The following is a 144,179-nucleotide window of genomic DNA, read 5'->3' as shown; positions in this document are numbered from 1 at the left end:
TTCAGTGAGTTAGACCCATTCTGCCATAAAATTAAACCACCATTTTCCTTTTACAGGAACAACAAAACCTGAACACTCACCAGTGTCAACAGGGCTTGCTTTCAACATTTCACTGGTTGAAAAGCTGCCAGTGGAAATTGTTGAAGATACATCACAGGGTATTTGTTGCATGAAAGCCTCTGAACCTGGTGCTTCCTAGGATAAAGTAACACACCTATTACCATGTATTCACATGTTCAGGAGTTAAGCTTTAAACCCACACATTTTATTCTGAGCTCAGTTCAAGTGTAGGAGCCTTCATGTTTTGCACAGTCAGGCAAATATAGATTCATCCTTGCTCAGTACAACACATTCACACCCCATGTCCCAGGCTCATCACTCCCCAACAGCCCCCTCCCCTCTCTCTCATACACATACACACACACACACTCACTCTCACATAAAGCTTCTCAGAACTGCATATAAATCATGACACCTGGAAGATTGTTTATCTTCTGGTGGTCAGATTTGGCTATTTCTCATCACAGACCCACTTCAGTGCAATTGTGGATCTCAGAGGGACATATATGCAAAACATTAAAAACTCATGAACTTCACAAATACTTCCAATATTGAACTTCTTGCATACAGGAGACTTAAAATGTAATTCTATGAATTTAAACTAAAATATATAAAATCCTCTAAAGCATTATCTTCTTTAATTTTAAGGTAAGCTCTACAAAGTCACAAAGCAGATAATGAGGGTTCTTGTACTTCATAATTTTGAAGAATTAGATGTAAACAGTTCTTCTCAAACTCTGACTTAAAATGTGCCCTAAGAAAATAAAAAGTCTTGAAAATCCTTCTGCTACATTTTTCATTAAATACTACTTTTTATATATACATATATATGTATTTAACATACACATGCAAAACATTTGCATCCTAAGGTACTTTCACATATCAATGTAATACACAGCATATTTTAAATACAGTTTTTATCTGCTCCCAAAATGATGTAATCCTTGAGGGAGAGAAAGGAGGGAGATTGGTGCTGGTTTTGGCAAGGCTTTTAACACTCTCACAATATTCTATTGTCCCAGTATGAATGTTGCAACCTGAATGGATGGACAATAAGAAGAGTAAAAACCTGGCTGAATAATCAGGCTCAGAAGTCAGTGACTGAAGGGTTAAACACTCTGTGGAGGTAAAAGTGCACAGGGCTCTGTCCATGGCAATGACCCAGAGGAGGTGACACACACTTTAATCAAATTTGCAGATACATTAAGGCAGGAAAAGCATCCCATGCACTGAACAGCAGGGCTGGTATCCAGAAGGATCTCTGAGCCTGCTTCTACAGGAATGGCAAAGTCCAGCACCTGGGAAGGAAGAAGCCCCAGTGCAGCTGGGCCTGTCTGGGAAGCAGCACTGCAAAAAAAGGAGTCTCAGCAAGCTGAGTGTAAGTAAGCCCATGATGTGCCCTGACAGAGCAGCAACAGCACCCCATGCTGTATGAACAGGAACAGAGCCAGCAGATGCATCACAGTGGTTACCTCTTTACTTGTGCTTGTTTTACTGCTGCATCTAGAATAGTGCACCCACTCTTAGCCACCCAATATGAGAAAAAAAATATTACATCACACAGTAAAGAGTTATACAAATATTTTGATATGACCAACCGTATCATCAAGCCTGAATGATGATCCAGAACTTGTTCTATGTCTCTCTCCTCCAGCAGTGGCAACTGGTGAATTTTGAGACACCTGAGAATCCTGGGACTGGGCTGAACACAAAAGTAACAGAAGCAATAAGGAACAAAAAGCCATTTTTGAGTTCACAGCAAGCAATGCACAGCAGAGGGCAGTAACACTCCACTGCTGTTGGCATTGATCCTGCCCATCTATAACCACTTTTCTCTCACCTACACAACAGTTCTTGCTCCACCATACCACCAAATTTATCAGCAACCTGTGGTCCTTGACATGCTTTCCTAAAATTTCTACCTACCCTGACTGCTCTCCACAGAGCTTGGAAGTAATGTTTTGGCTTAGCAGAATGAAATGTGGCTTTGCCAGTGTTACTGCAATCATTTCACTGGAGTGGGAGGAATCCTTTACAATCTACCATTACAGTGGTTACAAAGAAAATCAGAGGTTCCAAGTGAAACATGGAAACCAGAAACACTGAATTGCTTAACTACAGCATGACTACTACCATGGAACTGAGTCACTTTTGCCATAATGCTCTTACACATAAAAGATCAGTATCTGCAAAAAACCCCACCATGGCAGCACCCAAAAAATGCAATTTCTGCATTCACTGCTGATAAGCACTTTCAAAATTTGGCAATTCTGTGATTATAAATTAATTGTCACAAACAAGTACATATTCTTATTTCCAGTATAGTTTTCAAGAGAGAAGTGCTAAGGATAAAACTGAAATGAAACAAGTGAAGTAGGTATGTTTCCTCCCAATTCTAAAAAGGCAGCTAATGACAGACATTTCAAATCCCCATCTTTTGTAAGACTCTCTACTTAGGCATATCTAACTTTTTCTGAATCCTAACACTACCTTGTACTTTGTATATGCTGAAACTCAATTTCTTACCAGATGGCAAACTCTGTTCTAATGCATACTATAAAAAACCAGATGTTTCCTCTGTAAAGCAACAGCAGTGATGATTGATACAATGTGATAATAATAAAGACTGTGTTCTCAATAAATAGGAAACATTTGAAAATTTATTTCAGGGAGAGGAAAAAAAAACCCCAAGACTTCTTATAGCCACTATTACCCAGCAGACATGTAAGATAAAGTACAAAACATGAAAGGAAATACATCTAAAACACATTTATTTTGAGAACAAGTACTCTGCTCAAGTCTGCTCCTCTTCCTTGGAGCAGGATACAGGGGGCAGAGGATCTTGAAAATAAGCACAGCCTTCAAGAAAATTCCTTGAAGAAGCATGAAAACTGCAATCATCTAATCAATTGCTATTTAAATAGCTCCATAGGAGAAAAATGCATAGTACAAAAGATTGCTAAAGTAATAACAAGAAGCAGTGTCTAGAAATGGCTGTCAGACGTTCAGAAACTAGAAATAACTATTTCTTTTAAAATTTGATAAAAAAGTAAATGCTGGAACAAGCTACCACATAATTCTCCATTTCCTAATACCTTTCCATCAACATTAGAGATACTTTTCTGAAAGAAATTATTTTATTTTCTGTAGAATATCACCATGACAGGCAGTATCTTGAGATACACTAGAGATGAGATTCAAGCAGTTAATAATCTCTTGGATATAGATTCTATGGACAGCTATGTTACAAATGTTTCATTACTGAACTGTAATAACCTGCATTGTTCTTGTGATTTTAATACCAAGGATGAACAGTATCAATTTCATGCTATAAACCAAATTATTTAATTAAAAATCCATGCTCATATATCCCATGACTTTATTACATTAATATCCTTTAAAATCCTGTATTTGGTGATTCATAAAGAAGGGTTTTTCAGTCTTCTCTACCTCCTCTAAAAAAATAGTGCAAGGTTCTTGTTCCCCACACCATCCTGACATTGACATGGGATTTTGATGTTTTAACTTCCTGGCCACCACAATGTCATGAAGAATTTATGTTTAAAAGCTGAATCTGTAATATCCCAAATGTTGGTTTTTTTTCGCCCCAAGAGAAATGGCAGTAAAATAGCAACAATTATTTTAGGGTGCAATTTGAAAGACAAATGACCAAAAATTCAATCAGCGAAGACAATTTAAAACCAGGGATTAGTCCAAATTCAGCCATGTAGATAAACAAACAAACAAACAAACAAAAGCTAATGGAAATGGAAAAGACAGTCTGTTGAAATGCTGAATTATGGACAACTATCTGTGATTACTAAAAATAAATTGAAATCTAAGGTTAGGTTGGATTACCAAAAAAAACCAATACCGTCCTGCTTGGAATAACATCCCTGTGCAGAGTAGCAACACATGAAGATAATCACATCTGGAACACTGCTCAAGGGAACCACTGCAGATAAATACCAAGAGACAAGTGTGTTGATATGTCCTGAAGGAGAACTGTGGAAGAGGTATATATATCAAACCTAGTCACTAAATCCAGGCTGACTTCCTAAGGAAATTAGGCTCATGCCATCAAACTGCCTGTCTCACCTGCAGGCTTACTCTGCAATTCCCTACTAGCAGTTTGAATTCTATTAGCCCATTCCAACTAAACAGGATTGGAAAGAACATTAAGCATCCAAAGTTCCCAACTCATCCTATCAATGCATCAGTGGCATGTAAAAGAGCAGCTCAGATTTTAGACTCACTGGTGGCACTCCAGGCAACATCACTTCAGCAGTTACCTGTCCTCTGGCTGCAACCAGATCAGTGTGTGTAGCACTTGCAACCACTCAATAATGAGCACAGGGATTCATCCCCCCTAACCCTAAGCAGTCCTTAAGACCCATTTTACAGACATGGCTGCCTCTACATTCAAAAGGCAAACTATACAAGCAACTAATTACAGACTTTTAAAAAAATTGACTGTTACCCAAGGTAACTCTCCTATCATAGGAAACTCACCTTTGTTGATAAAGCACTTGCATTTAAAAAGCAGATTTACCAACTTTGTCTTTCATCTTTTATGTCTGATTTGAAAAAGCATGTGAGCAGTGACTAAGGATGGCAGTGGTTCTGTGACCATGAAAGCAGTACAACTCATAAGTTGTAAAGACTTACATTATTTGGTGAAAGGCTCAAACCACCAAGAACATAACTTCAAAGAATGAGGTAAAGAATCACACAAAGCCCTCATTTGTTCTTACCTGTAGAGATAAAACTATGTCTTGAAAAATGAGAAAAATGTGAACTTGTTTTGGTAAGAATCAAGTAGCAAAAAACTTTAAAAACCAAATTAAATAAAAAATCGTAAGCAACGACCTAAAATGAACCTTAAATTTTCCCTTCAGAAACTTTGTATTTAAAGTGCAAGGGACTGTAGATTTTCTTGCTGAAATACCACACTAGTTACTGAAAATAACAGAGAGAGATTCACAGCCTACATGTTATCAAGATTGTTACTGGCTCTTTTGGTTGCTGATCTGCTCAAGAGAGCAATCCTCTTAAACACATAATCACAGAAAGCTTTGGGGTTTTTTTTCTTTTAATATAGATGTTCACATGAAGTTTTCTAATCCTCTTACATAAACTATTGCATTGTTCATATACAGTAGTCTATAATGTAAAAAGACACTACACCTATATATTTTATATTAATTTGGTAACAGTTGCTCTAGCAAGGGTTCTACAGCTTACTCAAAAAAATACAAGTCTTTTCTTCGAATATTGTTAAAAGACAAAATGTTTTCATGATAACTGAAGTTCAAAGATTGATATACTTCAAAAGGAGCATCCTGAGAAACAAAGAAACAGCTGAAGGAAAATGAGCTTAAATGTACTTATTCAAAATAACTCAAATTCCAAGTAAATCTGATTGAATTGGAAATGATGTCTCAGTGCAAACTAAATGAAAAATTAAAGCTTAGGGTGAAATTTCTAGCAAAACCCAGGAGATGTATACTACATAATTGTACTGCTTGTAATAAAGGGCACATGAAAGCTGACAAGTTTCTGAGAACTCCACTGCAGCTCCAAAAACATTTTAGAAGGACACTGAAAACTGTACTGGACCATGCAATACTGCATTCTTATAATCAGCTTTAAATTGCTTTAGTAGTGAATGTTTTACAAACTAGCCATCTCTGTTGTTTTATAAAACCACTCAAGTTACCCATAATGTGTTTAGTAGGTTTCAATGTCCCTGTAACAAAATTATTTTGAACATTCACAAAACTTTCTAACAAAAGCCTTTTTCTTGAAAACCAAAACAACTTGTTTAGTTTTATGCAATCAGATTAACTCTGCCACCTATGAACATGGCCTATCCTCAAAGGTGTTCTTGTTCAATAAAAGCTCCTCAAGACAAGAATAGAGCTAAAGTAGTCCTTATAATATTGCACTGCTGTTCCTTTTGACATATTCAGTGGAACATGTGAAAAGCCTATAATGACTACTAGAAAAGGTCAAGGCAGAATGGACCTCTCTTGAATACTGACTGTGCACAGTATTCAAGAGAGACTTTTCCTAGCTGGAGAGCTGTCACAGCCATTTGAAAATTCCAGGTGTCTGGCTCAATTCCAGCATTGTGTTAGTCTCACAAGCTTAGACTCAAGGCTAATGAACTGTGAGCAGATAGCCACAACTTCCTAATTAAATAGAAAATTGCTGATACCAAATAATTACCTGACACTAAACAAGGCAATAGGACACAAGGAAATGGAATGAAGCTGCATTAGGACAAGCTCAGATTGGACATTCATTGAGAGGGTGGTCAGTCATTGAGACACATTCCCTGGGGAAGTGATCATAGCACTAAGGCCATCAGAGTACAAGGAGCAATTGGGCAATGGTTTACTTTTTAGTAATTCTGGGAGAAGCAGAGAGTTAGACTTGATGATCTTTAAAGATCTTTAAATTTGAAATATTCTACAATTCTCAATTTTCATGTCTGGCACAACTAAGACAAGATTCTTTCAAAGTTTTTTTGAGCTGATGATGACCTCAGCCTTCTATTTTTTGTTTCAACTATATATTTAAGAAATTTCTTATATGCACTAATCTTTCAGTGGATGTCTATATCAACACATTAACTCTTCAGAGATCTTTTTAAGCACTGATTTCCTTTGTATCAATACAAGGATCACTGGGTACTGACTCATGAATGCCACTGGTCTACCTAAAACAGGTTTCCACCTGGAACACCTGCAAACCTTTACAATTCTAAAGGTTACCAATGAAAAGTACATGCCCTGGACAAGAAATTGTTGGCCAGCAGTGAAGTGTACTGCAGTGTGGACTTATTACCAGAATGGTAATGGATCACAAAAACCCAAAAGATAAAAACTCACTAATTTTGAAATAAATGCTTATTGAAACACCCTTTTTCACACTCAAAATTTAATAGCATTAAATAGCACTGCATGTTCTTTAAAAAGTCAGGTCACAGTCTACAAATAAGCAGCAGCAAAATCAGCAATGCTGAATGGCTGAATTGTGTTCTTGAAGGGAAAGGATTTCCTCACCTGAATCATATGAAGTTTCAGCAGACATTATCAGCAATTCTTGTAATAATCTCCCTGATGGGTTAGTTTGCTTTGGACTTTCATTGGAAGTTTCTCCTTCATAGTTTGCTATGCCCAAAGGGAAGGTGCCTTCATGAAGAGCATGACTGTGACATTTCACACATACAAACTCCCCAGATGTTGAAAGTGGAAAAGTTTCTCCAGTACCATCATCTGTTTTATCTGAATTTAAAACATTTGTAATCAGTTTAGGTACAAAAAGCAAGTGTTTTGCACTTCATGAGGAACATTAAGATGCACATTCTATTCTACAGAAATAAACTGCTGAATCTCTATGGTCTCCATTTTAATGAATTCAGCCATATCACCTCAGTCTATGCATTATAAAGGCTGAAAAATTATACAGACCACAGACTTCTCAAAAACTAATTCCTAACTCCACCAGAGTATTTCATAAAAAAAAAAAAAATCACTGATTTTTTCATACAGCAAATCCAAGAAAAGTTGCAGTAACTTCTCCAGTTCCAGAGGTAATACAACATCTCTGCTTTGGTTTAAAGATTTCCTTCTCTACCAGCCAGCTCACAAAACAGCCCTTTTTGGCCATCCAATCCAATAAAAAATCTCAAGTTTTTACTAACTAACATGACCAGTGGTTTGATAATATCAGAATAAATCACATGTGGATCACAATAGTATTATACAGTTAAGTGTAAGTTACTAAGTCAAGTGCTTTCAGGAACATAAATATGTTCTTCCATTAAAACCTTCTCCAACAGAACTTGCTATCTAATCAAGATATCAAATTGGTCCAACAAGAATTGTTCTGCATAAACTGATGCTGACAAGCATTAATTACTTTTCTTTAATTGAAAGATGTCCCACAACAGCTGTTTTATTATTGTGCAATGAATGCCAGCCTGACAGACCTATAATTACATTGTTCTGCTGAGCCTTTTTAAGAACACAACATAAAAAACTTTCTAAAACATGCATTACATTTTAGATGTGAAGAGACACTGAAAAAATTTAAATATTTACCTTTAGAAAACATGAGTTTGTTGTACCTGTTAAATAATGTTCTTTTTAGAGAACTGCAAAACGTTGCCTGCAGACTGTAACAAACATTTATAACATTTTTATTGCTCTCCAAATTTTTTTGCAACTAGTGTTTTTTAACTAGAAAAAAACAACCTAAAAAGATGGTCTAAAAGTTTCTGTAGAAGCTTGGTACCAACACCTAACTTGAGAGATTTCTCAGACACCTTCTTGGTATGATCAAAAGGTAAATCTTTAAACAAAATCTACCAACTTCACTTTAGAGTTGCTATACAACTGCCTATTAACACAGATGCTGCCTAAATGAAAAAACAACAGAGATCTCAGGACATTGAGTAACTGAATTCTCTTTTCCTGGTGAAATCTTATTTAAATTCTATTTTTCTAGACAATCACAGAATAAACTTTTCTGAACTACACCTTTGCTAGTATATAAGTTATACATAAAGAAAGGCAACTGTATCAGCTATTATTTTCTAAAATTCTCAAAGATTCTTCAGAAAAGATTATATTCCTCCAATCTACTACTCATAGCAGCACTTATTATATATTTTATACATTACCTGCCCAAGAGAGGCTGCAACTCTTCGGTGTGTCTACCTCTGGTATCATACTAAGTTCATGTTGCTGCAAACCAAGCCCTAACTTGACTTTTGTCACTGGTGGTTTGGAAGATCTCCATTTCTGTTCTCTACAGAGAACTTTCCCAGATTGTTCTGTAAAACAAAGTTTAGTATGTTGCAATAATACATGTATACATACACACACACTCCTCTCAAATTAATGTGAAGAGATGGGAGGGAACTCCATCTCAGCTGTAAAACAAGGAAAATTATAATGAAAAATAACAGCCTTACCAGTTTGCTCAACTGGACCAATGCACTGTGGAATTGTTTCACTTCCATGAAATTTATTCCTGACACAATTCTCTTGCTGGTAGTTTTCTGAAACTTGGAAGAAGTCAGTTCTCTTCATCTCAACAGGCTTTTGTGCCTCTGTCATTTCTTCATTTGGGCACATATGTCTCACCTTAGAAGGGACAAAGCAGTTTTAGATAAACATTTATCAAAATATGATAAAAATGATTTAGATAATGATTTATCAAAAGAGCATTTTCTCTTGTGTGTATTCCATGCAGGCTAATATTTAGCACGTGGAGAAAGTAGTTCAATTATGCAGGATATCAGGCAGATCTGCTTAGCTCACAAAAACATTTGGGCATGGAGGTATTTTACTCAGCTCTACAAACCTAGTGTGCTAAAACACAATTTGTTACATTTCCAAGGCCTTTGTGAGATTAGATCAAAGTACTCATAATTTTTAATAGGAACAATTCCCAAAAAGTCTGGTTTTAGTTTTTCAGCTCCCAAATTCAAGAATTTTAGCTTCTTAAAGACTGCAAAAATCAAAAGATAGGAAATACAGGGAACAGTTATTCATCTAGGACCGCTTCTGTTAAAAAAAAAACAAACAAAATACCATAGGAGAGGCAAAAGGAGTCTCTTTAGAAGCTCAAAAATAAAGCTTGGATTTTTCTTCTGTTACTGAGAAACAAGCAAATTACAGCTCAAGATTGCAGCTGCCAAACCAATTTCCTAGTGGGTTTCTGAGGAAAATACACAAAAAGACAAGCTTTAAAAATGAACTACTCAAGATGCTTATGATATCCTTTCAGGTATTATTTAAATATTTTTAATACAGGAGCTGTTTTACACATAGAGGTGCATTTATAGATTTGAAGACAACTCTACCTACAGTTATTTCAGGCAACATAACAATTTCAATAGGCATTATGTTCAGAGATGAAACACAGACCTTCACAGTATTTCTGTTAGACTTAACAAAACTGCTCTTGGAGCTTTACAGAGGAAAAGTACTGACTACAAATCACAAGTCCCAATTAAAATTTTCATTATGGTAAATCACCTAAACTATCAACACTCCATGGGGTACACTGTAGCATTGACTTGTAAGTTTGATCACCTACTAGGTGATTAGCCATGTAAAGTGTTTATAAAGCTTACCTTCTTGTTTAGAAATTCTTTCAAAGCCTCTTGCTGTCTCTGCATCTGCTCCTTCAACTTATCTTGTTTCTGTAAAAGTAGATTTTCTTGTATTCTCTGTTTAGAAAGAAGAGCTTCTCTTTGTGCATCTAGCTGCTCTTGCAATTCTTTCAAATACTTTTGCTGAGCTTGGATGCTTTCTGATGAGGCCAACACTCTGTCCCTTAAATTCAGTATACCAGAGTGATTCAACAAAGACACATCTCCTGCTTTTGATACGGAGAATTCCTCAGCACCCTGGGATTTAGATTCCTCGTGTGCTAGAACCATGGGTTCAGAGAGATTGAGGAGTTGATCAGGGCTTGTTTTGCTGCTTCTCTCTACAGATCCCTGCTGATAGGCTAAAGGATCAGCTGAGGCTGATCTCTTTGTTGCTGGCATAAGGGATGTCATAAATGGATACTGTTCTCCAGCTTCTGTCTTGGTTTGATAGTTAGATATCTTCTGAGATATCTCTTTAGAGTGTACTGTTCCTGAAGACTCAGAACTTTCTGCAGGCAACATATATCTAATGTGTTGTTGGTGTGCTTCTGGTTGTGCTCTCACTTCAGTCACTTCTTTCCTGACCGACCCTGATGGTAAATGGGATTTGAATGGTTCTTGGATGTGATTATTGGCAGTTTCAAACATTCCCACTTGTTCCTGTGAAAAACTGTCACAGGACAAGTGAAACCCTCCATGCTTCAATTCTGATGCTTCTGAAAACTTTACTGATTTCCCAGCACAAATATGATGCACTTGCTCTTCCTGCTTCTGTGAAGATGGTTTTTCCAATGTACCCAATGCTCCTGAAAACACAGGTAATGACCGTGCATATTCTTGGGCATGAACTTGTTCTGATGACTGGTACTGTGTTGGCTGTGGTCCTTGCATCTGTAGGAATGGCTCTGAGACAGGCTCTAAATTAATGGATTTTGTTTCCCTTGTGCTCAGAGGTATTTCAGAAGTAGACAAGTACTTTTGCTTCAGTGTATTCTGATACTCCTGTAGATTCCTTCTAGCTTCTTCAATGATTTGTTTGCGCAACCTGAACAGAGCGAAAACATGAATCTTCAGAGCAGTGCAAAAAGAAACATCAATTCAATAATCAAGGCAATTCAAATTACTTTGAACAGGCATTCCATAAAAACACTTTACATTCCATAAAGACACTGACCTCTTTTGCTGCAGAAGGTGTTGTTGAAAATTATGTATCATCTGTCTATGACTGTCTGCTCTTGGACTCGTGGTTTCTGATGCATTTCCAGTCTAATCAAAATAAAATAATTTTAGTTGCACATATAGAACTAACTCACAGAAAACTATTATGGCAGCACCTCAAGATGTATGTTCTTCTGCCCAAGTTTACAGAAGCCTCTGGGTACCACCATGTTTGAAGACTGTGAGATTTCAGCCTGAGGCAATGAAGCTAAAGGAGTTTCTAGAACAGATGGCCCACAGCTACAGCCTCTCTCTGCACACACCATCAAAGTCAATGGTGCTTACAGCAGCTCAGCCTAAAGAGGTAAATACACCCTGCAAGCTCAAGGAGCAATGAGCCAATGTAGCTGCACTTCCAAGGCAATCAGGCTCTCAAAAGAGTACTGGTTGTGCAAATGAAGCAAGATTTTATATACAAAAGAGATTACTTTCCTTCAACATCCTCCATAATTTCCTCTTCTTTAAGCAGCTGTTGGAGATTTAAACAAAGACAGAAGCAGATTTTTGTGTCTTTTTTTGTCCCACAATGGTTCCTTTTTTCCTTCTTGAAAAAGGTTATGTCTACATGCACAATCATTATGTGACTATAATCAGATTTTTATAAACAGAAGTGCTGCCCCTCGGACTATAGAGACAATACAACAGCAAAAGCCACAGTCATAAAATCACAGAATATCAGAGCTGAAAGGGACCCACAAGGTCCAAGTCCAGTTCCTGGCCCAGTGCAAGACTATTCCCAAGAGTCACAGCAGGTACCTGACAGCATTGTCCAAACACTCCTTCAACTCAGAGAAGCTTAGTGGTGTGACCACTTCTCTTGGAGCTGTTCCAGTGCCCAACTGGAACAGCCTCTTGGTTAGAAATCTTTTTTCATAGTACCCAATTTAAATCTCCCCGACACAGACTCATGCCACTCCTTCGGGCCCAGTGATACAATGTGAAATAGAAGCATATGAGGAAAGGAAGCTTTAATACACACAAATTTCTAATTCCCAGCCTAAGAAATAAAAATTGTCTTAATTGACATAGTTTAAAACTGGTAAATGGTGTTCTTTATTTTTATTATAATAGTAAATAAAAACTTACACACGATTTTCTATAATTCTTTACCTCATGTTCCATTTGGTTCTGCTGATCTGTGGATGGGAGACTGTGGCTTTGCACCAGCTGACCTTGCTCTTCCTCTTCTTTTTTTTTCTTAGCCTGCTCCAAACAGGTTTGCATTTGTATCTTCAGATAATCAGCCTCCAGAAGAGCTTTCTCTTCCTCAATTTTTTTAATCAAGGCTAGCTGCTCCTGTTTCTGTTTCTCTATTTCCTCATTCTATCAAAAAGAAAAATGAGGGAGAATCTCTAGAACTGAATGACAATGAAACCAGACTACTCACACACACCATTGCATACAAACTTGTGTTCCAAATTACAGAAGAAATTCTATTGCTTGTGACAGGTATTTCCAAATTGCAAAGGCTTTAAAAGTAGTTCCAAAGTTTACAGGAATAACTTTGTTTTACTGGCTCAATATTTCTAACAATCCCTGAATCCATTTACTATTGCATTATCATCTGTTCTCAAATTAATAAAATGCATAAAATCAGAATCCATTCAAAATATGTTATCATTTTCCAAAGACTGCAAAAGTCCTTTTCTTAAACTTGCTTGAAAAATCTATTTTGCATTTCACTCAGTTTTTCATCAGAGTTCAACACATCTAAACATTAATTCAAGCTTTATAAAAGCTTCTGAAATAGCTAATGTGTAACCATTCTGAGAGCAGTCCATAAACCTCTGAAGTAGTCTGTTTATTTTTATTCTTTTTCCATATACTTGTCAGCTACAATTCACTTAGATCCACACTTAGTAACAGCATATGTGCTTTGAGAATGGAAGCAAAGAAAAATTTCAAAGTACTGGTAAAAGATGAAGTGGACAACAGCCTTTAATGACAGTCTGAATAGGGATGTCAGGAAAAGCAACTCAAGAAAATGCTGGACCTGAGAACAGTTAATGTGAACACAGAACTATGTACACCTGGCCAGGTGCAAGGTGGGAGGAAATGAAGCTTAAAGAAAGTAGCCACACTCTCATAAAGGATCTGTTGCTTTTTTGATTTTTTTCAAAACATTAGTATTTTGTAAAATTTTTGTTTTCTTAATTTCTGAATTTAAACTCTACAATTGAAGGCTGCACATAGACCCAAATTTCATTTTTTTTTTTTTTTTAATTGGTAAACCACCACCACCTACAGCTGGTAGGTCTCTAGGGATACAGCAAAAATTAAAATACAGTGAAACACAATACACAGTAGATACGATGAAATAATGCACAAAGTTATTATTTTCTAAATGTAATAAATACAGCATTCCCAGAGACACAAAAAACTTTCTGCATTTGCTTCCTACATGACCTTCCTAGACAACTGAAAAAAAAAAAATTACTCAAGGTTTATATACTTTTCCTGTCACTCTAAACACAACTCCATAGACCTTCACACATTATTACACAGGACTAATAAAGTTTACAGAGTTGTGTATTGCTGACTATACCCTCCTTTTATTAAAAAAAATATTAATGTACAACTGGGATTTTCATTTAACCCTGATTACCCTTGCCTACAGCACTTGTTAAATTTGCAGAAACTGGGGGTTTCCACTCTATTCTAAATTCCAGCTACAGCTCCATCATTTTTGAGAAGTATAAAAAATGTTACAGTAAAAGTTTAAATGTTAAGAGCGTCTATAGCTGCTTATAACCTGAACCATTTTTAAATCTTCCATAAATCGTTTTTTTTTTTTTTACATCACAACTGAGATAAGAATAAATACAAACACACTTACCCGCTTCTGTCTCTCCTCTTCTATTCTAATTTTAGCTGCCTCTTCCATTCTGATTTTAGCTGCTTGGTCTTGAGGATGGATTAGAACTGACTTTTCATCTGCAACTGCATTTTCCAGCATTTTCATAGGGTCTAAAATATACATGTTATTTAGCTGTAATTGCATTTAGAATGAGCCTTGGATCTTTCCTACATCTTGCTTTACAGTTTCCCAATCTCTCAACAAAATGCATAAACTGCTCTTGGAAAGATCTTGTCCTACTACTCTGCCTGTCTCCATAAGCTAGAAGATCAGTTATTTATATTATTTAAGTCTTTAATAGCCTTTTATTGTGTGTCTTTCTTGAATACATAGTAATGTTCCAGCTCCAATGGGACTGAAAATTACTTCTAATATTACCTGGAAGCCCAAGAGCAGGAACATTCTGAAGAATCAAAAGCCACACATTAACCTCTTGGAACAAAGAGGGTCTAAAATTGGCAGTACTGGGAAAAGATCTAACATTTGGCTATTGCCCAAGAAGCAAAACTCAATCCTGTACTGTTAGCTTCAAATAGCAGCACATTTTCCCCAAGGCAAGGTTTCATTCATGCTGCACTCTCCAATCCCCTGGAGCATGTTGGCATAGCCACGTACGTGACAGAACTAAATCACTTTATCTTGTTTAAAAAAACAAGCACCCTATGAAAGTAAATAACCCAAAAGCAAAAAACCCAAACAACCAAAACACATGCCAGAACTCAATCACTTTAAGACTTCAGAAATCCCACTCCACATACAAGTTCAGCATTAGCCTAACCAGAAGAGCACTAAGGACAGACATGTGAAGTAACCCCAAGATGATTTGGCTGTTAAACAAATTGCAATGTCTAATCACTATAAATTCAAATTTTTAAAAAATGTTTTTCAGAATGGTGCCTAAAAGCAGAAAAAAAATTCCACTTATGCTTATGCTTGTCTTGGGCATTTATAGCTGTGAATCTCCACAGAAAGCAGCTTTTCCAGTTCAACAGGTACAGAACTTCAATGCTGACTTCTGCACTGAGAATTCTATTTCTGGAAGCAAGCACCTATTAAAGTACAGCAACTCCAGGTGTGACAACAACTTGAGTGAGATTTCAAAGATAGAATGGCATTTTGGACATCTGTTTTCTTCAAGATCTTAATAGACAATTTGGACATAAGAGCAAAAACCTCTCCTATTTGTGGTTTCAACAGATCCACAGTGGGCACAGATAGGAAACTGTACTTTCTTTCATTCAATGTGACAAAACATTTAACACAAAGTTCATTAAGCAGTTTTGTCACAGTCCCTGTCACAGCCACCCCCATGCAAGTCTTTTTGCCCCTACACAACAAACTTTGATGCAAGTATGTATTGTGTACCTTTGGCTTCAGACACTGTATTTTTCTGCTGCTCCTTGTTAAGTTCTGAATCACATAATGGTCTCTTTTCACTAGCAATTGTGCCTGATTCAATAGCTTCAAATTCACCTTCATGCTCTTTCCCACTTTTTGATATCCACTCCTCTTTTTGGCTTCTAATTTTGTTCAACAATTTCTTTAAGGCAAGTTTTGATCGAGGTTGGTAAGTTTTTCCTTCTTCATGCCCTATAAAGAATATACACAGTTAAGAGTTTTGCATAATGAATATCTTCATATCATAAAAAACCTCAATTTTTTTATTGCTTACAGAGTTGGACAAATAGCTTAGGTGTATTTTTAAAATCTTCACAAAATTTTCTCTTACCTGCAAGAGAGAAGCAGTAATTTGCCTCTGCAAGCTATAAAAGAAGGATTAAGCTGTATGCAATATTTTATAGTCAAACTGTAGCACAAATATGCAGTGCTATCCCCACACCCACCCTCTGCTTTCTATCAGCACTGGCAACACAAAGCACCACAGACCAAACACCAAACTGTGCCCCCCAAGGGATGGAGAGTGCTTTACCAAGCAGCAAAGTTCACTGAGACACTTCTGGCTCACATCACATGACCCTGGACATGCCACAAGCAAACAGGGCACTCATGCATCCATTTCAGCCTACTCACAATATGCAGCAGCTCAACCACAAACCTGAACATAAAGGATGCACAATAAGCAGACCATAAAACTTCAACTTTGAAATACCTCAAAATTGAAAATATTTAGGTTCACACATCAGCATCAGTCCATAATTTATACTAGTTACACAGGAATAATTATGGCTACTAACATGTAGTTCTTACAACTGAAAATTATTCCCAGCATACTAATGAACTGAAGCATATCAGAAAAAGAAGTCACATTTTCATTTTTAAACTCAACATCATTAGGATATTATCATCTATGCCAAACATAAACCAAATTATACTGAATTATGTTACACACATTAAGAAGTTTTACTACTTAAGGCATTTTACTTATTACTAAAATTTATTTGATATACTAGACTAATTTTTCCTAATATAAAATGAAAAGGTTTAAGTTAAATATGAAGTTTAGAAGTTTTACCTTCTGGTTCATCAGGGACCTCCTCTTCTATCACACGCTCTGACTCTTGTTGAATATCACAAGGAAGCTCTGGTTGAGTGTCACAAGCAGATTCATGCTCCAATGAGATATCAAGATCATTATCTTGAGCTCTGTCAGAAGGGGCTGGCAAAGGGTGGGGCTCAAACTGCAAAATCAGGTCTTCTTTCATGTCTAATTAAAAGAGCCCAATGAAATAAAATGACCATTTGGAATACAAATCAAGCAACATTGCAAGACTACATTTACACACAAATCCCCAGGAAATCCAAATATTAATAGGTTATTTCACAACAGATTTATCCAACTTTTTTCCCACCAAAATACAAGATTCAAAATTGTTTAGATCAATAGCCATCTACTCATTCAGACTCTCCACAGCAGTTTCTACTAGAATATGCTACATTTTCAAAATACAAGTTGATGTGATGAAAGGCTCAGTTTTACACCAGCAGCTCACAAGCAAAATTACACATGATCCCAGTAACTTCATCAGGGGAAAGACACACCCTGACCTGCCTGTTCACAAGGCTGCAATTGCACAGTCCAGGTGTGAAATCCCAGAAGACTGCACTATAGGAATACAGGACTGCACATAGGAATTCTCCTATGATCACTGACTGAGAGGGTTACTGCCTACAAGGGATGTAGGACACAGAGGAAGAACATCTTGGAATTCTATGCTTGTTACATATACTTAGGGGAGGAACCCAAGGTAGGAAAAGGATCAAGTTAGTCAGGGGCAGAACAATAATGAGATAAAAATGTAAAATACTGTGATAAAACGAGACAGTCAGGCCATGCCTGTGCCTGACAGTCTGTTCTGCCTTCTCACAAAATTCCAGTTGTAGCTGTTTTCCTATGTGAGGAATGCTGAATTTTATATGCATGTGTGTGCATAGATATGCAAGGGCCAGCAACTGGAATGGGGATCAGAAGTCACATGTGCACCTGTGTCTACAGCACTGCCTACTGCAGAAGCCATCATGAGTGCACTTAAGTAGGTATGAGTATCAGCATGCAGTGGCTAGCAAATCACAAGCCAGACTAGCCAGCAAGAATGGTAAGAACTGTAAGACAGAGATGGGTATTGCAGAGGTCAGGGGACCTACAAGTTGTCTAGTGGAGGGATCAGGAGATCCAAGTATTCAAGCCAGCTACAGAAGAGAGGAAGGGATCCTAAGAAACCTGCCAGCACATGTGTGTGTATCTCCATGCCTACAAGAGGATCCAGGGTCAGTTATGGGGTAGACTGAGTACACAGGTCAGTTCCCACAGGAATCCATAACATGTGCATGTTTGTGCATATGCTCACATGCCCAGCTGGATCTGTGCAGCAACAACTGGAGTGGAGCAGCAGACCTTGGGGCTCCCATGCCCAGCAGCCATCAACTGGGAAGACTAAAGATCAAGGGCTAGCTGGCAGGTAAGAGTGAGTGGCTAAAGCTATTTACCAAGTGGTCCATAGCACATATTTGAGCACATGGGCATTTGAGTGCATACATGAGTATGAGAGGCTAACTCCAAGGCTCCAGTATCCAGCATGAATCACTAGGTAGACTGGGTGTCTAAGACCTGAGGAAGATCTGTAGCATAGCAGATAGAGATCTGGGATACAGGGGAACAACTGCTGGATAGATTGGTGTCTTAGTGTCTAAGAACAACTGCTGGAGGGATCCATACCATATTACAGACATATATCCCACTAAAAGGCCTTAATCTTGATCAGCCAGAGCAGAAGGAGGTCATTTATGCTGTTTGTAGTTACTGTGAGTGCTGTGTTTTCCCTGTTGGCCTGCACAGCCAGCTGTATGGATGTGCCCTGGAAGGCTGTTTGTGTGTGTGCCAACTATGAATACACACAGGGTCTCGCTACTGGCTGAACCTGGCAAGAGGCACTGCAGCAGCCTCTCCCTTACTGGGTACCAGATTCAGCAAAGATTCAGATTTAACCACCAACAAAGAACTTACTCCTGTGTTCACTGTACATTTCTTCAAATGCACACTCCAGTTCTCTCTGCCATTCTTCTTTTATTTCCATGTGTTTGTATGGTGGCACTGAAAGCTGAGGTGGCATCTGTGCGACCAACTGTCTCCTGCGCATCCGATCCTGAGCATGCATTTGCTCCAGTTCTTCCAGGAGCCTTTCCCTGTCCTTCAAGGATAAAGATGGGATAACACAAAGCCTTCAGTGTTCAAATTCTGACAGCCACAAATCAAGACTGATATAAAATGCTTCCTTTTGGTTACCATGATGTTTGCTTAATGTTCAAAGTTAATCTTATTCTAGGGAGAAAGTGCTTCCTCAGGAGAAGGCTGTATCAGCCTTTTAGACACAGGAGTCATCAATACTACCTAGAAGATGTGATGCTGAATAAAGGATCAGACTCTACATCTGTAGGCCAACTTTCCTCAAGATAATCAAACTTTCTGTTTTATAAGGCAAATGAGTAGTCCTTTTGCCAAGTGACTTTTGTTAGTACATAATTCAACAGTTGCTACTTTGTAAAATATAAACTAAAAACTCTTTGGCACACTGACACACTGAGTATATGTGAGAGCTATTAAAAAAAAAAAAAAAAGTTTGTTGGGGTTGTTTTTCCATTAATTTCAGGAGCACCATTAATATGTCCAGAAATGCCCATTTTTGTTTGGCTACTCATTAAGGGTCAATCATATCCCAGCTGATAAAAAGCAAGCCTTTCTTTTTCTAGCCAACACAAATACTTGTGAAGCTATCAGACAACAAAAAATTTTTGAGTGTAGATCTCACTACAAAGACTTGTCTCAGTAGTTCAATTTTTATTTCTTAAAGGAAACTATTCCAACATTTCCAGAGTCGCAAGCTAACAGAATGTCAGTCTTTAAATAAAAACTTCAAAAAGTTTTTAAAAAATAAAAAAACTCATTACCTTCTTAGCAATAATTTTTTCCCCTTAGGTACAGAATCACCAACTTCAACTGAAGTCAATGTGGAAAAGCAGAACTCACTACCTATTAAAAAAGCTTTGCTTCACTATCACCTATTGATTAATAGCTGGTCAAACACTCAGATAACAAAAATTAAGAGGATGTTCTTTTATCCTCACTCCTTCTAGAGCCAAAACAAGCAAACAGATTTTGCCCTTTTTGTTTTTCAAAGACATTCTGCAAACTTTACTTAGTCTATCAATTTCCCTCCTGTAAATGTAATTCCTTTATTAATCACCTGCCTGCAACTTACTTAACAGTGGTTGTTCTGACATTAAAAACAGGCATAACTATTTTGCCTACCTTGGCCAATTGGATCTTCTTCAAGGCATGACTTCCTCTAACATGTGCCTTTTCAAGCTGCTTTCTTCTCTCCCTCTCTGCCTCCCTGTGTAGTTCCTCCAAACGTCTCCCTTCTTCTTCAGCAGCTAAATGAGCATCTGGCTGGCAGTCAATCAATAGTTTAGTCCACAAAATTCTTTGATAGTTTAAAGCATATGTAACCATAAATAATGAATAATTCTGCAGCAAAAGCACTTAAAAAAAAGGCACACAATGCCATATGAACATCCTTGAATATTTATGTAGAAAGTAGGACCAAAATAATTTTTTACCTTTGGAAAAAATTCATAGTTACATATTTTGTAAGTTTAGATGGTAAAGTGTTCCAGTTTCAAGCTGTACCAGGGACAATAATTTATATAACTTATTTGTTATCAGAATGGTTATTTTTCCTAAAATACATGGTAAAATGAATGATATGGTCAACATCACAGATTGAGTATTTCTATCCTCATGGTTTTATTTTAAAAACAGGAAAAAAATCCCTGAAATATCTTCAATATCATTTGGGAAACCAGAAACAATCTGCAACTTTCAAAGAAGAAAAATCTTACTAACATAAAAATATAAATACACCTAGGGGAAAAAAAGTCATTCCAAACAAGCAAGGTGAATACAAGACAAATCTGGGAGTGCATTGCTAAAAAGAAGGGAAGAGAGAAAAGCAGGACAACTGAAGCTATCAAATCAGTATAAGCCACAAGTCTTCCAGTTTGGATGTCTGAACATTATACCAGCTTTGTTATCTCACTTTCTAATAAAAGCTTCTTCACAAGGGACTGCCAGGTGTGATTCCCTAAGTGACAGAGCACTTCATAAGGCTTTATAAGCCTGCCCATCTGAGGTTCTCGCTAGTAAGTAGTGTAACAACTGCTTTATACAAGTTCACATCCTTAAACAGCTCCTAGAAAATCCAACAGCTGATATTCAGACAACCAATGCATTGGAAAGAAACATATATGTAAGACTGTAGCACAAACACTTGGAGTTAATCACCTGCTCACCATCCACTGCTCTGTCCACCAAAGCTTCAGCAATATGGTAACGTGTAACAGAAAAGTTGCCAGCACCACAGGACTTCATGGCAATGATCTTTCTCACTTCAAAACTCTAGGAAGAAAAGCACAACTGCAACTGTATCACAGAACAGTATCACCACCAAAGCAATTGAACAGAAGTGATCTGTATAGTTAAACTATTATTAAGATAAACCCACCCCACCAAATTCTGTACTGAAAATATTGCTTAAAACCTTAAAGACACGTAATAATTAATCAATCACATCAGCAGAAGGCAGATCTAGAGGACTTTAATAACTTAAAGTATCTAACAGTCTTAGGCAAACCTCTGCACAGAAATTGATGATCATCAGTGTCATGTTCCAAAAGCATAAATTTGAAAGCACTTGAGTTTAATGCATTAATACAAATCCCACTTACAACAACTCTCACATTCCCCTCAGAGCAGGGCAACCACAGACCCACAATACAATTATACCCAACAGCAAAGCAACACTTGTCAAGTACAGACACTGAAAAGTATTCACAGAATGCCAAGTTGTTGTGGCTTTTTAGTTTTGGGTACACTAACACATTTCAACTCTTTTCGGGAAGTTTGAACCTCGAGACATCACACCTTCCCTCTTCTTTGGCTTAGCCTCATGTTTTCAGTTGCAAAGTAGAGAGGTTAGGTAACTCAATATACATTAGGACACTGTCTTTATACTTAATATCTCCTCCATTAATTTTCCCTCAGTTTCCCCTCCCTTTTGTCTCCTAAAAAGGTGTTTTTATCCACATTAACTAAATCAGAAAAATTCATAGCTTGAGTGGCCTAAAACTAACGTGACCATAAAAAAAGGCACACACACAAACAGCAGCATTTAGTCTCAGAAATATCTTAAACTTATCTCTGCATAAGATGAGGCACATATAATTTCAGTATTGACTATCACTATTTTATGAAGACTGCAGAAAGTAAAGTCTTTAAATGAAATCAAAGAATCATAGAATCATTTATATTGGAAAAAACCTTCATGAAGTCCAGCCATTAACTCAGCACAGTCAAGTCCACCCCAAACCAGGTTCCTGGGTGCCACAACTCACATCTTTTAGATACCTCCAGGAATAGTGACTTCACCACTTCCCCAGGCAGCCCTTTCTAGTCCGTGACAATCCAGTGAAGAATTTTTTCCTAATGTCCAGTCTAAACTTGCCCTGATGCAACTTGAGGCTATTTCCTCTTGTCCTATCACCTGTTACCTGGGTGAAGAGACCCACCCTCGCCTACAATCTCCTTTTAGGCAATTGTAGAGAGTGATAATGTTCCCCCTGAACCTCCTTTTCTCCAGGCTAAACATTCACAGCTTCTTCCCACTCCTCCTCAGTTTTGTGCTCCAGACGCATTGCCCTCCTCCTGTGGTGCTCCAGCCCCTCAATGTCTTTCTTGTTAAACTACTTTTGGTCTTACCAACAGAACTTTAGTAACTTATTTTATTGTCCTTAAACGATATTATTGCATGTTATTCTAGTAGGTAAAAAAAACCAAACTGCTAAATTTCATAATCAATAAAAATCATAGTAATTGTAACAGATCAACATTAACCAAAACACTTGCAGATACTGATTATAGCTATGGAAACAGACAAATCCCAGGTCTAAATCTCATTAGCAGATTACCAATGCTTGCCCTGCACTGGGTTACTTTCAGAATGTTTACATGAGATGTTTACAATTAAATTACAATACAATATATGCTTACAATTAAACATCTCTTCTGAATTATTTTTTAAAAATTTAAAATTAACAAACCAATAACAAATAATTTTTAATTATACATAATCAAGCAAACTTGCAGAATTTTATTCAAAAGCTGCAAAGATGTGAGAATTATGTTGGAGGCTGAAATTTTACAGTTAATGTCAAAATCAATTTAGGCTGAAAAAAATACCACACTTCCATCATAGTTTTGTAACTCCTCCCTCCTCTTTCTTTTATTCCTTTAAAAAACAAGTAATTCTATACTAAAATCTGGAAAAATTGGAGCAGCAAAGTGACATGAAATGGGAGAAAAAACCCAATAAAAAACCCATGACCCCAAGTGCTATGAATACTCAAGCAGAGTAGAGCAACACTTCTTACGTTTTATTTTCATTCCATAAAAATATGAAAGATTCTGTAAGAAAAAGTAAGTTTACTTGAACTCTGGGACACTTCTCAATAAAATGGTGTTTACAGTTTAAGTTCAATTACGTAACTTTTCATTTGGTCTAACTAAATATGGTCTCAACTCCTAAAATCCATAATTCTAAAAACCAAAACAAGTTATGACCTTAGAGTAAAAATAACTAACTGGGTAAAATAACAATAATAGGAGTATATTTAGGGAATGTTTCTTATACTCTAAGTAATCAAGCCATGAACAACAGTGTCCTAGCTCCTTTTTATGAAATTATAGTCAATTGTTACTGCAACAGAGCATCAGATTATGATTATAGTTATATTTAATAAGCGCCTTATGCAAACTGATTAAAAAAAAACCACAGACTTATTCAGATGACCCTGTAATTTGCTGTAATTCACAGGATTTAAAGTTAAACAATTTAAATTCAATGCCTTTTGAGTAACACATTTGCAGGAAAAAGCCCTACATTTACCTTCCCCCAACTGACAGTCAATATATTTTTTTCTCTCTCTCTTGAAGCAGAAACAGGAATAAAAATCTCTCAATCTTTCAATTACTTAACATTTTCCCCCATGAAGTACATGGCACCCGATAATTCTTTGAAGAAAATAACTTTATTCTTAGCCCTGTGCCCTCCCAGCCATGGGTCTACAACAAAAGGATCAAAATCTATACAGATATGAAACTAGAAAAAAGGCTTAAAGTCAGGCAATCTTTAAATGGAACAAATTGACATGCTGTGCTATACTGAAACAGAGCAATCTCCTTTCTCAACAAAAACTCAACATGTCTGCAAAGTTACTGATTCAATCTGCCATTATCACAACATGAACTTCATAACAGAAACAAAACCCACTTAATGTAGAAAATTCAGATGTTTGCAAACTCTGCTAAAACCAGTTACAAATCACATTTGTTGAAAAGGTGAGTAAAGGACATTTGGTAATGGATGGAAATGCATTACTTTTTGGAAAGGAAAAATATTTAAATAGAGCACTGACCCAGTCTTATCATCCAACACAATTGTATATGCAATTCTGGTTTCACCAGAACCTGGAGAAACATGGAAATGAAGCCTTCTTGCTTCCCCTGGTGACAAAATACTAAAGAATGAGGAGAAAATTCTGCATTTATAAAATAGAAAGGAAGATGCATTATTGATGTTGCTAGATAGAAAGTATTAAATAAAGTTATTACATATTAAGTAGTGTGTCATTTGCTATGGAGGCTAACTGCAGTGACTATCTATGGGGAAGGGTTAAATTAAATTTGAAAGACACATTGTAAACTGCAAAAGTTACTACAAAGTAAAGCCACAGCATCTCATGCTTTCCCAACAATGCCAAACTGTGCAACAGAAGCACCTGAAACTCAGGAAATAAAGTAAAAGTTTGGACTGATACAGACTTCACCTGCTCCATACCAGACATATCAGAACACACCCAGTGGCACATAGATGGGAACAGCAGCGTGAGAGAGTGTGTGAATTTACCTGAACTCTGCCAGACAGGACCTTATACCAGATACACTAAATTTCAATACTGCATATACTTCACCAGAAATAACCCCAAACTTTACTACACTTGTTTTAATCTTCATTCATATCCAGCTTACACAACATGAAAACCCTTGGGCAGTCAATGAGAAGATTTAGAGAGAAACTTGTACTAATGAAAGGCCATGAGTACTCCTTCTAACCATTTTTAAAACTGTGAGGGTCAAACCTTACTCAGTTTTTCCAGATACAACACCAAACCTCTATCCTCCTGCACTCTAACCTGTACACAACACGCTGGGATGTAGCTGGGAAAAATTTTGAAAGCTTCACTGGCTCTGCAAGGGGCTAGTATACCTCAACCCTTTATTGTCAGTAGTCTGAAAATCCCTGAACCCAAATGTCTAAAAGGGCACAACACCACATGGGGCAACTTAAACTCTGCATTCATTAAGTTCTGTTAGTTAACTCCACATAAAAATGCACGTAATGTTCTTTCTGCAGGTCAGATCTGCAATCCTACAGGACATTCTACATGTATGCACCAGATCTATGAAATCAAAGCAGCATGAATGGGGTACAAAGCCACACCTCAAAAGGCTGCAGCCTCCCCAATAGACTTGTTTGATGGTTTCCTATCAAAATTAAAGAGTTTCCTCTTTATTTAGTACTCCCTACAAGAAAAAGAAGTTGAAAGGAGAAAAACACCCCAACAAAGCCACCCCACAGCTAAAAAGACAGAATTGTCTTTACTACAGAACTAAGCAAAATGCTGTCAACTGCATCAGTATGACAGAAGGCTGAGGAGGCATGTAATGTACATTGCAAAGTCTCATACCACTAAGGCTACTAAATGAAAAATGAGATATGATGAAAGTTTAGAAAGACACCTTAACTACAAAAATAAGAGTCCAATTAAAATAAATAAAATTAATATATAAGAAGAGATCAGTAAAATATTCAAGCATAGTAGCAAGAAATCTGCTAATATATAATTAATTCATTCTCTTGGTTTTTGCTGAACCACTCTCTTTATAGTATGCAAGTAACAACTCTGGGTGTCCTGTTGCAAAGAGTCAGACCAATATATATGATACTCCTGAAATTGTGATCACTTTGTCTCACGGATACATACCTCAAAAGGATGTGGTGGAGGAGGTGGCAGGCTTGCAACTTTGGCTGCTCTTTGTCTTTCCACTTCCAGAGCACGTTTACGTGCATCTGTTCGTCTTGGGGGATAAAAACAAAACAAACCACAAAAGAGATGAGAGACAGAAAATTAGTCAACCAACGGTGACAGAACAGTGCAAAATAAAAGGTCAACCTAAAATCAGGTTCCTGAGTACCTGCACTGAATCTCGGGCCATAGAGATGGGGAAGCAAAAAGATAAAAGACAAACAACTTAGGCTGGAAGGCAGCATTAAAAATTATCTTCTTCAAGTTATGCAATAACATTAATATATCTAAGTATCCCAAAAGCAACACAAAATCTCTGCTTTTGACCTAACTTTCCAGAAAGCATTGTGCACTTCAGCAAACTTTAATTGCTTGAGTGTAGACATACTTAACTATTTAATTTACAGATATCAGCTCTAGTCAAGCACAACTATGCCCAAGAGGACACAGACCATTTCCCATGCCAGCTTAAGTCTGGTCCAACCTGCTCAATAAAAAACCTTAAGAAGGAAGACCATGACAAATGCACTGGGTCCCTTTTCCAGGTAGTTAACTCTCCATCAGGAACTGGCCTGACAATATTTCATTTTATATGTCACTGAACTTCTGGAGAGTCTATAAGGCCAGCTTGAATATCTGACACTCTCATCTTGGTTTTAAAGCTACAGTTTTTAATCAAAAGCCACAAGCTTTGTCCATGAGCATTAATTCACTAACTCACAAAATTTCAAGATTGAAAAAGCTTCAAGCAAGAAGCATCAACATTTTTGGCTTTCAACTTGTGGCACTGTAAAGTTTATTCTTAATAAAACGAAGTAACTATTGCATACCTGGCTTGGTCACGAAGTATTTTTTCTTTCTGGTGCTTCTGCTCTATCAGAGCTTTTCTGTGTCTCGTCTCTGCTCTTCGTTTCCTTTCCTCTGCTTGTTTTGCCAGAGCTTCTAAGTCAGGTTCCTTAACATTGAAATATTGTAATCACTTAGTACAGAATTTTACTCACATCTTCTCATACTATTAATATGATATTCCCAATTACATACTGCTGGTAAGAAGCACAAGCTCAAAACTACTTACTACCTTCTACTGTATTAGGGTTAAAACACTGTAATAACTTTCCCTTCTCTGCCATCTTTATTTTCTTCTTCTCCACCAACAACAGCAGCAAACCTGCCACATCCCTCAGCCAATTTAATCAAATATTGATGTAGAAATCTCAGCTTCTTCTGCATCAGTTTGATGAAAAGGATAATTAAACACCCTGTTAATTTAAATTTAGTTATTGAAACACCATGTAGCAAAAGCAGACTAAATTGTGTAGAAAAAGCATGTTACTACCTTAGAGTTATCAACAGAAACATTTATTACTAGTTCTCTGCTCCTATAACACTGGTTCCACAGGTTTTTGCTAACTCACCCATCCTAGCATTGGCAAGGACTTTATAAATAAGTTGATTCAAAGACACTGATAAATGGAAAAGCATAATGTTCTTTTATTTGGGTTTTAAGATCTGACTAATTCAAGAAGTAAGCTACTCTGAAATCCATGTAAAAAAATATATGGCTGATTTCTATAAGCCTGATTCAGAGTCAAACCTATAGAAAAATTCTACCCAGCAATCTCAACAATCTCTCAAGCTGAGCCTACACAACTTACAGGATTTTAAACAAGGTCAAACCAGTTTATAGGTGCAGAATTAAAAAGTGATACTGCCTGTTTGCAGTCCAGGCAAAGGCCTCTGAAGACCTTACCAAGGCGTCCGTATTACTGGAGCACTGAAGGGAAAAATAATGTGAGGTGTATTTTCTTAACCGTAGAAAAAACCCATGGTGGAGAAAAAAATTATTGTATTACTGGCATCATTGAGATACTGAACCATTATGTACAATTTAGTCAAGTACAAACATACCTGATCATATAAGCTAACACAAACAAAGTAACTTTAAGGTCTGCCCAGCAAAAGTCTATGGACAACAGGTCCACAGACTATGTTATGGAAAGATACTTGCAAAAAAATACATAACCACTTCTAAAAAGTTTCTATTCTTAAAAAGTTGTCTATTTAGCTATCAGGACTTCAAAATCAGGAATGACAAAGGAAAAACCAACCAAACAGCAATTTTGGTATTTCTAAAATACCAAAATTGTGTCTGACAATAATGCTGGTATTGGCTGGGACAGAAATTATTTTCTTCACAGTGACCGATATGAATGAGGCTGTGCTTCAGATTTATACTGAACACAGGGTTGATAATACAGAAATGTTTCTGTTACTGCTGAGCAGGGTGCACACAGAGCCAAGGTCTTTTCTGCTTTTTGTGCTGCTATAGAAGTGAGGAAGTTAGGAGTGGCTGGGAGGAGACATAGCCAGAACAGGTGACCCCAACTGCACAAAGAGATATTCCAGACCATATGGCATCATGCTCAGTACATAAAGTGGGGGAAATAAAGAAGATGGCAATGTTTGGACTGATGGTGCTTGTCTTCTCCAAGTAACCACTGCACATGATGGGTCCCTGCTGTCCTGGAGATGGCTGAACACCTCTCTGCCCATGGGAAACAGTGATTTAATTCCTTGCTTTGCTTTCCTCTGTGGGTGGCTTTTGCTTTCCCTATTAAACTGCATGAGTTTTCTGGCTCTTACCTTTCTGATTCTCTCCCTGGGCTCACTGGTGAGGGAGTGAGCAAGCAGCTGCCTGGTGCTTGGCTGCTAGCTGGGCTGAAACCATGACACAATAATATTAAGCTCACTTACGTTCTCCTTGGCCTGTCGGTGACCCTCCCCAATTGCTCTTAAGCTTGACAGATACAGTTCTTCCAGGGCTTTCATCTTCTCATCCTGTGCCTTCTGCCATTCAGCTGTCAGTGCCTCCTCTAACTGATGCAGTTGCTCTTCTCTTTTCTGCTTTACCTTCTGCCTTATCTGGTGGGAGATGTACTTCTGCTGCTCTCTGACCTGTAGAAATAGCACTTACATTTGTCAGCAATTCAAGAAAAGCACAATACTTTTTGCAGCAAGACTTCCCACAACATAGTCTACCCTCCTTCCATCTTTCTATCTCATCTACTATTCCATTCACAATCTGTCCAGAAAATACTTTCAAGTTGCTGTTACCTTTTTCCAAAATTATTACATTAAATAATAAATTTAATCATAATTAAACACTTTAGTTAAAGTACAAAAAATGACATACAAGTGACAAACTGCAAAATCTGCTTGGAATACCCTTCCCTCCAAAAATACAACACAGGAATTTATGAACGGCTCCTATTACAATTCAATATGGTTTAAAAAAAAAATCAACAACTATACCAAACACTTAGTAAACATAGTTTATTATTTTCCACCTTGTATCTTAGGCTTTTTTTTTTTTCCCACAGAAAAGGTTGTCAAACACTGGAACAAGCTGCCCAGGGAACTGGTTGAGTCACCATTCCATAAAAAGTTGCAAAGACATGTAGATGTGGCACTTAGGGACATAGTTTTGTGGCAGACTTGGCAATGCTGCATTAATAGTTGGACATGATGATATCAAGAGTCTTTTCCAACATAAAATATTTCACCATTCTATAATACTATTGCCTTAAAATTTAGCTTACAGGAAATAATCTTTTCAGCTACTTCTCTTAAATTATTTGTTACATCATCAAGTTAAATACAGCACATGGAAAAATACAGGCATACCTGTTGTAACCTTAGTTTTCTTCTTCTTTCATATTCTTCTTTCAGAAACATGGCTTCTTCATTAGGACTAAGCCTCAATGTCCCAGCTGTTGCAAGCTTCCTCTTCATCTTTGGATATGCTGAATAATCAACTTCTATGAGAACAATGCAAAGAAAAAGAGAAATTGTGCATCAAGGACACTGGCAAAACAGGTAAAATACAGGATAAAGTTTCTGCCATAATGTTGTCAACTCTATCACAGTATCTGTGTGTGAGAGCTACAACTGTTCACATCTGTCCCAACTGGAGGCTGGACTTGATGATCTCAGAAGTCTTTTCCAACCTTAATGACTCTTAACTCTAATGAAGAGCATTGGCATAGTGACAAAAGAGACAAAAAATAATGCTCTTGAACTACTTTGAGCTATATACCAAACACTGCAATACCATCACACCCACAGTCTACTCTGTGGACCAGCCACGAACACTTGCAAAGTGAAGAGTGAACACCATTCTGCTCCTGGAAAGATCTGAAAACAAACCCACAGAGTACTGAAAAGCACACCCCACAGAACAGCAGGCTGGTCACTCAGGTGCCTGGTACTGAAATACTCTCATAACTGTGGCAGAGATAGGACATAACACCATGTTTTTGGCTGGACTCCAAGGTTTCCTACCCTACAGCCTCTGAAACTGTAGCAACAGCCTGGGTACCAAACATTTCACTGGAAAGCTGAAACTGATCACTAACGATTTTTTTTATTCAAGTTTTCCTAAGAAGACAAATTTCAAATTGTGTTTCCCTGGAGATTTTACTGTGAAACAAGAATCTTCTGGTTCTACAGACCGCTTCCCATTTTCCTTGCAATTACGATTTTCAAATGCACTCAAAAAAAAAAAAAAAAAAGAAAAAAAAAGAGAGACATCTTCCATCTGATATGTAGCCTAATCTAAAATTCCCCTCTCCCTAAATCAAACAAGATTTTTACTGGATCTTTAAATATTTATAACCCTGGAAATATTCGCACGAAACAAGCAAAGACTTTCAAAACCTACTGTTTAATTCTAAAAAAACTGTTTAACCCACGTGTCACACCTGGAAACAATTATTTTCAGCATCATATATACTGATCTTGGTATATTTAGAGACACAGTATCATAGATAAAAGAGCAAGACTGTAAAGAAATCAGGTGAGGTGAAAAAGTCGAAGATCCATAAGATACTTTTGGGAAAGAGTTATTAAAGCAACGAATCCCGAGCTCTTTAAAGCATAAAGAGGGACAGTAGCATCCTGGTTCCTGCCAGCCCTCCCTTAGTCAGCCGATTAGGTAGAGAAGTTTATCACGGCACAAAATTAAGGAGCAAATGACTACATTCTCTCTCACACACACACAATGTGGAGGATGACCAATGCAAAGCCTGGGTCCAGAGGATAAGAGTAGAGGCAGAGATTGCAAACGCCGCGCTTGCCCGGGCTCAGCCGCAGCACGGCGGGGATGGTGCGGGGCGGAGAGGGCCCCGGTACGCCCGGGAGCCCCCGCCGGGGCCGCACCTGGATCCGCCCGAGCGGAGGAAGGACAGCGCGGAGGGAAGAGAAAGTAAAGCAGCGGGGGAAGGGAAGAACCGGGGAAATGGAAGGAAAAGGAGAGTAGAGGCGCCGCTCACGCACCCGCCGCCGCCTGGCCCCTCTCGCTCGCCGTGGCCAACGGCCGCCGCTCCCGCCACGTGACCCCGCGCCCCCAAGGAGCCGCCAATAGCGCATGCGCTGCCGCCCGTCCCCGCCGCCCGAGCCGCGCCCCCGTCCCGCGCTGGCCAATAGGAGCTCGGGATGGCTGCGGTGGCGCGCGCGCTCAATATAAAAGCGGCGCTGTGGCCGAAGAGGGCGTTCACATTGTCAGGGCATTGATGCGGGCTGTGCTGTGCCAGTCAGCCCCTTCCCCATCAACAATCTAAGCGTGTGCAGAGCCTTGCTCGCCTAGCGCGGCAATCTCAGCGCGCACCTGCAGGGCTCGTCACCACGGCTCCCTCACAGCACCGCACCAGGAGCCCGCACTCGGCGTTTCCAAGTGCTCGATGGGAGGGACACTCGCTGGCCGAGCTTGAAATGCTGAGACTAGAATGAAACCGGATCCTGCTAGTTCTGCCTCACTGGCGTTACTACTATGCATCTTCCCTGCTCATCACTCTTTTTGTTTGCACTGTGTCAGTAGGAGTATCACAGAATCATGAGATGGTTTGGCTTGGAGGGAGCCTCAAAGATGATTTAGTTCCGACCCCCTTCAGGCCATGGCAGTGCCCCCGCAGCTGTAGCGCTGCTCTGCCTATTGCTATTTTCTGGGCTTGTACATGGCTTCTACAATGGGCACACCTGCGCTGCCGCCTCAACCGTGTAGCTAAACCTTTCCTTGTAAACCATTCTATGGTTCTTCCTCATGCTTCACCTTTCTTTCCGAGAGAAACCATTTATCATATGTGTAAGATTTGCAGCAGCTGGGATTTGAAAGTGGAAACATCAGATACCCTTGATTCGTGAGGAATGCAAATGTTATTTGTACAGAGGGAAATAATCCTGCCACACATACAGATGAGGCAAGAGAGGCTGTGTTCATCTGCTGCTTTGCATAGAGCACATTCCAAGGGTCTAAACTGCTGCTACAAAAATGGAAGAAATATTTGTGACTTAGATCAGGCACAAAGGAAATAATCAATTGTCTTGCGCTGAAGTTTGAGCACAAAATATTGATACTTTTTGGGACAGTTTTGTATAGGAAAATGAAAAAATAAATATTTTATACTAGGAGTTAGCTGTCATAACAACCCACCATATTGTGCCCTACTGAAACCAGGAGGGCTGAGATGATTCAGTAAAACTTACTGGTTTGGTGCATGCAGATGCATGGCTGCACAAGAATTAGACTAAAAAAACTACGGAATTGCAAAAGAAAAGAAATCAGCATAAAGAGAAGAAGTAACATGGCAGTTTTATGTGCTTTCTTCCCTGCTTTCTGTATTTCACTGCTGAATTGCCTTCTTGTTCACAGACTTGCTTTCTGTCAAGAGCCTGCAACTTGCTGCAAACTGCTGACTGGAATAGCTGGTACCAAGCTAGTACCTGATTGTACATTAGACACACAGCTGTTTCACAGTATGCATATTGAATAAATTAGACTCGAGAAGTGCACTTCCAAATGTGTTTCCTAGTCTCCTTATCGGATTTTTTGTCCTTCAGCATTTTCATTATGGCAGTGCTCTCCTCAATAACATCACTTGTAAATAGCTTTATCCTGCAGGCCAACAGGTGAAAAAAAAAGTCAAGACAGTCTATTACAAGAGTAATTGAGATTATGGATTTTAGAATCCTCTGCTTATAAAATGTGAAAGAGGTCAAATATATGCTCCTCAATTATACTGTTGAATAAAAGGGATATTGTGAAACCTGCATGTGCTGGGTAAGAATTTTGTCGCATGGCTGTTTTCTGTCATTGTCTTGCAGAATTATTTCTGCTACTGCTTAATTTACATACATATACAGAAAACCAGGAATTTTAATACTGGAATGTTTTCTACTTTTTACTACACACATTTGAATGAAGGTATTACAGACCTGCATTAGTTCCTTCCCCTTGTGAAGTAGATGGTATTTCTTTTATAAAAGGTGAATAGTGATGCAGCAGTACTGGTGCATTTAGACAGGGATACACAAAATTGGAGGTACTGAGCTTCATTTATTGTCACACTCCTCTTGAGGAAAAGGAGTTCTTGCAGGAGTTCTCTACAAAGTCCTGAGATAGCTGGTAGAAAATTTGAGTATCTTTTCAGGAATAGAATTTTCACATGTAAAAAATGTCTCGGAGTGAATCTACGTGAAAACACAGATTTTAAAGAAATCATTTTAATTTAATGCATTTGAGGTTGAAGAGGAGTTGCATGGCTGTGAAAGCCACTGGTGAGTTGGCCTGCAGTGCACAGTCAGGAGCTCAAATCACAGTTCAGGCCTTGTGCTGCTCCAGAAAATGCCTTTTAAGAGCAGACAGTTTGTACTCCCCTATCACAGAGGAGGTTTATTCCACCAGTTGATGAGCCATTGCAAGAGACTTTGGCACAGGCACTTTCCCTTGGTGTGCTCTGTGGGGTCATTTGGTCTGAAAATGAGACCCACGAGGCTGGACCTGACTTTGTGTGGCCTGAGAGAAAATATTCCCTGTCTCACAGACAGGTTGAGCAGACCAGCATATGCAACATATATCTCTTACTGCCACACAGGAACACTTGCTCCTTTCTTCATCAGAAATTCTTCACTGTCCACTCATGTCTCTCAGTTGCACAAGGGAAAGATGACCTTGTAGGATTTTCTGCATCTTTAGCAGGGCAGCCCCAATTTTAAAGGTTTTCTCTGAGCTAGTAATGGAACAGTACAAACAGCTGACTGCTCACCCTTGCACAGGACTTGGCACCCTGCACGAATTAAGTATTCTCCTTGAAAAACCCTGAAGGAAGAGCTTTAAAAAACGTGTCATATTCAGATGCAAAATCCCCCTGTCCTGAGTCCTCTAACACATCATTATACATTACTGCAGTTTTCTGCTCCTAGTCTCCTTCTTGCTGATAACTGAAGTGGCAGAATGAAATGAGAATTTATCTCAGTCTGAACTGGCCTTTCCCTGCATTCAGTATTCCTCAATGTCACATCCCACACTGTCATATAGTCTTAAAAGTTCTCCTATGGTTCATTTTGGTTTGATGTGTGATTACTTCTCCCATGCTGTTCTCTTTTAGCACCTGGCACCTGATGTCTAATTATCATGACCGCCAGGATGTGTTTTTACAAATGTTTGTAATCCTCCAGTTCATACATTTTCAAAACTGCAAAGTGCTTTTGTTAAGTAGTTTGCAATAAGCACGTTCATGTGTAAGCTTTGCAAAAAGACATGGAGTTTCCTAAGAAGGAAGAAGGGATAATCTTTGTTTTTGAGGCTGACTAATCTACCATGGTCAGCCTGTGCAAGCACAGCCTATAATAGCTTCTGCCTGAGACTGATTTGGAGATAAATTTTCTTGACAGATGTGGAAGAATAGCTTTTGTTATTATATTCCATGTCATGGAATAGAAAGCTGCAAAGCTACACTTTTCAGTACCAAAGAAACTGTATCCAGAGCTGTGTCTGTATAAATGCTCAAGGTGCAGATTACGTCCCAAAAAATATGCTACAGTTTAAAAAAATAAAGGAAAAAATTAGTAAAATATGAGGCATAAAAGACTATGTAGCTGGCAAAAGGATAATTATGTGCAATTAAATACAATGTATATCCTAAAATTACTGTTCTGGAAGGAAATGTCTGTAAACTCAGATGTGGTTTTGGACATATATGGTGTTGTCTTACAGACAAAAAAAAAGGCATGCTGTCCTATGACATTGATCCAGAAGCTCTTATTAGGAAACCAGGCTCATTCTCTGTCACAAATGCTCCTGGGATTTCACCCAGCATCCTTAGCCCAGCTTAATGATTTGGGTTTCTGGAAAACAACTAGCCTTGGGGTGGTAAGAGCAGCAACAAGTGACTAAGAACTTATCATTCATGCATGAACCACTGTACTGCCTAAGGTCATTTTAAAATGGGCTCTCAAACAAATGAACTCTCCCAAAGCTTGAAGCCAAAATAACTGAGCTGGATTCAGGTTTTTACAGACGAAAAGCAGCCTTGTGTACCTGTTTTATATCCTCAGAATCAACTTACCTAATTACTCAGTGATGCCAGCATGTGTAGACTTCTACAATGCAAACTTGGTGATGCACATTCATTTGCTAAAATTCTTGTAACCTGCGTTCAGCCTTCTAAAATATATATGGGAACCATACACAGAATTTTCTCCAGTTCTTAAAATATGCATAGTAACTATGTGCACTAATAGGCCAATTATGCTCAGTCCAGTGAGTTTACAGCTGGTCTTTGCCAGCTTTTCTCAACTACTGTGCCATGTCTTGTTTGGCTAACCTTCATGAGTTTCTTCTTCTAATATCTACTTCTATCCAATTTCAGAAACTATATTGAACACTTCTTTCTTTATTGCAGGTAGTTTCAAGCAGAAACCTGGATTTTGTGACATTTTCTTTAAATAACAGATTCTACTCCAGCAAGATTTCTTAAATGGGTTAAAATTTCACATTGTAGGGAAAGCCCTCCTTATGTGATGAAAAATGCTTTTTTAGTTTAGTCCTGTATTAGTAGTAAGCATTGTATTTCCAGCACATAGTAAAGGTGAAAGGAGAAAACAAGGGTTTTTTCTAATTTCAATTTGATTACTTTTTCTCCAACCTAATTTAACTTACTCTGTATTGTTTGCCCCCTCTATTTGATGGCTTATGTTTATTACCTTTTATATAGGAAGCATGGGAGTTTTCACAAGCTTCAGTTTCTTTCAGATGGGCATCCAAATGCTGTGCCATAAGCAAAAAACTAATGCAAAGACATCCTGAAAAATAGCTTAAGGCTTTAAGTCTACAAGTCTCCAAGGAAGAGGTTAAATTAAAGTTCTGGATAAAATCATAAAGAATGAAATTGTCAGGACCTGCCAATATATTGACCAATTCAAGCACAGAATCTCAGAATCCATTTTGGTGTCTTAATAGTAATTTATACATAAAGCAATTAAAAGTGTGTGTTAGATACTGCCTTTGCTTAATGCTGGCTTCTGCTATCTCTCTGACACCTCACCTGTAGAGTGGGTGACATACAGGATATGATACAGGATGCAGGTCTCCTCTTGGGAAAGTACATGCCATTATTCTTGGATAGCTGTTATAACATCTTAATCTTGTTTATGAAATACCAGCAAAAGTGTTCACAGTGTAAAAGAGTGGAACCTGGTTTGATCAAGACCTTCATGCTGCAAATCAAAGAGACTGTATGATCAGACAGACTTGTGATATAGCAGATTACACTTCTACTGCCGATTAACTTTGATGTTTTCTTTAGTAGAGAGAAACTGATTATATAGATGAAGTCATTAAAAGGCTTTATGGATGAAATATGTTTCAAAGAGAGCCTTACAAAAGGAATGGGTAGTGAAGAAAAATTTGCAAGAATGAATTTGCACCAACAGAAGAAATTTGGAAAATCTGAAGAGTGAACAAATGAGTTCAGAAGAAAGCAGTGAACATGCAGTAGTGATGTATTGGGTCTTACTGCTCCCATTTTACTCCTTATAGCAGAAACCAATCTCTGTAAAGACCTGAAGACATTTTCTATCATAATTTTGATAAATATTATAGAAAACAAGACAGGGTGAAAGAACAAAGGGTCTTTAGTGATTGCAAAAAAATTAAACTTTGAGTCAATTCTGAGGAAAACAAATGTGTAAGAAAGCTATGGATGGTTTAGATGCTAGTTTGGTGAACTAGAGTCTTGGATTCTGCTTTCTACAAAATAGATTTTTGTATCTGTAATGCTGGCTTAGGCATTTTGGGATAGAGCTGAGGAATGGAATTAAATCCCAGAATCCAGATCCTGAAAAGCCTTGCTAAGCTACTAAAGTCTAGAAGCTGTTAACATTTTTCAATTCTAAAGATCCATGGGCTTCTAGATTTGCTGATCTTTATATGCTCAAGCTCTTCTGATGTTGGCAGGACTGAAAGCCTCAGAATCTAAACTTGAGCAAGATTCAGGAATTGTGTCATTATATATATATATAGATATATATATACACTATCATCTAGTGGACTCAAAAGGGCTTGTTTTGTTTTTCAGGTGGATTCCAACATTTAGCAGATGTTTTAGGCTAAAGATACATATTCTGAAAATCATATCCCTACAGATCTGAGAGGGGGAATTCAAGATATATTCCTTTTCTCAGTATTTCCTGTAAGGCAGCTGGCCAGCTGCACCTTTGACTTTACATGGCTCCCTAATGGTGTGCTCACATCTTTAGATTATACCTCGAGGTTCCAGCAAAGCCCAAGTGGTATACCCACCAGTATGAGGCTACATCAGCACTAAAATTGGAGGCATCTATTGAATCTGACCCTTTGTTTCAGATATTAAAGTAATATTGAAGTCAGTAAAGGGGACAGCAGCAGTAGCAGAGACAGACATAGGCAGCAGTATCATTTGCCCCAGTAATGTCCTTGGTAGAGCAAAACCACGTTTTTGTCCCCACTGGTCCAATAAAATTGCCTCAATCTGTTTCTTTGGGTGATCAATGCTCATCTGGAATTTTATCACTGTCCTTTTTAGAGGATAATTTAATTGTTTAACATTTATAGAGGCAAGGTAATAACCTTAGATTTACATAGAGTTAATTTCTTTCTTTGTGGGTGGGTTCTGCAGGATGTGAGCAATTAAGTTTCTGTGGGAGGATACAGGAAAAATGATTAATGGATCAAAGAAAGACCATCTAAGGGAAATGGGTATAATACCAAGGGAGATAATGCTCTATTTCATAATACTTATGCAAATATGCCAAATGTTGGAGAATTCAATTAATATTTGACAAATGGATTCCCTGTGATGCAGAGTAAACACATACTGGGGAAACAATAAAGCTTTATTGCACATTATCTGTTAACTTCCTCTCAGACAGACTGGGTTGCCTGGTCAGGCATCTCATTCCAGTGCAGGTGGCAGGGAACAGCCAGGCACAATTCAGTGAAAGACACTGAGATTGTTTGGATGAAAAAGACTGACCAAGGTTGAATTCTTTGCACTCATGGCCAATCAGCGCTTGTCAATGTGCTTAGGTCTGCTGCTCAGTCCTCTGCCAGAAATCAAATTTTATTCCATGGAAATGAACACTGGTTTAAGAGTGAAGGAGACAGAATTAGACAATATTTATGTTCTTGATTTTATTTTTATAAAAGCAATAGCAGCAGGAAAAACAATAATGAAGCATTGAACTGGGACTCAAAAAAGCTGAGCTCCAGTGACCAATATAAAATTAGGTTAATACTAATGCTCCCTAAAGGCAATGAATCCTTCAGGTACTGTAGTAATGGGAGATGCAAAAATACCTAGATTTACTGAAAACATAAATGTCTTGTTTTCTTGCTAGCTTCCATACTGTATATGGCATTTTAATATCCATTCTAAAATACTTGTTTGCTCTTCTAAAGATTTAATACGAGATTTTTTTCTGAGAAATCCTGATCCACAAAGTGAAGGCATTTGACAAATATATTGAAACATACTGTTCATTCCAGACCATACAGACTGGGTACTGAGCTGACAAAATGTGACAAGAGTTATGGAGGTAAAGTTTAAAGTATGAATCTCAAGTTTGTCCTTTGGTTGCAACTGCCCTGTAGCTAGTGTCATCCTTTGCAGCCAGGAGCAATTCTAGGACATCCCTTCAGTGCCTTGAGACAAGAAGTTGGGAAGAACACAAGAAATTCATCTTCCAAATCCCAATGTTCCACAGAAAACCTACTCTTGGAGATGGCATGCCCCAATTTGACTTAGAAGCTCTCTCAACACTTCAAGTGAGACTTCTGTGTATTGCTCTTTTCTGTGAAAGCAGGTGCCTGCTTGCTGAAAACAAAAGTCCACCATGATGCAACCAGAAGTGGCTATGTGAGTTATAAACTTAAATATATATCACAGGGAGTGTATTTTTTTCAGTGTAAAGCATGACAGCCAAGATGCCCTTTACAGAAGTGATGCTGCTTTTGCTGCTTCAGTGCTGCTACTTAGTGGTCAAAGCAGTTACCCAGGGCAGTGGAGATTTTGGGTTAATCCTTAGCCTGAAATGCCCTGTCTAAGGCTAGAAAAGTCTCTTAGGGGCACATCCTGTGCCAAGGGGGCTGCTGTGCATCCAGGAATGAGACTGGACAGAAAGCAGTGCTAGAGAGAAAGGTGAGAGGACCTGGAAATCAGGCAAAGTTGGAATTCTCTGCTGTGCTCTGAGTGATCATTCCATTTTACATTAGGCAATCATGAGATGAAATTGCAAAGCTAACAAATGACTCGAGTTTAAGTTAGGTTTGTCCTTCAGCCATTCCATTCACCTGGAAAGAATGAGCCATGCTCAGTTAGGCCACTGCAGTGGGGACAAGGCTCTGTGCAGTGTGTCCTGAGCAGAAAGAAGCTCTGAAGTTCAGGAACAGGGGATTGAATGCTCACACACCTGTTATCCTGAGCATCTCATACTGGCCAGCCACTGAGCCCTTGTGTGGCATTCTGGGCCATCCTGCACAGTGTCTAATTATCTTCTCTGGGAATATGGAGCTGACAAGCATAATTTAGTTATTTGGGTTCCCCTGCTGAGCCCAGACTGCGTGGTGCATAAATAGGCACTCTGGATCTCATCCTCACATTATTTAGTTGTGCATTTTCCCTTTGCTTTTGACTGTAGGGGAGGATATTAGCCCTATTTTCTACTTGCAAGGCATGTGCTCATTTATTTTGATTCACTATGGTCAAGTTACAAAATCTTAAAAATATCTTAATCTCTTCCACTAAGCCATCTGTCTAAATCAGAGACAATAAATTTTAATAAAAATCTGTGTTTCCCCAAGTTTATTATTTCTTTTAACATGCAATTTTGCTGTGATCTTTGAGTTATTGCCTCTAATAGATGACTTCCCTGCTGTCAGGACTGATTCTATCTCAAAGTGTATTAATTTTAGTTAAATGTATCTTGGCAGACATCCACCACTGAAATCAATGCTGAACACCATGGAGTATTCTTCTAATTGGACATAAAACTCAGAGATTTTTTTCATATGGTTCTTTGCTATACAGTGTATGCAATTAGACTTAATGAGCTCATTTTCAGGACAAGTTGGCCGAACCAGTGCTATTGCTAATTTATAGAGGCTACAGAAAAAAGTTACTTATTTTCTTTTCTAAGTTAAAACTTTATAGGAAATACTGTTGCCGCTTTTCCTTTTAGCATGTGAATATACAAAAACCTAATTTTGCAAATAAAATGTTTTCTTAGTGTGTGATTTCCAATGATGTAGAATTTTTGGTTTTTCCTTATGTTTTGGCAACAAAGGAAAGTCTAGCATGCTATTATGTCAGGTTAATAAACCCATGCTGTGTACCAGTAGCAGCATAACTCACATGGCATGAATGGAACAAGCCAGCTTGAAATTCTGTGTCAACACTTGGCAGCTGGTGCCCAAAGCCACTCTAACTACACTGCCAGCCCAAGAGATCCATGTAGAAATATTATTGGTTAATACAGAACTGATTAGCAATGTTTTTCTCTGGAAATACTATCTCACAGGACACAGTCATGTGGCTAAGACAGAAAGAAGGTTTAACCAGTACTGTCTGTTTTCACCAGTCCTTGCAGACTGAACAGAAAGCTGAGCTGGTCTACACTGGAAAGCTGTGTCCTACAGACCTGCTCAGACCTGATTCAAGAGACCAGAGCTGAACCCCTGGAAAGATTAGAGCATGAGAGCTGTTCAATCAGCCCCCTCATCATTGCAGCACAGTAAAGGAGAAACAAAAGGAGGCTGGCAGGTTGTTAGTTGAAGATGAAGTGCAATATATCTGTGTTAACACACTGTTGAGAAGAGTAGCACCTGAAAAAATCCAGGAGATCCCAATACTTGAGTTTGATCATTTATAAGGAGGAGCTCTTTGATGCTATTTTATGTGGTATCCTTATGTCTTCTACCTTTAATCTAATCTCAATGGGTAGATGATGGGAGCTGGTGGGCCAAGTTCTCTTTCCATATGAGAAAGTGGGTATAGGAGCAGCTCTGTGGGATGCCTGCTGCTGGAAATGCACCCCCCACTCCTGCCCTTTTCTTCTCTGCATGGCTTCCTCACACCTTCTGTTTTGTTCAGGCAAAATACTTGCCCTGGGGCCATCCCCTTCCATGTCTGGAAAATGTGAATAATGCACCCATTTTTGAAAAATGCATTGAGAATTACCAGCATGGACCTCAGAACAGGAGTGGAAATTATTGCTCTTGAAGTTTTACATGCTTCTACTTGTTTCGTGACTGTGTCCCATGAGTGCTTCATAAATTGCTAATTCTGAGTTACTGAGAATTACAGTCATGTTTCTGTTTGCATTGGATAGACATATACCAGGGCTTTCATGCCTGGCATCTTTGCTGCTTTTTACAAAGACACTTCTCATTTATATACAGAAATAATGAGACAGAAAAATGTTAAAAGGATTGCCTGAAAGCTGCAGATCACTTCTGGCAGTAATTATTTATCTGTCCACCATTTTGTCTGTGTATATTTTATTCTCTCTCAGTCTATATAAAACAACAAATTAGTTAGCAGAATCAAAGCTGCTGATTTTAAACTTACAATGCTCTCTTTGGACTGGTACATAAGCAAGCTGCATAGTGTAGGACATATGCACATGCTACGCTCGGTAATCTTTTGGAGTTAATTTATTTACATGCATCTGGTGGCTTTCCTAATAGAATGGATCAGTCTTCCCTCCCAAATGAAAGACATAATGGGAAAATTGTTTGAGATGCTGTAATGAAAGCCAATATATCTTTAGCAGAGTGGGTTAAGCATGAGTACCTTGTGTATTGTTTCTTTCACCTGTAAAGTACAAATTTTGCACTAACAATTAATTAACATTTTACAGAATCAACATTAATTAAATATCCTTGACATATTCCCCAAGAGAGGATAATGTCATTAACCTCTTTTACAGATGAGGAAACAATATTGGATTAGCACTGTAACTCCATTGACTTCAGTGGAGTTATTCCAGATTTACACCAGTAGAAATAACACTAACTTTAGTCCTTGATATAATAAGTCATTTGTTCATGGTTATCTAGTCACAAAGCTGCACATTCAGGATGAGAAACTGAAAACATCCATGTTTCCTTTGCTGCCATAGCAGGATTTTCTACTGATAAAGTATCTATAAACCTTTATCTAGGATATTTTTTTAAAAACAAAACAACACACCACCACAGAATCTTACATTTTTTCCTACTCATGTCTAGAAACATTTGTTGTGTCTAGAAAGGTCTCTATCATGTGAAAATAAATGAACAACAATATTTTTTATAAAGTTCTACTTCCCCAGAAATGTGAATGTTTTTTCTGAGTAAATTTAAAAACAGAAAAAAATTATGGGCTTCCAAAGACTGCCAATGAGCAAATAATGGAAGTTAAAGGTCTTCTTATATGTAAATACTTCATTACATTTGGAGGGATTTCTTATTTTCTCTCTCTCTCTCTCATTTTTTTTTTTTTTAATTGAAAGCAAAAGAACAATGGGATATCAGTTACTTCACCTTCCAGAGTGCCAGTGCTACCTGTCAGCATTTGAGGTCTGGAGTAATGTGAGAGTCTGCTGACTTCTCTAGACAGAATGCTCCGCAGAAATTAGAAATCTACATTATTTCTGATAAAATTGAAACTTTTTTTGCAACACGTGTTTGCTTCCAAAAAATGGTGGCAACAGCATTATTTCTGAAACAGTGTAAGTTAAAAATGCTTAAAAATATGACTCTATGTCTCCAGTTAAATTATTCCTAATGTATTAATTTTAAAAATGCTCAGCTCTCATTTATGATGGACTTGCTGCAAGTGTGAGAACTTGAGTTGAAATTCTGCCTTACACAGCTTCTTCCCCAAGCCCCATTCAGAACAAGGTAAAAATCCCACTCATTGATGTCCTTTCCTGGACTGGCCCTTATGCACTGGCCAGTGTCACCTCACCACATCTCAGCAGTACCCTGAGAATTCAAACTCCTCTTGAAACCAGGTTAGGAGGTAATTGTACCCAAATCTTGAGTATTCCAGATGAAATAGAATCACAGCAAAGGCTGTCCCAATCTCCTACACCTCACCATTTATACAGAATTCTTTTCACAACAAAAGACAGCTGGGGGCTTGGAACAGTTCTAGGATAAAGTAGTTCTCCCAGTTCAGAAAACAGAATTTTCACTTCCTCTTTCTTTGGAAAGTCTCATGGCTGCCACGCTCTTCCACGGATTTTCTTTTTGGACTTGGACAGAGCAAACAAGGACTGCTCCAACTCCTGTATTCAATGGGAACAATTCAGGTTGACTTCAGTCAGATTGGTTCAGGCCCTTAATCTCTCTGAATCTAGTGGAATTCGAACAAGCAGCAAACACATACTACCAGAGAAAAGAAGGATGACATAGAGATATTTCCTAACAGAAGAGATTTACAGGACAGCTGGAATTACAGCACATTTATTTTCTTTAAAGTTAATGAGCGGCACAATCCAATAATAGTTATATCTTATGCTTTTCATAAAGATCTCAAGGCATTTCATAATCAATTAACAGCTCAAGCACGTCATCATTACAGAACATTTTGCAATAAACCATTAGGAATTAATGTAGAGTGAGCTTTCCATCATCACTAAACAAACCACTACACAGCCAGGATCCGTGCCAAGCAGGCTTTGAGTTTTTTAATGAACATTATACACATTCCCTGCAAGCAGAGGATAAGTCCCTGTGCCAGCACTTTCTATTTGCCTCCTCCCCACCACCTGCAAAATTTTTATGTTTAACCATTTCTCTATACTTTGGTGAGATTAATAAAATCCAGTCCTCTGTGCTGCATTACCTTCAATTCAGATATTTAGGATAAGATGGATCACAGTAAATGCAGTATGAAGGATTTACACTCCTGGATTGAAAATCAGTCCCTACAGCGATTTCATGTATTTCTGAAACATTCCTTAACAAATACATGGGCAAAAATTCCAAATAAACTTTTGTTGCCTCCTCTCAAGTCTTGCTACTCCTATTTTTCTGTTTAAAATTCTGGACATATCCCTACCTCCTCAGATTAAACACAGTGAAGAGGGAGACAGCACCTATGTAGATTTTTCCAAGCTGTTGCCAGACCTAGAAATAAAATGCCTGGCCCTCACAGGTGTTTTAGGGCAGCAGTTACACGATTAGGCTCCTTATATTCCAGAGATAATGTCCGGATCTAAAATCCAGGTTTGCACCTGAGCAGCTCCCTCGCCTGGCAATAGCAGGCTATTCCTTCTCCACCTGAAGAACTCCCGGCTTCCCCACTAATCTGCCCAGCAACAGTTTGTCCCTTCCTATCTGCAGCAGCAGACTCGTGTAAGCATCGTGCTCTGAGATCAGCTGCGGCAATTTATGGGATGATTTACAAAGGGGGAAGGAAAAAAAGAAGCTGCTGCTTCAAAGATTCGACTCTTTAGACATCTGACTTTTGGCCCCCGCCCCGACAGCATCACACAGGATGTAACTTTTAAGCTGTTTAAGCGAGACGTGGTTTTGTTTAGCAAAGACAGCACACAGTCTATGATTAATCTTTTGCTTGAGAGACATGGCAGTTCCCCCACTGTTATGCAAGACAATATGGTTTGATTGCTTCTGCCTCCTGTCAAGCTCCAACTGGAAATGTGTAATATGAAATGAAGTGCAGTAAAAAAAAATAGATAAGAACGTGCTGAGGTACTTAAAACAATACTGGAGTAATTAAGGCTCTCTATTTTAATAGAAACAAAATAAGCCCACTGTTTGATTTGATTAACACTGAAGAATTGTAAGGCTGCCAATGACAAATCTCTATACAAAGCAGAAGATATGAGAGTCCAAGAGTTGTCCCAATGAGAAGATGTGAGAGCCAAAAAGCTGTACCAGTAGGAAGATGAGTTACCAAGAGCTGTCCCAGTGTTTAGATAAGAGATACCAAGAGCTGCGCTAATGGGTAGATGTGAGAGTGCAAGAGCTGTCCCAAACAGAAGTCAACAGACCAGAGGCTACAAGTCTGGAAGTACAGGGCTGCACCCTGCAGGTTCCAGCCAGTTCCAGTTGGTTCCAGCTGATTCCAGCCTGTTCTGCTCTTGTCATGTGTGTCCCTTTGTGATAGAGCAGTGGCTCAGCCCCTCTATTACATATCACTTTCACAACAGTGTCCTGCATGCTCACGGACTCTAACAGTGCCCTCACATTGCCCTAAAAGCAGAGAAGTTTGACAGTAAGAAGTGCACACTGGGAATATTTGATTTATTTAAGGGGGCTTAGGAAAGCAGAAACAGGAAAGCAGAAACAGGAAGCAAGTTACATTGTGACAGGTCACTATATTTTTGCTAATACCTATTGTATTGTCATTATGCACTTAGAGCTGTGCAAATGCAGCAACAACCAAGACCAAATGCCAGTGGCAGAAAAAAATCTAGCAGCAACTGACTATATAAAACATGAGGAATTCCTTCTGTGCATGACACATTAAGAAAACAGAAGCCAAGAACTCATTGTTTCCCTGCATCAAAATAATGAGGTACTGCCTAGAAAAGCAGTACTGAATTGTGAATTGTTCTTATTTATACTATATCATGCAATCTGATAAAAAAAAAACAACAACAAGCCAAACAACCTGCTCTGCTCCAGATGGCTCCAAGCAATCCAAGCAATGAAGTGAAGCTTACTGCTAGGCATCTGATCCATCAACTCTGTTCTTTTGCCCTTAGTACCCTGTAAAAGTACAAAGATTAGTCCCCTCCTGTGTCCAGCTGCACTTCTTTCACTCTCAAAAGGAGTCATTAATTCCTGACTCTTTTGCAAAGTAGTAGTCCCTCTTTGGAGAAAAGATGCAGTCTGTGCACAACCATTAAGTTACACCCATAGCTGTGCACTCTATGCAGTGTATGTGAAAAACAGGGAAAGGGTGGAAGCATAGAGTCCCTTGGCTACAAATGGGTATGTGACAATAAAGGAAAAAACCCCAAACCTTCAAAAAGATCAAGGGAAAGTGAGTGAAACTATTCCTTCCAAAAGATATACTGCCTCTCTTTCTTTTCCTTCCTGCTTATCATGCCTTGTTCTGTAAACAGCCTTCATCTCTGCTTGCTATGTCTCCCAAAGTCAGTGTATCAATTGACCCAACTCATCATTCCTTCTGCTTGATCAAAAACCAAACCACTGCAGCCATTATTTCTAAATAATTATTAGCTCCAGAGGAAGGCATACCAGTAGCAGCCGTGGTCTTGTGGCCACTGTACTGCTACCAAACTGCTTTGGATGAGGTTCAAGCCTGAGCTCTTCTGTGCCTGCTGGATGCTCCTGATATGTGTTTTTACTTAACAACTCACTGATAAGGATTCGAGTTTGAATGTAGCCCAGGACAGAACTACCCCAGTTATTTCATTTGCCTTAGAGGTTTGAGCTTGTTTCCCCATGGAAGTGCCATAATGACAAAATTATAGAGCACTCTGAGTGTCTGTCTCACTGCCTTGGCTGAAGCTGTTCCACTCCATGTAGAATAGTTGATACTCACAGGACCTGAGAGAGTATGACTTGTAACTTAGTGATTAAGGTGGGGACTGGAGAAGGAATGGGGTTTCTTGTCTGTTGTCCAGGGGCTATATGAGTTTTATTTATTAAGGATGTTATGGAAAACTTAAGATGAGTGCTAAGCAGGCAATGCACAATGACACACAGCTCAATTTGCTCATAACACTACATGGAGATGAACAGCTGTGGTAGAGGAGCATCTTTACCACTCACTTCTCTGTGGATCACAAATGGATTCTGCCTTTTGAAGTGACTCCAAACTGTGGTCCGTGCAACACTCTGGAATAATCCACAGTTTTGGAGGATTAAGTGCAACCATTCAGGTGAAGGGGAAGAACCAACATCTCCATGTTCCTTTTAAAGAGTTTAAATCAGATCCTGTTTCATTGCTTGTGGGCAACAATGCCAGGACAATGGTAAACTTCAGTAGGTCCCTAAGATGGAGTGAAACCTATCTAAAGTTGTTTGGGTTTTTTTTTTTTGTTTTTGTTGTTTTGTGTTTTGTTTTGTTTTGTTTTTAATTGAGCTTGATACATAAGACTTAGCAAACATAATTAATACAGTCTCCAGAAACCAGAAGATTCACATTCATTTCAGAGGGTCACAGATATAGCTCCAAACACACCATCTTCATTTTTAGGAATTGTTGATAACCTAGACTAATCACACTTTTTAACATAAATATTTTCTTTGGAAAATACCATTTCTACAGAAGTGTTGGGGGGTTATTAAATTATCAATTTCAAAGCAGTTTCTATTAGAAAATAGTAAAAATCTTCCCCTTTTTATATTCTCAAAATCAGAAATGTTTAACCTCAATATGGTTTGCCATTTAGTGATGAAACTCATAAAAAATTAAATTGAAGAAGAATATTTGAAATAGAGTAAGATAAAACATAGGAAATCACCTAGAATGATTTTTTTTTTTTTAATTAAAAAATTTAATAGAGACAATTTTCATCCCACTCATCTCCCTGCCCCTCAAAACCTTTGTCCTACTTGGAATAAGGAAAACTCTTTGGGAATAAGAAAAGGTTATTTCAAGATTTTGACAGGCAGAAAAAAAGTATTTCCTAGCTCTTCCAAGTAGCCTACTCAGTGTCTCAGGGCTGGGCATACAGTTTGCAAATCTTGCATTTGTTTTTTGTTTACAGTGATGGTAAGATATTTGTGTAGGTAAGTCAGGTTTTCCATGACAACAGTGTGTACTTTACATTTCTAGCTACTGGTGGTTCTTGAAAACACAAGAATAAAAGCATACAGAAAGAGAAGCTTAAGAAAAAAGCAGCCCAGCAAGACTCTGAAAAGACAGAACTTGGTAATGCATTGAGTAGCTGAGCTTGTTCAAGTAGGTAATTGTATTAGTATTGACTCAGTGTAACCATCTCTTTGTCATAAACGAATGCTTTGCATGACTGGTTTTCTGTGAGTATAAATGCATTGGATTTTTTCTTGTTATTGAATTTTATAGGAAAAAAATCCCCAGCTATGCAGATGGAGGTGAAGAGAACTAATCTCTAATATTTTGTACGAGAGGAAGTATCAAACATGTAGCAGTGAATCCAAATGTGACTAGAGATTATGTAACACCTGCTAGGGTGTATAATCATGTTTATATCCACTGGGAAAAGATCCAAAGCCAGAACTCCAAATCTGAAGCCATCAGGAATGTACTATTTCAAATACCCCCACTCCTGACTGTGGGCTTCTATGTGGGTCCAGTTTCAAAATAGAATTTCATGCCTGGCACAGCTTGGTGAAATTGCTCCTGTAGTCCCTCATGCTGAGTAGCACCTATTCATGGAAGTTATTAGACTAAAGGAGAAGGGAGTAAGAGTATCTCCCCCTTTCACTTCTTACAACACTGAAAAAAAAAAAAAAAAAGTGCAATATGTATCTTTGCATTGTAAGTATAGAACTTTGAGGGAAACAAAAAAAGAAAGTTATTAATGTGGCCTCTGGGATCCAAGGAACTGAATTATTAAGAATGTCCACAGATGTAATATTAGATATTATATTCATGGATACAATGTGGAGAAATACTTTGGAATTGAGCCCAGAAAGAACTGCTGATAGTTCCTCATGCTTCTCCTAAAATCTCCAACTCTGACATTAATAAATAAAAGGGTTTGGGAGCTGGAATTAAACTTGCATAGTTTTATGAGGAACAGGTCTTTACTGCCTAGTTCAATCTGCATGGCAATATAACCCTCAGACTTTACAGTCAAGTTACAAACTTCTTTTCAGAGGCAGGTCAACAGGAACCACACACTCACTTTCAATCATGTTATGTATGAAAATGTTTCATAGTGACATCATTAGTGATATTACTGGAACCCATCTGCAGCCTGAATCTACATCACTCCTCCATCCAACTGCAAGCATAAACCCCCAACATTTCCCTTCAGACACAAACACAGACATTCATCTTATGACTGATCTCTCTTCCTTAGGCCCAAAGCTGGGTGGTGAATAAGATATTCCAGCCAGCCAGTGTGAAATCTTCACTCTCTCTAGCCACCAGTCTAAGCTATGCAGCATCTCACTTTTGATGGGTTTGGTGGAGGAAATGATAAATAAAAGTACATCTGGCCAGTTTTGCCCAGGCAAGCGAGGGGGCAAGGTAGAAAAAACTTCCTAACTACTACAGGAAATCATCTGAAGTCCTGAGAGATGGCATTTAACTACACATATTAATGTGATACAGAACTACAAGTACTGTGAGCAAAGCAAGGACCATGGGCACAATTCTGCTATACCTGCCACAATCCACATAGAAAAGAAACTCTTCATGGTTTCATCGATCTGGAAACCAAAAGGAACTACAATGTCTCCAGCCCATAATCTCAGTAAAGGGACTGTAAATTTCTTCCAGGTGATTTAAGCATATTGTGTAAAAAGATATCAACTCTTCCTTTGAAAAAAACAAAGTTGTAGTGATCTACCACTTCCTTGTGAAAGCACCCTACTGTTTAGTTATTCCCACAGAGATTGCAATTTATTTCAAGGTTAAATCTATCCCACTCTGCTTTTGCAATATCATCAAATGTGAAGGCCCATCACAAAGAATTACAGTGACATCTATGTCAAAAAGCACAGAACCCATCATTCTGCTAAACTTGCTAAGCACAAAGCTGAATAATCTTGCTTTGTGATTTTCTAATATTATCTAGAGATACCCACACTCCCTTTAATTTTATTATTTTACTTCCAGAGTCACTGTAAGGTGATCATCAGGGAAGCAAGAGGAAGCAGAAGGCTCTGTTGTGTGCCAGAGAGAATGAAGGGCATGCTGTAAACAATATCTATGTGCCAAATGCTACTCAATCTTTCAACAGATCATTGAGCAGTCAACAGCTCTGGTCTGGAAATACACTGATTCTTTAGAGAAAAGTCCACAACCAAATTGGTCCTTTGGATATCTGGCTGCTATGATTTTGGAAAAATATAAAATAGCTCACAGCATTAGTACATTTATATACACGAGGGAAGCAAATTAACTGCTGAAATTCATGGCACTACACATTAACTTTAAAAACTAAAGCTTTTTACACATAAGTTCCATCAAAACATTTTGTCCTCTAACATCAACAGCAACAGAAGAAGCTGATGGCTGGTGTGAGAATCTTAATTGAAGTGACAGCAAGACTTTGCCAGTTAAGCATATTTTTATGTCAAGGAGAAAAAATAGAAAATGTCAAACTGTAACTAAAAGTAACTACAAGCATGTTAAGCTAATAAAATTAGTTTGCACTTCATTCTTTAAAAGTCTCAGCTATTCCTGTGAATAGTGAACTTCCTACAATTCCTAAAAGTTCAGCAAGAGTTGAAAGCACTTAGTAATTGGCAGGAAGTTGCTCAGCACTGTGCCATGGTGTTTATAGAGCAGAATTTGAAAGTCTGGCTGGCATGACAGGAACTTCAGAGAGAGACACCTTCAAACAAAGAGGATTCTTGCTCAAGCATAAGTCTTCAGGGATTCACTGTAAGTCACATAGCTGTTAAGACATTTAGGTTGATTGAATGTGAGAATGTTATATGTAAACATCAACTTTCAAAAGGGTTGTGATTTAGAGAGCTGCAGGTGTTGCTTTTGTAAATTTCATAGAGCCCAGTGCCAAAAGAGGACACAGCATGAAAAATTATGAGCATTATAAGCAACTAAAGCATTTTCTTCAATAGAATGTATTGAGGAAGGCCTTGTCAACGTCTGACTTATCTTTCCACTTCTATAAAACATGGTACAGATGTAACTGTCTAGTCTGACTTTTAGTCACAATATTTAGCTACCTGAAAGATAAATGAGACACTATACATTTCTCCTTGTTCGGTCTTTCCCAGTTTTGGAACTGTGAGCCTTGGAAAGCAGATGACACACTCAATTATTATCAAGTAAATTTTTTATCTGTCATTTGATCACTTCTGACAGCAGATGAAATATAAAAAGACTGAACTTGCACTACAGAATTAGCCTGCAAAATATACTGGCATGTATCCAATGCACAAAATATAAATTATCTTTCAGTAATTTCTGAAAAATATTTTTATGGTTTTCAGGTAAGATCAGCCAAAGTTCTGGTGATGTCACATTTCTATAGTATCTTCCAGAATGTTACATATCATATTCTGCTGGAAAAGGAATCATAAAGTCCAAGAGTTCTCCTGCTACCTGGAGTACTAGGAAAAAACGAGTGTCTTAGTGTGTGTTAGTCTTAGCTTTAAATGTTTATAGATCAGATTTGCTCCTTTTGCAATTCAATATAATTCTACTAACTTCAATGGAGCTATGCCAAGTTAACACCAGCAGATGAATCCACTGTTTTCTTTTGTATCAAAATTCACATCTTCTAAAGGTTATTTTAGGCTGTACTCTGGGCAAACTGTTGTGACTATGAGTGTTATTCAGGTTTCAGAAAAAGGATTTCTCCAGGATGGTGACAGTATAAACCGGCTTCTTCTACCTTGTCAATATGGTCCAGCTTTCTATTTGAAGAGCTTTTCCTGCAATTTGTAAAGCCAGAAGAAAGCACTGTGACCATCTACTTTGGCTTTCTATATATAGAGAGGTCATCATAATTTCTGGGCGAAAATCAGGAAATCATCCTGTCTCAATTTAGACATTATTATTATTATTGGTGATTTTTCAGGATATATATTACTTTCCCTTTTTATTTGCTTTCGTGTTTTTAATCTCATTCTTAGGGTGAAAACATTGAGCTTTAAGTTAAACAGTCTATTCCTAGCACCTTGTTCCACACATAGTTACTTCCAGTCCTGTGCTCCTTAAAATACCTTTTTGATATCCTTGTTCTAACACAGACTGAGCTCAAAAGATCTCTCCAGAGGAGAAGGAGCATTGTAGTCTCTGAGACAGTTTAGGGAGTGACATCTATCATGAAGCAATCACTGAAAACACAAACTAAAAGCCATGTGGATTTCTCATTTGTCCAAGACTATCAAACTACTTTCTAATAAAAACTAGTGGTCACTTGTGTTTTGAAGTAGCTGCTGAGTTAGAAAAGAAAGCATGCATTATCCATCATTTCAGGTACCACTGTTACCAGGACATAAACATTTCTTATCTTTCAGTACTGAAATGACTCAGTTTGTCTTTGACTTCACGGGCAACAGAGAAGCATCATAAGATGGAATTCATCTCACCCCACTTTAAATGTCTAAATCTGATCTACGTATGTACTTTTCATAGAAAAAAATAAATAGGCACTTCCATGGCAGCTCTGTCACACACAAAGCTTGACAGATCATCTAGTCTGAGTGTTGGAGGCAACTGTGAGATTTCCATGTTGAATCTTATGAAAGAAATAAGACTGTGATGATGAGATTTAGGGAAATTCTCTCAGGAGATTGACATGAACAGAAAATTAGGAAAACAAGAACCCAGAGTAAATCTGAAGTGTGGAACCAAAAAGAAATCACAAGAAAGGCAAAGGAGTTCTTGGAAGGAAAAGATATGAGCAAAACCCAGGGTTCCAACTGCACAGAGGTAGGAAGTATCTGTGCTGTGGTTCTGCCACTTGGAGAAAAATTACAAATCCACAAATTGCAAATCTTGGCAACACCTGTTTCTTATTGTCACAAAATATTTTGCCACTTGGGAAGGATATAATCTGTAAGGTTTTCCCACTGTAAGTTTCCAGAGAGGGAAACAAGATTCAAGGGAAAGGGCCTCGGAAGTGTACACGTATATGAATCCATTTGATGATATTTTGTATTAGAACTTGTAATGAACACCACAGCTCCTGCACTTCAGTTGCACTTTATGTGTGATTTTTTTTTCTTGTTCTCTCCATATATGCACATATGTAAAACCAAATGTATTTATTAAAAGACTAAACTGCTACTGTCACAGAAGTAGGATACAGCAAAAGGACAAAATACTGAATTTGGCAATAGTGTTTCCCATGCTTTTACAGTACTGCATAAAACAAATCTGTAAATTCTCAGCAGGGTTAGGGGGAGATTACCGCACACTGATAGCTCAACCTGAAAAGATTTCTTTTTCTATGTTAAGAATAAATAGTAAAGACTATAATCCTGGCAGCAGATTTTACACCTACATCCAAAGGACGTGTAGGTTTATTACCTACTACATAGAACGGTGCAATGTCTTAAAATGTGAACCAAACCTTTTACTGAGGTGTACTGCAGACTCCACTACTGCAATCAATACTCCAAAGAGCCCTATTTTTCTTGGACGAGAGACATACATATATCTGATATTTGAGGAAGCCAGGTGAATAAATCAATAGCTAAACAAAAGTGCACTTAATCATATCTGTTTTGGACAGCTGCAGGTTGGAAAACCTACACAGCCCATGCATTGGCTTCTGTTTAAAGCTTGGACAGGAATCTGTGTTCCCTAAATGGCAACATCCTGTTGCTGGGTATTACTGAAGCTGGAATGATCACAGTAGCAAATAATTGTGTGCCAGCATTAGACAAATCTACTGCTCAAACTTTTAACTTCTAGTATAGTTTGTTGTTGGAGTACTTTAGCATAAATATGCAACTTAATTACCACCAAATTATGTACTTTGTAAGTTTAACAGCTTTCCTGGAACATGTAACAAAGATTCACACATTCACTTTAACCTTAAATCGACTTGGCTGCATTTTCTTACTTAGAGTCAGCCCAAGGAGGAATTTAATATACACACATAATTTATCTTTCCTTAATGGTTTTAAGCACTGACCATTATTGGATATTTCTCATGGCACTGCAAGTGATCATTAAACATACATAATAGTCTTACTAATGAGTAGATAATTCCAATGCCAAAATTTTCGCCATCCAAAGGTACGTTTGTGCATGGAATTGCTGCTATGCTTAAAGGTGGCCCTTTACTTGACATTACTTAATAAAGCCCTTCGAGATAACCACAGTGGAGAGATGTTTTAGAAAAGCACAATTTTATTTCTTCTCTGCTTTAGCCCTAAGCGGTTCAGCATTATTTGAACATCAGCAACAGCACTTCTTTATGACTTCAAAGTCAGAACCTAACCTCAAATTGGCAGTGCACCTCGAGATTAAAACTGTGCCCAGCACGAAGAAATGGATGTTTTCAGCAGAAAGGGGAGCAACAGGAGGTAACAACACGAGTCTAAGACCACTCAATTAGAAGGTTTATTAAGGTTACACTAAGGTGCCTGTCATGAACACTGTCGCAGGAAACACTTTAAGAAAGGCAAGAGGAAAAGGATGAAACCACTAAGCCTGGAAAGAGTTTTGTAGCTGTTATTAACCTGGAAGAAGGGCAAGATTCCTTCCAGCAGACAGCCGCGTGTCAGCCGCACTGCAACCACTGCAAGCCCAAGAAACGTCTTTTGTTTACAAAACGTGTAATCCTGACAAGAAGAAAAGACAACTGACCGAGATGGTCAATTTCCCACCAGTAGCAGCTACTGTCTGTTTGGGAAGGCGGTGAGAGGTCTGCTCCCCAGGCTGCGTGTGACAGCGCTCCCGGTGCCCGCTCTGCCCAGCCAGCCCCTGCCCCGGAGCCTGCCCTACACTTTCATTTTCGGCCCATTATCGCAGAGTTCGATCAACTCAACAGGCGCTTCCGTCCTGCTGGTACGCGAAAAAAAAGAAAAAAAAAAAAAAGGAATTTCTCCCTTACAAACCTTTCTCACTGCCCCGTCCTGTGCGCTCTTCCCGCACGGCCAGCAGGCCGGCACCTGAGGCGCGGACGGGTTGCACGCAGGGCGGGACCGGGCTGGGACCAGCACCGGCACCAGCACCGGCACCAGCACCGGGACCGGGCTCCGGGCGGCGGGGCCGGGCGCGGCTGGGCCGGGCGGGCGGCAGAGGGCGCCCCGCGTTCCGCAGAGCGGGGCCGGGAGGAGCCTCCGGCGCGGCCGGGGAGGGCCGGGGGAGGGCCGGAGCTGCCACGTCCTCGGCGGCGAGCGGCGGGCGGGCAGCGCAGCCCGCGCCTCAGCCCCACGTGCGGCGGCCGAGCGGGGAAGTTGCCGGCGGCCGGCGCTGCGGAGCCCGCTCCTCTCCCGCCGCTGCCCGGCCCTCGCCGTCCCTCGGGAGAGCGCAACTCCGGTAAGGGCGCGGGGCGGCCCCGCCGTCCCGGGGGAGGCGCTGGAGGGGGCGGCGGGAGCGCCGTGACGGGGCACGGGGCGAGCCCGCGCTGTCCCGCGGGGCAGCGGGATCGGCTCCGGCCGGGACAACTTCCTGCGGCTCGGGCTCCGAGCGCTCCGTGCCGCGGCGGGGGCGCCGCGGGGAGCCCGGAAAGTTTGGGAGGGCGGGCGGGGAGCCGGGAGCCGGCCGGGATCGGCGGCAGGGAGCCGGCGGCCACGCTGCCCTGCTGGGCGGCAGCCCCCGGGAAGCTCCGCTCGCAGGCTGCCGAGGGGAATAACTGCTCCGAAGACTCGCAGAGGACTTTCAGGGTTTGTGCGTTCTTGCTTTTTCTTTTATTTCCCATTTTTTTTTTTTTTTTTTCTTACTTGATTCCGATCCCCAGTCGCGAGTACAGTTGTGCCGGGAAACGACCGAGACCTGTGTTTAAGCAGCCTGTTGAGGGGAAAAAAAAAAATCTCAGGAAAGCATTAAAGGTGACCCGAGAAAGAAAGAAACCAATCTGTTGTGAATGTGAAAACGGGGGGTTCGTCTGTTTTTTAAAGCACTGTGCCTTTATTTGTGCGTATTTTGTCCCTGTGATGAGCTGTCATGAGTTCGGTGCGTAGTTTTGTGATTTTCCTTCTTGTTGGTTACCTTAAAAATTTTTTTTTGCTGTATTTCTAAACTGATTTTTGTTCAACCCTCTTATTTTCTCGACTGTTTTAAATGTCTTCTTAGCAGAATTATTTCTATTCCGTGGTCCCTATCCTGCCTGAAATTTGTATGATATTTTTATCGGTCTGTGGGGTGGTGCCACCCTGGGTCGAACCTCTGGGGGTGTCCGTGTTTCTCTCAATTTTGAAAATTTGATTGTCGGTTATTTTTAGCTTCGTTCAGAATTTCCTCCTTGAAATGAACTAGAAGTCTTACAGGAATTCCCCGATGCCCTGTTGAAAAAAGTGAAATTAGTTTCTCATTGGTACATTTTTAATAACTTTTTGCTCTCCCTCGCTCTCTTAATTGCCTTTTAGTGGCCTATTTATAACATACAGACCTCCTAAGATGAAGCTTACAAGAAAACGCTTCTCAACCTTTGTTGATTTCACTGATTTTTGTCAGATAAATAAACTGCTCCTTGCACAGCAATTTTAGCTGCTGGTTTCCCTCATTCTTTGTGGGAAGCTAGAAGGGACATCTACCAACAGGAAATTCAGTGAAGCTATCAAATACTGCCCAGTATTTTGGGAGAACTAGGAGCTACGGTTTTTTTTTCATGCATTTTCCAGCCTGGACTTGCGTAGGTCTCTGTCTTACTCCTCGAGAGGGTTTTGGCAGAGCTGTTGGCCACCAGTGCAGGGCAGCACAGAAGAGCATGGACAGCACTGGCAGACTTGCAGAGATAAAGAGGAGCGATCTGCAGAGCTGAGCAGCTTCAGGTGCTGCCAGGGTGGGCACTGGAAACCTCTCCTAGGGTGTGCTGAGCACACATTACACCTCTTTGGGATATGATTGGTGTTCACAGTCCGGTGGGACTGGTTTATGTGAGACATCAGATGTTCAGTAGTGACTGCATGCCCACACCTCCTGTCTGTGGAACACCACCTGAGCTCTCCCATCCCTGAGTGGGGTGGAAATGGGCCTGTGTGAGGTCACAACCCTCAGTAGTGCTCCCTAGCTGATCACTGGCTCGTTGCTGCTTGTTTGGAGGGGGGGTGAGTGCAGTAGCAGTGAGAGAGTGGACTGTGTGCTCACTGGTCACTGCTAGATCTCTATGCTACCAAAATAATTTCAGTATTTTAAAAAATCTAATAATATTTTTCTATGCATTAAATAAGCACAAAAACGCTTTTGCATGCATATATTTATATAAAATACATGTACTGATTAGGTGATATGACCTATCTTATTGGATGGCGGGTATCTTTGATGATGGCAGTGTGTAATGTAATGCAGTTGCCTTGTTCGTTTTCACATATTTCCCTTCTCCATCATCTTTCTCCCTTTCCTGTTACTGGAAAGACCAGCAAGGCTTGTCCCAGTGGTGGTGTTCCACCAAGAAGCAGTGATGAGGAGAAGCTGAGTGAACTCCCCCATGAAGTGGCAGGAGATGGGTCCCGATTCAGCAGGCAGTGCTGCTCTGGTGGGGACTGTGCTCAGAGATACATTGATCTGTTACAGTGCTACCAGGGTTTGAGGGAAATAACCACGAATTCTGTCTGCTGAGTTGGGCTGGGCTTTGCTTTTACTGTGCTTCAGCTGCTCCCAGAGCCATCTGAGCCCTTTGAGAATGGGTCTGGCATCTCATTCAGGTCCAGGTGCCTCAGAATCAAATGATGTGTCTCCATACTAATCTCTCCATCACGCATTGCAAGAAGCATCCGTGGGTGGATTGACGTCCATGACATGCAATAGCAATTTGTGTTGCATGCCAATATAGATTTCTCTGGTTTTTGATCCATTATGGAAATGCTGTCATGCTTGGAAAAGTTGTCCTGCAAAGAGATCCCCAAGGCTGATAGCTGGACAGGGCCACCAGAGCACTGCCAGGGCTGTAAACCCACAAGTTCTGTAACAAAGTGAGATTATTTTTTAGAAGGTGAATGATCCTGAGGTGTCCATGATGCCATTTGGGTTGCTTCTTATTTGGTTTGTTTTGGTTTTTTTGTTGGTTTTTAATTTTTTTTTTAAATTATAGCAGTAACAGCTTCCCAGTAAGTCCTGCATACAGCTGAGAAGTTACCTTCCTTTTTGCTCATTATGGGAAAGAGTTATGTTGGCAGATGTGGCCTGTGTGAGGATTTGCTGAGCTCTTAATCCTGTTTGTGGCTGATAGGCCATGCAAATGTGGAAGGGCATCTCTTTCAGTATATAAAGGTCTTAACTGCTTGCCACCTTAGGGAAATGTGCTGTTAAAATGCTGTAATTGTTTTATCAGTAGCTACAGACCATACAGGCCATGAAGTTGTAGATGTGAAATTCTGCAGCAGTGCAGACTGTCTCCCCCCACCTTTTTCTATATTTTTTTCTCCTTCTTTTTTTTCTATCCCGTCTGGTTGCTTGTTTAGGTTTTTTGAGAGAGATATTTTTGCTTGTTAGGATAAACCATAAAATGATTTCTGTAGGTAATAGAGGAACCAGGCTTTGTATATTGAGTGGGAGAAGCAGCCAGATATTTGTGAGCCCTTTGAGCACGTGTGAGGGGATGAGGATGTGTGATAATATTCTCTCTCTTGTCTTTTGCCCTGTCACTTGTTTAGTTTCAGGATGGGGTTTTTTTTGGTCGTTTTTATCCTCCTTTGTTGTATTGTACATCCATTTTAGATGCAAGAAATTAGTCACTTACTACTTTTTAAAAAGTGTGATCTTTTGGGCGTCTATGTACCTAGAAGTTTCTGACCACTGTTGTCATTAGAAATCTTGTAGAATTTCTCAAAAGATAGGGCATGCCCCAATCACATTATGCTGCATTAAAGTTCTGAAAGCACAAGCATAATCTTAAGCATATGAGTGACTTGTCAGAGAGGTTATCTTCCTAGTCCCTCAGTATGCTGGCCAAAACTTAATGTAAATGAAACAGTGAGCAGTGCAGTGAACTTTCCACTGCAGTTTCCGGTGAGTGTAGAAAACACCATTTTTTACAATTCATGTGTGCTATTTAAGTAGCTAGTTCATTGATGGGGACTGAATTCTTGGGGCCAAGGAGTTGCTTGTGTAGTTTTGTGGTGAGATTCTTTGGGGTTAAAAAGCTGATAAGTACCTGCCTGCCTTCCTGTTTGCTCATATGCTGTATTAAAGGCTTGTGCAAGATAGGGACTTCCACCTTAACCAAGGTTCGGTGGGAAACATTGATAAAACCAGAAACTGGAGGTGGATTTGTAGGTGGAAGATGGAGGGTAAGTGATTGGGACACTGACTTTTGCAGTATGCGTGGCACTTGTTAGATTTCTCTTGAGTGGAGTTTGCTGACAGTGCCATGCTTGTATTTCCCCCCTGTCTTTCTGTGATCATAATGCAGTCTCTAACTGACTTGCAAAAATGAGACACAATGATATGGAAATTCAGTGGAAGTGTCAGTCTTGAGTGTTTGGATTTTGTTTTTCTTTAAGTAGGTAGTAACAATAATGCTGGGCTTTTCCCAGTCCTCTGCAGGTGCCTGTGGACCTGAAGGTAGAGGGACATAGCAGAGGAGTATGCATGCAGAGTAGGTGAGTTCTGATCTGCTCAGGGTGGATATTGACTTTCTGTGTTATGGCAGAGGGTCAGAGGAGACAGGTTTACAAGGTTTTGTGAAATGGCCTGATGTGTGGAAGCAGGAATGCTGAAACTCATTATTGGACTTACCAAAGCCTGTGAACTAGGCTAGAATGTGAACTCGTGACTGGTGCCCTAAGCCTTAGTGCCAGCTAACCTCTTTTCTGATCCCTTTCATGATTTTTATTTTATCTTGTTTGGATTGCACATGTTTTCCATTAGACTTTTTCTCATGGTTCTTTTATTTGCTCTGGTATTTTTCATTTCTATTTACTCTCAACTGTTCTTTGACAGTTTGTCTGATTTTTAAAATTTCATTGTTAGATTTTTCTCCTGTGCATGACCTATGTTGTTTACATTTATTCTTCCTTTATTCATCTTCTTACATTTTTCTCCTTTTAACTCTTATCCTTAGAGGAACCAGTTTTACTCTTAAAGACCAGCCCTTTCTTATTGATTGCCAACTGCTTTTATTGAAACTAATTTGCATTCTCTGCTCTTATTGTGCTAGACAGAGGACTAGTGATTTTGAGTAAAGCTCTTTCCCAAAAGGCTTTGCTCAGAAATTGTCTCTGCATTTCGCAAAAAGAGTGGAAAATAAAGAGCAACATCAGTGCAAAAGCTGCTTCTGCCTAAACCAATGTGTTTGTGTCTTTGTCACATGAAGAGCAGAAATGTGGCCTGGCCCGCTGCAGGCACAAATGACTTTTTCAGGCTGAAATGAGCTGATGTGGTGAGGGGGAGTGCAGAATGATGTGGTCTTGTGTTTACTTACATGGGCACCCCTTAGACTCTGGCAGTAACAAACAATCCATTTTGGTTGGGACTGTGCTCTGCCTTGGTACTGCTGTGATTTTTTGGGGTTTTTTTTTGTCCCATAGGCTGATCTAAAAATTTATGAAGAATAAAAATGTACTACAATTATAGAGTCAAAGAGCTGTGTTTGCATGATGGTAAACTTGGGGAAAAAAATGTTAAATGAGAGGAGGTAGCTGGGTAGGCTTTAACACTCAAAAGTACCATCTTCCTTCAGATAGGCTCTTTTGAGAAGGATCTCTAATAAGGCTTCTCAAGCCTTATTAGTTGCTAAGCATAAAACCCTTGTGTTCAGGTCATGTTGATTTTGAACTTTGTATCATGCTAGAGGTATGGATAATCAGGGTTTGGATGTACTAGACCTCAGGGTGTATATCCTATCTCCTTCTCATACAGCTTTTGGTTTATAAGTTGGTCTCACTGCTTTTTCACCAATGTTAGTTTGGTTTGACATATTGGCTTTGCTTATATATTTGGAAAGGAGTTCTCTGACCATGGTGTAGTGCTTAGTGTCAGGTCTGGAGGGGCAGGTGTGTTGTATAAATTTGTTGCTAAAAATCACTGTGGTACTTTGCCTCTCAAATGCTTTTTCTTAGCATGGCTGCTTACTGGAAATTATATGTCAGTAGCATCATTGCATCAGGATAGAACTTTTACTTGACTCCAACACCCAGCTAGAAGCATAACCAAAGGAAGGAAGCTGCAGGATGGAGTTTTTAGTTATCAAAGTGCACCCTCAAACACAGATTAGGTACATGACTGCCATGATACAAATAAGATATGAGATCCCAGAGCCTTTTTTTAGACTTACTGGTGCCAGTATAAAATATGGCTCTGAGCCTGCAGTCATGCCACAAAAAGGCTGAGGAAGTTCATCTGTGGTTAGTTGTCTTTGCAAATGTAGGTCTACTTAGAAACCTCTGCACTTACTGTGATGGGTCTGGCCATCAACTCAACCTTCACAGCCTACTTTGAATGGAAAAACATACAGTTAAACTTAGCATAGTTTAGGACAAAAAAACTGTAGGATAAATGTGTCTGAAGTGGCTTGAGAGGTTTAGGTGTTAATTCTGCACAGCATCAGAAAAACTTGAGTTTTCTGAATTTATAACTGTTAGGGGAGGCTTATATTTATACTGTTACAAGCTGGGAAGTACATTTGAAGGCTTGGAGTCTTAGAGTTACTTGTGATGAAGTGCTTTAGCACAGAGGAAAAGGCTGCATGCCAACTTTTTGCCTTAATGTTAGAGTTTGATACCATTACTCCAAAGTCTTGATGCTGGTTCTTGCTGCTGAATTATTATTTCAGTCTGCAGAGCAAACAGTTTCCCTCCATTGTTTTAAGTCTTTCCCACAACAGTTGTAAGAGAAATACTAAAGAGTACAGGAAATGGTGTCTGTAAAAGTAAGATTTGATCTGAAATCTGATTGCTTGAACTATTGCTAAGTCTTTTACACTTCTGAAAGTTGAAGATGATGTAGTTCTTTCTTTTGATAATTTACTTAGCATATTAAACTCATAGTATAGTAATCTCCATCGAACACACTTTTGCTTTTCTTTTAAATTGCATTATAAATTGAGGAAGAGAATCAGAAATATTTGTATACAATAATTTTATTGTTTTTTTCCCATGTCTTCCTGCTATAGCACTGCCTTCCTGAGTTGGGAGAAAGTGAAACCTCTCTGTTCTTTGTCCAAACAGAACAAAATGCAAAAGCTAATAGTAGAAGTAGGAGTGAGAATCCATTTGATTTTATAAATTCTTGCCTTTGTTAATAACAGGATGGGTTATTACTGTTGAATATGATGTTGTATTTCTTTAAAATATAAAGTTATTTGCTTTAGTATGTGCTTAACGGAGGAGCAAGGGAAGTTTTCAAATACCCCAAAAGAGCTGTAGAAATAAATTTTTGGAGCAAATTCAGTAACAAGTAGAACTATTTGAGTTGGTTTGTGCATCCTGGCATTGATCTCCTCCTGAACTAATCACACCCCTCCTAACACACACACGGTGTAGCTATGCAGTGCCTTGCAGCCTGACCTACACTTTTCTGCACACCCTTCCAAGTAATTAGACAGGAGCAGGATCTTCTGTGTAAGCCTTTGAGCTTTGTTATTTCCATGCTGTGCTCAGTGTAAAATGCAGTGCTGAGAGACTGGCCTTTTGGCTTAGGCAGGGCATCTGGAGCTGCTTTGCATCTGATCCCCTCTGAACAGAGTGAGGAGGATTGGGTCTGCCTGTGGTGTAGCTCCCTGTCATACCCCATGTCTGTTTCTGGTAAATCAAAGCTGTTGACAGCTGGCTTAGCTGATTTTTTCATGTTCTCTTTGGAACAAGATGATCTTTAAGGTCGCTTCCCACCCAAACCATTTTATGATCCTCTGTATATGTTCTTGAAATGCCCAAATGCCAGTGGAGGCTAGTCCCAGCTATCCTTTGTGACTGACAAAATTTCTGCATGGTTTGGGGAGGGATATGATTTCTTTGGGGGTGGGCTTTTAAAATTTTTTGTTCTGTGGATTTTTTTTTTTGTTTGTTTTTTGGGTTTTTTTTGTTGTTGTTTTGAGGTGTTTTGGGAAGAAGGCATCTGTGCAATTGCTGCTAAACTTTTAACTTCTGGATATGTGTTGGCAACAATTGTTTAGGGTTTTGCCTCACAGAACAGTAAATAAAGAACCCCTGACCCCTAAAACTTTTCTGCCTAATGCACTTCCTTACCTTTTCAAGCACTTTGTGTTTTTGCAAGGATATAAACCTGGGTATTTTATATATTCTATGTTGCTGAACTAACTGGAAAGTTAGGGGGTTTGAGAAATAGGAGCTATGATGATAAATGTATTTTTTCCTTGTAAAACTTTATCTGTATTCTCTGTGCTAGGTACTCCTGAAGGAGAAATTCAGTGTGAAGAGAGGTTTTGTGACAGTTTTGCCCTTAGCGACCCTTAAAAGCAAGGAGAGGAAGAATTAAAGGAAAGAGCTGCAGTGTGCAAAGTCTGAAGAATTAACATCAGTCCCTTTTTCATACAGTGGAAAGAAAAGAGTTGACTGGAGGAAGGAATCTTTCCTGTGGTACTGGAAGAGAAGAACAGTATTTGAGACCTAGATAAGGCCTCACAAGCAGCAGAAATGTATCACACTGCAGAAGCTTTCTGAGTTCTGAGCAGTGTTTTAAAATACAATTTAAGAAACAATCAACAAAATATGTATTCAGTTAGTTCATCTGCAAACTTCAAATGTATTTGATAATCCCCATATAGTGCAATTCAAAAGTATTCTTAAGCTTAACCTTATTTTAATTGGAAAGAGGCATCATGGTAGAATATACTGCACTGCATGCTTACTGAAGAGCATGTATCTGGATAAATGACTGAAAACTTTGCCACGTGGCATTTATCTACTCATTTAGGCCAAATTTTATTTTTTGCTTTTTTTTTTTTCCCTTGTGAAATGAGTGGGTACAAACCTTTTGCTGAATATTTTCATCCATGTTTTTATTCATTGTGTGAAAATTATATGATGCTCTGTTACCAAAACCAAAAAAAACCCCAGGTTGTGGAGATATGTTGTAATATCATTGGCATTTTTTTCCTGTAAGAATGACAGTGGATGCAAAGGTGTGTTTACCTTGAGGAGGGATATAGTTGCTTTCCAAAACAAATGCTATTTATTGAAGATTATTACAAATTGTCTAAAAGAGTGAGCATGCAAGCATCAGGATATATAACATTTTCTTTGGAACATACCTTTGGTAAATATATTTTTAACGGTTGCTAATCTGTTTCCTGCCTAGGAAACCGAGGAAGTCAAAGTGAAAAGGAGATTATGGCCATATTTGTTATTCACTGCTGTGCTGTTCCTCTGACTTCCATCTCCTACGCAGTTAGAAACTCTGCAGGAAAGGGATATGTGACTTGTGTTGAAAACTTTCAGATATCCTGTTTCTCTGGGCCTGTAGGTTTCTGGCTGAGCAGGTTAACCTTTACTGTTGGGCCGTATCTCTCCATATTTTCTTTTGCCCTGGAAAATTTTTGGTCTCCACTGTTCCTGACCACCCTGGACAGTTGGCAATCTCTTCCTTCCAGTCTCACAATACCAGCAGTGCAGTGGCAGCTATGTGCACGTCACTTTGAATTCTGCTGTCAGTTATATTTCTTGTGAATAAAGTGTTTCAGAATTCCTGGGAGCCCTGAATATAAACGTATCAATTATGTGTCAACACAACAGCATCTGTCGTTGAAATTGGGTATCGTTTATTTGGCATCAGCACAGCAAAGATTTGGCTGACAGCCAGAGTGAAATATTCCAGCAGAAGCTGCTGCAACAGAAGCCATCTCAAGCAATTTGCTGAAATTCAGGTGCTCTAACATAATCTTTTAATAAATTCTTAAGACATGAGGGATCTTAAACAAAAAGCCTTTCATGTTCTACATTGTTGCCTACTATTATTTCTTTTCCATGTCCAATCTTTTTTCATTATTCTTCTCTTGGAAGAGATACATATAAGATTCTGGATGTATCTGTCCCATGATATAATATCCTTTTTTGGCTTTCTACTTCTTACTTCAACATTGTTTACATAAAAGCTCCAAATGAAGGCAATTGGCAATGCCTGCTTTGGGAAAACTTTGGTTAAGTATGAAAGATGCAAGGCTCTTAAAACAGGAGAGTAAGAAATTGCCCCTATAAAAGATGTGTGTTCTGGAGGTTTTGCATATTTTTTCTTTTCTTAATAACTTTGTCTCTTCTTGCTTTTTTGTTAGATCTTTTCCTTAGATTTAAGTAAGTTTTGCACTCCCAAAGATGCAAGTCGAAACAGTAATTTCAGGAAGTTAGGAAACCCCAAGTCTGTAACACATGCCATTTGTCACAGACATAACTGCCATGGTTGAGTAAGCATTTTAGTGTACCTGTGGGAAATGGGGAACTCAGATGACTTGTTTTTTATGGATGATCTTCATCAAACTTGAGGGAGGTGAAGAGAAAATGATATAGCTTGTCACCAGGTTGATTCTGATACCTGTTTAAAAATGAAAACAGGAAAATCAGAGTTAGAAAGGAGAAAATACAGCAGAAAGACTCAGTATCCTGTAGCATATCCAAATGTTTTCTTCATGCCTTTTTGCTGACTTTGGACTCCAAACAGTTCCCATCCCCTCATCAAATTAGAGTTTTTGCACTTGGGTGCTAAAAAAAACCATAATTTCTAGGAAAGCATTAAGAACAATACAGGGATAAAAGTAGTTGGGAGAAAATACACAATGGGTTTTCAATGCTGGAGGAAAAAACTTGTAGAATGAAGATGAATTGGGTTTTTTAAAAGGTTTTTAGGGTTTGGTTTTTTTTGTGGGTTCCTCCCCTCCTCCCTGAGGTTTGAAGTCCTATGAAGTTGAGATTTTCGCAGAGGGGAGAGAACAATGAAAGGGAGGGAGATCTGTCATATAGTCTGCATTTTAAATGGGCTGGTTTCTCTTTGATAGAAAATAAATAGTAAATTTGGATTAGCTCTTAACTTCCAATTCTCAAAAGAAATCACAAATCTAGAGTTAAGTAATGAATCCTCTTTAGGAAAATCAATGTAACCTGTATCCAAGCTCAATTTATTCAAGAGGTCAGCTTTGTTGCTGCCCTGGCATAGCTTGAATTTAATGATTAACCTCTTAATGACTGTTCATGCAACTTCCATCTGGTACTTTATATAAGCATAAGCCAAGATGATAACAGAATGCTGTAGTAAAGCAGTGTGTACTATTCAGGGAAAAATCCCTTTCCAAATCCTGTATGCAGCATGCATCAGCCCCAGTGAAACTGAGAGAAGCCCGTTAAGAAATCTGATTAGCTGTCTGCTCTCCAGGTGAGTTAAAATCTCTGTCCAGCTTGGTAATCAGTGATGTCTAACTGGTGGCTTATCTGGTAATAGTGCTGTCACCTTTTATAGGCGCCTCTCATGCAGTTCTGCCTGGCTTGTGTATTCATTTTGGCCACGTAGAACACCGAGCAGCCAAGTGAGACCCTGTTATAAATTTTAAAATCCTCTTCAGAGCCGCGGCGCAGGCACTGTTGTGTTCTGTTGTGTTGCCCTTTGTTCCAGCAGGTTTCCTTGTGAGATCTCCAGGTGCCATGTAAGCAGTGGCACACAAGAGGGGGGAGAGTGTGCTTTGTGGGAAAGCAGCATGGAAAAGTGCAGCATTAAGTTCAAGTTTCAAAGCAGTGTCAAGTACTAGTTAGTGTGTTTGCTCCAGCAGTAGTTTTCTACAGGTGAGAAGAAACATACCATTACGGGAAGAAATAATGGAAAATATTTCAAAAGTAGCTTTAGTTAATGTAGTATCCTGTAAAGTCTAAATTGTTTTCCTGTTAAAATGCAGAATGTGAAGAAGAACAATTCTAATGCCTGCACTTTTGGATGTATTTATCTCCAGAAAATACAGATCTGGTGTCCCTTCTATATGCATAAATGTTCATGTCCATGGAGAGACCTGGCTGAAACCTGTGGAGCACTGCAATAGCAATCAAGATGAGTTGCCAGATGGGAGCTGAACTTTTCATCAGCCACATAAATATAGTCCTGAATCTTTTGAAGGTGTCATCTGTTGGTAGTTTCTTCCCATCAGTGATTGTTTATCTTCTATTCCTTTCACTCAGAAGAGGTGAATTTAGACTGCAGCTGTCTTGATAGCTGGGGGTTTCTTATTCATGGTATGCTCTTTGCTTGTGGGTTCCATTAAGTTAATGTGATCTCAGCCATGCTTTGTACCTTATTTTGGATTTCATTCTGTACTTGCTGTTGTGAAATATATTAATACTGTGTCATTTCTGTTTAGGTTTATTTTGAACTGTTTTTAGCATCCTCATGATTGAAACTTCCTTGTGCCCTCAAGGAAAGTGAGGTGATACCTATGGTATAGCACAGTAGATAAGAGGTTATGCTTCTCTCTTCCTTTTCTCAGAAATCTGCTGTGTAGTTGTAGTTCTAGTTTCAAATCTTGGTTAATCTGTGAAAAGAAATCTCACTTCTCTGTAGGAAAGAGGGGTAAGCAATGGCTGATAGCCTGTATCATAGGAGGAGTAAGAAGATCTGAAACTTCCAGCCCTGTGTAGGAAACAGATGGTTCTCAGAGTCCTGCTGGAGGTGGTGTATACTGTCCTCTCCTTGAAGTGCACAGGAACTGCTTGTTGATTTTCTTGTGTTTTGGAGAACCAGGGTCAGGAGTATGGGTACAGTACACTTGGTATTATTTAGAATATTTAGGTTTATAGTCTGGTTACTAAGCGGCTCTGTTAAACCACTTCCTGGTTTTCTGCTCAGATATTTAGTTTATTTCCCCCCTCTCTGTTGAACCTCCATTCCTTTTCTTAGTTTCTTCTCTTCCCTGTTCAAATTAGTTGCAGTTTTGGAGGAAATTAACATTTTCCTTTTCTTTACACTTACATCAGAAATTCAAAAGACAAAATTCCCCTTCTTCACTCTCAGGAGTGAAGTGCTATTTTATAGTACTCTCAGATTAAATATTGGGATTGCTAATCTACTTATTGCACCACAGTTCTTGCATGGAGGAACAGCTTGTTTGGAGCAGTATTTGTAGACCCACTCACTGTTTTCAAGTCAGTACTGCAACCTTATATAAGCCAGTTTCCATCCACTTAACTCCAGGACAAATGTGGTGATTAATATTTATATAAAAGCTTTCATGTTTCCACAGTGAAATCGTCTCACTTTGAAAAGAAAAGGTGTCTTTTATCCCTGTTGACTTGGTGTGAAAAAGCTTGCAAAGGCTTCCAGCAGCACTGCATCCAAGACAGGCATCAGCAGAAGAACTGAGGTCATCTTTAATTCGGTATTTCATTTTGTGAAATTGCCTACTCCAAGAGAAATAAAACATTTACATGTATATTAACCAATGTTTGCCAGCTCTTGGAATAAAGCCAGTTCTCTCAGGGCCAAACAAACGCTCTGAGTGAATGAGTAATAATCTGGAATTGTCACTCCTAATTTATGGATGAGTAGATAGAGCAATGTTTGCCATTTTAAGTTGTCCTATTCGCTTGAAAGACTAGAAATCATGATTAGCTGTTGGCTCAGAGTATCAATAGCATGTCTGTTTATAGCTGATTTACTCAGTATAGCTGTTGCAAAAGTTCAAGACCTCCCCACATGATAAGAAATAATTGTGAAAGAAGATGAGAACACATGAAGGTTACAGATGTTTTGGAACACTAATTTGGAATCCACAGCCAGAAGATGAAGGATACATGGCATCTCCTCTTTATAAATGACAGCAAGGTCTTCCTGTGCCTCATTTATTTTCTGAGGAAATCTGTATTGTCATTTTCTCATGTTAAGAGAAAATTTAAAAATCCATGAATTCCCAAGATAATGTCTGTATTGGCTTTTGTTGCTGATAAGTAAGAGGAGGGCATACTACTGATTATCTTACAATGGTATTTCCTGTCTCTGAGCCTTTCCATTTGCTTAATTTTCCAACAAATGCAGTTAACAACAGTTTTGGAAACTGTGTTTTATACATTCATGAGATGCTTTTGTCATGAAGTTAACAGCAATCTTACCATGGTTGGGGTGAATAAAAACAGCAATCAGACCCTTTTGTTGAGAAAGAGGTGTGTTTTTAATGTCAGTACTTAAAATCCTACCTTATAAAGCCCATGTTATATACTGCAGGAAATAAAATAGCACAGCCCCTCTGGAGTAGGAGTTAATGGGAATGAGAGTTACTCTTGAGATTAAATTGTCTGCAGAGTATCCTGTGAAGTTTTCATGAGGTCTTCTGCCTGGTTGTGGGGGAGGCTGCTCCATCACACCTAAATACGTAGGCAGGAGGAGATGGATGAGAAGCATGAACCTCAGCTGTCAGCCACTAAAAGCAAAGACACATAGTGCACAGGTGAGACCCATCACTGATGTGTCTTCTCTGAGGGATGGACTCTTCCATCCACTTCTTTCAGTCTTTATTTTACTTCCATGCAGCTTTTCTTCTGTGTGCTGGTTTGTCTTTGTTTTAATTTTGTTTCTTTTTTTTTTCCCTGCACATTAAGGGGTCTGTCCCGCACTTTCTGTCTGGGCTTCATTATCTTGTTCACCTACTTGCACTGCATCATTTTTCTTCCTTTCTCCCCACTGCATTAAACTTCCTATTTGTCATTGTGTCAAATGAAATAACAGCAAGAGCAGTCAGTGTTGCTGTTGTAGATACCAGGATGTCCACAGCCCAGGGTGCAGCCATTATTATTCTGTCTGTAAGCTGTGGAAGACAGGCTCTGAAGAGGTGCCTAAGGACATGATTCCTCAGCCCCTCTTGAAAGGTCAGATGTAGGACTTAACTTCTCTACTGTGTAGCCTTAGCTGTCATTTGGTGTTTGCAAGCACTTGGATAAGATTAAAAACTAATATATCCCTCTTTTGAGAGAAGGTCAAATAATACGTGATTGAAACTCTACATGTACTGAATCATGGCAGGAACCTTTAAACACCCATTCCCTGCACATGCACAGCTCCCAAAACCATCCATGAGCCCCAGTGCTGACTTGACTTCCACTGTTGGGGTCCCAAGAGCAACTTGGTTTGATTCTTGAGTGCCTGCTGTTGAATTGACAAGAGAGATCTACTGAATACTTCAGTCAAATTTATATATATGTAAAATACACAAATGTGGCTGGTTGAAACAAGGAAGCAAAATGAGTTGTATTTTTAAGAGCTGGTCAGCAGTATCTTAATAAAAACAGGGGGGTGGAGAGAACTAACCGTACCACAATATGAACAAAAAAAAAAAAAAAAAACCAAAACCCAAACAAAACACTGAAGAGAAAAAAATAAATCTCAAATCTAACAAAAAAGCAACACCCCCAAGAGAAAAAAAAACCACAACCAATCCACCTAGTAGCTCAGAGCAATATTTCTTGAAATTGCTTTAAAATATGAGACTATTAAGATCAATCTGAATCAGTCTATGCAGAGTAAGATAGATATGCTTAGATCTCAGCAGCAGCAGGTGCTTGCAGTATTATAAATAGAAAGCAAAAATGAAGGTGCTTATTAAATTTGCCTTTATGATGCTTTGAAGAATTGCCCTAGAACAGAAAAGAAAAATTACCAGAGGCTCTGGATTAGAAGGATGACTTAAGTAGCTGTGCTGCCAAAGGAAACAGAACATAAAGTAGAATAAGTGATAGACTTGTTCAGAAAAGGTTATCTAACAGTCGTTTGTCTCTAACATGGAGATGTTGGCCAAGAGCTTTGGAGAGATGTGATTGAACACAGGAGGGCTTAATTTTTTTCATCAGTTTTAATATGATATTGAGTTTTAATATATTTTTCAGGAGATTGCACTGTAATCCTTTCTAGCACTTATATTTCTCAGGTTTTTCATTTTACCCTCTTCCCCCAGCTGACAAGACCTCATTCTGCAGGAAACGTTTGTGTTTGTGAAATGGAATTGTTCAGAATTTTTGTGGCCTTTTTGGATAAGGCCATGGTGAGGATCCTGTATCTTATTCAGAACTTTCTAATGTTCTTGAAACACTGTAGGGCCTCCACAGAGGAGTGGCTGAGCATTGCAGCTAAGGAATTGTCAAGTAAACCAGATCAGCGCAACAGGCTCAACTGGCAGACTAATAAAAATAGATCAAAATCTGCAATGTTTTTTTTTCTTTAATGAGATACTCAGATTGATTTAATTTGGCAAGGAGCATCCCAGGAAATCATAGCATGGGAAAATAAGTGTGTTGGGGAGGAGCAAATTGCTCTGTGTAAGATCTGCTATGCTATTTTTTAATAACAAAGCTCAGGCATCCTTGATGGTGGAGAGAAGGTCTGCAGTGGCACAGTGTTGCTGCTGCACCCTTCTCCTTGGGTCACTGTCTTGGAGATTGCCTGGTACAGAAACAGCAAGGGCATCTAGGTTGGAAAAGTGAACGAGGCATTATCACTGAGTGAAGGAGGAAAGGGAGCAAGTGTAGACAACTGGACTTCTGGCACCCATACCCAGAGGGATGGGTGTGAATGCATGGCTGTAAGCATGGGCTTACACAAAGGGCTGATATGCCACACCAAATATTTAGTGTATTTTAGCTCTCATTAGGACATCAGTTGCAACCATGTCCTTAAGAGTTGCAGGAAAAGGACAACTGAGGCAGCATGACTACCCTTGGAAAAATGCAGCAGGGAGTGAATCTTAGACTTGCACTAAGCTTACTGGGGTTAAGGCAGTGTTCTGTATCACTGGTGACTCTGAGAGAGCCATGAATGTAGCAGATTGCCTTAAAAACAACCCGAGTGGAAAAGGAGACTGCACAGGACTAAATGAGAGGGGTGAATGTGACTAGTGTTGCACAGGGGGAGGTGATGTTTGAGTCTTGGTAAGTGCTTCAGAAGGAGGTCACTTGTACTGTACTGTGTTGAACTATGGTACTGATCAATAATTGTTTGCCGAGTGTTGTAGAGGAACTTCCAAGACATCCTTCTTTGACTACCTGGGCTTGCTCAGGTTTCTGTTACACATATGGCTCCATAGCATTTGCTTTTGCTTCCAAGTTTTTTAGCTGAGGGAAAGTCTTGGCAGTAGAACTGTAAATAGGAATATATAAATAGGTGGTGCAAGAGCCAGTGTTGCAGAGCAGATGAGGTAAAACAGGTTTGTGTTTACAGGGTGGCTTTGCTGAGCAATTCCCTTTGGTTAGACTGTGCAAAACCTTCTTCTTTCTGTTTGTAATTTTATTAAGTCTTAATTAAACTTTCTGCATTTGAATTAGTTTACATTAATGTCACACTGTCTTATTATGTGTATATTGACAGACACTAACAGGGATTTGATCAGCCTAATCCAGCTGTATGTAATTATGTCCCTTGCCCTTAAATAATTGCAAAGAGTCTATCAATCACGGCAGGAAAAGCCAACTGCTTTGTTATAGTGTGGGATTGTTTAGTGAAATGTAATAAGACTTCAGATTTAAACTGGGGAGTAAACAGAATGAGATTTTACTGAGACCAGTAGTAGGAAGAAAAACTTCCCCACCCATCCTGTGTTGCAAATCTCAGTTCTTATCTTCCCTCCCCCCAGCCCTTTCAATAAAAAGGTGTCCTGATTGCATTGTTTTCACACTGATGTTGAAAACATTTCTGTAACTGAAAGGAATTTGGGAAAGGTGTCGATTTCTGGCTGCTGGAGGAAGAGCTCTAGCCTAAACCTGTAGTGCTCTTCCAGTGTGAGGTGGAGGCTTTTATTTCATTCATTGATAACTTGATTATCCAGATCAAATGAGAGTGTGTAGAAAGCAGCAGAGGTGGGAATGAAATCTGCCAAATGGCAGCACTGCATAAGCTCTAAAATAAAGCTTGGAAAGCAAGTAAGTAGGGGAGTAACAGGTTCCCACTTCATCGATTGTATTTGGGTCGATTTCTGTGTGATTTAGTTACACTCTCCAGTGTCATGCAGTCCTTCCCTGGCACATATAAAAGCAGGGAGAGACAGGCATGTTGCCAGCAGTCTTTCCTCAGCTTCCTACTGGAAAATTACCTGTGCCAAGAAAAGCTTGAACAACCAGAACTTCAGATAAGCCCCAAAGGGGATGGGTTTGAGATCTGAACCCCTCATTCAATATGTTCTGAATGCATCAGGCTTGCTTTAAATCTGTGAATATCTCTAAGATACTGTATAGAATAAAATGGTAAGTGCTGTTGTCAGTGCAGTGCTGTTCATTTTCCCCCGTGGGACTGTCAGGGGGATTTCAGGAGCCCAAGTGCAGATCCATCTTGCTTATTTCTGTGCCAGATAGTTCTGTATGTTTGAGCTAGAAGAGTGAGATTTCTCTTTGTGCCTTCTGAAGACACAAACTGTTTCACAAATAGTTTTGATCCAGCATACACAGATTGTCTTGTGGTCAGTAAGTACACATTTCTGGATGTTCTAGATTTGTGCTATCTTGGACTTTTCTTCCAGCTTTCTCTTCTGTCAGTCACTCTGCATCCTTCCCCTTTCCAGTGCACATACAGGTGTACACACACCCCTGCCACTCAGGCTCAGCTCTTGCCTCTGTGGTTTGTGTGGTTTTAGATTTAACATTCCATCCATGCTTGCTGTGGGCAAGGATTTTCTGCCTGCCAATCTTTAGCCTGCACTGAAAACTCAGTGCCAAAGTTCTAAAGACAGTAGAATTGTAATGAAAAGCAGTGACAGTCCCGCAAATTTCCTGTTTGCATTACAAAACTGTAACATCAGGCTTCGGACTTGCTGGCATTGTGCCTGGCACATGCCTCGGGGATCTGTCTCAAAGGCGTTTATAGTGATGCTGTCTCACAGAGTGACTGTGTTGGGAACAACTTCGTTTGAACCGGGGAAGCAACAACCAGACCTCATGTAGGAAAAGTGTGTTTCCCATCCAGGTCGTCCTCATTTCAGAAGATGAGCGCTGCTACCCTCTGGTGACAGTTCAGCTTAAGATGTGAGCAGTGACACTGGAGACCTGGATGGGCTGAGGCAGCTGGACTGGAAAGGAAACACTGTTTTCACACCAGATTCCTTGTTGCTGCCCCTTCTGGCAGATGCCAAAGGTTGGTCTGGGAAAATAGCACTTAAGTTTTGAGGAGCTCTGACACCAGTGCTAGTTTTTTATTTATTTAGCGTAGCTGTTTAGAAACTGACTGAATTTCTGTAAATACCCCGGAAAGATAAAATATTTTGTCTCCAAAGGAGCCTTGTCAGGAACAGCTGAGAAAATTACCTTCCATAAAAACAGCTGAGCAAACACACAATACCAAGTTATATGTTAGACGTTGTGGTTTACTGCATTTATGTGCAAGATCATCTGTAGCTGTAGAGATGCAGAATGGCAAGCTCTTCATTTAGAGCCTCCCCTAGGAATTTAATTCATGCAATGGCAGAAATTGCATGTTTATTTTTCTTGTGTTTTCAGTAAACATTAGTTGTATTTCTTCATTGGACTGCCTGTTGGAAAACTTGTCTTGATGTTGGTTCTCTACCAGGAAAAATATGGATTATTTATCCACCTGTTCATGGATCAAACGAACTTGCCTTTTTATTTATTTTGTTTTAATTGCATTCTGCTCAGTTTCTTTGCTGCATTCAGGGCGGATAGGATGGCACTGCAGGTCACCAGGTCTCTGTTTATCAATGCCTCCCCAAATGCAGAGATCCACAGCTCTTTGTTTCTAATGGAGATTGCTTAGAAGTCCTTAGAATTGTGAGAATCATATGGAAATAGCTTTCTGCTTTGGCGGCCTTGCTCTCTCTGACTTTCTGGCAGCATTCAGTGATGGCTTTCATTTTCCAAATGCTGTGAGTACTTTGGAGACTCTCAAAGCTGCATTTACAGTAAATGTGATGTTGCAGTAATGATGGGTCAATTCAGCTTTAGAAAAAAAGCCACCACCTCTCACTAAAAAATGATGTTAAACTGACTTCAAACAGAATCCTAATAGTTCCATATTGCTACGTGTATAATTAAAAGCTTTCACCCTTGAAAACGGTTCTTTTTATTTGCTAATTGTAATTCCTTGCTACAGTCAAATAGACTGAGGTAAATTTTTATGATATTAAGAATTGGCCTCATGCTGTAATGTGAAAATCCATTTTTCACAGAGCAAAAATTTTTCTCTTAATGCTTTTCTTCATTTTTAGCAGACTCTGAAATCATGACAGTGTCACTAAAAGAGAAGATCCCAAATTTAACATTGCAAGCATTATCTTCAGGTATGCATCAATTCTGCTGTGCAGCTTCAGTTTAGAAGGAATGGCTGACCCAGAGCATTTGGATCATGGAGAAGGAAAGTTATTTTTTTGGCTTTTGCTGCAGTCATTATTAATTTTGTTAGAGGATGGCTTGTACAAATTAAAAATTGGGATGTTTTTTTAAAGCAATTCATAATAAGTTCTCCTCTTTAGTGGTTGCACAGAATGGTGTTCCAGTACCATAAGAAGCTCTCCTGTAGCTGGAATATTCACTTTGGTGTTGCTCAGAGTAGGTTGTCTGGGGAGGTCTGGGAGAGGGATGGAGGATATGAATAGGATTAAAGTGTTTTGCTAATCCTTTGGGCAGGCCTAGTCTTTAAGGTTGAGAACTCATAGTCAAATTGGCAAATCTTTGCTCTGTCACTCACACATAGAACCAGTCAAACTATAATTTGACATTTAGTGTGAAGCATGAGGTGTAATAATTGTGCTTGAATGTGATGGAAATACTGCTGGACATCTACTACTGCACTTGCCTAAAAACTGTTAGAGGTTAGCTTTTTTGCCTTTTTTTCTCCCCAAAAAGCTTCCTGCATAGAGCCAGACTTGCAAGGTGCTGGGTGCCTAATGGGTCTGGCACAAACACAGGGGCAGGTTTAGCTTCTATCTCTGTGTGGGAAAAGGGTGCAAACTGATCCAAGTGCTGCTGCAAGTTCTACCCAGGTAATAGCCACACAAAGTGATGAACATGTTCTTCAGAGAAGATGTAAGGGCTGTTATTTTTTACGTATCTGCCAGAACTAAAATAGGAGGTAAAATAGTTGGACCTCAGTAGATGGAAAGGCTGTGTACAGAGCTGTCCTCTCTGGAGACCTCATCTAGAGCTCTATGCATTAGTATTCCTGCTTGTTCATATGTTCCAGACTCCCACTGAAATACTTTTCAAAATTCCCATTTAGCTGCATATCTAATCTGGCCAAAACACCTTAGAAATTGGTGACCTTGCTGATGTTATTCCTGCAATGGTCAAACCTTAGAGTTTCAGGAAGAAAAATTCCCCATCCAAAATGAGGTTTGTCACCTCAAGGTAAAATCAGTTATTGAAGTAATGACCAAAAAAAAAAAAAAATCTGTGTTTCATGGAGAAGAAGCCTGGAGAAGAGGAGGCTCAGAGTTGACCTTATCACTCTCTCCAATTACCTGAAAAAAGGATGCAGTCAGGTGGGGGTTGGTCGCTTCTCTCAGACAACCAGTGACAGGACAAGAGGACACAGTGTTAAACTGCATCAGGAGAGGTTCATGCTGGACAGTAGGAAGAATTTCTTCACAGAAAGGGTGACTAGACATTAGAATGGGCTGCCCAGGGAGGTGGAGTCACAGTCCCTGGAGTTGTTTAAAATAAGACTGGATGAGGCACTTAGTGCTATGGTCTGTTTGACATGGTGGTGTCTGATCAAGGTTGAACTTGATCTCAGAGGCCTTTTCCAATCCAGTAATTCTGTGATTCTCTGGGGAAGCCTAAAAGAAGACTTCTCCTTTATTAAAATAGTACCTATGGTTTGTGTAACAGTATTACACACAGATCAGTCATTCATTAAAAACCTGAAACATTTGCCTGGTTTCAAAGCTAGGAAATAAAGCATCTCTGTTGCTTAGACCCCACTTTTATTAAGGATGGAAATAAGAATGGTATTACTTCAGCTAACTTGTGGGTTCTGGGCTCCCCATGCTGGCTGGAGGGGGGAGCATGTCAGGGTTCCTTCTGCTGTCAGGAGCTGCTGTCACCTGGGCTGCAGGGAGCTGGAGTTCTGTGAGGTAAGGGGGATTAAAGCTTTGTGTGTAGGAGGCCCTGCACTGCTGCTCTGGCTGCACACAGCCCCTGTGTCTGTTCTGCTGTGCAAGGAGAGGATGCTCTGCCATGGCCTGGGGCTTCAGCAGCACTCAAGGAACAATCCTTCACTGGTGGAAAGGATGGTCCTTGTCACGAGTGCTCCTGTTTTAATGGCCACACAGTGCTGAGCAGTGCTTCCCTTGCCCTTTGGGTCCCTATCTCCTCCTCTTTGCAGCTCTTGGGCCCAATGGTTCTTCCAGCCTCCATGCAGCAGCTCTGGCTGCATGACCCTGAAGCAGTCAGTCCAGCAGCAAAAATAAGCTGGTAAGTTTGTTGGTTTGGGTTCTTCTCAACTCTGATGCTAGTGTGTCTTGGTGATTGGGATGCTCAAATAATCTGAAGAGTATTGTCTGCTTAGATGTCTTGTGTACTTTTTTCCAACTGCTGGCAGGCAGTCTGAATAATGTGTGTCTGCATTGTCTGCTGGTTTGTTGTTTGATTTTAATTTGAATGTCTCAGTAACATCCATACCCCTAAGGGAAAATTTAAATTATAAAAATTAATTCCTGTCAGATTGTTTGTTTGAATTTCAAGTTGTTTTGCTGTTCCAGAAATGTTGCAGTGTCAGTAGCAGGATCATGAAGCCAGGTTGAGCCAAATTGGCTTGCATACACTTTTAATTTTAGATTTGGAGAAAAATTAGTCAGTTTAACATGGTTAATACATTCATGCTGTAAGGTTGGTGATAACAAGTTCTTCAGACATAGAGACATGCAATTACCCTAAGTGCAGATAAACAAAATCTTTTGTGCATGTGTTGCATGTGGAAGGATATGCAAATTTGCAATACTCCATGAACACTGGTGTAGCCTGAGTCAAGGCTGCCATTCAAGATTTGCAGGAATAGCCTTGTGTGGTATGAGGAGCTTTTAACTGCAGATTACTGATGGTTGGGGTTAATTTTACCAAAAAAAGAAGAGATGATAGACTGGCATAGATGTGGTTGGAAGACTGTATATTTTGAAGGACATTAGTCCCTATAGGTTCCATTACAGCCTTCTGGTATAAAATTATCCCTGCTTAGCCACAATTGACTTGGTCTAAGATGCTGGCAAATACTTCAGCGTTGGTATGAGTGACTTCAGTGACTCAGTCCACCATTTCATGTTTTTAGGTTTTGACATTAGCTCTGCAGAAACAGCTCAGAGTAACTTAACCCAGAAGACAGAATGAAAAACACTTTTGTATATAAAAAGCAATGCTGATGATGGGCAAAGAGGGATGTAATTGCTCTAGTAGGCAACTCAGAATACTAAATTAGTGAATTTGTATTATGTTGAAGAACAATGTCTTTAAGTTTCTTCTCAGTAGTTTGAATTTTTTACTGTTTTTTTCTCCTGGAAACCTTAGCTCTTCAGTATCAGCCTGGTGTAGGCTTTGTGAGATGGGCGTTTCAAACAACTTTACCAAGTCAACACTAGTTTTCTTGACTTGGCAATCAAGATTGTTTCTTTCTAGCCAGCAGGTTTCTGCTTTTGGGGAAAACTTTGCTATAGTGAACTTAAAAATAACCTCATTACCCCATGCATTTTAAATTTCAAAATTGATAAAAGTGAGGTGAAGTTACCATATCTGGCTAGTGCCAAGTTGCTGTCATAGTGTTGTGGACTACAGGTATGCCATTTTTGCTAGAGTGTGAATCCCTTCTGTTGGTGTTCTACTTGTGTCCCAGTGGAGAGAGTTGCTGACTTGTGGGTTAAGGCAGTAGTTGAACCAGTTTGGTGATGGCTTTCCCCTGTCAGATGTTTGGGCTAGTCAAGCAGTTAATACCCATGGAAGTAGCCTTAGGAGGGTGGGATGTGTGCAGCCTGTGGCAGTGAGTCCTCCCCTGCTCAGGAGAGACAGCTTCTGTCTGTGGAGGAAAGGTGAGCTTCCAGTTCTTCTGCAGCTTGTCCAAGGTTCGAGTTTGCACAAGACTGAAGTACCTGTGGGACATCACTTTCTCACTGACCTTCTGACAGTGGCTTGCTCTGAGATGTTTTAAATGACTAGTGCTAATGAGATTGTTAATTACACCCATCCCAATGCTGTATTACTTCCTTCCTCTCTTCACTGGCATTCAGCCTTCCCAGATCACAAGCAGGGTGGTTGCTGTCTGAGAGAGGATGTAGCTCAGTAATGTCAGATAATTTGTTCTCATGGACTGTGCACGCCACAGGCAACAAGACCCTAATGTTGTAATCCTGCCCCTGTCACTGCATTGATGTGCTTTATGGATCTGTTTCTTTCTTCCCATAATTTTTAGTAGCCAGTGAAGTCCACAGGGGCTGGTAAGAGGCTTGGCAGTGTAAAGCACTCTGAATGTGCTTGTACAGCATGGGCTGTAGAGTTTCCTTGTATCCAGCTGAGCACTGTTTTTTCAGGGCCGTTTAATTCCAGGACTAACATAGCAGAATCTACAACATCCTGGACTTTTCCTGTGGAAAGGTGTTGTTTCCTGCAACAACTGTCCAATCCTGGCAGTCATGGCTGGGCACCTGGTGGCAGCAGGACCCTGCAGCAACTTGCAAAGATTCACCACTTCCATTTTATAGTTCAGTTAAGATGAACACTATGGCTCATTTCTCTGAAAACTCTGGGTCAGTTTCTGTGCTAGTGCATCTCTGCCAGTAGCAAAGCCATGTAACACAGTCTACTGGAAATGTATTTGGAGATTGATGCCAGATTCCCAAACTGGAGAGTGTCAGCTTGCAATTCAAGTGGTGCTGATGTTTACGGGAAGGCTTTCTGTTCTAAGTTGTCAGATGTTAGCCAGTGTATGTAATTAACTTGGTAAAATTCTGCTTCAGAATGAAATATTCCTTCAAAAAGAGACTTAAAAAAACCTATCCTGATGTTTTTAATGTCTGAATAGTAAGTGATGCTGCACAGAGCAAGGCATACATTTATTGTTAGAGAGATTGGTTTCATGGCAACTCCTCTTTATTACTGTGGTACACAGAGAGTCCCAGAGGCTTTTACTGTCCATCACTTCTTGGGCCTTGGGGGTAATCCAGATATAAAACCCCCAGATGTACAGTGGAAACAGAAAATAATACCAAAATACAGCCTGAAATGCTCTCGTTGGCAAATTATCTCAAAGGACAAATATAAAACTTTATTTTGCATAATAGTTTTTCTAGAATTTGGCAATAAATCTTGTGAGCAGAGCAGGAGAGGGAATGGAAATTGAAGGGGTAAAAAATTTGTTTTGCCTCAGAAGAAATTCAGAAGTTAGTTAGAGAAGTGATAAACAGCATTGCCAAACCAGAAACCCATGAGTAGCAGGTGGTGTAATACCAAAAGCTCTTCCCTGAGTCAAGGAGAGTTGAGGGTTTGCTGAGAAGAAAGTTATGGAAGTTTTGAAATTACATAGCCCATTTGATTAAAAGATGGGAACAGGGTGTTGTGTGTAGTTGCTCAGTTGCTTCATCCAATTCCCATTTACTTCCCCATCACGAAGTTCATTGACCACTTCTGGTTTCTAAATCTGTTACGTATTTTGATTCTAATTCTGTACTGTGCAGAAGGAATTGATTCTTTTTAAGACTTGAATTTTGTTTCCTCTTTTGAAAAATATTCTAGGCACCAAAATTCCTGTTTTGTGCTTTATCAAAACCGAAATGAATGGTTTGCCTCAGAGTGCAAGCTCAATTTGCTAAGTTTATGATCAGAAAACAACTTCCTGAAAGATGTATAGGCAGGGGATACAGAATTGATGAATCCAGCTGAACACTGAGATCTTGTCATGCTTGAGCTTTTTTTTTTTGCTGGGAGTGGAGTTTTTTTATTGTTGTTTTGGTTTTGTTTATTTCTTTAGATTGCATCCAGGATGGACCATATAAACCCAGAAGTATTGATTCTTTGCCTTGTTGCTGGTTTTCGAGTACTACAGGCTTGGTATGATAGATAGTTCAAGTTTAGCAGAGTTATTTCACACTGTACCTTAAATGATGCAAAGTAATTGCCTGGATGACATTCACAGCAGGCAGGTTGCTACCTGTGAGAAAGGATGAAAAGTCCTTTGTAGCTGCACATAACCTCTAGGTGAGGATTCTTGTTTTGTCTGTGAGAGTTTTTAGTGCTGTTTTGTTTTTGTGATCAGGCTGATGAATGAGATTGAGTGGTAACTCAAAGAAAGCATCTCACTCTCAGTGAAACCTCTTGTTGTTTTTCAAAAAAGTAGTCATAAGACAACTTGTAGCATCGACCAGACATGACACATCAAGAGGAAATTGTGTCTGGGGTGAACTGAGCTTTGCACCTTTGCTTGTTGACATATGTCCTCACCAACAGCAGCACATGAAAATCACCTTTACATTTTGATACAAAGAAGAGAGAAAGAAAAGAGGAAGTAGCAGCAACCCATCTGTGTCTCATATATTTTATTCTGAGTATATTAGAGTGATGGAAGAACCTGAATTCATAATTTACTTCAATTCAACTTAGTATTTGATACCAGAAATTATTACCCTCCCAGTCTCTGTTCATTTACGTGTGGCCTGTGTCCAGCTGTTGTGCCATGGCAGAACTGCTGGGGGATGTGGTGGAGAAGAATAGAACCAATGGCTGGCATCCAGGGAATTGCACAGCTCCAGGCAGCTCAGGGGCAAAAAGCTTTGGGTATGGAAATACTAAGCCCCTACTAACTCTCATTTCAGAGAGGCTTTCATACCATGCTGTTTTTGTTAATCTCACTTTGTAGATACTTCTGTATTTAAAAAACATCTAGGAGCTGCTTTAGAACAACTACCTTCTACTTTATTGATGACTGCTTGTCTTCACCAGTGGTTTGTTAGCAGACTCGTTATTGCTTGGGCTTCTTTTCTATTGTCAATGACAGCTGCAGTGACAGTGACAGCACTGAGTCATGTTATGATTTAGACTTAGTTGTGTGGCAGCAGAACCAGAAGTATTAAATTAAGCAGCTCTTTCTGCCCATTTCTTCCTGTTGGAGTACCCTTTATGCCAATAAATGCCTGTTGTTGATGATAAATGCTTGTGGCAGGGTGTATGCTTGCCCTTCCTTGTTCTGCAGGTTTGTGGGAGCCACAGCTCTGAGCAAGGAGCCTCCTGCTGTTTCAAGAAGGGGCAGCTGGAACCCTGTGTTGATGCAAAACTAATTCAGATTATTTTCATTAAGTCTTTAGCTGTGTTACCTTGTTTGCCTTGGAGGATAAAATGTCTCGTGCAGGGCTTGTTTCTGGCTTAATAGAGAACAAGTTCAGGGTTCTTGGACAGATACACAACATGATGAGCTGCTTTGGTTTTTATGGGAAAAGTGTTATGTGGATGAGCAGAATTTCATGATTCTGTTTCCTTGAAAGAGGCTGCATTGGTATCCACTGGATGAAAGATTTACCAAGCAGAGCTGCAGATGTTTTTAATGACTGGAATATGTGTACATCTTGTTTTCTTTCTTTTACAGCTTCTTGTGCAGCCAGCCACTCAACAGAATTCTTCAGCCTCTTGTTTCAAAAGACCTTGGACAATCTTCTGCCGTTCCACTCCCTTTGGTCCCACATTTCAGAAAAAAAAAAGATCCGAAGAGGATGAGGCAGCTTAGAGGAAAACCCAAAAAAGAGACCTCCAAAGATAAAAAGGAGAGAAAACAGGCAATGCAAGAGGCCCGGCAGCAGATCACCACGGTGGTGCTTCCCACACTGGCTGTCGTAGTACTGCTGATTGTCGTGTTTGTTTATGTAGCAACTCGTCCAAATACAACTGAATGATGCAGCTTTTCAGACTCTCTAGCTTTGGGATATTAATTTTACCAAGAGCCAAAAGGAACTCTCTGCCACTCTTTTAGTACTTTGCAAAGGATCTTGCTGGTATTTTCAGTCTTTCTCTTGGCTAGGGTCCCATGGATTCTCTTTAGGAATGTAACATAAAACGTATTAGTGAATGTGCCAGTACGTTTTATGGCCCAGTTATGTGCCTTTCAGACTTTTAAAAATGGTGTTTTTCTTAAAGCTGTTTGAAGCTCTATATTGTAAAAGGAAATCGTGTTCTGCTATAAATTTGTAAAAAATCAGCTTTCAGCTTTTATCACTGTTACCGATAATGTTGCTCCCATGAGCTCTTGTATGTCTATTTCAGAACTTCCAAAGAAGTACATTTCTTCTTTGTACTTAATGTCATATGAAGTGCTTTGATTCAGAAAGGATATATTTATTTTTTGAATAAAAGAAGTCTTACTTGCAATCTTCAAATTATTTTGAAAAAAATGTGACATTGTGAAAGCCTACATTGTGTAATAATTTTTTCATCAACAGCTATATAGTTCACTCAAAAAGAATTTCTTTTTGGTGTGAGATACCAACATGCAAAGTGAATACTTCAGTATCTGCTGGATGGAATCTTACAGAATTTGGACAGGGAGATTCTGCCAGGTTATGGTGAAGTAACTAATAACAAACTACATAAACACAGATAATTGCTTATCTGAATGTTCAATATTTGAAACTGTGTAAGTGGCAATAAAAAGGTGGTTTTGCATATAGGTCTTGATTATTTATTTTATTAAAAAGGGAAAAGTAATAGTGTAACTTTGGTCTCTGCTCTGTTTGCTGAAGTGAGCTGCTGTCCCCATCTCCTCATTGGAAGGAAGCTGCGAGCACAGCTTGGGCAGTTTAATTCTAGGAAATAAAGCTACAAATTCTCATCAAAATGCTCCTGTATTCTACTACAGCCCTTTCAAGTATTTTAAGGCACTCAATAGGCATTAACCTTCAGAAGATTTTGGGGAAGGAGATTGAAAACTCTTCACTGCTTCTTAAATGCAGGCCAAGTGAGGAAGAACATGATGCTACGGTGCAGTGGTGCATGGCAGGAAATATTTCTGTGCTGAAAGTTAAAGACCCCTTGAGTCTTTCCCTCATGTGTAGTCTTTTGGCTTGGAGATAGTCTCAGTGAAGTCATTGGGACTCTTCACTGAGGTGCCAATGAAAGAGGGGTGCTCTGTTTGCTGCATCACCCCCTGTGCAGAATGCTGCTGCTAGCCAAAGCTGGTTTATAAAAAAAACCCCACTCAGGTGGGCAAATGCAGGTCCTTGCACTGTACTTTGCCCATGTTCCCAAGCAGGGAATGGCTGGTTATTGACCAGCTCCACAGGAAATGATGCAGATACCTGATGGTGTGAGAGTGGCTGTGGCTCCTGGAGCAGTGCTAGTGCTGTTGGGAGTGTCTAGAATAAAACTGGCCCTGAAAACCGAGATATTTTTGAAACACAAAGTTTACTAAAACCTAAAGAGAGAGTTTGGATGAACCGTGAGGTTGCTCCCCCCTGCAGAGTGCATCATAGCTGGGATCTCTGCACAGACAGCATGGCCAGCGTGGTCTGACTGCACGAGCGCTGACGCACCGAGTGGCCAGCGGGAAGTCTGCTGGCAAACCCCTGTGCTCAGCCAGCCGTGTGCTGACACTGGAATTATCTGTGCTTTGCACTGACAACTGCTTCCTTCAGCTGGGGAGCTCTGAAATGATGAATCTGTAAAAGTAACTGCTTAGTCTGTCATCTCCCAGCTGTTTCTGTTCTCCCCGGCACCAAATCCTTGTTCTATTTTTATTGTATCCTCAGTCAGGGATGGCTGCAGTGGAGCTCTGGTAGTTTGCACCTTTTTCAACTGAGCTGTTCAGCTTGAATAAAATTTGTGCCTGAGTAAGTGACCAAAAGTGTATGCAATTTAAATATGCATGTCCTGCAGGGTGTCTTGGGTGTCTGGAATAGAAGTGCAGTTTCTGATAACCTCTTGCACAGGTTCCTCATCATCCTCTTCCATAGATTCTTAACCAGGGTTTTTCTGATTCTTCTTATTCTGTAATACTTTGTGATGGCTCTAATGAAGTTTCGGTGACTTCCCCATCTCTGAGTAGTAGTTTATTTCAATCCCTTCCACCCACAGGGCTTTTTTATGACCCCAGGTAATGATTTTAAAATTCAGAGAGCCTTCCCTGAAATCTTTCAGAGTCCTTAGGTAGTTTTGCCCCACCTTCATTTTCTGCAAGAGTTCAGTCTATGACATAAGAGCTATGAACTAATGAACTGGCTGATAACAAAATAGGCAACTAAATAGGTAAAAGGTCAGTTGGGTTAGATAACATTTATGATTACTCCTCTAATGAGATGTTACATTTCTGCTGCTTTTTCTTATGCCCTTCCTTTACCTCTTGTCATCTGTAAATTCTTCAGGTCACAATAATAATCTTTTCAGAGACAAATGTCTATTAATATGAACCTATAGCTAATTTAAGATGTGTATTTCAATTCTCTGAAATGTGCAATTTTACTGAGTGCTAATTGAGAGGAAAATAATGTTACACTTTCTGAATGGTTCCTTATGTAGAAGCTGGAATTGATTTCACAGTTGAACTTAAAAAAACCCAATATTTTTTTCTCTAGTAAACAATGAAGTTGGATTCTGACATTTTCTACCAAATTCCCTTTTACTAGTATTGAATATGAGAATAGGGATTTGGAAAAAAGGTATGAAGCCTCTGCAGACAGAAACTGTCAAAAATCACGGAGTAATAATGGGGAAGTAAATGAATGGTGGTTGCCCAAATGTCAAGTTGTATGAGCTTCTCAGCCAAAGGTGTAACTGTGCCTCTGTTTTTTTAACTGTATGTATTACTCCAACTGTCAGTTGCCTTCAAAAATGTTTTAGAAATAGGGTTTCAAACCTTTTCCCAGCATACAGTAGCTTGTGGGCAAAATCAAATGATTTATTACAAGCATTTTCCAGAAAACTCATGCTGAGACACTTCTTCAGCAGTGTCTTACGGTTTCCAAGAGTGCTCATTATCAGGTAAAATCATTAAAAACCTGCCATTGCCTTCTGATAAATCAAGTTATAGAAGCAGTTTTTTAAACCTGATTTTTCAAAGCATAAATCAAACCTGAGTCAAATACTTAAACATCAGGGTTTGAATGGAGTTTTATAAATGTCTGCTAAGTGCTAAGAAAACAAAGTGATCATGTCAAGTATTCTTGCAGTGGGGTAAATGCCCAGCTGTGTTACACATGGCCCCACTCCCCAAATACAAGTGAGAGAAGCCAGTGGCACTGCCTGTGGTCTGAAGGAAGAACTATACATATTTTAAGAGCTCAGAGAGATTGGCTTCTGGTCTCATGTTTCAATTCATCTACAAGAAAATATTTACTTATTCACAGATGTTCAGTTTAAATGCACACACCAGAGAAGATGCACTGTTGTGCTTTCAGACAGTTTATGTTCATGTACAGCTTTGAACACTCCTGTAGCTGTGGAAGAGGTGAAAGAAACAGACTGATCTGTTGGTTTAGGGAGGGACACAGGAATGCAGCATATCACAGTCTAGGGGCATTGCTCAATCCACTGGCAGAAACTTAGATGCAGTACATTAAATTACAGCCTATTTATGGATTTGAGGGTGTCCATGGGATTAAATAGTAACTCCAACACAGTGAACTTTGAGATCTGATCCCCACAGTCAGGGAAAAACAGCACACAGTTCCCACATTGGTTAACCCAAGCATTTTCTCAGCAGAAGCTGTGTGTGTGAAGAAAAACAATGAATTTCCCTAGCACAATGCAATTTGTGTGTAAAATCTAGTGGATAGCTATTTTGAATGAAATTAAATGGGGGAAAGAAAGGACTGTGAATAATATAATTGGCTGTTGTAGGTTGTAAAGCCAGAGGGGAATGATACAAATTAAGGATTTCCCCCCCAGTGCGCTCTCCCAGCTGTTGAGTCTGTGGGAGATGCAGGAGCAGAGAGCAGCAGGAGTGAGTGGAGTTCAGCACATACCTGAGCTGGCTGTGTAATCCAGGCTTTGATGACTGCCATGACAGCCTGTAGATGTGAAATCACCTGGGGCTCATGCATTCAGCAGTCTCTGTTGACAGCTTCCTTCTCATTGCCACCGGTGGTGTTTAGTTGAGCTTTGAATTAAGTGCTGGTGGGCTTGATTCTGTGTGCTGTTGTACTGCTGTTAAACCAGGAATTAGAACCAGTTACATGACAATAAAGCCAGAACAGTGACACTGGGGGGTTAGGCACTTCCTGTACTATCTCTGATCACAGCAGAGATTTATTGGCTGTTGTTTAAGTCTCCCCATCAGAAAAGCAAGAGAGCCATGCCTGTGATTGTATGTTCATTTCTGTGTTCATTTGGTACTGTGTTTTGCTGCTGCAGTTTGCATTCCTCTCTACATTGGCTCAGAGTACCCACTGTCTCATATTCTTCCATTCTTATACTCCTAATTTTCCTAAATACATAAAAGGAGAGAGTAAGAAATGGAAGAAAATGTGCTTAATATCCAACTTTCACGTCAGCCACTTTTAAATGGCTATTTAGTATTCAGCAACTGCTTTTTCAACCCCCTCAGAGTAAGTTCTGGGGAGTGAATTGGACAGCAACACTGGCAGCTCTTATGCCACCAACTATTTCAAAATTACATCTTGATGAAACATGTTGGCAACTTCGTGCATTTGACCTCTGTTTTTCCTTCAGCCAAAAAGAAAAAAAAAGCTGGTGGCAGCCTGAACCATTGTTCTTTGTATTTAAAACAAGTCTTTCAACTGGGAGCCAAAAAACTGCTTTTCAGTACAGCTTTGAAAAATCATCAAAGTCCAGCAGCTTAAAAAAAATTTCCATTGCCTCGCTATTCAGAAAGTAGAATATCAATTTTCTGTATTTTTCTGGCAATTTGCAGCTCCTGAAGATTGCACCTTGTCCTGTCAAATAAGCCTAATGATTAATACTTCTTTTCGTTTTTCTTTCTTCCATTTTTATTGGTGTTCTGATTATTCCTTTTTAAACAATATACATCCATGTCCAACCTCTGATCATAAATGAGTAATTTCTCAGTCTTATTTCTGCTGTCCATGTTTTAAAGTGGTTTTTTTTGCATGATAACATCAGGAGCAAGTATCTTCCTTCAGAAACCTCACACCAGTTCAGTTGAGTTTCTGCCTTTTAATGCAACTAAAGTTTCAAACCAGTGGTGTAGCTCCAGCTATACCACGGTAGCAATGGGCTCATTTAAATTGGGGATTGTCACACGAGCAACTCTTGCTGTTTGGTTGAGATAGAGAAGGACAACCCTACTGGTAAGTGGGTGTTTAAAAAATGGCACCTTGATCCATGGTGTCTCAGCACATTTGTGGCACAATTCTCTCTGAGCAGGCAACAGCAACAAGCAGGCTGTTGAGATGCAGGTACTTCCCAGTTTTCAGTGCTTCTCACAGTTGTTTACGTGGCATTGCACAAAAGCCAGGATGAAACTAACTCTGGGATTTTATCAGCCAAAATCAGTAGCTTGGCCAGATATTTACAAGCATTAGGAAAAAAAAAAATTTTCCCATTCTTTGATTATTCTGTTCACTCACTGCATTATCTCATGGACCCATACCTTGAGAGGTATCCTCAGGCCTGAACTGGAGGCAGACACAGACACTTCTTTGAAGATCTGGAGCAGACTGTCATCTTATATGTCTGAATCTGAAAGTGGCAAGACTCTGACTAAATGGGTATTTATTTTGCTCTTCTGAAAGACAGTATTTTCCTATCTATTTGCTTCTACAGATCTTTCCCAGCTTCAAATTTAGCTTTATTTTCAGTGGTTTCTGAATTTCTTCATTAATTCTTTTAAAACTGCATCTCCCTCTAAGCTGAGGATATGTATATATTTAGTTTGTTCAGATGTCCTTCAGTCATCTTTTTATTCAGTCCTTGTTCCTCCAGCTGAGTCTAGTAATTTTCCTGAATTTTCCTGTAAAAGGTTCTCTGATGTCCTCATCTTCATTGCTCATTTTTCTGCAAGCTGAGCCAAAGTGGTATTTAAAATCTTGGTATTTTGTGTAAGTATGATGTAGTGTATTTTGTCTTAGTGGAAATATAGCATCGAAATACAATTTACATTTTAGCCATGGTCCTGAATATTAATGAGACTTCTTTTACTCACAAACCGGAGCAGTTTGACAGCCTGGTATTATTTTTATCCAGATTTTCCCAGGAAGTTGGCAACAGTATATGCTGGAAAGTAGTTCTTCAGTATCTCATTCACTGAAATTGGTGGTTCATCAACAGTGTCTGTAATTTCTGTTTCGCTTGCACAGCAATAGAATTCAGTATGAATTGCAAATAAAAAGAATCTCAATATGATGCAGATTTTCAGCACATGGAGTTGAATTAACTCTGCTCAGTTATATAATGTTTTCTTATGATGTAGGAAAATGTAAAGAATTTAGGCCCTTACCTAAAACTCATCACATGTTGTCTTAAGTTAAAGTTTTTCCTCAATGTTCCAATATAGTTAAACAACGAGCCAACATGGTAACAAAACTTCAATCCAAAATAGGTGCTTATGAATGCAGGTTCTAAAAATTTTAAAGTTTCATTGTAAAGTGTCTGAGATCAGGTTCTGCCCCTGGTGAAGTCTATAGGTCTGGTAAAAGGGGCAAGATGGGTGGCTTCAAAATATGTGCTTGGCTTTTTAATGTTCTTCTCACAGAGCAGCATTTCCAGAGGCCCAGGGGCTATTTCCACAGCCAAGAATCACCAGAGCATAGATAAGCTTTTCATGCCAGGAGCTGAGACATGGTTAAAGGCCTTTATTATTTTTCTGTACAATCTAAAGAATTTCTCTTTCTTGATTCTAATTTCAATGGAAAATCCCACTTATTATCCCTCTGTACATTACAGAATTTTAAGTATTTTAATTTACAGTGCTGCAACAGGATCTTTGCTGCACACAATTTAACTGTGCAAAACCCACCTCTATATTTTAGAATATGTTTAGAGTTACTTTGTAGTATAGTCAAGTTACAATATACTCAAATCTGTAGGGCAATGATGATTTTCTTGAAAACTTGGTGTAACAAAGACATGCTATTGGCAATGTGCCTAAATACATTAAGCAGCTAGTTGCAGATTTTAGTTCTGAGAAACTCATGGGTGATTACTTGGTTTGCTTTTCTTAATTGTGTGACTGGCTTAAGTATGCCTGCTTTGCTGCATCCTGGCATATTTTTTTAGAGTATTTTCAGAATATCTTTGCAGCTCTTCAAGGTGTGAATTTAAACGTTCTTCAAATTCTCTTGCATGTTTGTCTTCCTCTTGAAGGAACTTTTCTGTTGTTGCAAGGAAGGACATCTCAGGGGGAGACTGAGCAATGAACAGAAAATCATGGTTAGGATAAACCAGCAAGTGCTACAATGCGTTTGCATTATCAAATTCTAAATGTGAAAAACATCTCAATCTATAGCAGCTAATAACACTATAATGCTTTACACCTCTTGAAGAAAGCACCATTTTTTAAGGCATGCATTTAAAGGCATCCATGTGCCTAAATTACATGAACTGAAAGTTGCATTTGATTACCCCTGATATTCATAGCATTAGCATGTGGTTTGGCCATTAAAAATTTAAACATCCCACTAGGCAGAATTATTTGTATAATGTAGACCAGGGCAGAGGACAACAATCTTTTTTGGAATTACAGAGTGTAATTAGTGTTGGATACTGCTGATTGTCTCCTGGAATTTTAGCTCTTTGCTTCTGTGATATGATGCTTTCTGAGGAAAGGAAGAAAACCTGTGCTCATTTTAGTACTATTAACTCCAAGTCCTGACATTCTGGAGAATGTACTAAATTTTTGTTCACTGCAAGTAATTTACTGAAAAATCTTTCCATTTAATGAGCATTTAGTAGACTCAGACACAAAGCATACCAATAATAAGCCTTCAGATGGTTGTCATGGGATGCAGAGTTGTATAAAGCAAAGGATGTGAGAATCTTTGCTGGAACGAGTTCTAAATTTTTAAGCACCAATTTTTGTTAATTTTCTTGCTAATACATAAGATGCATTCACTGGAATATCTTTATAGAAAGAAAAATGAAATAATTTCTCTTTTCCTAAAGATACTATGCCTGTTTAAATACATTCAATGCTTTTTTGTAGAGATAAATGCAATTTTATAGCATGAATTTTTAAGATTTGGGTGAGGAAAAAAACTTAGTATAGAAGTTTTAATATTAAAAGAAAGATAATCTTCTATCTATATGTTGTCATATATTGGGAAAAATGATTGACATCTTTAATCTCAGAGATAATATTAAACTGTATCTTAAATAGATTTAATTACTCATTAAATTATTAGTCTAGAATTTCAGGGTTTTTTTCTAGAATTCAAAAATGTTTGAAGTTTATATGTCAGCACATCAAATACGAATTCAATTATTCAGATGGTCTGTGGAAAAGGCTAATTCTAGTATATCCATAAATTTTTACTCCAGGCTCCACTGTATCAGAATGGGGTATTGCCTGTTTTCACAGCAACTAGAAATAGATTTGGACTTGTTTGCAACTCCATTGAAAACAGCTCTTTAGCAGCATTTAAGGCTAAAAGATACTAATTACAAAAATGCTCTAAAGCACCAATCCATTCAAACCTTTTGCAGCAGACTCTGAGATGAAATTCTGAAATTTCCTACAGGAAACTTCTTTTCAAAGTACAGAAGTAAGTGACAGCTGGAAATAAATTCTGAGTTTAATACCATCCTTCTTGAGTGAGAGAGGCTTCCTAATGTACAGGGCTCCTAAAAAGCAATTCACAGAAAAAGCAGAATCTTCCTTTTCTCAATCCCTCCCAAATTAATATTTTAAAATGATGGGCAAGAAAAAGTGATTTAATTTGACATGTATGAATAAGAAACCTAAAGGTATTGGAACATTTTGTGCCATAACAACCCTCTCTCAATCCTTGTACTAGCAAAGAATAAGAAAGAATGCCAATCCTCTAAAGTTTAAGAAAATGGAAGGACATCACCTGCCTTTGATTTTCTTCATAAACACGTGCATGATTTCCCATTCATAAATTATCACTGCTCCCATATGAGGTGTTTTTCCTGACATTTTAAATGCCATGGCTACATCTCATTTATTCCTTCATGGGCTAGGTCACAAATACATCTTGTGATGTCAAGATTCAGTGACAGAATTGTTAGCACTATTTTAAATTATTTGAAGAAGGCTTTTGTATTATGAAGAATATGTTGGATTTGGAGGCTTCACTTAAAGAATCATGATGTGTTTCCCTTACTGAATACCAGCTATGAAATCACTGACTCAATGCTAAGCAAATAAAATACTTGCAGTGAGAAGCATGAGAAAATGGGAAAATCTGAATCTGAATTACAAATTTAATAGGAGTCATCACCTAGAGAAATACATCATGTCAGACTTTTCCTTATGGACTGCAGATTTACACAGAGGCCAGTCTCAGAAACTTTACATCAAGTTATAAAAGATTCTTAGAGATTCAGGGTAACAGTTTCTGACTTGTCATTGGAAACACACTGGCCTCACAATCAAGCTATCTTCCCAAACTGTTGAATGTCCTTTGCTTCAACTGGTACTTTGATGTGTTTCTTCTTGAAATACAGAAATGAGACATTTCTGAATTCCTTTAGAGTGGAGAGAAGGATGTTTATCACTTAGAATAAGCAGGTCATGGCTCCCCACAGCTCCTTACCCGAGGGTCAGACATCACAGACTATGATTTTAGATGGATCCCTAATGCATTGTTTTTCATGCACTTTGAGAGAAGGTTTTATCTAAGCAAGTCTAAAAGGCAACATTCCTTGTTAGCAGCACTTTGCTTTCCAAGCCTCTGGTCTGTTCTTTCATTATGTTCTTTATTGTCTTTACTTTTGGCCTCTGAGGAAGAAAAACCACAAAGAAAGTGCTTTAATCCATGTCTCAGATGAGATTCATGGTCCCTGGTTTTGCATTTCTTTTTCTCAGATATTACTGCTTTTATGTCTTTTGATTTTCTAACTGAAACTGGATAGGGATGGGCTCATCATAAGCTTTCCATCTAACTTGTTTGGGTAATAAGGCAGCAAGGACTCAACTCTTTCATTTCTACAGTGCTAGTTGATGTCATAATTCTTTGGTGTATACCAGTAATGAGAATCACCTTTCTGCCTCATCATTTGCTGGAAATGAAGGAGTGCACCTCACAGAGATGCATATTTCTATAGATGAAATATGAAGTATGCATTCTTCTTAAATAAGAACTACCCAAAGTGGCTAAGGATTAATTCTGGGTTGCTGGGGAGGAGCCCTTCAGGAAGCTATAGCTCTCTCAAAGAGAGAGAGACAGATCTGCCTAATTAATTTGCCTAGAAGTAATCTCTTACTTGCCCCATGAGTTGTTCCAGCATTCTGGGATGCATCTTCAGCAGGGCAGCAAGAAAGTTTTAACTCATGGGATATTTTAACATTTATTGGTCAAATCATGAGCAGCCAAACCCCAGTGTTAGAGTCTTCTCATGCTTAGCTGCTTCTGCTTTCCAGGAAAGATTTTGTAATACCAGAATAGAAATTGGTCTGGCAAATTTAAGTCTCATAGTGACTAAATTTGGGATATTTTGGGAGTAGATTCCTCTAGTTCCACACTGCAATACATCTTAGGCAGCAGGTACAGGTGCCTGTCTTAAACATGCTTCTTCTCATAGATGAAAATTAAATTTGAGATGCCTAGAAAATTGCTGAGTGATATAGAAGATTTTTTTGAGGGCCTATCTAGCTAGGTAATAGTAATACCTAGGAGTGAGAGGCATGGACTATAGCATGCCTCACGGTATGATCAAGACTGCCAAAATAATTCCTCATGATGTCCAGTGGTAAAATTTACAGCTTTCCATTGCAATCTATTTATTAAGCAAGTTTCCATACTAATGTTAGAAAATTCCCTAATGTCTAATTTAAATTTTAATTATTACAGCTGAAGTCTTGTATTTCCGTCTTGAAAGCCAGAACAAACAACAACTGTCTATCATCTGAAGAGAAACATGAGAAAGTATTTATGACTAAAAGATCAGGAATAATATTCTGAAGTTGCTCATTTCAGAAAGAGAGCACAGCATAAAGTACTGTTCAGAGAAAAAGTATTTCCCCAGATTTAAAAACCCTTGAAAAAGAATTTTTGAGGTTATGGGAATTTCCAGTGAATCCCAGCTGAGCTTTCTAGTTTATTTAAGGAAAGAATGACTCTCTCTACACATGTAACCTCTAAGTAAGAATGTGAAAGGGCAGAGGTTCCAGTGGAACACTTACATTTATCTTTGTATGAAGATTCTCCACTAGGAGGAGTGATGTAAGTCACTGTCTAAAGCCCTATAGACTATTTTGTCTCTTTCTCAATACCAAGAGAGTAATTTTGGTAGATATCAGGATATCACCTCGAAGTCTGACGTTTTCTATTTGTGTTACAAATATTCTTCAGAAAACTAGTGCTCTACAACATTTTCTGAAGTTTTGAACATAGTGGAGATTGCGTCTCGGCTCTATCCCTGTGTTCTATACCCCTAAGACCTCAGAACTCTGTCAAAAAACTCTGGTATAACATACTGTGTATCTTCCCCCCTCTTTCTCCTCAATGCAACAGCTTTGCATTTGAATACAGAGCTCTGGAGTAACAGACTGTTGAATGATTTCTCCACTAAAGCTGTGATACTCAATGTCAGCCTGAGTGACGATTTAATTTCAGTGGTCTGAACTTGTACCTGCTTCAATGCCACTGATTTGGACCTAGATTCTGTATGAGAAATATCTCTTGCTTAATAGTTTTGTTATTTACTATGCCCACACACCAGCTGGAAAGTCTTGGCATTGACCCTGACCTGAGTGCCAGCTGGGAAATAGTTTCCCTGCAGCTTGTAGAAGTGTCTCAGAATGGACATTTTCACCAGGCTTCCTGGAAACAGAAGCTTTGTGATTTGGTGTCTCTGTCTGACACTTCTGACAGAAGAGAGAAGAATTGGTGTTTATCAGACTCATCTGGAAAAGTCCAAATTACTCTTTTCATGATTTGCAGTTTAAAAGGAAAAGTCTCAAGCCATGAGAAACTAAAAGCCATTTACTTATAACTCCTGTGAAACAGAAGAATGTAAAAATGGAAATGAGGTCAAACATCTGGGACTACATAGCTCTCACTGTTCTCAGACTACTGGGACGGAGCTGAGGGGACCACAGTCAGTGAAGGGCTCCACTGCAATCCCTGCTTTCCAGGCACACCATCATTATGGTTCTTCCTGGTTCTGCACTATGGAGATAGTTCTGCAGCAGCCACATCTCTGATAGGAAAGAACGTGCATTTGTTTCTGAAATGGACAGCAGAACTGGGGTACAGCAACCACGGGTACAATTGCCAGTCAATCCCCCCCAGTAAATGCTGAAGTCTGCCCTCTTCTCCCTCTGTAGGTTCAACCAGAGCCCTGCAGCAGAGGATCTCCTGATATAAAGATCCATGTACCACACCTGGCCAGAGGGAGCCCTGTAGTTCATTCCTCACTTACATTCTGAATTCCACTGCTTACTGATGGTATGATTGCATGGTCTGAGGTCAGGAAAGTGCTAATTTGTCAAGTGCAAAACAATAGTGGCCTGTAGTGGAGGCCTAAGGGAGGAGATACTAAGGAAGAGGATAAAGCTCAAATTCAAAGGGAGCACTAAAGCCAAATAATTATAGAAATATTTTCTTAAGCTGTCCTAGGCAAAGTGGGATTTGTCCCACTTGTCATGAAGGTTGTAGTCTCCAGCCTATGAAGACCAAAAGAAAGAATGCTGTCCTATTACTCTTGCACTTCAAGAAAAAATAAGGATCACAGTAATTTCTTTTTCCTTTCAAATACAATAGCTAACATATGGAAAATTGTTGCTGTGATTTTTCTGATTTCATCCATCAGATCAAATAGGAACTTGATTTGTCTAATGGCACTTAAGGCAGTAAGTTTGCAGGTGTTATGGAAATACACTTGAGGCAGAGTGCTCTTACAGAGGCAACACAAAGTAAAGTGCCCCAATATAGAAGCCAATAAAATGTAAAATGTAGAAATCATTCTCACAGTCACATAATGGCAGGTAATTATCACCATTGTTATTAGAACAGAGGTATGGCTCAGTAGGGGATGTTTAATCTCCAGAAAAGCAGCATTTCTGTTAGGATAAGGTATTTCCATTTTTGCTGGGCTGGCACTGTATACATAACAATGACAACAAGACTGATCTAATTTTTGGCTCCTCCAAGGCTTCAATTGGTCCACAGGTGGATTTTGGAGAATACATGTGTTATAGGAAAATAGTTACTTACCGATAATTTTATTTCTTCTGCATTGTAAGCAGGACTCTGAAAGCTGCCTTTTCTGCTCACTTCAGGGAATGGCCCAGGAAAGCCCAAAGCATACCCCACTGGTGGTAATGGAGATTTATAAACTGCTTTCTTTTCATCACCTCTGTGAAGTGGATGAGAAGATAAAGTGTTATCACTTTTTGAACCAGTGATACTGCCTTGGCTATACAAAGCAGGACTGCAGTTTCTGTGGTATCTACCAGCAGTGAGCATAGTAGTCTGTTGACATTCCACTTTCCATGAATCTTTATTTTTGAAACGTCTAAAAGAAAAAAAAAATTGAAATATGAAACCCAGCTAAAAGTCTTAAGCTATCACAGCTAAGCCAAGGTTTTTTTTCATGTATTTGTTTACATAGTTTGGATTACTTAGGTGTTCAAACTGCTTCATGCATGAATTTATGGGCATAAGATTCAGCATTACTAAATTGCAGCAATTTAGCAATTTCCACCTAGGTTACAGTAAAAGTCTGAGTGTGCTTTCTCTTGTCTGCTTCAGCTGTGAATTAAACCACCCCCATTTAAACCCTTTCACTGGAGCTTAGGTTGAGGAACCTCACCTTGGTTGCTATAACTGTGACAGAATGAACTAAAACACAAACTCACTCCAAGAATTGAAGATGCCAAAGCTCCTTAAGTGCTTGTTACCTATCCTTGGCTAATGGCTACCATTCCTTTGGCTTTCCAGTGGGAAAAGCAATGCAAGGACTCTTTGGCCATGTCTGGGAACCAGAGTGAATGGAGGAAATGAAATACGAAATACGAAAGTGTGAGAGGAGAGAAAAAAAGCTTTTATTAGTGGTTGGAAGATTAGTCAATTTTGATCTAAAATTATCTTAAATAACTGTGTTCAAGTGGCTAGGATTTAGAATAAATGCTTAAACAAAAAATAGTACAGGAATCATTCATTCTGCATTTTTACTGCAATGATAGTTTTGCCACTGATTTGATGATAACAGTTTGGAGATTAATATAAAAAATTATTATATTTTTAAAACATACTTTCTCAAAAGTTGTACAATAACATGCTTTAGTAACAATAAATGAAATCTTTAAGCTCAAAAAGTAATTTTAAACCATTTTATTATGATGTTCCAAAACTCTTGTATCTTGCTGATGAGAATTGATGTGTGAGTATATATTTCTAATAATTTATATTTATGTAAAGCAAGAATTTTTAGGGTCAATAACAACATTAAAAAAAAGAAAGCCATTTTCTTCCCCTTCAATATACTTAACTGAACAATTGTGATATGTATTGATAAAAGCAGAAAATTCTGAGACTTGCTTGCCCAGATGTCTGTGAAATTACACTAATTTTCAATTGCCTCATTCCTACCAAAACATGCAAAAAAAGTATTTCAGATTCTATTAATTTTATCTTACAGTATTTCTAGCTGAGATGAAAATTTCCATTGTATTGAGGGCTGTGCTTATGATGAAATTTTAATCTTGGGAGGGAACTACTAAAAAATGATAGTTTGAACAAATTCTATCATTGCAAATATCCTAAAATAGTCTACTAATTTGAAATGCAGCTATAAAAGCTTTTAAAGAGCATTTTCTCTGCCACTAAAACATAATTTAATAAATATTCAAGGGTATGCAGTACTACTCAGTACTGTTTTTGTCTTTTTAAATAAAAAGAACTTGCTAAGTGCAGGGAGAAGACAGTATTTTCTGCAGAAAGATCACACCATAATTTTCTAATCTTGATTTAAATATTTGGTATTGGGAAACAGTGGCTGTGGAGCCTTGATGGACCTGCTTTTACATAAGCCCTTCTGCTGGTTTTCATGGGGATGGGGTTGATTTTCTTCACAGTGCTTTGTATGGGGCTGTGTTTTGGATTTGTGCTGGAATTAGTGTTGGTAGGGATGTTTCAGTCACTGCTGAGCAGAACTCACACAGGGCCAGGGGCTCTTCTGCTTCTCACCCCACCCCACTAGAGAGGAGACTGGGGGTGCACAAGGATTTGGGAGGGGACACAGCTGGGACAGCTGATCCCAGCTGACCAAGGGATATTCCAGATCATATGGGAGCATGAACAACATGAAAAAGCTGGAGACAGGTTGCCTGGGCATCACATGGCAGTGGTGTGCAATTGCACTGTCATCACTGGGCATCACTTCTTCCTTATATTCTAATTATAGCATTACTATTATTATTATTATTGTTATTGTTGCTATTACTACTACCTTTCTTTTCTGTCCTATTAAATGGCATCTCCACACATGAATTTTACTTTTTAAAAAATTCCAATTCTTTCCTGTGAGTGGGGGAATGAGCAAGCAGATGTGTGCTGTTTACATGCCAGGTTAAACAAAAACAGCCCTAAACCATGAAACTGAGTATTCAGTACATGGGCTGTGCAGAACAACTCAGAGGACTAATGAAGAACATATCCTTTTTCTCTGATTATAAAAGAAGCTGTGATTAAGATACTCTGAATGCTACAGCAAAGCAAATTATAAGCATGATGCTATATTATTATTTGTTACTATAATTTTATTTTTACTATAATAATATTATTATTATGCATGCTGACATAAAACTGAGACTGTTCACCAAACCTTCCAGTTTTCTAAATCACCTAAAATGTTTACTTTTATAGAGGCAGAGTTTTCTCCTTTCTTTCATGCTTTTCTTTACATAAACATACTCTGCTCCCTGGGCACAGGAAAATACCTTTTTAATTTATTTTTCTCCCTATTTTGAAATCCATTCCATCTATGCTTTGGATGAAAGGCACCGTGAAAAAAAAGTCTGCCACAACTGAAGATGGATGGCATGAATAATAAAATCACAGGTGTTTTTTTAAAAAAATCTCTTGTTCTGACCTTTTTGGAAGTAATTTTCTCTCTAAACCCATAGTAAAGTCAACGTGCCCTGTGTTCTTTTTTTCCCCCCAGAACTGCTTCTCTATGTATTTAATAACAATTATTACTGTTGTGTTATAACTTCTCTAAGAACAGAATTTTCAGACTTGAGTGCCTGAATGCCTACTTGACTTGGGTTATGGTAGCCTTTAGATAATAAAATACCTCCCCTTTCCCCCTGCTAAAAAAAAAAAAAAAAAAAAAAAAAAAAAAAAAAAAAAAAAAAAAAAGAAGAAGAAAAGAAAGACTGTTTTCTTAAAAAGGGGCTCCCATTCTCCCATTCCTAGTGTGGTCCATAGGATTTCTGGGGCTGCTTGGTAATTTGGAAAAACATGACACCTACACTGAGGTGCTTTGATAGGGATACTGAGCCTTTACTTTGGATGGTTTTTACAGTTATGGTTTAAACTTCTACCAGTTCATCTGCAAAATAACATCCAAGAACATAGATCTATTTTAAATAAAATCTGCAAATTTGTAAAAAGTGGTCCATTTGTTAACACTGCCAATGCAAATACACTACTACTGCAGCTATTGCTGTGATTACTGTCATAAGGTATTTAACATGTACACATACCACAGATAAAATCACTGTTGACATGGTGACACAAGGGACAAGCAGTGAAAGAATGGTTTCCTCACAAAGGGAATTTATATAGACAGGATCTACTTTTCCTGGCTCATACATAAAATCTGCCTGGTCCTTGTGCAGTCAACGACTTCAGTGATGCAAAAAAACCCCAAATTCCTTACACAGCTTTGCTGGTTGACATAACCAGTCTTGAAAAAGAAAACTGCAGATCTTTAATGACCAGAATTTCTTCAAGAATTTGTGCTGTTGCTTTTACCTGGCAAGTATAATGGCCAGCTTGATTTAAAATGGATAAAAAGCCTTTTCCTGAAGAATTGTTTTCACTGCTTCCACTTTATCTATTGTAATAACTGATACAGTGCTGAGTGTGAATAAGAGTTGTATGATCTCCAAAGAGTAGTGAAAACCTCCTCAACACAGATATTCACTGCAAACACACATCCATTAAGAGATCCCCAGGCACCTTAGCAGGAATTAAATCTTAGCACTTATCCTTCACTTTTCTTCCCACAAAGTGCACTTTGGCTTGATCAGTTACCTATTTTTGGGGTAAATAAATAGCTTTTAATTTTGGAACTCACAGGCATTTTAATTAATCACGTTTTAATTTTGGAAAAAACAAGCTGAACATATCAGCTTCATCAGAGAAAGTCCTTTTCAACCATGCCCAAATTTAAATCAAGGGCATATGGTCAAGGTCTAACTAAAGGACAGAAATTTTGAGGGTAGGGAAAGCTTATGTAAATGGCAATTAGAAATAAGATAATTGCATAAGAAAACAGTAATTAATTAGGGTGGTTATAGGTAGAATGAGGGCACAGACTTTTTTAAGAAAAAATATGCTATTTCTGCATATCTTCATTTCTAGTATTTAGAAATTCAGTGTATACTGAAAGAAAGAAAGAAGAAATCATGCCACTTTTTGTATTGCCAGTATAACTTCCTGCAATTTCCTGTGTTTTCTCTAGAGGTCTCCTCTCTAAGACATGATGGTGCCTGTGCCCAGGATTCCAGTTCTGATTGAGAGACACAACTGAAAAATACCATAGAATATACACCTGTCCCTTGCACAAACACCATGTTTTCTAATTTTTTACCACATAAAATGGTAATATGCCCTTCTCCAGTGCCATAATTTCCATGGAAACAAAACTGCAAATTAAACCAGAAATAACAGAGTTTACGCTCAGAATAAAATAAACATACCCCAGATTTTAACTTAACCAACATCAATTTCCTAGTTTATCTGCACACATCTGATGGTTGAAAATTTAATTTTAATTTTCTGGAAAAATCCTGAGGTAGTTTCCTGCTTGGGAACAGAGAACTGATAGTACAGAAAGGGCCCAGTCATAAAAACACTGGCTAGGTGATGGGCATACACAGTATATGTCAAATTTGCATGTTTTAAAATATGTGTATTTATTTATCTGAATAGCTTTTCATTTAGGAATTCTAATGCATGATTTAGATCCTGAAATCCAGGCTCAATATATCTGTTTCATCATATTAACTACAATAATAATAATAATTTATATTGTGTTCAGTAGTCTGGCTGAGATTTCTGTTGTGAGAAAGGTCAACTCTCACAGGTGTCTCACAGTTTTGATTGATATTTCAAGAGCTATGAAATCACAATCCTCAAATTACATGTATAGTTCTATTGTCTCAAATATTTGTGTTCTCATAAATTAAATTTCACAGTCTCTTATGTACAGCAAGTGTAAATCCTCAGAAAATGGGAAAAAAACATTAATTTTTCCTCACTTGTGAGTAGTTGAAGCATGAGCAAAAATTGCACTGGCCAATTTTGTGAAGTTATGAGACCTACTGGTGCAGAATAATCTGGATCTCAGTTTACAAGTATTTGTTTCAGCAACATCTTCAGCATAAACTTCATAGGAAATCAGGAATACCTGCCACTTCCAAAGACAGCTGTATGCATGTGTGTATATATAGTATATGCCTGCATAACGTATATGCATATATATATATATATATATATTTATGTTTATATGCACATGAATACTATCTCCAACACAAAACAAAACTCTTCAAAAATATATGTTAGGCAAAAACAGAGCTACATATACTGGGACACCACTATATTTTGCAGAAAGAAAATAATTAAAATTTTGCCAAAACCTAAATGCATGAGTTTGAAATCTTAACATGTCCAGTTTTGGCTCCAGCTATTTCAACTTTACTTCACAGAACTGTTTCATGTTACTGCTATCATGTCAGTTCTTTATTGCAAATAATCAATGTATTTAGCTTCCTATTAATTTTTATCTTTCTGTACTGTGAAATACTGTGCAGCAGGGATTTTGTTGTTTTTTGTTTCGTTTTGGTTTTTTAAATTTTGTTTTATTTTAATTGCAATGCTGTGATTATAATATATTTGAAGGCAATTCAATGGCTCACTGAGTACAGGGAAATAAGAAGAAAGTCATCACTACAATGCTTTCTGTGAGTCTGACTATTCTCAAGTCTCATTAATTTTCCCTAACAAGGAGTTTATTGTAGGAACGACTTACTCAGGGCATCTGAAATTATGTTTCTTTTAAAAATCAGGTCACCCAGGAACACCAAAACCAGACAAGTCATTAAAATACATTTAATGAAACTTCCAACAAATTAAACTGGAGGACACAAAGCTTTTCAGCAGGGCCCATAGTTCAAATTGCTTATTAAGAGAACCTCCCATCGAGAAGTTTACCTCTCATGTTGATTTGCCTATCCTTTCCTGGTCTTGTTTTTGTTTGGTAGTAAAAATACAGTCTGCTCTATTTTGCAAAATCTGGGACTAAGAATAGCTTGAGCAGCCCATAAAAGGTTTTTAAAATTTCATGTGCTAAATACTAAAACAGATATTAAACATTTCTGGGACTCATTTATTGACAATTTCTGTTAGCCATCCAGAAAAATGTAGGAAGTCCTTAAAAATATACTGACCTGGTCTGATATTTATAGTGGTGGGAGTTCTGAATTAACAGAATCAGCAAAAAACCTTGACAGTTGGCCCAGTCAAACCTTCTAAAACACTTACAAGAAATTTCATAAATGTGTACAATCTAAACATTACCTCTCTTCCTTTTCTTGCATCTTTGAATGGGTTTGGTAGCTGTGCTCTGTTTCTCTAGATGTATCCATGCAACCCACTATCGATGTTTCTGTGTCATTTTGTAGTTTAACAAGGCTATTTTGTAGTCTTAAATTCTCATGTTTCATTTTGTGAACAGAAGCTGTGAAATTTCCATGGTCTTTGTTACATAAATCTATGCACTGTGAAAGGAGATAATACCATCATTAAGTAGTTATTTTTTCCACAGTAAATGGGTATATTTTTAACAAGCAAACACAAAACAATGTTCTATGCTAAAGAAAAGACCTAGCTACCATATATAATCATGCAACATTTAGGACAAACCAAGAGAATTGCCTCCAGAAAAAAAAAAATCACAGTAGATAAATGGAAAGGAAGGGATAACAGCCTCTATAACACAATAGAACAAATTAAAATTTCTCAGCAAACATGCATTCAAGATATTATTGTTGTAAATTTATTGCTTGCTTTGTAAAACTGATGACATAAAAGCAACTATAACAGCTATAGCTGCAGACTGTATTGCTCCCTCTAGTAACAATTCCTCCAAAAATAACAAGCAAAATAATAGGAATTCATTACTACACTAGATACAGAGTATGTGTACAGGCACAGTTTAATCTGTGTGTTGAGACAGTCACCTTCAGTTTCAGAAGCAGAGAGTAAAGCCACATCAGCACAGTGCTCTCTGTCCCTGTCACTAAACCCTGCTTCTCAACTGGGTTAGCCCACATGGCATGCAAGGCAAAATACTGAAAGTGCAATCCACCCTTGCACAGTGGGGCCCAGAGAGCCCCATCTGCTAGGATATCAAGAAGGGAAGGTAGAGATTAGCTCTGGAAGTCTGGATAGTCTGTTCCTTTTTTTCTCTTATCACTTAATCCACAAAGCCTGTGCTGCACAGCTGAGACAGCTATTTTGGAACTGTCTCTCTGCAGAGTATTGCACTGCATTGTGTAATATGTTTGCAATAACAATATACTGTCATCACCAGGAAATTCTCAAAAGGCTTATCAGATTACACACAAAGGACTAAAACCCCTTGCATTTCATTAAGGTGTGCTTTCATATATTCCTGGATTTACCTTATTCTCTTGGAACTCAGTAACTCATAACAGATTTGGTTCTTAGTACACTGCTGGCACACCTGTGCTCCTGCATTTGAAAGCTTGTTTATTCCTTGCGCTGATTTGATGTCATCTCTTCCTGTGAACCTCACCTTGCTTAGTTTTAGGGGGAATTTATGAGCCAAGCTGGCATGGAAATGCCAGAAGGTGTAATAAAATTTAGTATTTTGTGCAACTATGGGGGAGCAGGGGCTCAGCTATGTCTCACAAGTGAGAGAAGAGACAGAAAGAGGGAGGAGACCACTGTAATCCTACTGCTAATAGCTCTAGAATCAGCAGTAAAGTTATATTGGTATGAACCCCAAAACTGACCTGGCCCATCAACACTGCTTTTGGCATCTAAACCCTCAAAGTAACCCTGCCTGTGATGCATTACACCATGACACTGACTTAGGCTGGCACTGGTCTCAGAGGTCTGTGTACTGCTCCACTGTACAGCACAAACACGTCCATTAAAATCTCTCCAATCCATGGAATCTTAATATCAAATACATCACAATCTCTAATGTTTAGATCCTCACAATTAGTAAAGCAAGAAATAATTTTTAAGTCCACAAATCTACTGAAATGTATATTAACCTTGGTATATGTAGTAACTGGATTTTAATGTTAAAATACAACAAACATGTGATGTCTCCAAGGACCCTTGTCAGACAGCTCTTCTCAATCTTCAAGAAAAGTGTCACTGCAGAGAAGAGTTAGACATGCATACACACATCCATCTATGCTTCCACAATAATGGATCATATATACACATCTAGATATCCACAACAGTGCATATGTATGTATAGGTAAGAAATCACTGGTGGACATCTGTGCTGCTTTAAGGGTGTGGATAAACGTGAAGTTCTTTCATGACAATTGAAAGGCTACAACTCTCCCCAGAATGCATTTACATCAGTATTTCTAAACAACATTCCAGTGGATTTTGCTTTTTTTTAAGTGATAGATACAGTAACTGCATATGTTCTGTAAGCAGGGGATATTTTGAAGATTTTTGTGGAAAACAGCATATATACTATTTATTATACCTTCATATACCATACTTCTAGATAATCTTATGGCACATATTTTATCAATTAAATTTTAAAGCTCCACTGTTTGGAGATATATAAATACTATAGTCTGAAAATAAGCTGGGTGGGAACAAAATGTGTCAGTTTTTTACACTGCTATTTAAATACCATGTGAACAAAGGGGTAAGATATTAAAAAAGGGACATATTTTTGACTGTGAGAATGATGACTGTTTAAACTTAAGTAAGTGATAACTCTTACAAAATATGCTCCCAGAAATTTTTTAGTGTCTAGACAGTTACAGAAAAATTTAGCTTATTTGTAGTTTAATAAAATTAAGATAAAAATTACTCTTAGCTATACTCATCTTCAGGTTGTGTGTGAATACCACTTGGTTTTGATTATGTTGCACACTTTATTTTCATTTATTTAATCTATGCAAGCCAGAAATCTCTGAATCTGCCATGATCTTAACACTACATCTACAATAAATATAAGTAACTATTCTGCATACATCATAGATTAAAAAAAAATTACCATGCAGCTTTTACACTCCTGGCTTTCCACCATTTCTTTTAGATGTGTGTTTTCAGATTTGATAACTTGGTAACGGAATTCCAACAGCTAGGAAAAGATTAAGTTCTTAGTTAAAAACAAGATTATTACTCTTAACTGGAATAACACTGAGTATATATATATTTAAGCTTAATTTTACAAAATATGCATTAAGAATTACAAAATTTACTATAATATTTTAAATATAGCAATAACAAAGTAGGAAGAAGTATTAAATCATCTACAAAAAATATACAAATGCAATGCATCTGAATTTATTTACCTTTTTGAAAGAAGTAATGACTTAGGAAAACAACAAGTTCACATGCAATTACTACATAGGAAGTGGGACAGATTCTACAGGCAACTGAAACTTGATGAAATCCTATTCATGACGTCTAGACATTTTATCTACTCTTTTAGTGATATGGAAATATCTGGTAAAGAGCACTACACAGCAGGAGATGTGTCTCATTTTCTCCAAACACATAACTTTGCTATTGTCAAAAGCAAAATATTACTTCAGTCACCGTTTTCCATGTGTGGTGACCCTCTCAGAAAATTCAGAAATACCCAGAAACCTCTAAATATGATGGTTCTTTTGTTTTACAAAGTAAGTAACGAAGATGGAAAATTTGTTTTTAAAACAAAAATTTGACATGAAAATCCCCACAGGTATCTTACAGTTTCCAGCTATAAAATTTCTAGAATTTTCTATGCAGATTAGTAACATTCTTCAAAAAGCTTTAGAAAACACTGAAAAATAAGAAACTTAAAGCATATGTAATAACCACAGATTAGAAGTTTTCAAGATCTTTTGCACGTTAAAATGATAACTAGATGTGATGGTCAAAATGAATTTCAATTTAGATGTACAGTTGACATTTACTGGTGATTCTTGTTCCAGTATCAATTTGGCTGCTTTTGTAATACTTCAGAGATATTGCAGCACCACTGATAAAAAATTACAGCAAGAAATGTGATGTCTTTTTTTCCCCAGATAATTAATGTCATTATCAAGTGTGGAGTAAGATGATGTGGGCTGCTTTTGCCTACTTGCATACCTGTTGTTTTGTTAACAATTTGTGTTTTGTCTCTAACTCCATTTTTAACTGTCTTTCCAGAAGACTAGCTTTCTCCATGATAGTTGCTATAGTGATCTCCTTCTGATGAAGCTCCTCTGTCAGGTCAGAGATTTCTGTCTTCATTCTTTCCTGCTCAGAGCAATGGGACTGCTCCTCTCGATAAACATGGTTTCTTATCTGTAGCAAATACATTTCAAAAAGAGAAAATGCTGTGCAGTAAATATGATTGCATCACTTGCTACTTATCAGTGACTTTTTCTGCTGTTGCTTCCAAGACACCAACTCTTCTAACTGAATCAGAGATTCTGAGATTGTAAAATAAAATGTCTTTGGAAGTCAGTGCACAGAGCTTTGTTTATTTTTACATCTTTTTTTTCAACACTTCTCTTGTACTTTCATTTGCCTATTTAATATTAGAAATGAACAAATACAATACACTTCAATAGACCTTTAAAAAGAAAGTAATAAAAATCATGCACAGAATTTGAATACATGATAATATCCAAGGAAATATCCATTCAATCAATTTAGGTATGATTTATTTATACTGTACTTAAGATAGGTTTAAAAAAAAGTTTGATGAAGTTTAAATTAACTTAGGAGTAATATAAATAAATCAATCTAGAGGCTCTTTAATAAGAAACTATGTTAGAAATAAAGGGTATATATGGCAAATCACTTGTTGAGAATTGTTCCTGCCATTACATGTAAAATTTTAAGTTCAAACTTTCTTCAGTACCTCCCGTGCAGAGTTCTCTAAAGTATCAACATAAAAAGTGTTTTCCTCATCTTTCTACTATAACCAACAATTTAGTACTGACAGATTTTTTACTGTGTAAGAAACAAAACAACAAAAACCAGCATAACAACCTTTGAAACCATTTAAAAAATTGTGTGTACTATACATGAGTAACAGATTGCATTTCCTTTTTATTTATGCAAACAGAAGAAGAATATTGGAATTGGAAAAAAAATAGATGGAGATGAAAAAAACCTAAGAGGTAGATCACGACTGTCAAGCCAAAACTGGTGAACCCAAGTCAGATGATCCAAATAGAGACATTCAAACCCCACTGGGCAAGCTTTCCTGTAACCTGCTCTAGGTGACAGGGAGGTTGGACCCTTCCAACCCTAACAGTTCTGTGATTTTTGCTTACATTGCTACTTGGCAAAAGAACATGCTTGTAAGATGAGTTCTTGCATCCTCTACTTCCAAAGTATTTCAGCCTGCCAAGCCATACCCTGTTCCACAGTGCCATGCCACTGCTGCTTGCTCACTTTTGAAATGTGCAATGCAATGTGATGCGAGTTCCAACGAGAGAGCTCTGCCCTGGACTGTGCAGCAGGTACCTGATTGAGCTGGGCCTTGTGTGAGTACCTGCCACAGTGACTTGTATCAGTTGATCTGTTTGCATATTCTGCCTCTGAGACCACCTACAAATTACAGCTTAGCTCTACAGCCTAACAATTAATCAGAGCTTTGGAGGCTTTCTTCGTTGCATGGTGTTATCTGAATCACAATAATGTGTAGGAATGGTCTCTTCCATTAATTAAATGAAATAGGCAGCACAGAATCACAATGTCCATTTTGCAGCTACACAACTAAATGCAACCATATACAAAATCTTTTTGAAATAAAAACTTCATGCTCTCCTGAACCTACAGTGCATCCTCCTGCTCTCCACAGTATACACACATACCCTAGGTCAGTACTCTCTCCTAAAATTCCTATACTGCAATTAAGATCTGGAAATGGTATGAAATACCTTGTTCAGCTCTTCTTCTTGGTGTTCTCGATTTTCGGCAAATAGCAATAGCTCAGTGTTTTTATTTTCTAGTTGCTCAGTAAGCTGAACACGAGATGACTGATGCCTTTAAGTAAGAAATAAACAAAACATGAAACAATCAGAACATTCAATACTCTTTACCTTGCAGTATCCTTTACAGTGTAAAACTAAACAGTAGAAGATCTGCTTGCTGATGAAAAAATACTCCAAATCAGCATTTGGTCTAAACCAGGCTGGACTTTAGGAGATGTCTAGGAATTAAGGACAATAAAGCTCTTACAGACTGGTATTTCATATAATTTGGCAGATTAGATAAGCCATAAAACCATGACAATTTTATTCTAAGGAGGTGAGGGAGAATCTTAATTGCATTGTTTCCAAAGTGTTTTAATGCTGAGGAAATGGAAGACTGTCAAGATATAGGCAGAAATATCTGAAATGCATTGATTTGTAAAAATCTAGGCATCATTAAAGCCTTTTAACAGAGCCTGCATTTATTGCCTGAAATTGTCTGATATAATTGTCAATGAAAATATCCAGTCTAAAATTCAGAAGCTGACATTTGAATTCAGAGTATCTTTTCCAACAGACTTAATTTAAAACTAAGAAAAAGGTTATTGGCTCAAAAGTGCTTGTTTATTTAAATATGTCTTCACCATCCATACTTTATTTGAATTTCCTGCATATCTTTATACTCTTTGATTTTCAGTAATTCTGTATACAAATTTTGGCATTCCAGTTGTATCCTTCTCCAGAGACCATCCCTTGACTGCAGCTCATTTCTCATTTCTGAGATGTCTGCCTCCATGTTCTAAGGAAACAAGTACAGATAAATAAAATTAGACTGCTTAAAATACTGGTTTTTAACACATCACATTCAATACCTGTACATATATGATTTTAATTTCTGAAAAACATATTGCTTCCATGTCAGTTCCTCTCATCTAAAAATCAGATTCTGAATATTCTTTAGCCCTTACAATGTTCCAATGCATCAGCCTCTGAAATTATCATAATTCAGAAGCTCTTTATTGTACTAACTGCATCTAAAATATATAGCTTGCTTGTTTTAGCAGGTTCTGCATCCTGGAACATGTTTCACATGCCAGAACTGGTGCCATAAGTGGCTTCCATTTTCCATTTTCCTAACAGCATTTCCAAATTTATAAACTTTAGAAACTACAAGGCTGCATAAATCTTCTTCAAAACTTATTCCATCTGCATGGAGATAATTGCATATTTAAATGAATATCACAACATTTTCAAACAATTAAAAAAAATTTTTCTTAGGTACTTGATAAACTTTATTCTCTTTTATCTTTAATTTCTGATTTATACCATGTTAGACAACCTGAAGACATATTTGCATTTGGCAATAAAATGTGAATTAAAAAAAAATCAGAATTTCACAAAAATATACTGGAAACATAATAAATTTTAGAAATTGGAAATATAACTCATAAGTAACAAAAGTAACAATAATAATCAGTGCTTGCAATAGTAATATCCAGAGAATATGTACTGGTTCTCACCTAAGAGCCAAAAGCATGTTTCAGATTAAAAAAAAAAAAGATTTTACCAAGGATATTGATCTTTTACCTTTCAAACTATTACACTAAAAACATTCACATTTTTTAATAATTTCTTCATTTTATTTGAATATACCTTCCATATTTCAGAGCAAAAATAAAGCCTTTAACATTTCAAGAAAACTGGATGCCAGAAACTGCACTGTAAGGAAGAACTTCAAAGGTTTATTTCCCTTAGAGCCTCCTGTGAGAATGACCCTCCTTCCAAGAAGCCTGTGGTCTTCCTCTGGCTGACAGGATTGCTGAAGACAAAGTGCTTTTGCATTTTGGGGTGGGGATGCATATATGGACTCATTCATATTATTCTTTGTTACATTAAGGCAACATTTGTTACATTTTTTAAACATCACAATGCAATTCTAGGTATATTCAAGTGAAATAAAGCTTAATGAATTGTTAAAGTTGTTGGTAAGACTTGCTTATTCTCATCTTCATGACTCCCAACATTCAAGGAATAGCCACAATTGTTTTATAACATATGAATTTGGGAGATGGTTACCCTCTGATTGAATTTTGGGATGGATAAGGGAAATGAATTCTGCACAATTGTGTGGCAGAAGTCATATTTTCTGTGATAGACTGCAGTTATCACACATATTTACATAAATTGTATTTTCTTGTGAATTAAAATAGTAGCAGGAACAACAGCAGTGCCAGCAGCAGCTGCAATAATAATTGAAACAGAACTTCAGGTCAAGAGTTTCCCAGTTTCACTTATCAGTTAAAAAAATTAGACATGTATCACTTATTATTTCAGAAAATATCTATTGCATCTGGTTAAAATGAAAATTAATTTTAAGCAGAAAACTTTAGGATTTGTTTAGCAAATATCTCATATAAAGAGTCGGTTTCAAGTTGAAAAAATCATTAAATCATTTATTTATTTCTGTGAAAAGTTTTGCTTCTTCTAGCTTGCCAATCAAAACAGTCCCAAACATTTCCTGATCAGATCTTGTCCTAATTCTGTTCAAAAGTGTTTGTGGTGGGTTGACCCTGACTGGATGCCAGGTACCCACCACAGCCACACTTTCACTGCCTTTCTCAGCTGGACAGGGCAGAGAAACTAGAGAAATGTTTTTTGTTTCTTGAGGTAAGGACAGGGAGAGATCACTCATCAGTTACTGCCAAGGACAGAACAGACTCAACTCAGAGAAATTAATTTCTTGCTAATCATATTAGAGCAAGTCAATGAAAAATAAAAACTAAATCTCAGAACACCTTCTCTTCATGCCTTCTTCCTTCCCAGGTCAATTATCTTCATAGGGTGCTGTCCTTCAGGAACAGGCTGCTCCAGTGTGGGTCCCCAGTGGGGTCACAAGTTCTGCCAGCAAACCTGCACCAGTGTGGGCTCTTCCCTCCACAGGGCCACAGGTCTTGTCATGAGCTTGCTCCAGCACAGGCTTCCCACAGCCTCCTCTGGGCATCCCCTGGCTCTGGCTGGGATGCTCCAGGAGCTGCAGGTGGATCTCTGCTCCACCATGGACCCCCATGGGCTGCAGGGGCTCAGCTGCCTCACCATGGGCTGCACCAGGGGAATCTCAGCTCTGGTGCCTGGAGCTCCTCCTGCCCCTCCTCCTGCACTGACCTTGGGGTCTCAGGGCTGCTCCTCTCACATATTCTCACTCTTTTTCCCCACTGCACAGGGTTCTTCTTCCCCCTCCTCTTAAATGCATTAACCCCAAGGTCCACCCTCACTGCTGTTGGGCTCAGCCTTGGAATCATGGAATCTGCAGGCATTGACTCTCAGACATGGGGGAAGCTTCCAGCAGCTTTTCACAGAGGCCATCCCTGGAGAGCCCCCATTACCAAAACCTTCCCAACACAAACCCAATACACTGTTCAACCTTTAATATGCAATTATATGGTGTATTTTTACATAAATTAATGTCTAGCAGCTGACATAATGCTGACTTTTCAAGAACCAAGCTCCTTGTGTGATGTTTTCATGTTACCTCTCATGTTAGGGCTGCAGATAAGTTTGTCAGATAGGGTAGAGAAATAGACTGCAATCTACATGTAGATCTTTTAAACTCTGCATATTCTGTAAAGTCAACAAACTGCTCTTCCATACATTGCACTTTATTATTTGCTAATTAGTAGTAGTATAAGGGAAATAATTAGATGCACTATGAAATTTTCACAGGCATAAAGGAATATATGAGGCACAACAATTCTTGCTTTCATTGCCATCAGAGTTCTCCACACCAAGATTCTCATCTACTCCTTCCCCCTTCAGCCATATCATGCCCAACTATTGCCATCCTCCACGTAATTCTCCTTCATGTAAACCTGCTTACTTTTTCTGGTTGACAACTGGCCTTGTACTTTCTTCTTTCTCATCCAGACATTCCTAAAAAACTATTTTCCCTGACCTACTCCTTTTCACCCTACATTGACATCAGTGTTTCCCTCATGCAGCTATTTCCAAATGCAGCTTTTCTAACTAACATAGCAGCATCCACACCACCAACACAGTTATTCTGCAACTTTCTGCCCTTTAGATTACACTGTTATGTACATCTAGCTCCACTTCTACTTAAATGTCTTCAAGCTTCCCACAGCTCTTATATTCTCTTGAATATGTGATTGCACAATTCTTCCTGCTTGAAGATTTTCTTGAAGGCTACAGGACAATCTGTCATACAGCCTGTATCCATGTGATGCAAGTGCCATGATTTGTTCCACTGCATATTCTTGTCCCACCACTTTTGATGGCAGCCTTTTTAACAGGCCATTTAACAAAACAGCAGCTTTGCTTGCACACTGATAGCTTGCATACAGGCAGAAGACTCAGTGAATTGATGTGCAAATGGCATGTATGAACTTGGCTCTTCTGACAACACCTGACAACACAATCTGAAATTACCCTCTGCCACATATATGCTAATTCCTATAAAGTATATTGAATATGCTGTTAGCACTCTGCAAGACTGTCTATAAACAGAAACAAATCTTTCTCCAAAAAGACTTGAAGTTACTATAGGCCATTCAATATATTACTGAACCTGCAAGTGCTTAAATAAATAAGCAAAAGCATAACTGGTGTATGTCACCAGAAAAAAAATCAGTGAGAATTTCATCAATATGTTTCAAACATAGATAATAAAAAAGGTTGTAAAGATCTGGTATTATCTCAATCTTGTCAGAATTCATACAACATGATCAAAAGAAGAGGAGCAAATGGCTGTCTTCACAGATCAGTGCTATGCTGAAAAACAGTGAACTGGGGATAAGATAAAACCTGATGGTTCTTTATATGTCCAGACACTTAAAAAGTTTTAAAATTTTACTGCATAATCCCCTTTTAAAACTAACAAAGTTAAAGAGATAAAGAGATTTCACAGAAGTCATTTATATACAAGGAACCAAACTAGGGGAAGTTCATGTAGATGCTATGGATAAAGTAGAGTTATAAAACTCTAGATACAGACAAGACAAAAAACATACTGCTACAAATCAAGCTTATTTCTGTTTTACTAAAAAAATCCAACCCATACTGTTCTCAAATTATTCTGTGTTCATGCACAGAATATACCTAATGTACCTTTACGTATGAAAATCTCATCTTGATTTTCTAACATCAATTGCACAGTCATCATAAAAAACTATCAATACCTGACACTGATTTTGGTACATTTTAAGATTCTCATGGAGTTTCATATTTTCCTCTACCAGTTTATTCTTGTTTCTTGCTATTTCATTCACAGTTGCCTTTAGCTTTTCAATAATCAAATCATTGTTTTCACTTTTGGGCTGGGTATAGGTAATTAGTTCTCCTTGGTTTTGCTTCTTATTGCATATCTGGAGTTGATAATTCTGGGTCTGCTTCTGTAAAACAAGAAAATATTTTAAATGAAACTCAATAATTGTATGTTAATTGCTAGGACCAAATCATTACTGCTGAAATCATAAGGCTAATCTCATCTTCACCTGGATTTGCTTAGAAAAGATAGTACAACTCCAACAGTTTGACTAACTTGCCCTCAGTAAAAATAAATGTTTCAAGAACCTTCAAGGGCACAGGAGTTTTTCAAGGATTTTTTTTCTCTTGTGCTGTGTATTTTCCTAGAACTTAATGTTAATGAGCCTCAAATGTGAAAAAGGTGATTATGATGACCTACTCAAAGCATTTACCTGTGAGAAATAATTTGAGAGCAATGTTCCTCGTTGATTCATTGAACTCAGTAGGAGCTGTGTGTGTGTGCCTCAGGATAGATATTAACCTTTGACTAGAGGGCTACCATTACACAGGTCATGTACAAACAGCTCAGTTACTACAGGAACTGTACTTCTTTGAGATCATTATCCTTGAACTTGGGGAAGAATCATTCGTACGTTTGGCAGAGTCCTACACCCCATGCAGCTTCTTGTACCAATTAAAATCCTAAACACATAACTTCAGAAAATTGGTATTGCCAGTATTTCTGAATCCACAGACATTGTGAAGAAACATAATTGCTATGGCAACTGGTTTTGCTGTTTAAAAAACTATCCACATGGATCCCACTACTGGGAGATTAACAAGCAGCACTAATCTTTTAGAAGACTGAGAATTACTTGAAAAATGACAACAAAATATGACCTGGAAATCGTATATCATGTGCAGAGGTAAAGTTGGGCAAGAAAATATAAAGTAAAAACAAATAGGGTTGCAAATACCATATTTCATTTACAAGGACTGCAAAAAGTAATACTTTAGACTTTTTTTATGTTATTGTCCCCATAATTTGTGTTGGCTGAGGACCTAAGTAGAATGGATCACTGGCTGCATATCAAATAAAAAGGAAAAAAAAAATTACTGGTTAAGTTTCATTTCTATAGGTAAAAAATTAAAGTCCCTTTGACATCCAAGTTATGGACTCTGATACACCAAAGAGTCAAGGCATCCCATGAAAATTATAGTGCAAGACTTCAGTTGTAAACCAAAGATCTTACAAAAGATGAATTTGAGGCAAAGATGCAGGAACAATTAACACTTTTGAAACAGCTAAGGGTAACAGTTCATCAGACTTGTATTTAAAAGAATAGTTGGTATTATGTTAAAGTTGTGAAGGAAATTGTCTTTGAAGCAAGTTCACTGATGGCAATGAAAGCTTCAACAGAAAAATGTGAATGATCACCCTGAGTACTCTATTTTTGACTTGTCCAACTGTACAATCAACATGTCACCAGTCAGTAGTTTTGTCTAGTCACAGATTTGCTTTTTAACACATTTGTATGGAAGTTCAATTGCTGGAATACAATGCTCTCAGCAGCTAAACCCAAAACATAACTGTCATCCATGGAAACTCTGGATATGTGTAAAGAGTCTCATGGGAATTTTTAAGAAAGTGTTTCACTAGCTTAAGATCCAATGAGCTTAGAAACAGTGCAAAAGGGAATTATCAGTGAGCAACATAATTGGCTTCTCCTTACTTAATTTTCCATCTGTCTTGTGGCCCAGTTAATTTGCAAGTTATTTTCTGGGTTTTTTTTAAGAGAAGGATACATTATAATGATATAATTAAATAACGTTCATTTTCTGGATTAGAAGGAATTTAAAAAATATTTTCAAAAAGCAATAAGCAAATTGGCAAGTAAAAAATGATGAAATCAACCAAAGAGCTGTATGGTATCTAGAAGGCTAAAAAATATGGGAAAAAAAGGGCTAAGTGATCCAACAAACAACTCCAAGAGTTATCCTGGAGTAGCATATGAAAATTCATTTTTCTGCATAAATTATACTAATGCATATTTATGATCTTCAAAAAAATGAAGGCTATCATTTTTGAAGGCACTTCATGCACATCAAAACCCTAATGACATGCACTAATTACTTGGTAAGATACTTTTTAATAAATTGTCACAATTAATTGCATATTAATAAATAGCATGGAAAAGTATATCCACAATAGTCTTAAAAAGTAAAAAGGAGTACTCACCGATTTTTGTAATTGTTGTTTTTTTTAAAAAAGAAATGTTATCATTTTCATAATGATCCTTATTAATTTTTTCACTTCCATTAGAAAAATTCAAATAACTGCATGTTTCATTAAATCTTCCAGTATGGTTCTGCCTTACCATATATTCACTACCAATATAGACATGCATTGTAAGATTAACCATAAGCTTAGTTTTTGAAAATTAAGTTCAAGTAAGCTCTAAAGTGAGCAAAGAGTTAATTTTCTTCCTAGAGTAAGAAGGTAGGAATTTTACCTGAAATAAATTACATTTCTCGGGCAATAATTTTGCTTCCCTATGTACATAAACAGGGATATTTACACAGGTTGTTCCATTCTTCTCCCATTCATGTGATTTTGGCTTAAATTCCTGAAAGACAAGAAAACAAAGCTAGCAAACACAGAGAAAATATCTATTTTCCTCAATCTAAAGAATTTTGTAATTTGTATAATTCTAAGAAATATTTAGTTTTTTAATTAATGCATAATCTTTCCATAATTTTGGAAAGAAGTTTAAAAAAAGAACAATTCTATAAACCAGCCACTGAATCATTCCCACCAGAGAAAGACCAGGCTTAAGGGCTATTGATCTTATGAGTGTAAACATAATAAATGAATAAAAACTGTAAAATAAGATATTAGAGTTATCACTATGATCCACAAACGTTATTGGATAGTAGTTCCTGTGACTTTAAAGCTGCATCAGTGTTAAGCAAGGTCGTCAGCACAAAATCAAACCCTTAATACTCAGACACAAAGTGCTCACTTTTCGCCTTTGTTTTTAATGGGACAGCATCTATATTGACTAAATTTTACTTCTTCCTGTCTTTAAAATTGCTGCCTCAGGTTCTGAGTTCACCTATTTAAACAAAAAACTGTTTAAGAATTTCTATTATGTTAGATTTATCTAATATTGTTTTTGTATTTGCACTTACATTCACATTTACATTGTACGTGAATTTGCTTTAAACTCACACCAAACTTTATATGTTCATAAATACATTTTAAAGGCAGTATCCTAAAAAATAAGCAGAACTGCAGTTACTAGAGCTGTTGCTCTTTTTGTTTGAATATTTAGCAAAATAACAGTACACTGATTTATATATTGAAAACTAATGGAAATGTTGTTCCAAAAAGACAGACGATATTTTATAATTAAGCTAAACTGGCATATTCCCCAAATTTAAAACAAGATGGGGTTTTTTTGCTACTGGGAAAAACCTGACTATTTCTCCACATAGATTAATATAAATCTTCTTTCATAGCTTTCCTAATACCTGCTTTGGCATTTAAAACAATAAATATTTCCCTATTTTAAAAAACATGATACAAATGGAGTTTCAGACTATTTAATGAGGACTGCAGGTTCAAGGCCTTACTAAAGCACTGCTGAGCTTAGTAGATTTGCACCACAGTAATTATTTCCTGAATACAAGAATTTGCTGAATATATTCCAAGCACTCATTTTTCATACTGCATAATTAATCAAATTATAGCATTGTCTTACATTATTTTCACATTTTAATCTTGAGTAAGGTTATTCTCAAATTAGCTGACAGCAGTGATATATCACTGATAGATGTACAGCCCATTTATTATTCTTGTAGTAGCTGATGTTGACAGCTAAGCTGCAGTCCAAAGCATTGTAGTTTTTGTGATGGTGAGAACTTCCATGTGGAAGAGAGCCAACATCATGGAGAGCTGGGATGTGTCTATGTAGATACAGGAACCTGGAGGTTGCAAAAGTTACTCCTATATTTTATAGAATAACATAAAAGGCAAATCCAAAATACAGATGCTAAGACCTGCTTAATTTGAGTTAAAAGTAGGAAATTACTTAAAATGTACTAGAGCTGAATTTCTTGATTGAAAAATCCTCAAAGTGTCCAAAACATCTGCATTATAAATCTACATCATAACTGTGTAAGTCCTCCCAATGTTTAGCAGCTGGGCAAGCAGCTCCCTTACCAACTGGTACCACTCCCCTTGCTTTGTCTACAGCATCCAGCCCAGTAAGCACAGAGCACACAATACTTCATTGTGCTCTTCACAAAGGATGGACAGAGAAAAAATGAATTTTGTTATCATCCTCTGCATCATCAGATTACTGGTTAGACTGTTTTCCCATAAGTGGAGGACTTGGTGTAAAAATCTTTCAAGACAGAACTTGAAATATAATCTTCCCATGTTAGTTTTCTACCAATAGGCAAATGCTATTTTTCAACAAGCTCCGAATTCTTCCTTTTGAAGTTGTTTCATTTAGCTCAGGTTATCAGGAAATTTATTGGATAGGTAAAAAAGAAGCAGCAAAAATTAGCATACCTAGAGATTCTATTGCTCAGTTATAATAAATAATACTGCTTATCAGTTTCTGCTCCAGAGAATGCAGCCAGAGAAGCATTTGGAGAGGAGACACCACTTGCAGGCACACTCTCTACAAGTTCTCTATCTTGCCTAACTTTCCTGCTGGTCCAATAAATACCTCATTATTCCACAGGTCATAAAGTAACCTCTGAGAAGTCAAGGCTGGGAATTATAAACAAAAGTAAGTGTCTTCCTGTGTGCAGGAATTAGTCCACTAAAATCCAGCCTGTGTCCAAAGGCATAGGGAATATAACCAAATCCTATTCTCAGCATCTATTATCTAGTCCCCAGTCAGTATGCTGGATTCTGGAGGATGTACTTTTAAGTGCCTAATCCTTCCTCATACATTGCCTAGGGAAATCAGGCACTGAGGTCAAGGTTGTGGATTGCCCCAGGCAAACGGGTGCTGGTAAGATGCATGTGTAACAAGCAGCTTTCCAATCCTTTTTTCTATGTAGCCCAATGTGGTCAAGGTTGTCCTGAGGTCTGTAAAACTTGAATTAATGAAAAGCATACTGTGACAGTATCCTGCATATGTACAAACTCTCATGCCTCAAGAGACTGTGTTATCCAGTACACATCTATTAATCAGGAAAAATATATTGATAAAATTTATTGATAGTTGCACTCCCCCTAAAAAAAAATACTGGTATTAAATAATATTAAAACTAATTACCATTCTTGCCAAAGCAGGGAAATTTTTGTAGAATTAAGAGTGAAATAAAGCTTAAGATTTTAAACCAAAGATTAGATCTAGTAGCATATTCAAATTAAAATATAATGACAAACTATTCTTACCTCCAGTTTCACGTATAAATTCCTAGGGTTAGATGATGTCTCTGGGTTTTCCTCACATTTTTCTCTACTTTCAAACTTTTTTTGTTTCAACTGATGTGACTGTAGCTTTTCGTAACTACGTGTCAACTTTGAGAACTAAAAACAAAAGTAGAGTTGAACATGCAGAATCTATCAAGGATGGCCAAAGATTTTTTTTTAAACTAGAATCACCAACTTCAGCTGTAGTGTTCTAAATGTTGAATCAATGTAACAAAAAATAAATTAGCAAAGTAAAAGTCAATTTAGAGAGTTATCACAGATAAACAAGACTAAGCTCTCATATAAATGTTAACTAACTGTTCAAATCAGTTCATTTGACAGCTACTTAATTCTACTGCAGCTCTCCATGGCACTGTTACCCCCAGAGTCATTTCCTCTACAGGGTTCATATGGAATGTTCTCCACTTGTTTACTGCCATCTTGTGTTGACATTTTTAAAGGGTGCCTCACTAGTCAAAAGGAAAGATTATCATTAATGTACTCTAAACTTGTGCCTGCCTTTCTTATGATGAAAATTGTTGAAATGTTATGTGTGTGGTGATTGCACTCTTCTGTGTGGGTCTCAGAATTAGACACTAAACAGACAACAGGCACTGCCTGCTGATGTCACCATGCAAGCCTGGCTTAGGAGTCAGAGGCACAGAAGAAAAGGTACCAGGAGAAGGACCAGCCTCTCCAGAAAAACCAGTTTTCACATCAGTTCACTACACTGCACAAAGCAATGGGTCTGTCTAGTGCCTGTTAACAGATTTGATACAGAAAAGTGATACTGTTTGGTAGGAATATGCATATTTGATTTTGGAAAAAAAAAAAAGCAACCTCAAGTATATTGGTAAAGGAAACACTAAAAATATGGTCTTGAGTAAAGCTGAGTGAAAGAACTTGGGGAAGAATATTGTGCAGAAAAGAAGCTTACAATAAATACTGATGATGTCTCTTGTTGTTTAGTTCCTTTACTTATTTAAGTATACTTTTACTTATTTAAGTATATATGACTTTAAAAAATCTGGCTATCACATAAAGTTCTTTGTACACCGAGACAAAATCTGTAAAATCTCATATTTTTGTTAATAGCTCAAAGTGAAGTACTGACTGGAATCCTGTTGAGTCAAGTGAATGAGAAATTAAGGTCTGTTCATATAACAAACATGGCCAGAGAAGTCCAGAGAAGATACAGAACAGAAATTAATTTAAAAATAATCTGGAAATGGAAACTGCCTAGATACATTTGAGATGGACTTGAGAATCTTCATAAGGGACAGTAAAAAGTAATTGAAAAGATGATGAGAAGACAGATTGTCCTGGACTGGAAAGTTTCATGATATGAAAATGCCCAAGCATAGATCTCACTAACTTGGAATGTCTGAATAGCAATTCTTTAACATGGGCACATAGAGCTGAGTTATCACCTTCAAAACCAAATCAGAAGTCTTGCAGTGAAGCTGCCTATGTTTGAAATTGACTTTGCCAGAGAACAGAGTTAAGATAAAATATTTAAAATGAGTCAGAGTATCCAGGCTGAAACAACATGGAACTCATTGACCTTGGAAGAAAGATATCCTTTTTCAAGTAACAGTTTGTCTCTTGAATATATTATGGCATATGTGAACTGCCTGGGAAGACTAAATCCAGATAAGACAGGTATTGGAATGTTTATTCTAAAAAGTCTAGGAAATACAGATCTAACAATTCAGTAAATCAGTCTGAAATGGAAAATGAAAAAATTTAGTTTGAGTCTTAGATATTTAATGACAGTAGGATATTAAAGGCAAATTATAGTCTGGATGTTATGATGACTGGAAACTAGACTAATAGCCAAAAATCCTTCCATTTAAGGCCAGATATTTGCTTTAAAGGGTCCAAGTTGTTCTATTTGCATGTCGTATATCTCAAAAAAAAATCATTTTAGTGAGTTCTGGGGTAGAATCCACCTTAGTTTAAGTTTTTGAAAGTTAGACATACAAACCTGAGATACTCTGCATCAGAAAAAACCTGCCTGCAAATGCTTAGTCATTTCAGCTATCTTAAATTCTTGTCATACACTGACATTAATTGTATTCTGGGGGTGTCCATTTCTTTCTGGTGATTCTAAAGGGAGTCTGGGATAGCTCAGACACAGCTTTTACATGTCTAGGTGAGGAAATTAGTTGCAAACTTCTTAGAGCAAGAATGGATCCTTGTTCTTTCTCTGAGAGATTTCCACTACTTTCAAAGTGAGAATAACTACTAGACAGAGAAGTAAAGAAAAAAAAAAAAAAAAAAAAAAAAAAAAAGAAAAGAAAAGAAAAGAAAAGAAAAGAAAAGAAAAGAAAAGAAAAGAAAAGAAAAGAAAAGAAAAGAAAAGAAAAGGATCAAAGTAATGCAGATGAACCCCAAAAGTTTTTGATATTTAGTTATGACAAAATGCTGCACATTTGAATGAATGCAGCAGTGTGGCCTAGAAGTTTCAGGTTACATACCAGGAATTATTTCCCTAATACAAGAAAAATATAGGTTTTTCTGCATTCAACAGACACACAATTAATTCAGAGGGAATACTGCTCATTAAACAACTGGTTTTAGCAGTATCCAGGGTAAAAAGGACACAGGACCACAGAAGAGAAATTCATTCGGAGAGCTACAAAGAGTGATCCTTACTATTGCTAAATCTTGGGAAGGATTTTAAGAATAAGTCTGTAGAGAAAGATACAGTGCTATTGGTAAATAGTAACACACAATTTGTGCAAAACTAAATTGTAGCTTGTAAGATTCTACACTTTGGAAGGTGGTATATCTTCCAAGAGAGAATAAGAACCAAATAAAGCTAATCAAAGAAGATAAGGCAAAAATTAATATTGTCACAGAAGGTCTGTGATATGGGTTTAGATATGGGTTTACGTAGCTGATAATTAGGGACATTAGAGGCATTCCATTGCAGACACTGCAGCACTGTAATTCAGGAAACAAAATAAGGAGATGTGGCAAAAGCTAGAGGAGCAGACTGGGACAGTCCCATCGTCTAGCATAGGTGCTAGGAATTGTTCTGACAGGCAGACTTCTGTTTATCATATAGAGAATCAAGGCAGGCCACTTAACATAGGCATTTAAAAGCTTTCTTTTTCAGTCAAAGTGAATGGATATTTCATGAAGAAATATGGTTTGGTCAAAGGAGAGGAATAAGGACTGAAAAATAAAATGCAAACAGCACCAGTGCTGGAACCTTTAGAAAAATAAATAGGATGACTGAGAGAGAATGAAATGTTTAGAGACATGGATTGGCAAAGTGATGTATATTCTTAAGAGATATAAATCCAAAGTTCTTGCATAAAGATAGAAGAAAAAGCAATCCAGAAACTCAAAGAAAGGTTAAGTGGCATGAGTGGTAACTAAAAAGCAGAATTTGGGCAAGAAATATAACCAGGTTTAAAGAGAGAAGCTTGTAGGTTAGAAAATGTCAGGTTCTCTAAAAAAATAAAACACAGGTTGTATTTGCCCATGGGAAGGACCTGCAGGGTAATTAAAAACTCCAGAATAGAAGTCTTTATGAATAATGGCCTGGAGTTTCTGTTCCAGAAGGTTCCATTTCAGTGAAGATATTAGCAACCACCTGTAACATAAGTCCAAGCATTTTTAGTATGGAAAAAAATTTAGTAAGTGAAAAATATTGCAGCAAATGTTATAAAGAAAAGGGAGCTCTACCATATTTTTGAGGACAGTTCTGCATTGCTAAAGATATCTTACTACTTATGCATAAAATGTCACACTCTTTTTTGTTGTGTGACATTTATATTCTCAATAATCATGCTAAAATGATGCTTTTCTGTAATTTGTGTAAATTATAAACCAGCTTTTATTTCTAGCTACTTTCCCAAATGATTAAAAGTGCTAATTACAAAACAGCCTTTGTTTTGTACAAAGTATTCACTGACTATTTTCAGAACTATTTTCCAAATCCATTTTCATATGCTAAAAAAATATAAATGAAAGACAATATTACATTAAAAATAAGTAATACATTTATTCATTTGATGGACTCAGGTGTACCATCATTTCTAAATGAGAATAATGATATCAAATTTATGCAATCTGACACCACTATATAATAAGTGTGGTGACTGGAAATTCTGAATTGTAACTCTACATCTCTGGTAGGAGAATCCACTGAAGGGAACAGAAAAGTAGCAAGAAAAACAATGCAGAGTTGTGTACCTTAGTTGTTAAAATCTGAGAAACAGAATCAACTCAAGTTTGCTAAGAATTTAGATTCATGATTGAAGCAGAAAATAGTGAAGAAACAAAAACACAGGTGAAAAGCAAACACAGCCAAACCAAATTAAAAAATCATAGAATGCTTTGGGTTGAAAGGGACCTTTAAAAGACCATTTAGTACAACTCCCCTGCCATAAACAGGGACACCTTCCATTAGATCAGCTTGCTCTAAGCCCCATCCACTTTGGCCTGGAAGACATCCAGGAATGGGGCATCCACAACTTCTCTGGGCAACCTGTTCCGATGTCTCATCACCCTCATTGAAATAAATAATAGATTGTTCCTCAGTCTAAATCTGCACTTGTTCAGCTTAAAACCCTTGTCCTTTCTCCCAGCCTGTCTTCAGCAGAGAGATGGTCCAGACCCCTCTGATCTTCTTCATGGCCTCTTCTTGACTCACTGCAACAGGTCCAAGTGTTCCTCATTCTGGGACTCCAGAGCTGGACACAGCACTGCAGGTGGGGCCTCACCAGTGCAGGAAAGAGAGGGAGAAAACCTCCCTCAATCTGTTGGCCACATTTCTCCATATGCAGCCCAGGATACAACTGGCTTTCTGGGCTGCAAGGACACAAAGTCAAAACAAACTCCCAACATCAAAATGTGGCTGACTCCAGTTTTGATACAATGGAAATCTATACCTTATGGAAAGCTATGGGGCCACTTTAACAGTTGAGTAAATCAGAGAAACTAAAATCAGAAAAAAGTATAGCAAAGACATTACAAGCACAGTATAAATCTTAAAATCCCTAATGTGCATCAGACTCATATTAGCATGAATCCAATTACCTATTGTATTTGTTCACTGAGGCTTTAGTTTATTAGTTTGAAGCTAGGAAATCAAGTATCTGTCTTCATAACAGATGTCACATCCATATCAAAATCCATCCAAAGGGTTTTGACATGACAGTACCTAAATTATAATGGAGCCTGGTAGGAAGCTGTAGTCATCATCTGTATGACACAATTCATCTTTCCCAAATCCATAATGGCACATGTATAAGTTTTTTTATATTGCAATCACAAAATAATGAAACTGACATTTTTCTTACTTGAGATTTCAGTGCTTGAAGCTGAGTTTCATAACTCTGAGCCATTTCATTTTTAGTCTTCTGTAAGTTTTCCAATTCTTGTTGAAGTAGTCCCACCTGCAGTTAAAATAAGCATTCACATGTACCTTTTCTGACATTTTCCAAAATATGCAATTTTTGGAAAAGTAATTTAAAACTTTGAAAGAAGACCACTGATTTAAGGAGAGATATTAAAATTAATTCAGTAACTTGATAACAAAACTGCATACCACAGATCCAGATTGTGTAAACATCAAATTGGGGATTTTATACTAAACAATCTCATCGCACGCTGATGTTACAATTTAATCATAATATTGTACAAGTCTGTCATGGAAGACCATTTCTAAAAGCTTTTTTAACCCAAGTACACTGTTCCCCATGGTGAAAATTTTCCTTGCATGGGTTATAAAATGATACAAATTACCTTCCAGTATTTATGCACAAATTACCAGAAGACACTGTAGACTCATTTCAGCTCCCTAAGTGCAGTGCTATTTGTGATATTATGAATTATTACTGAGTTTCACAGGGACCTAAGAAATATGACAGACAGCATACATGGCACCTGTGCTTTTCTGAAGGGGAAGTTGGAATCTTGGTAGAATATGCTAAAGTATTTCAGATAATATATCTGTACAGCAAGTAAACTGATACTTTGAGGATGGGCTACTTGAATTCTTCTCTTGGTTCCTCTGACTGCAGGGACTAAGGGCAAGTTCTTAATTGCTCATTAGGGAGAGTCACTCTATTTTCAAAACTCCCACGGGCAATTTAGCCACCTAGCTCACACAAGGATGCCCTCATGTAAACTCCTAAATTCAGCTGGCTTGAACCAGAACTGAGTGCTATGCAAGGATTTCTTGATGTTTCTGAATAATTGCTCAGCAGAAAAGACTGTGAAGTACAGACAACACCAGGTACACTGGGGCTTTAAGCTTCATAAGAAAGTCTAAGTAGTAATGACTTTCAAGTCTTGATATAGTGAATAAAATTATCATACAAAGACAGTATATAATGTAAAATGTTAAAAAATCAGGTATAAATGGGAGCAACAAAGCCATAATTTTGGGAACCTTTTTGAACTGCATTCTTTCATTTAAAATTTCTGATTAAATGAGAAGTGCTGGCATTTAGAAAAAAACATCAAATTATCTTTTTACAGCTAACCCAAGAATATTTGATGTAGACTTTAGGGAAGTAGAAGAAATATGAGATTTCCAATGACATTTTTACAATCACTTTTCAGAACAGAAGCACACTTCAGAACAAAAAACACAAAGGATAATTAGTGACCTTTAAGGGGTGTTTGGTATTTTTACATGATAGAACAAACGGTCTCCTTATAGAGAATTTAAAGCATACTAACAAGAAACTCCCAGAATAAATACTTTTTTAATAGAATGTGATATTCTTAAATACCTCTTGACCTTTTTGATCCAGTTTGTTTTGGGCACTTGCTAATTCTTGATCCTGGATATCCATCTTTGCTTCCAAAGCTCTCATCTTTCTTTCCCATTCTACTTGTTTTCTGTTTACCATGATGTCAATTTGATGCACTAATTCCTGAAGTTCAGCTTCACATGGAGAAGCTCTAAAAACATAAAGAGATTTATTTTTTCAAATAAAAAATATGGGAGAAAACAAATTTTTATTTACACTGCTACAATTCTATTTTAATTGTGATCGAACTAACCATTTTCCAACAAGAGAAAGAAAGAAAGAAATGGGAAAGTTAAGTGATGCCCTCATATGTAGGTGGAAGCTCACTTCATCAATCTTGAGTTTGCCTGCATGCTCAACTTTTGACTGCACTAAACTGAAAAACAGCTCCTTAGTATCACAAAACTTTTATTTCATGCTTAAATTGTGCACATCCCTGAAAGAGATAATTATTACAGGAAATTGGTGTGAATCTGTTAGATTTTTAATATAGTAATTAAAACTTAGCATGGTTTTCTAAAGTTAAAATCTTTAAAACTTCTTTTACATCCACAAATCCTTGAAACTGTAATGGTATCAATGTTAAGCTTGGAAGGGCTTTTTAAATGCACATATAAATCTTAATGACTTTTTAATGCTAAAACTGTTGGTAATGCCGTTTTGAAATTTAATACGAATTCTAAGATGACAATAACCAAAGTGCAAGCAAGTGATGCATATCTCTCAAAAGAAAAACACCCACCTCCCAAGTGCCTGGAACCCATCTCAAAAGTAGCATTAATGATGGGCAAACTTTGATTGCTTCTAGGAGGAATATAAAATGGGATTTTGAAAACAGAAGTTAAAGCAATACTGCTTAATCAGGTATACCTGCTACATCAAGACTACCTTTTCCTTGATACTGCTGTAAACACCTGTGCACTTCCAGCCTCCTCTAGTGTCACGTGGCAACACTTTGGTGAAGCAGCAGCAATGATTCAGCTATGTGATTTCAGCCTTCAGAAACAGGTACTTGCTTTATTGGGTGTCCCATGGATAATCTAAATATCCTTATGCCAGTAAGAACACAACTTCTAGCCTGGATCATCAGATTACTCTTCCAGATCCACCATGGCTGACACCTTTTCACTCTTAAATTTCACCTGCCTCTTTCAGATCTTCCTGCACACAGCAAATGCTGCATTTGTTGATAAATTATTTTCTCTTAACAGCTCTTGCATGCTTCTTGAACCTACAGCCATCATTATATAAAAGGGAGCTGTTAAAAAAAAAATCCCTTCTGAGAGAGCTAAGAGCTCAGTCTACCTTCACTTTCCTTAATTCCTTACCTGGATCCTCTAAGCACACTTGCAGCTGCAAAAGGAAATATGTACGTGAATTTGTACATTACTGCTGCTCTTCTCCTACCAAAACTACTCCGTACCAAGGCTCTGGTATTGAACACAGATCTGCAGTCAACCCCACCCACTAGAAGAGAGGTGCTACTTGCTGCAGTAACTATTGCTTTAGTCCACTATTGTTTTGAAAAGTGCTAATTTGTCCCCTCAGAATATGGCCGATTATATGGCACCACAGTAATGAGAATTTATTTTGACCACTGCATGTGGAATGCACTGGTTTCTTTTTTTTACTAAGACATCTTGTAAACAAACACACAAAGAAAAAATTTTCTCATAAGCAAGGAAGTCTGCATGGGTTTTTTTACCCATGCAGATTCAGCATTCCCAGTTTGCTGAATGCATTCATCGAATGGATCTGTCATACAGGGAAGTAATGACTTGTACTTCAGCAAGTGGCAGCTACTTTTTTTGGGTTCATTTACTTTGAAACAGCTCAAAACATTTAAAGTTATCTCATTTTAAAAGTGGTATAGGCAAGCTTAGTCTTCTTTTATTCTCTCTCCATAGAAATGAAAATAGACATGAGTCATATTCTACTGTCAATAATAACTATTTATCATAATGTGAAACAAAATGTTTCCAAATTAAGACAAAAACCCAGATAAAAAGTTTTACCACCTCCAGGTCTTTTTCTTTATCACAAACAATTTTTGTACTAGTTAGACCTTTCTAGCTCTATTTATTTATCCTTTGCTTTGGACATCTGCACAGGCCTCCACTTTTCTGATTATTTCCTAACAGACATAGAAAAAATGGTTCATACACTATAGAATAGTTGTCATTTAAAAACAGATGATTTAAGAAATGTTTGGTTCATACTGTCTGCCTTGACTTTATACTTTCTTCCCTTAGCATTTACATTTGCTCACAAATAGAAAAAAAAGTATGGCCATATTTATGCAAATACAAGCAGAACTTATTCAATCTTACATAGTATATTCATTAGGTTTGGATATTTACCACAGCTTTTACAGTGAATATTAATTTTACTATTGCAAACCTTGCTCTAAAAATAGGAAATATACAAACCAATAGAATCTTCTAGATAGAATCTTCTACACCAAAGTTCCATTATAAGAACTACAACTTAGTTATTTAACAACTTTCAGCCAGACTGACTCATGCACATCTATGGATATACAATTTGTGATTTATGAGTCCTTGCAGCTGGAATGTAATTGTCATGATTCTCACCACCATTACTCAGCCATTTTCCCAAATTTTAAAGGCCCTGCATTATCCCTGGAATACAGTCTGCATAGATTGAAATTGTTTCCCTTCAGTGAAGATGTATCCTAAACTGCTCTTTCAGATTCTTTGTATAGTTAATGGAAATAACTAGCTAGCAAGAATTATGGTTTATGGTTCTTCTGCAATAGCCTGAAATTTCATATATTGATTGAAGACAAGGCAGAATCTTGAATTTTTGAAATAGGCTTCTGACTTGTAGCCAAAGAATAGCAAAACCTTTAGGGTTTTCTAACTCAAGTTTTTATATGGCTACTTTTACAAATCATATAACTATGGTATGAAAAAAGAATATCCTCAAAGGAAAAAAAAAGGAGGGGGGCACACTGACCAGAATATTTTACTGCAGCAATTTATCATGAAAGTGCATGCATTATTCTTCAGTATGACACATCATACTTTTAAATCCAATTAAAAACTTTCTTGGACCAGAATAAGGTATAATAGATCATGCATCTTTTATTTTAAGAAATACTTTTATCCTTAATGTGTATTGTATCATGTTGTGTTGTTTCTTGGTAATAATGACAGAATAAACTGGTTTACTTGAAAAGTAGTCAGTAAATTTGCATACAAAATTATGATGGATAAATATTCTGTTTAAGTCATTAAGTGCAGAAGTACTTCTTAAATTTGTTGTTCCTTGAAGTGCTGAAAGGGATGAGGTCCTACACCAAATCTTACTCAAGTTCTCATTTCTTTAGAAAGGCTTTGTGCTAACACATTTTTTAGATTAAGATTAAAAGAACTAAATTTACACTATGTAGAAATAAAAAATGATTATGTGTTCTTATGAAAATTGCACTTAATACTTCGGGAGACAGTTGTAGTTATTATCTGTGCAAAATAAGGCTTGGGCTTTAGCAATGAATCTTTTTTTCAAGATTCTTAATGTTTTAAGAGCTGTGATATGTAAGTTTATACTGCTGTAGCCTAGCAACTTCAAGTACTTTTTAAAAAAAGTTTGAAATAACGTTTCTTAGCATCTTAATAAAACCCCACATAGCATTCATTTTTACCCCCCTCCCCTTGGTTCAGGTATGAATATTTAAACATTTAAATAACTAACAGAAATAGCAAATAGAGCATTAGACAAAGCAATGTCTTGTCTTAATTAGCAGCAACTTCTCCAGTTTGCGTGGAAAGCAGAAGAAATAGAGAATCGAGTTTCCTTCCAAAATCATTAATATTTTGTGTTTCACCTTTTTAATAAACCTACATAATTCAATTCCATCATATATCCAACTCCCAAGACAGTAAGTCATTACATACTTAGTCACATCTTGTTCCTCTAACACTTCTAAGTCCTCCTCCATAACACTGATTGTCGTTTTAACCTGTTAAAACACCAAAAATCAAGTATTTCAGACTCAGAAATGCATTCATTAACATAGCCAAGTAGTGCAAACTGGATAGTTCTATGTTTTTCTTTCATACTATGCAATTTTCTCACTGCAAACAACAAGGACAGGGGAGTGCAGCTCTAATTACAGGCTGGAATGGGCAAGGCAAAACCTTCGGGAGTAAGATCAGCTCGGACAGCAATTCTCGCACTTGGTGCAGCACTGAGATACCAGAGGTGGTGCTGAGCTTGAACTAGCCCGGGTCTCCATACACAAAATTTTGATCACTCCCTGCTGTGCGATTTGAACACTCCGAAGCACATGGATCTAAATTTGATCCATGGCTGCGTTCATCAAACACTTGTACCTTTGCACACCGTGATTAACCTCCAGCCAGGCTAAAGCTGCTCTCAAACACAATTTCGGATTCCTACGCACTAGTCGCTCCCTTGCCTGGCAGATGCAGTCTGGGACACTCGGCAGGAAGATCAGAACAATGCTATTGCTGAGACCAGTCCGGTTCTGCGGGTCCAGCAGGACACAAGGATGTGGGGTCATGGCTGCCTGCATGCAGGAACATTATGGGTGATGGGAGAGCACGAAACAGCCCTAATTCCTGCTGGGGAAGGGCAGTGGGGCTCTCAAGCGCACGGGTACCAGTGCCCACAGGCGTGTGGGCAATGACCCATGGCACCGCAGGGGAACAACACCATGGCACCGCAGGGGAACAGCATGGCACTGCAGCCCTGGCTCCACAGGGAGCAGGCACCTGAGGTGACACTGCCACAGGGGCACTGGCTGAAAAAGGAGCAGGCACCAGAGGGGATGCTGCCACAGGACCAGCCATAGCAGAGCGACACCTCAGGTGACACCGGCACAGGGACAGCCTTGGCTGTGCTGAGGAGACCGAGGCACAGACAGCACCCCCGGGCTTCCGCGGCCGCCCCTTCCCTCCCGTTACCTGCCGCGCTCCCCGCTCCGCTGCTGCCGCCCCCGCTGCCGCTGTGGCCCCGGTACGAGCCCCGCAGCCCGGCCACCCCCGGCGCCCGTCCCGCCGCGGCTCCCGCCCGTCGCCGCGGTAACGCCGAGGGCGGCGGGCGAGGCGGGAAGGCGGCCGGGGCAGGGCTGGGACAGGGCCGGGACAGGGCCGGGACAGGGACAGGGACAGGACAGGGCCCGACATGGATGGGACAGGGCCGGACACCGGCCCCGGCGGGCGCCCACGGTCCGTCCCCGCGTCCCTCCGTCGATCGGAAGGAAGCTGGAGTGAATTTCACCACGGGATAATTTCACCCAGGATAATGAACATGTACTTTTCCTTTAACATAATTTAAGAAATCAGTAGGCAAGGTGTGGGGTTTTTTCCCTCTTCCCCTTAGAACACTGTTATTACTAGATAGTGAAAAGGTTGAACATTACCCTTTCCTCCCTGAATGACTAGCTATGCTTTTGTCAAAGGGCTTCAAATGATTTTCAGATTATTTTGCTAACCACCTCGGCCTGATGTCTTTCCATTCTTGTGGCCTTCAATCTGCCTTACTGAACAACAAAATGCTTTTAGGAATCGCAGCTATTTCAGCTCTTTACAGTAATAATTTGAGGGGGTTTACAACTCTTCAAACACCAGTGAGTTTTTCTACCAGGATGGTGCTATTCACTATGTATTGTCCTGAAATTTCACACAGCAGTTTCAGGACTTGCTAGTCTATTTCTGTGCACTACGTGTCCAGCTTTGGCTTTGTTTTTCTTAATATGGTTACTGAAATTGACCAAGTGAACAGCAGTTTTAGTACCAGTTCTAAGGAATAATCTGTATCATTGGCTTCCTATATACTGTGCTGTGGCAGATGTTTTTTGTGTCAGCAGAAATGCTGTTTCAAGCTGTGAAATACGATATTTTATTTATTTATTTTTTAAATGAAAGACTAAAATAAAATGATATGTGGAATTTCAGGAAAGTCACAAAATGACAAAATTACTAGGACTGGAATGAACCTCTGGAGATCATCTGTCTGGAGATTATTTTGTCCCCTGCCAAGGCAGGGTCATCTAGCACACATGATAGGAACTCTCTGATGAGGTTTACCTATTCATTCTAGAAAATAAGAGTTTTCCCTTGTAGCCAAGCCCCTCAGGATGACAGCAGAAAGCTGTGGGACCAGATGCTGCACTCCAAGCCCTGAAAAAGTTTTCTTCCTTACACTTTTAATACTTCATTACTCTTTTCTTTGTTATTTACTTACTGCAGTTGAGTTTAACGTTTCTAATAGAAGTAAATTCTTATAATGAAAATAGTTTTGAGATTTTTTTTAAATAATGAAAATTTGGGTTATTTATTTTAAATACTGAGCTTTAAGATGATTTAAGGTATTATATACTAGAAATAATTTCTAATGCAACTGCCAGCAGATTTCTATTTTTCATCTGCTCAATCAAAATGAACTTTTCAGCCATATTCCCAATGTATATTTTTTAATTTCCTCCCTGTCTTACCCTCTCTCAGTGGTAATCAGTTGTTCAGAAATTTAACTTCCATCTGTCATGCCTAAATAGAATTGGAAGGGGGGCAACTTAAAAAAATAGAGAAAAATAATTTTAAAATTACTTATCCACATTTTCAGAGCTTTTTAGAATGACAATTCCACTGTTAATAGCTGGAGTTGTGTTTCTAATTCTCTTATGTATATCCAAATACCTCCCCCACTCTATTAAAAAAAAATCCTGTATCAAAATCCTGACCTTTTCTATTTGCTTTTGCTCATTCACATCATCTCTTGACTAGAGCTTCTCTTATGAGACTCAAAACTGTTATTTGTTGACTTTAAAGAACATGCCTTACAAATTGTGCCAGCCAGCCAGCCAAAAAAAAAAAAAAAAAAAAAAACTAATTTCAAATCAGCTTTTAGATTAAAATTCATGGAAACCTGTAAGCGCATTTCTGCAGGAAGAAAAAAGAAAGTAGATCAGGGCAGGTACACAATGGAGTGTGAACAAATGTCAAACAAGGCAAGGTACAGCACTGATCTATTTAAAAAAATAAGGGGGATTAGGCATTTGCTAGGAAGCTGCCTTGCAGAGGGATCTCAGTTTGGAACGTTAGGCAATGATTAATGGGATGAAATTTAAGGAGTCAAGATGTTGGATTCTGTACCTAGGGGTGAGAGTTTCTAATACTAAAGCAATAATACACAATTCAATATAGTATGTTTTCAGAGCAGAATGAAAGTGGTAGTGTTAAAGAAGTAGCATAATTTAGATATAATTTCAGTGGTAAATCATTACATATCTACTAGTTATCCTTCCTAGGTATTTATCACTTGAATTTTTCAACGTGTTGGGTTTGTAGGACAATATGTTACAGCAGGTAAAAGCTAAGTGCATTTGTGCATTTAACTTTAAATACAGATTGTATTTACAGGATATATTCACAACTTACTTTGCAATCTCAGATGACAGATTTGATTGAACATTTTGTTCCAGTGAGCTTAGCATAGTTCTCATAAGAAACAGACTCATTTCTTTATCATAGAAGCCACATGATTTTAGTGATATTTATGTGATGGATTCATAGCAGCTCTATAAAAGTTTATTAATTGCATTCTGCATGTTAGTTTGAATGCATATGGACACCCCAACTTAATTCACAGAAAAGAAAAGGAATAGCTGAGTATGAGCCATCCATCAACAACTATGCAGGAGTCACTGAGAGACAATAAAATCTGTGAAAAAGATCCTTAAGACGTAAGCAGTAACAGAAAAATGACATTTTAAAAAGAACCTTTGCAAGAGGGATTTCTGCTTGTGAAAATGAGACAGGCATAAAATGTCCCTGAAGATTCTGAAAGTGCCTAACTAATTTACTGGCAGGAGCTGATAAATCCTGACATAATACAGACATAGATGAAGAGTACTGTTTCTAAATATTTTGCTTCTAGTTTAAACTGAAAACTACTCTTTTCTTAAGCAGCTTATGAAATCACTGAAGGAAAGAACAGAAAGAGTTTGGATTTAGTAGGATTTGCCAGGTAAACCAATTGATATGTCATGCTGTAGGCTGAAACCTTGGAGTGGAGAATTGTAAGAATTTACCCTGTAAGAGGAAATCTGAAAATTAAGGGTGCTCTGGGAGAATGCAGACAGGAGATAAAGGTGCCATTAGGCCTGTTTTTATGACAATTAGAAGTCAGTCTTTCTTTAAGTCTCTAAGGATACAAAAAATAATGATAGAATCATGTAGGTTGGAAAAGACCCTTAAAGATCATGGAGTCTAACCTCTAACCCAGCTCTGCCAAGTCCACCACTAAACCATGGCCCCAAGCACCACATCTACTCATCTCTTACATACCCGCAGGGATGGTGACCCCACCACTTCACTGGGCAGCCTGTTCCAGTGCTTGACAAGCCTTTCAGTGAGGAAATTTTTCCAAATGTGGGATCTAAACCTCACCTGGTGCAACTCTGAGGCCATTTCCTCCTCTCCTATCCCTTGTTACTTGGGCAAAGAGACTGAACCCTACCTTGCTACACCCTCCTTTCAGATGGTTATAGAGATCAATAAGGTCCCCCCTGAGCCTCCTTTTCTCCAGGCTAAACACCCCCAGCTCCCTCAGTCACTCCCCATCAGTTTTTTGCTCAGACCCTTCCCCAGCTCCGTGTCCCTTCTCTGGACACGCTCCAGCCCCTCAGTGTCTTTCTGGCAGTGAGGGGCCAGAGCTGAGCACAGCATTGGAGCTGTGGCCTCAGCAGTGCCCAGGGCAGGGGGACAATCCCTGCCCTGCTCCTGCTGCCACACACTGCTGGCACAGGCCAGGGTGCTACTGGCCTTCTTGGACACCTGGGCACACCCTGGATCATGTTCAGCCACTCATAGACCAGCGCTCCCAGGGCCTTTTCCACTGGACAGCTTCCCAGCCATTCTGAACCAAGCATGTAGCATTGCTTGACATGGTTTTGACCTAAGACCGTTGTTGAATTTTATCTGTATAATGCTAGATATTGTCTGCACAAAAGAACAATTGCTTGTTTAAAGCTTGCTGGTAATATTTTTCTGGAAGTTCATAATCATGTTTAGCATTACTGCAATCTTTCAGTATGGCATAGTTTTTCCTTTGTAGCTATTCTTACTGAGGCATAAAAATATAAAAATATTTTATGGTTTGACAGCATGTGGATGGTTTCTAGCTCTATAGACAAAAATACTTCTTGGTTAACTTGTTTTTACTTATCAATTCAAATAGTCTGTTGTGTGTGATCTTGTCTGCGATTGAAAGAAAGACTGTTAAATTTGAGACTGTACATTTCATCTGGTGCTATATATCCTGCCACAGATGCCTCAGTTGCTATATTGTGCCATACTGACATAAGAATTTATTAAATATTATTCTGGTTAAGATAGGCAAATGATAGAAAAAAAATAAACACTCTAGAAGCATAAATTTGACTTTGTAATGTCTGAGGGGATTACAGGAAACAGACTGTGGTTTGTTTTCATCCTGAATTTAAATTATTTTTTGATAGTTTGACAGTTTTAGTTTTCAGTGGCACAGATATGCTAACAATTGTACAAGCTGCTTTTGGTCATATTTAAATTTAATGACCAAAGAGTAGATAATTGGAAGTTTCGTAATGTTGCATAGATTTAAGTTTTTCTTTTTTGAATCAGGCACATTATGTGAATATTCCATTGAAATACCTTGTAGAGAAATAATTAACAGTGCTGACATTTAAGTTGTCATTTGGGGTTTCAGAGATAGCAATTGAGGAGACGTCATGAGAGTTCACATTGCTCACTTGCATAAGAATGTATTCATATAGAATACAGCATTATATTGGTTATATTAAGATGGTATTTTCAGGTTATGCTTGGGCGATCAGGTGCTCTGCCTTAACTAATTTTATTCCTTTTATCTTTGGAGTCACTGTTTAGTTTTCTAATTATCGGAATGTCATTATTTTCAGAATTAGTACTGGGGTACAGTGGAAGAGCAATTAAAAAGTATTGCTGTCCTACCTTCTGTAGAAGTGCATTATGAGGCCTGAGCTGTTTGGCTTGCCTAGAAAAGTTAAGCTCCCATTTAACTTGAGTGTAAAGAGTTATTTGCTGGGGACTCAGAAGCAGGCATGTAGGGTATTAGCTTTGTCATTCTCTTGCTCTTCTCTAGAAACAGAAAAGAGCTTTTTATCAACCTAACATCTAAACTCACCCTTCTGACCTTGAGAGCCGTAATTCTAGTCAGAGTGCAAATAACAGTAGCAGAGTATTTGCTTGCTGTCTCTGCCTTCTGCAGATGCTTGCTCTGAGCATTTACATGCTCCAGGCTGAGTCTGGGCTAAGCAAATACTGCATCTGCTTGAACATCCCCTTCTGCTTAAGAGTTGGCAGCCACAGTGATGAGGCTTGAGTTAGTGTGAGTGCTCCTTGAGGGTCCACCTGCATCCAAAAGTGTAACACCATCAGCAGCAATGGAAACTTTGCTTCCCCTTGCTGGTAAAAAACAAAAGCAAGCAAAGCTTTCCTAGAAAATTTGAGCTAACAGAAATACTCTACATTTTCTACAAACTGAAAATGAGGATTGTTCAGAGTAACCCAATTATTTATAAGGGTGGAGTCTTGATCCTTGACTTTGCCTCTCAACCTGAACACCACCATCTCATAAGACTACATTGCAACTTTATTGCAGGTGTAACTAATCATTATATTATAAGCACTGTGCTATTATTCAAAAGGCTACCTGGCCAGACAGATACAAGCCATGGTCAGTTTATTTTTTATTTAGAGTAGCTAATCAAATTAGTGGGGAAAAATGTGCAGGACCCATGGAGAAAGACACAGACACATGGCTATGCAAACATGCACAAACATGGATGTCTGAATCTTATACTTGTTTTGGGTATTTGTCTGTCTAGAGCAAAAGATTTTTGGAGAGGCATTCTTCAACTATTCCCTCTTCCAATACAGTAGGTGTGGCAAGAAAAATGCTACACTTGACTCAGGCCTTTGTCCCTCCATGGCTTGAGAGTTTCTTGGCCAAGTCTCTGATTGGAATTTCTGGGGCAGAAGGCAGAGTTCTCCTCAAAGCAGCTGCCCTTGCTGACCTCTCTGCCCCGGCTAGATTGAGCCAGCTGGGGTTTTTCCTCACTAATACATTCAAACCTGCCTTCTTCTGCTACTTGCTAGCTTCAGCCTGACCTCCAAAGATACCAACAGCAAAGTGTATATCCAGGGAATGGTTTCCTCAGGCTAATGGACATTTTCAAATACATGTCTTTCTCATTAATAATTTGCCAGGGTTTGAGCCTGTTTTTGAAACAAAAAAACCCAGGAAACATCACTGTTGAATGTAATAAACTTCAACCTCTGACATGTTACCTTTTCCATTGCTCTTTCTAGGAAACAGCAATTAGATCAGGATTTTCAGTGAGTTTTTGTGTGTGTGTGCATACTTTAGACACTGCTATCATTGCTGTAAAGTGGTAAACAATAAAGGAGGAAATGAATTAGCTCTGGTTTTAATTGTGTCTGGCCTCTGAGCGTGAGATTTATCTTCTGCTTGCTTCCTCCTATCTGAAACACAAGATTTGAGAATTAATATGATCCTATAGCAGTCCTTACAGATGTCAGTGTGGTGCTTGAGAAACACCAGGATTAAGGTAGGAGCTGAGAGAGGCTGAGGTAGGACTGAGTAGATGAAAGACAAGGGAGGTATGGACCAGATGAGGAAGGGAGTTGGACAGCAGTAGTTTTTAAAGTAAGAGGAATGAGATTCTGCCAGTATGGACTCAAATCACCTTTGTGTATTGGGAGCTGTTTGGGATGCTAGCTGCTAGCTGTGCAAACACTGATGCTGGGCAAAGGAGAATTTGAAGGAGAAATTGTATCCATTACAGAATGTTATGCAATTTTATGATATACCTGTGTTACTTAATTGTCAAGTCCATTGCAGATATAAGCAAACTGCCTTTCATGGAGCACTGCCTTACTACTGGAGCAGGAAAGGCTTACAGATTATCTGAAATAGAGAACTGAACAAATACTAAATGAAGAATCAATCTTCCTTTCAAACTTTTGTCCCTGTTATGAAGGAGAACATTAGAATTTCCCGAGCTTCATTAGCTACTCTCATAACGTTGCAGAAAAACAGATGTACTATGGACAGAGGTCTGCAGAAAAGATCTTGGTTCAGTAAGAACTTAATTGTTTTCTAAATAATTAAATAACATGTTTATTACTAATAATGAAATTATTATTAGTTAGTAATTGCTAATTACTTATTACTAACTACTAAATAACATGATTATTGCCTTGTTAAATAACATGGCTATTTAGTAATGTTGGAGCCACCACGGATTGGTTCTATAGTGATCCTTTCACAATCTTGGCTATTCTTCCTTTGCCTTAAAACAATTCCAGTTCTATCTCTTTTAAAACTTTCTATATCCTCCACAGTTATCCTGCACGTCTTTGCACATGTTTAGGAACACTGAGATAAAAATTTACCTTTGACTAGAAAGGCTGTATTATGCATCCTCTGCATCTCAGGAAAGGCTCAATTTTTGTTCCTTTTCTGATGCTGCTTACTTTTAAAATTCAACTGCTGAATAATTAAGTTATTATCTTATAGGGTTGTCTAATCATGAGCTATAAGCACAGGGATTTATATGAGATCAGTGCTCAAAATGTCCTTGTTTAGTCTCCTATTCTAACTTGTTTTGTATTCCTGACTAATACCTGATTGCTGCAATCTATGATTGAGTGAATATACTTCTCTTTATGAATAGCTTGTTGATGTCCTAGGATCCTCTGGGACAAAGGCAGCAGCATACATATAAGGTGATATTAGTATTTTCCATCTTATCAGAGAAAATTCACAGCTGGGGAGATATTAAAGCAATATTTTCAGCTCTCCACATTCCCACAAGTTTAAATTGAAAACCCAAATATAAAATTGAGGACTAAAAATAGCTTCCCCCACTCAATTCACGGTATTATAAAGAACCATCTACTTTACCTACTTTTCTCAAAGCCACAGTGTTCTTTAAAGGCCAATTCTAATAATCTTTATATCCAGTCTAGATTCTGCTGACAGAAACAGTATCATTCTTTAGGAGGTTTTCTTCAATAGGCAGATAGACCTCACTGGTGTGATTTTTAGGTGTTTCATAGAATCACAGAATCACTAGGTCGGAAGAGACCTTCAAGATCATGGAGTCCAACTTGTACTGTAACACCTCAACTAAACCATGGCACTGAGTGCCACATCCAATCTCTTTTTTAAACACATCCAGGGATGGTGACTCCACCAGCACTTAGTGCCACATCCAATCTCTTTTTTAAACACATCCAGGGATGGTGATTCCACCAACTCCCTGGGCAGATCACTCCAGTATTTTATCACTCTTTCCATAAAAAACTTTTTACTAATATCCAACCTATATCTCTTTTGGCACAACTTAAGACTGTACCCTCTTGTTTTATCAGTTGCTGCCTGGTGAAAGAGACCAAGCCCCACCTGACTACAGGACCTTTCAGGGATTTATAGAGAGTGATGAGGTCACCCCTGAGTCTCCTTTTCTCCAGGCTGAACACCCCCAGCTCCCTCAGCCATTCCTCACAGGGTTTGTGTTCCAGCCCCTCACCAGCCTTGTTGTCTCCTCTGGACATGCTCAAACATCTCAAGGTCCTTCCTAAACTGAGGGCCCAGATCTGGACACAGCACTCAAGGTGTGGCCTCACCAGTGCTGAGTACAGGAGCAGAATGAGCTCCCTGCTCCTGCTGGCCACAGCATTCCTGATCCAGGCCAGGGGCCACTGGCCTTCTTGGCCTCCAGGGCACACGGCTGGCTCAGGTTCAGCCTGCCATCAGTCAGCACCAGGTCCCTTTCTGCCTGGGCACTGTCCAGCCACACTGTCCCAGCCTGTGACACTGCAGGGGGTTACTGTGGCCAAAAGGGAGGACTCAACACTTGGACTTGTTAAACTTCATCTTACTGGACTCTGCCCGTCCATCCAACCATTCCAGTCTCTTTGCAGAGCCCTCATATCTTCCAGCAGATTGACACACACACTCCCAACTTAGTGTCATGTGCAAATTTACTAATGAAGGACTGTACCCTCATCCATGTTGTCAGTAAAAATATTGAACAGGACTGGCCCCAGCACAGAGCCCTGGGGGACACCATTGGTGCTGATCCCCAGCTGGGTGCAGCACCATTCACCCCTCTCTGGGCCTGGCCATCCAGCCAGCTCCTAACCCAGCAGAGTGCTCCTGTCCAAGCCATGGGCTGCAGCTTTTCCAGGAGTGTGCTATGGGAAACAGTGTCAAAGATCTTGCTGAAATCCAGGTACACATCCACAGCCCATCCAGCATCCACCAGACAGGTCACCTGGTCACAAAAGGAGATCAGGTTGGTCAAACTCGACCTACCCCTCCTAAACTGGCTGGGTCTGATGTCCTGGCCATCCTGTAAGGGCTGTGTGATGGCACTCAGTATAAACTGTTCCATTACCTTACCAGGTACTAAGGTCAGGATAACTGGTCTATAATTACCAGGTTCCTCATTCCCACCTTTTATGAATGGGTGTCTCATTGGCCGGCTTCCAGTCATCTGAATCTAGATCACATCACCATTGGTGGTGTCCAAGATTTTCTCATTTCTCCAGTGCCAAAAATTCCTGTTTCTACAGTGTTTATATACCAGTCAGATAGGGTCAGCCACACTTACATGTGGCAATTTTTCTGAAACATTTCATGCTTCCTGCCATAACCATGCACTTATGTCAGTGTAGCTATTCAGTAAGATAACAAATCACCTGAAGTATCTGAGGATGCTTGGGAGCAATGGATTTTTGACTATCTTATGTATGGTTACTGAAAAAAAAGGAAACTATCCAGGCCAAATTTATGATCATAACTTTTAACAATTAGAGAAGAAGGGTGTTTCTTTGAACTCATGAGTTCTGGACTCAACTCAGAAATTTGTCATAGGCTTCATACACTTTTCAGCAAACTGTTTGAATTAATTTCCAGATAGAGAAATTTTATATACTATTAATTATATTCTCATTAGTTTAGCTATCCTTTGTCTTCAGATGTCACAGCAGTGACTATTTCCTGTTTATTGTGCATGGAATATGAAATAAACAGTCTTGGCTTGGTTAACAATTCGTCTCATCCAATAATTCTCTTGTCTGGGATTCAAAACTCAGTGGCCATGGCATTACTTATTCATATACATTCTTTATTCACAGATTGTCCTTCTTACTCACTTTAGCTAAAAGAAGTTTAATGCAATTTCATCCTGCCTGACAGAGAAAGATAAATCTAAGCCAAAGTAATGTTTCTGTTAATATGCTGTAATGAAAAGGTGCTTTGCATTTTCATCCTGTTTTCCAGTGTGGTTCAACACATATCATTGATTATTTTACAAAATGACTGCTAGAGTTGTATTGAAATCAGAGGGGTTGCATTCAGATTTTCAGAATCAGTGGGACATTAGAATTTTTATATGGCTTTTAAGCACTACCACATCTGAAAATTACATCTTTAATGCACTTTTAAATATATTTATTTAAATAATAGTTTATGTGTGTAGAAACATTGTAAATGTCTTTGCTGCAGTTTAGCATCTTTGTGCTAAAAATCAGGCAGTTCTGACCATTTAAAATAAAACTGCTTTGATGGTTCTTGTTATAGAGTGTAAAGGATTTTTCCCACCGAGTTTTCTGCTGAAAAGAATTCCATAGATCAAAGCACTGACTGACATGCTGATAAAGATTTTTTTAATGTTCTTCTTGCCTTTTTTCAAACCTTTGGGGAAAAAAAAAAGCATGTGTTCTTGTGAGGTGTCGAATTCTTTATCAGTGCAAAAGAGTAACGATATTTGCAGCATTAGAGAGTGCTGTCTAAACAGATTCACAACATTGCTATGCTTTCCTTAAGTTTTGGGAAGTGAATGTTACTCCTTTTTTTTTTTATTTTTCCTGAACCCTTCCAAGCCACATGGCCAGTCATCTGTTACTTCTACACAGAGCCAAACCTGCAAACATTTCTGCTTCTGCCTTCTGCATTATTTCTGAGTCTAGTAGGTTATTTTTCTTAGTTATGAAATTTGACATGTTGTTACACAAATGGTGAATTTGGAAATATCTTCTATCATTTTTAGTGTGCTCTCAGGCTTATAATTCTGCATCCTTCTCACTGTCTGGAAAGTGAGTTATTGTTGGTATATGTTTGGTATGTGCATAGTTTGGGGAAGGCATAGAGTGAATAATTGGAGGAACACAGTGAAGTGGCATAAGGTTAAATCTTTCAATCAAGGAGAGGATTTTACTCAACTACATTTGCAAAATGCCTAAATGAATCCGTGGTCAATTGAGAATAGATTATTTCCGTATTGAGCAGTTTCCTTTTACAACTCCTTTTTTGTTATCTTTCACTTTGCACATACAACTTCTGCACTATCAGCTTCAGAAAGACATGTTGCCTGTTATTACTGAAGATTTACTTTTTTTGTTGTTTACCTGTTGCTGAAGTACCTTTGTACTTCAATAACTCCTTGCAGCTGTTTACCCAAGGCCAAGAATAGATTTTAATAATGTTTTATAATTCTTTGAAGCTAATTGTGTGAACAGTCTTCATTTTAGTCAAGTTCAGTTGCATTATTTTTATTTCCTGAAATACCTTTTCTCTAGAAGTAGGTTCTGAATGCCGAGTTGTGTTCTAGAGTTTTTAACAGGTTACTGTCTAGGAGCTGGCTCATAGTATGTCAACAGCTCTATAGTGATTTCACTTTTTTTTGTTATTGGTTTCCACGTCAATACACATGGCAAGTAACTGAGGCTGGTTTAGCCCTCAAGCCCAATTAAGGAAGATTCTGGTAAGAGACTTTTCACATAGGAAGTTTATAATATAAGGGGATGAATCATAGAGTCATAGAATAGTTTGAGATGGGAGGGACCTTTGAAGGTCACCTAGTCCAACCTTCCTTCCTGAAGGAACAGGGCTATTTTAAACTAGGTCAAGACAAAGGTGAAGATACAGATGAAGAATAGACAAGATAAAAGAAGATTGCAATGATAAAAGCCATGCTGTGTATTCCATGATTTTTTCACTGGCTTTTTAACCTGAGATAAAGGATATGTAGAAAGTGAAGTAGGAAACAGACAAACTGGGTGCCATTTTTTACTTACATTGTTTCAGTTTTATAATATATGTATTCCATAAAAACACATGTGGTAGGTATGTGTTTCTAAAGTATCTGTACCTTTAAACAAACAATTAGCATAAACATCTATATGTCATTTAGGTAGAAACAAATTCCTCAAAATCTGTTGATAAATTATGCTGATTTTCTATGATTTTAGGTCAAATGAAATTAAATCAAGTCTCAAGAGCTGGGAAAATCTACATAGCTGTTGTCTATAGCTGAAATTTCTGACTTTCTGTCTGTGAAGAGGCATTCTAGGCCAAATTAGTCTCTTCCTATGTTTATAACTAAAAAGAAGTTGTTGAAAATTGCCTTCAAAGTCCTTGTTTCTGTCCAGTGACTATAAAGAAAAGTTACGATTTTCTTGTTTACATAGAAAACCATATATTATATGTCTAAAGCTAAGTGAACAGAATCTCAAACTCAGGAACCACTTTCCATGTCAATGTGATGCTTTCCACCATCTCAAGAAATTAGTATAGCAGAAAATACACTGGTAACTTAATATGTAGTCCCATTACTTAATGTGACATTTCTTTCTTTAAAAATGCTGCTGCTAATGAAATGATGTAGAGAAGCTTGTCAAAACAATGTCTAAGAAAGTGAAAGATGCTATTTAATAGAATTTTGATTCCTTGACTTGATGTTTTCTTTTTGAAAAGACTGCTTTTTGAATACAGTTTTGAATGTGGGGGAGGTGATATGTACTTAACACCTGTTTGAAAAGTGACATTTTTCTAAGAGTAGTTATTCAAGTGTTTATTTGGTCTACCTGTAGAGAACTGCAATCTCTCAGAGAACCCCAAAGCCAGATGATTATTGACAGTGTATTTGTGAGCATTTTATACTGAGATCTAAATGGGGTGTTTCTAAACAACAGTGAAAGAAGGAGAAGGTTTCCTCCCTTGGAAGTTACAGGTTTTATAGATGAGTTACACATGATTAATTTTGATTAAGAAGATAGTACTGCAGTTAGGGTTGTGTGACTTCTTTGGTTTTCTTACATTCCCTTATTTCATTTTCCTTCCAGATGCTTTTAGGAATCATAACTGGTTAGCTGTG

The 144,179-nt window shown here is 38.3% G+C and overlaps 3 protein-coding genes across 9 annotated transcripts in view; 1 reads left to right on the top strand and 2 right to left on the bottom strand.

Moving 5' to 3' along the window:
• The window catches only part of CEP295 (centrosomal protein 295), a 42,958-nt gene extending 11,589 nt beyond the window's left edge, over nucleotides 1–31,369 (bottom strand). The window contains exons 1-19 of the mRNA XM_079301127.1: nucleotides 31,302–31,369; nucleotides 29,652–29,785; nucleotides 28,722–28,922; nucleotides 26,798–26,922; nucleotides 25,926–26,019; nucleotides 21,109–21,222; nucleotides 20,074–20,214; nucleotides 18,772–18,955; nucleotides 16,783–16,974; nucleotides 15,675–15,899; nucleotides 14,289–14,419; nucleotides 12,563–12,775; nucleotides 11,409–11,500; nucleotides 10,214–11,279; nucleotides 9,047–9,218; nucleotides 8,753–8,905; nucleotides 7,131–7,352; nucleotides 1,659–1,762; nucleotides 81–195 (exon numbers count right to left, since the gene is read on the bottom strand). Coding sequence (XP_079157253.1) covers nucleotides 81–195; nucleotides 1,659–1,762; nucleotides 7,131–7,352; nucleotides 8,753–8,905; nucleotides 9,047–9,218; nucleotides 10,214–11,279; nucleotides 11,409–11,500; nucleotides 12,563–12,775; nucleotides 14,289–14,419; nucleotides 15,675–15,899; nucleotides 16,783–16,974; nucleotides 18,772–18,955; nucleotides 20,074–20,214; nucleotides 21,109–21,222; nucleotides 25,926–26,019; nucleotides 26,798–26,922; nucleotides 28,722–28,922; nucleotides 29,652–29,759 — 3,652 coding nt within the window. The 5' untranslated portion in view covers nucleotides 29,760–29,785; nucleotides 31,302–31,369. The remainder of the gene's footprint in view (nucleotides 1–80; nucleotides 196–1,658; nucleotides 1,763–7,130; nucleotides 7,353–8,752; nucleotides 8,906–9,046; nucleotides 9,219–10,213; nucleotides 11,280–11,408; nucleotides 11,501–12,562; nucleotides 12,776–14,288; nucleotides 14,420–15,674; nucleotides 15,900–16,782; nucleotides 16,975–18,771; nucleotides 18,956–20,073; nucleotides 20,215–21,108; nucleotides 21,223–25,925; nucleotides 26,020–26,797; nucleotides 26,923–28,721; nucleotides 28,923–29,651; nucleotides 29,786–31,301) is intronic.
• Nucleotides 31,370–55,663: 24,294 nt separating this feature from the next.
• Nucleotides 55,664–83,605, top strand: SMCO4 (single-pass membrane protein with coiled-coil domains 4). Of its 3 annotated transcripts, XM_079323717.1 has the most exons (3): nucleotides 68,235–68,369; nucleotides 69,212–69,434; nucleotides 82,532–83,605. In XM_079323717.1, exon 3 carries the CDS (start codon nucleotides 82,656–82,658, stop codon nucleotides 82,833–82,835), a length of 180 nt encoding a protein of 59 aa, XP_079179843.1. In that variant the 5' UTR covers nucleotides 68,235–68,369; nucleotides 69,212–69,434; nucleotides 82,532–82,655; the 3' UTR covers nucleotides 82,836–83,605. The 3 variants fall into 3 exon arrangements, with proteins under 3 accessions (XP_079179845.1, XP_079179844.1, XP_079179843.1); XM_079323719.1 differs by lacking the exons at nucleotides 68,235–68,369; nucleotides 69,212–69,434 and adding an exon at nucleotides 55,664–55,794; XM_079323718.1 differs by lacking the exons at nucleotides 68,235–68,369; nucleotides 69,212–69,434 and adding an exon at nucleotides 55,940–55,959.
• A 5,821-nt stretch (nucleotides 83,606–89,426) lies between these two features.
• On the bottom strand, nucleotides 89,427–130,988 carry DEUP1 (deuterosome assembly protein 1). 5 transcript variants are annotated; one of them, XM_079323669.1, is made up of 14 exons: nucleotides 130,873–130,988; nucleotides 129,841–129,905; nucleotides 125,900–126,071; nucleotides 124,460–124,555; nucleotides 119,124–119,258; nucleotides 116,218–116,331; nucleotides 113,638–113,850; nucleotides 109,099–109,244; nucleotides 108,413–108,518; nucleotides 106,626–106,823; nucleotides 105,544–105,630; nucleotides 102,843–103,042; nucleotides 96,249–96,390; nucleotides 89,427–90,255 (listed from the first exon to the last, which is right to left on the bottom strand). In XM_079323669.1, the coding sequence occupies exons 2-14, from the start codon at nucleotides 129,882–129,884 to the stop codon at nucleotides 90,085–90,087; spliced, it is 1,824 nt and encodes a 607-aa protein (XP_079179795.1). In that variant the 5' UTR covers nucleotides 129,885–129,905; nucleotides 130,873–130,988; the 3' UTR covers nucleotides 89,427–90,084. The 5 variants fall into 5 exon arrangements, with proteins under 5 accessions (XP_079179795.1, XP_079179799.1, XP_079179798.1 ...); XM_079323670.1 differs by lacking the exon at nucleotides 89,427–90,255 and adding an exon at nucleotides 92,634–92,809; XM_079323671.1 differs by lacking the exons at nucleotides 89,427–90,255; nucleotides 96,249–96,390 and adding an exon at nucleotides 100,492–100,909.
• Between the last annotated feature and the right edge of the window lie 13,191 nt (nucleotides 130,989–144,179).

This window comes from Erithacus rubecula (assembly GCF_903797595.1).
Source record: "Erithacus rubecula genome assembly, chromosome: 1".
In the NCBI taxonomy this organism is placed as follows: domain Eukaryota; kingdom Metazoa; phylum Chordata; class Aves; order Passeriformes; family Muscicapidae; genus Erithacus; species Erithacus rubecula.
Note: the sequence above shows the minus strand (reverse complement) of the source record. Positions and strands in the feature narration are given on the sequence as shown.

What these genes read in the sequence shown, in the direction of transcription:
- DEUP1 (XM_079323669.1), bottom strand. Translation starts at nt 129,884, where the DNA reads ATGGAGGAGGACTTAGAAGTGTTAGAGGAACAAGATGTGACTAA. An exon ending in GAGGAACAAGATGTGACTAA is followed by an intron (nt 126,072 to 129,840) that starts GTATGTAATGAC and finishes TTATGTTTTTAG; the next exon opens with AGCTTCTCCATGTGAAGCTG. An exon ending in AAGAAGAAGAGCTGAACAAG is followed by an intron (nt 106,824 to 108,412) that starts GTATTTCATACC and finishes TATTTGCTACAG; the next exon opens with ATAAGAAACCATGTTTATCG.
- SMCO4 (XM_079323719.1), top strand. Translation starts at nt 82,656, where the DNA reads ATGAGGCAGCTTAGAGGAAAACCCAAAAAAGAGACCTCCAAAGATAAA.